Source organism: Bos javanicus, chromosome 23 (assembly GCF_032452875.1).
Source record: "Bos javanicus breed banteng chromosome 23, ARS-OSU_banteng_1.0, whole genome shotgun sequence".
Taxonomy (NCBI): Eukaryota; Metazoa; Chordata; class Mammalia; order Artiodactyla; family Bovidae; genus Bos; species Bos javanicus.
The window spans coordinates 29,733,238-29,853,135 of record NC_083890.1 but is presented as its reverse complement, the minus strand read 5'-3'; the positions used below and the strand labels follow the sequence as shown (position 1 = coordinate 29,853,135).

Genomic DNA, 119,898 nt, shown 5'->3' with positions numbered 1-119,898 from the left:
TATGCAAGTCAAAAAGCAACAGTTAAAACTGGACATGAAACAACAGACTGGTTTCAAATTGGGAAAAGAGTATGTCAAGGCTGTATATTGTCTCCCTGCTTATTTAACTTATAAGCAGAGTGTACATCATGAGAAATGCTGGACTGGATGAAGTACAAGCTGGAATCAAGAACGCCAGGAGATATCAATATCCTCAGATATGCAGATGACACCACACTTATGGCAAAAAGTGGAGAGGAACTAAAGAGCTTCTTGATGAAAGTGAAAAGGAGAGTGAAAAACCTGGCTTAAAGCTCAACATTCAGAAAATGAAGATCATTACATTATATCATGGCAAATAGATGGGAAAACAATGGAAACAGTGACAGACTTTATTTTGGGGGGCTCCAAAATCACTACAGATGGTGACTGCAGCCATGAAATTAAGATACTTACTCCTTGGAAGGAAAGTTATGACCAACCTAGACAACATATTCAAAAGCAGAGACATTACTTTGCCAACAAAGGTCCATCTAGTCAAAGCTTTGGTTTTTCCAGTAGTCATGTATGGATGTGAGAGCTGGACTATAAAGAAAGCTGAGTGCTGAAGAATTGATGCTTTTGAACTGTGGTGTTGGAGAAGAGTCTTGTGAGTCCCTTGGACTGCAAGAAGATCCAACCAGTCCATCCTGAAGGAAATCAGTCCTGATTATTCATTGGAAGGACTGATGCTGAAACTGAAACTCAAGTACTTTGGCCACCTGATGCAACTGACTCATTAGAAAAGACCCTGATGATTGAAGGCAGGAGGAGAAGAGGACAACAGAGGATGAGATGGTTGGATGGCATCACTGACTCAATGGACTTGAGTTTGAGTAGGCTCTGGGAGTTGGTGATGGACAGAAAAGCCTGACGTGCTGCAGTCCATGGGGTTGCAAAGAGTCGGACACAATTGAGAAATTGAACTGAACTGAACATATGGGGAACATGTACGTCTTTCAGTAATGGTGTTTTATCTAAAAACATCTTGTTGCCCAAACAGTATATATTTTATTCTTGGTGCTCAATCCTCTTTATCAGCATTGTAATAGCTATTCGCAGAAAGCCAAATGGAAAAACCATTTTTTCTTCAAGTTGGAATGCAGGAAATCATATAGCGTCCTTACACAGGTTGTATTTCCCTAAACCCATGTTTTACAAATTCTATGTTTTTATGTAATGACTACGGATGTAAAAGCCTGTGCTGTACTGTGCTTAGTCATTCAGTCCTGTGCAACTCTGTGACCCTATGTACCCGCCAGGCTCCTCTGTTCATGGGGATTCTCCAGGCAAAATGCTGTGTTGGGTTACCACGCCCTCCTCCAGGGGATCTTCCCAACCCACGGACTGAATCCACGTTTCCCACATTGTGGGTGAATTCTTTATCATCTGAGCCACCAGGAAAGCCCAAGAATACTAGAGTGGGTAGCCTATCCCTTCTCCAGGGGATCTTCCCAACCCAGGAATTTTTACCAGCTGAGCTACCAAGGAAGCCTGGATGAAAAGCCTACTTCTCAGCAACAGTGTCTGGGCTTGAAACAGTCGAGAGCCTCTTGCATGTACTCTGAAAATAGCCCAAATATCTGAAAGAAGTTCCTACATGGATATATGCCACTATATATTAATCACATCTTTTCTTACCTTCTTATGCAATTATGATGTTCACATTGGGAACATAGGAGAAAAAAACAGACTGAGTGTATTTAGCACAAAGTACAAAAGAGCATCCACTCTCAAAGATTGTAATGCAATCTTTGTCCTTTCCAGATATGTTTCAGCAGTGGATATATAGTTTATTTCTCCTAAAGAGTATGGAAGTGAGTTGCTTGAAGATGTTATAAAATGCCCATCATCTTTTTTTCTCAGAGTATTTTTTTAAGAGTAGTTTTAGCTACAAAGGCTTCCCTTATGGTTCAGCTGCTAAAGAATCAGCCTGCAATGTGGGAGACCTGGGTTCAATTTCTGGGTTGGGAAGATCCCCTGGAGAAGGGAAATGCTACCCACTCGAGCATTCTGGCCTGGAGAATTCCATGGACTGTATAAGTCCTTGGGGTCGCAAAGAGTCTGACACAACTGAGCAACTTTCACTTTCACTTAACTTTAGAACAAGTGTAAAAAAAAGGTTCAGAGATATTCAATATATCTGCCCCACCTCCCTCCCACCACCTCTCGCCACCCCCTTACTACCCCACAACACAAACAAAGCCTCACAATCAACATCCCACACCAGAATGCTAATCCGTTTTAACTAATGAACCTATACTGATACATGATTATCTCTCAAAGTCCATGCTTTACATTAGGGTTCATTCTTGGTGTTGTACATTCTATGAGTTTGAATACATTTTTAATGACATATGTCCACCATTGAAGTATCATACAGGATATTTTCACTGTCCTAAAAATCCTCTGTGCTCTGCCTATTCATCCTTCCTTCCACCCTAACACCTGGCAAACACTAATCTTTTTTGATCTCCATAGTTTTGCCTTTTCAACATATCATACAGTTGGAATCATTATAAACTGTAACCTTTTAAGACTGGCCTCTTTCACTTAGTGATATGCATTTAAGTTTCTTCTATGGCTTTTTAATGCTTGATAGTTCATTACTTTTTAGCATTGAATAAGATTCCATTGCCTGGAAGTATCACAGTTCATTTATTTATTCACTTACTGAAGGGTATCTTGGTTGCTTCCAAGTTTTGACGTTTATAAGTGGAACTACTGTAAACATCCATGTGCAGGGTTTTGTATGAACATAGGTTTTCAACCCCTTTGCATAAATATCAGGAGTATAATTGCTAGGTCACAGGGTAAGCCCTCTAGTTTTGTAAGAAACCACCAAACTATCTTCCAAAGTGGGTGTACCATTTTTCAATCCCATCAACAATGAATGAGAATTTCTGGTGCTCTACATGCTCACCAGCACTCACCAGCATTCAGTGTTGTCAGTGTTCTGAATCTTGGCAGTGCTTTTAGGTGTATAGTGGTATCCCATTGTTTTAATTTGCATTTCCCTGATGACCTGATGTGGAGTATCTTTTCATATGCTTACTTGCCATCCGTGTATCTTCTCTGATGAGATGTCAAACTCTTTGGCCCATTTTTTAAATTGAAATGTTTAATTATTGTTGAGTTTTAATATATCCTTGTGTATTTTACATAGCAGTTCTTTATGTGATTTTTTTTGCAAAGATTTTCTCCCAGTCTGTGGCCTTTCTAGAGCTAGCATCTTTTAAGTTTTACCTATATAATTTATTCTTCCTCCTCTGTTCAAAGCCTCACATATTTTAATACTATAAAAATATAAATTTCCTTGTTTTCCCAATATGTATTTATATTTGATATATGCATGTGAGAGGTACAAGATGTTAAATATTTCAAATATCTTTGCATGCATGGTCCAGTAGTTTTGGGCTCTGCCTCTTGGTCACATATGTTAACTATGACTTTGGACATAGTTTAATTCCATTTAAACTAATTTAAAATTTAATTCCATTTAAACCAACATTCATTGGTTCTTCAAAATTTTGCTAGCTATTGTTAGGCATAAGTAGTGATTTTCTCTTGTAAGACATTTATAGCTACACTTTATCATATTAATAATGTTACCCTCTAATGCTAGTATGCCAAATGTTATTATGTTTTTATGTTATCATGAATGGATGTTGAATTTTATCAAAGGACTTTTCTGCACCTATTGAAATGATCCTATTTTTTTTCCCCCTTTTTTATTAATACAGTATATTCCATTGATTGACCTTTCAACATTAATGCAACTTTAAATTCTTGGAGTAAAATCCTCTTGGTCATAATTTATTCTCCTTTTAATATATTTTAGATTCAAATGCTAATAATTTGCTTAGAATTTTCCATTATGTTCATGAGAGAGAGAGAGATCTATAATTTTCCCCTTTGAACAAAGGGGGGAAGACTTGGGAATCTTGATTTATTATTATGAAGATTTATTATTAATAATAAATGTCTTATGGGCACAAGAATAGACAAGGAAAATAATTAAACACAATGGAGAATCCAGAAAGAGACCCACATGATTTTAGACACTAGATTTATAACAAACTTGATCCTGAAGAGAAGAGAGAAAACAGTGATTTTTAAATAGTTCTTTGTCAATTGGATATTCATAAAAAATAAACATTGACATTTGCCTCACAAAAATTATTTTAGAGAATATAAACATAGATTTTAGAGACTATAAATGTGAATAGCAAACATCAAACCATCTGGAAAATAACACTGATGAATATGTTTATGATTTGGGGGTTGGAAAGAAAAGTTTTTTTTTTTAAATAATGCATAAATAGCACTAATTTAAGGAAGTCATTGGCAAATCAGATTTCATTAGCAACTTTTTTAAACACAAGATAGTATTAAGAAAGTGAAATGTCAAACCATAGTGCAGGATAATATGTTTATAAAACTTACTACAGCAAAAGTTAGACCAGAAAATAAATATATCTACAAATCTAGAAGAAGAAAAAGCAGATAATCTAACATAAAAATGTCCTAAAATCTTGAATAGGTGCTTCATAAAATTTGATTCTTAAATGACTAGTCGACATACAAAAAAGATGTTCAACTACTTTAGCCATCATGGAAATGCAAGTTAAACTCACAATTTAATACTACTATAAGATTCCCAGAATACCTAAACTAAGACAGACTAATACTTCCAAGTGTTATTAAAAATGTGAGCAGAAGGAATTCTCATACATGGCTGGTGGGAGTCTACAATGGTTCCTCCACCTGAAAACTGTTAGGCAGTGCACCTACTGAAGCTTAGCATATGCATTCCATACTACTTAGAAATTCATTACTAGATACACTCATCAAAATATTTAAATTAAAAGATGAAACTAGAGCACTTTCTAACACCATACACAAAAATAAACTCAAAATGGATTAAAGATCTAAATGTAAGACCAGAAACTATAAAAGTCCTAGAGGAGAACATAGGCAAAACACTCTCTGACATACATCACAGCAGGATCCTCTATCACCCACCTCCCAGAATATTGGAAATAAAAGCAAAAATAAACAAATGGAACCTAATTAAACTTAAAAGCTTCTGCACAACAAAGGAAACTATAAGCAAGGTGAAAAGACAGCCTTCAGAATGGGAGAAAATAATAGCAAATGAAACAACTGACAAACAACTAATCTCAAAAATATACAAGCAACTCCTACAGCTCAACTCCAGAAAAATAAATGACCCAATCAAAAAATGGGCCAAAGAACTAAATAGACATTTCTCCAAAGAAGACATACAGATAGCTAACAAACACATGAAAAGATGCTCAACATCACTCATTATCAGAGAAATGCAAATCAAAACCATTATGAGGTACCATTTCACGCCAGTCAGAATGGCTTCGATCCAAAAGTCTACAAGTAATAAATGCTGGAGAGGGTGTGGAGAAAAGGGTGTGGAGAAAAGAAAACTTACACTGTTGGTGGGAATGCAAACTAGTACAGCCACTATGGAGAACAGTGTGGAGATTCCTTCAAAAAACTGGAAATAGAACTGCCTTATGATCCAGCAATCCCACTGCTGGGCATACACACTGAGGAAACCAGAAGGGAAAGAGACACATGTATCCCAATGTTCATCGCAGCACTGTTTATAATAGCCAGGACATGGAAGCAACCTAGATGTCCATCAGCAGATGAATGGATAAGAAAGCAGTGGTACATATACACAATGGAATATTACTCAGCCATTAAAAAGAATACATTTGAATCAGTTCTAATGAAGTGGATGAAACTGGAGCCTATTATACAGAGTGAAGTAAGCCAGAAAGAAAAACACCAATACAGTATACTAACGCATATATATGGAATTTAGAAAGATGGTAACAATAACCCTGTGTACGAGACAGCAAAAGAGACACTGATGTATAGATCAGTCTTATGGACTCTGTGGGAGAGGGAGAGGGTGGGATGATTTGGGAGAATGGCATTGAAACATGTATAATATCATATATGAAACGAGTCACCAGTCCAGGTTCGATGCACGATACTGGATGCTTGGGCCTGGTGCACTGGGATGACCCAGAGGGATGGTATGGGGAGGGAGGAGGGAGGAGGATTGAGGAATGGGAACACAGGTATACCTGTGGCGGATTCATTTTGATATATGGCAAAACCAATACAATATTGTAAAGTTAAATAAAATAAAATTTTTTATACTGGATGCTTGGGGCTAGTGCACTGGGACGACCCAGAGGGATGGTATGGGGAGGGAGGAGGGAGGAGGGTTCAGGATGGGGAGCACATGTATACCTGTGATGGATTCATTTTGATATTTGGCAAAACTAATACAATTATGTAAAGTTTAAAAATAAAATTAAAATTAAAAAAAAATGTAAAAAAATAAAATAATTGTGAGTGAAAAAAAAAAATTCATACAAGCAGTACTGATAATAAAACCAAATAGAAATGATCAAATATTTAGTAGCTAAATAATCAATAAATTGTGCTATATTCATAATATAGAATACTATACAACAATGAAAGCAAAATACTGCAACATGCAATGTTCTGGATGAATCTCACAAACAAGTGAAATGAAAAGATTATATACGGCACTATTAAATCTATTCAAAGTTTGTAAACACGTAAAATAAACTGTTTTTAGACATCTGGGTAGTGATTATACGTGGGTAAGAAAATTAATGAATGGAATAGGATGAGGGGGCCTTGGAGAGTGCGTAATGTTCAAGTTTCATATCTGGCAAATGGCTGCATGTGTTTTTATTTTCTTTTTGTGATTAATCAAATTGACAGTCATGTTTAGCATTTTCTTCTTTATGTCAAGATTATATAACTAGAAATTTATGCTAACATTCTTACAAGGAGAAATACATAGAGCAGTTTTTAATGACAAAATTATTAAGCAGTCTAACATTTCAAAAGAATAAACTTAAGTAATGGTAATACATTTATGTTTTCCATACATAATTACATATCACATTTAAAGACTTTAAAATTGTTCAAAAATAATGCAACTTGATTCAGTTTTATTTTATCACGTAGCCAATAATAAAAGCCATTAATTAGATTCAGAAAATATTTTTGAACTTGGAGTTACAATTTGAGCAAAAAAAACATATAAAAAGTCAATCCATAATTTAAAGCAAAATGATACACGACCTTAGAAGTCTAAATTTCTTTTGCTTTAGGTTGATATAGCAGGTAGCTTATCTTTGTAAATCAGCCATAACACCATGGCATTTAAAAAAATTATATTTTAATTAATTATCTCCCTCTTCATGAAGAAAAGAAATACTGATTTGTTTACTTAAAAATTATTTATAAAAATTGAAAATTTTATCAATTCATAAATATTAGATAAGTAAATGTAGTAGAAAATGATTTAAAGTAGAAACAGAGCACTGCTACATAGTAAAGAAAAAAGAAATAAAGACATATAATTAAATATTGTTAGATCTCTCAAGAGGCCTCATTGGTGAGAAATCTTAGTAGTATTATGACTCCCTTTTGAATTTGAAGAGACATTCTCTTTTCTCAGACTCCACATCCTTTAATAATGGCATTGGTTTCCCTTAGTTTTCCATTAAAAGACTAACTTGTTTATGGTTTTGAGAATATTAAATTTTGATTGATACTGCTGTATGAAACCCTCATTTTTCTGAATCATTTTGTCCAATTTGCAATGGCATAACTTTTTTCTCTCTGCTTTACTCAGCCTATTTAAAGAGTCTTGAAAGAACACTGATTTCAAATAATCTAATCATTTAAAAGTTTTGGCAAACCTCCAAATGTGAGAAGTTAGGGATTCAGTTTCCTTTAGTTTAAGGCTTTTAAATATGAAACTTTACTAAAGCCAAAATGCAAGAGACTCAGGAGATCCAGGTTCATTTCCTAGGTCAGGAAGAACCCTGTAGTAGGAAATGGCACCTACTTCAGTATTCTTGCCTGGAGAATTCCATGGGCAGAGGAGGCTGGTGGGCTATAATCCATGGGGCTGCAAAGAATCAGACACGACTGAGCACATTACACACAAAGCCAAAAATACATGTAAGAGAGGGTGGCATATCAAGATATACAAACTCCATTTTTGCAGACACGGACAATTACTGAACTGCCAATGAATATGTATTTAAAAAATCAGAGTTTTGGGAGGAGGAAAAAACGTTCTAACTGTTAAGATACAGGAACACTCATACTGGGGCAAACACAAAACACACAGAGAGGAATCCTTCAAATGTCAGAAAGACAAAGGACTAAAAACCTCTCAACCCTATATCTCTCCCATATCAGGAAATACAACTGCTAGAAATATTGGTACCCTCAAACACACACACTCACTCACTCATGAAATTAAATGAATTAGGTTTAAATGCCCTGTCACTTTTCACATGGCAAGGACTGGATCCTATTATCTGTCACTTGATAGAAATCATTTAATCATCTAAATGCAAAATTAAAACTCAAAATCCACATTCCTGGCACCAGTGTGGACACAATTTCTATGGACAATCAAAATATCAAGGAAAAGCTAACCTGACAACGACTCAAATTAGACTGTAAGAGTGAGAAACAAACAAACAAAAAAGTTAACAGCAGACTTAAACACAATGGCCAAGGGATGGTGCGTTGCAGAGTCAAGGAGTTAAGTGCAGATAAGGTGGATTTTCAAGCTGCAGGCGTCTACTGGTCCAAGGGTGGGATCCAGATGGGCAGTACTGCAGCAGACCACCAGAAATAAGCTGCTAAAGAGTAGTAGTAGTAGTAGCAAAACTACTGGGTTTAAAAACACCTAGCTCGTGAGTATCACACAGTTTATTTATACAAAGGGACCAACCAATAGATTGATTTCATTTAACAAGGCAAAGCCAAGACTTACCTAAGAGAAAGGGCAGAGAGGGAAGAAAATTAGCCATAGAGATTTTGGAAATAGTAAGTCATGCTTGTAATTTATTGACTGACAGATAACAAAGATGTCTGTTTAGACCATTTATCCTCTAGTACTTTAAGGAAAGAAATGAAAGAAAGTAATTTCAGGCTTATGGATTCTCTAGAAAGTCTTGCAGGTTTGGTTTTGCAGCATATATGTGAAGCTGTCTCCAGATAAGGCCTTCTGGTACATCTTTCCTTCAGAACCTCAACCTTAGTCAGGCCATGTCTATACTTTTACCTCATCAGAGTTTCTCACTCTGCTGTGCCCTATCTTTCTGTACCAGCCTCCTTAAAGCCCCCTTTACATCTTTGTTTCTCAGAGTGTAAATGAGAGGGTTAAGGGTAGGAGTTACAATGGTATACAAAAGGGTTATGAACTTTCCTTGACTGTGGGCATAAGAGCTGTTGGGCTGGATATAGACAGCTGTGATGGTTCCATAGAAGAGAGTTACTACCAAGAGGTGGGACCCACAAGTGCCAAGGGCTTTTCGCCAGGCTTGAGCTGACCTGATCCTCATTACTGCTTGAGCAATGCATCCATATGAGATCAAAATAAGTGTCAGAGGGAGGAGGAGAAGCACCAAGGAAGCCATGAAGAGCTGGACCTCATTGGCATGAATGTTTACACAGGCCAACTTGACCATGGCAGGCACTTCACAGATGAAGTGGTAAATCCTGCGGTTCCCACAGCGGGGCAGCCGAAGGGTGATGGTGCCCTGAATTAGGGTGTTGCCCACTCCACTCAACCACGCCATTCCTACCAGAGACTGGCAAAGTCGTGAGTGCATATCTGTGGCATAATGGAGTGGTCGACAAACAGCAGCATAGCGATCAAATGCCATGACAGCTAGGAGAACACATTCAGTGGATCCCAGTGCAAGGGATACATAGAGTTGAATGGCACAGCCTGTAGGACTGATTGTCTTGTATGGACCACGGAGGTTCCATAGAAGTTGGGGAGCGATGCTGGTGGTAAAGCAGAGGTCAACAAAGGAGAGATGGGTAAGAAAATAATACATGGGTGTGTGGAGCATGGGATCCAGATAAGAGATCAAGATGATTGCTGTGTTGCCAACCAGTGTCAGGAGATAGGAGATTAACACAACCGCAAAGAGGATCTTCTCAAGCTGTGGGTGGTCGGAGAAGCCCACCAGTATGAAATCCCCTGCCAAACTCTCATTAATCATTGTCATCACTCTGCTCTTGAAAAGGAGAAAGGCACATGTGAAAATATAGAAGTCAGATAGTGAGAAACAGTTAAGATCAGAAATGCAGTTGGGAGAAACTGATCCTGAAGGTGAGATAAGAGGGGTGTGGCATTTGGGGGAAGAGAGAGAACCGTTTGTCTCTAGGAGGAAATTAAAAGTGTGCAAGAACTTACAGAAAACTATTAAACATGATGACATAAAGTGGACCATATAAGAAATGATTAATCATTAATTATTGCTCTGTTCTTCAAAGTGTTTCATTTTTTCTTATAAATCCACGCTCTTATTCCCCAATAACATCCTGTAAGCTTGTAAGTTAAAGAAAATAAGGAGATGTTATCCAATCAAAAAACATCTTTGTAGACATTCTATCAGTTGTCAATAATAAAAATAGCAATAAGAGTATTTTTTGAAAAAATTATATAATTATTTCCATACTCTACAGTAACACATGCAATTCTCAAAGTCATGCTAAGGGTAATGTGAAAAACCTAAATATCATAGAGTTTTAATTAGTTATTAGATACCGTCTATGTAAATAGTTTTCTCCCATTATTTTTTCATAATGAAAAAAATGGGTAGTCTAGTTTCAATGGTGTTACAGAGTCTTCAGAGAGAAGCATTGTTGTAAGTTGCAAGTAAATGTTTAGCACCTCATTAAAAACATTTTGTTTTTAATCAGATATTTTATTTTTATATTAATTAAAGGACCCAAACTTCTCAAAAATTTAATTTATTTCATAAAATTTTTTTTGGAATATTATGACTTTTTCTTTTTATAACTTTGTATTATATAGTAGTAGAATATCAAGTCTGTTCGATTCCTTTTTGATATGTCACTAACTTCATAACACTTTCATTTCATAACAACTGCTGACTTGCTGCTGAAGAATTTGATGATAAGAGACAAAAAACATTTTTGGAAAGGAGATAAAGATGCGGTACATTTAAAAAATGACAGCCTTTTTTGGCAAGTGAAGTAGAGAGCAAATAAGAGCTTACTAGTGGATAAGATAAGAAAGGACTATTTTCAGCAGAGGAAGTAGCTTGGTAAGGCTTTAAACCAAAAAAGCATTGAGGAGCTGAGAAATATCTGAGAAATATCGCTGAATAAGGAACATGATGGGCAAAGTGTCTTATGGTTAGACTGCAATAGTAAGCAAACAAAATAATCAAGAGAAATGTTTAAGATTTATATTTATCCAAAGCACCTTAGAGGTTAGCCTTTGAGGGATTTATAAACAGGTCAAGGAGTAATGAATGTCAGGAGGGAGTCAATAATTGACAGGTTCTTTTTGTTCATTTGCTAACTCATGTCTGATTCTTTATGACTTCGTGAACTGCAGGGTGCCAGGCATTCCTGTTCATCACTATCTCCCAGAGCTTGCTCAAACTCATGTCCATTGAGTTGGTGATGCCATCCACCTATCTCATCCTCTGTCACCCCCTTCTCCTCTTGCCTTCAATCTTTCCCAGCATCAGAGTCTTTTCCAATGAGTTGGCTCTTTGCATCAGGTGGCCAAAGTATTGGAGCTTCAGCATCAGTCCTTCCAGTGAATATTTGAAGTTGATTTCCTTTAGGACTGACGGGTTTGATCTCCTTGCTGTCCAAGGGACTTTCAAGAATCTTCTGCAGCACTGCAATTCAAAAGCATCAATTCTTTTGTGCTCATGTTGTTTGTGTTTAAAAAACAGCTGGCCTCATATTGCAGAATGGATTGACAAGTAGTGAATGAAACAAGGAAACTGGTTAGGAGGCTGTTGCAGTACTTCAGGAAACAGATGGCTTGGTGGTAGCAGGGAAGATTTATATTTTTAGACAGATTCTACAGACTAAGTCTAGACAAACTTGAGACTCTGGATGCAGAAAGTGAGAAGGAAGTGTCAATAATGGGTCACAGGTTTATTTCTTGAAAAATTGGATGTCATCTACAGAGAAGTATGAAAGCTGGAAAATTTTTGTAGAGAAAATTCTATATATATATATATCTCTGTTGATGATTTTTTTTAATTTTTAATTTATTTTTTTAAATTTTATTTTATTTTTAAACTTTACATAATTGTATTAGTTTTGCCAAATATCAAAATGAATCCATCACAGGTATACATGTGCTCCCCATCCTGAACCTTCCCCCCTCCTCCCTCCCCATACCATCCCTCTGGGTCGTCCCAGTGCACTAGCCCCAAGCATCCAGTATCGTGCATTGAACCTGGACTGGGTAAGAATGTCAAGCATGATTCAGTTCTACTTTTGATGCTTTGTCACACATCTTCCTAAGTCATCCAGCTTGGACATACCTCAGTTCAGTTCAGTCGCTCAGTCATGTCCGACTCTTTGCGGTCCCATGGACTGCAGCATGCCAAGCCTCCCTGTCCATCACCAACTCCCAGAGCTTACTCAAACTCATGTCCATTGTGTCAGTGATGCCATCCAACCATCTCATCCTTTGTTGCCCCCTTCTCCTTCTACCTTCAGTCTTTCCCAGCATCAGGGTCTTTTCAAGTGAGTCGATTCTTCACATCAGGTGGCCAAAATATTGGAGTTTCAGCTTCAGCATCAGTCCTTCCAATGAATATTCAGGGTTGATTTCCTTTAGGATGGACTGGTTGGATTTCCTTGCAGTCCAAGGGACTCTCAAGAGTCTTCTCCAACACCACAGTTCAAAAGCATCAATTCTTTGGTGCTCAGCTTTCTTTATAGTCCAACTCTCACATCTATACATGACTACTGGTAAAACCATAACTTTGACTAGATGGGCCTTTGTTGGTAAAGTAATGTCTCTACTTTTTAATATGCTGTCTAGGTTGGTCATAACTTTTCTTCCAAGGAGCCAGCATCTTTTAATTTCATGGCTACAGTCTCCATTTGTAGTGATTTTGGAGCCCCCCAAAATAAAGTCTGTCACTGTCTCCATTGTTTCCCCATCTATTTGCCATGAAGTGATGGGACTGGATGTCATAACCTTAGTTTTCTGAATGTTGAGTTTTAAGCCAGCTTTTTTACTCTCCTCTTTAACTTTCATCAAGAGGCTCTTTATTTCTGCTATAATTGGAAACCTTCAGTACTTCCCCTGACAAAAAATTTTTCACTTTGCCATATTCTATCAATTGTATTCATCATTTGGATAACATAGCTACCCAAATTTAATTTTGAATGTGATAATTACATTCATGCATTTTAACCAATATATTCTTATTTCATTCAATTTTCTAAGAAGACTTTTTAATTCATATCATCCTAGATGGCAACACATTCTAGATGATCTCATATCTTTTGGTTTGTATTCTTCATTACCTTCCTGTACATGATTGTCAGAATCATACAACAATGGGATATTTATCAAGATACAACTTCTGTTTCTTAAAATGTAAAATTGACTTTAAGGCTCTGTACAGTTTCAGTTTCCCTTTCTGCTTTCAGAATTATGTCCCATCATTTAGAACTTGTTCTGGTCAAATTAATCTCTCTGTTTCCATAAAGTTATATGTACTGAAACTGCTTGCTAACTCCAAGTCTCCTCCTTTGAATGTCTTTGAACCCACTTCTTTCACCCTTGACAAACTCTACTTACCTGTCAATGTTCATCTCTATATCAACATCTTCTAAGATGCACTCGCATCCTTGTTGTACAATACACTTGTCTTCTGAAATCCTGAATTACTTTGTAATACTGTGTCAATATGCATAAGGACCTTTTTCATTAAGCATGCCAAGTGTTATAAAATGGAAAGTAATCTCTTAATGGGCTAAGATATCTATCTTAAATGTCTTTTGTATTATCCTTAGCACACAGATCTTTTTTAACATAGTCAAAGCCAAATAAATATGTTTTGAATAAACTAATAACTTTGCTAATTCTACTAAACCACTCTTCCCCTGAACTAGCAAAAAGCATGTCTAAAACATATATTTAAACATAGAGCAACATAGTTACATATGATAATGTTAATCTAAAAACTAAGTATCTATTTCAAAGGACCTATGTTATTCAACTGCTGCACCAACTCCCCCCATTATTTAGTCAGTGAATTTAATGTCATCAGCAGCAATATCAGAAGACTCATTTTTAAAAACGTAAAGCTCTGAAATATACTTCCCAGAAATGTTAGGGGATTTTCTTAAGATAGATAGATAGATAAAATCTCCAAGTATTTCTTCTGATACAGTGATGATGACCATATTTATTTAACTCACTCATTAACCCAGTGCCATTCATGAAACTTGTCCCTAGGAAAATAGAATACATGAGCATCACAGTTTACTGCATCCCACATTTTAAACTGCATATATTTAAATATGAATGGAGTCTCTTCAATTCTCTACCACTCTTGAAAACATAAAATGATTCCTAGACTAAGGGGAGGAAAAACACACACATACAAATACAACATAAACATACATATATGTATGAATCCAAATGTATGACTTTATCAGAAGAGTTCATATCTTCAATACCTTAACAAACTGTATAAGTGGAAATAATTTAAGAAAGCTAAGAATGAGAAGGAAATTCTTCCAAATGTAGAGAAAGCACACTTTCTTTGTTTTCTGTTTCTGCATTTACCCATCCTGAATGTACATTCTTCAAAATTAAAGGATCTGTACAAACAGCTTACTTCAAATTGAACTCTCTTCTAAAATAGTAAGAGTAAGTTTAAAATGATGTTCAGAAATGAAAACACATTATACACAATGGACATGAAAGCTGGGAGAATTATTATTGGCCAGCGTGGCTTGAGGAAGACTGACATGAGCGACTGTAGAAAGTAATTATTATTTTGTCTTTATATAGATAACTTGTAGAATATGTAAACAAGCAAGAGAAAATATGTGGTTCTCATTATTTCCTCACCTATGAAAATTTTGTCCTTCACTCTTCTAATTAGTTAAATAAGCCAGGAAAGTGATGCTTATGCATGAGCTTTCCAAACCACAGGGTTCTAAATACATATCTCTAAATCCAAGACCAAGCTGAGGTGGTAGTGTTTATTTCTGGAGCCAGAATAAACTAAAGTTTGTTACTATAGCAGGAATTGATATCAAGTCTGGAATGGAACCTTAGAGACTCTATATTCCTAATAGGACAATTAATACCAAGCCCAATAGTGACCAAGAACAAAGGTCTCATAGGAAAACCATATGGAAAGAACTACTTCTGATCACACAGATCTTCAGTCTTGAAGACTTATAGACTCCAATGTACATGCTAAAATAAGATCTTAGAAAAGTGAAAATGAAGTTCTCACTCTCAGCACAGTGTATGTATCTTCCCAACCTAGGGGTCAAACTCATATCTCCCACATTGCATGTAGACACTTTACTGTCTGAGTCACCAGGGAATCCCAGTGTATGTATAGGGGCATGATTTCCATGCAGTTATCACCATTACTTTCATGTTTAAATAATCACTATATAATCATCAAGACCTCAGAAGTGGAATACATGTACATGTGTCACAAATTGAAGCACGCCAATAGGACAGGAGACTCCAATAGAAGACTTGGTGGTAACACATTTACTTTGGCCAGCATTTCCAAAACTTTTCAAAAGTTTCTCTGGTCAAATAAGTTTGAGAAACTCAGCGTATACACTCCTTAGAAATCCACAAAGTACACTGGTATGGTAAAGGCAATGCCTGTTTTCATTATATTTCTTCCAGAATATCCCCAAATTATTTGTCCACAAAACATTTTATTGAGTAATGCTGTGAACATCTTGTGTAAAGATGATAGTGGAATAAGTTTTCAGGGACATTTAAACAACACTTTACAATGAACATGGATTTTATGGAGAGTAATTATAAAATGTGAGAGTTGGACTATAAAGAAAGCTGAGCATAAAGAATTGATGCTTTTGAACTGTGGTGTTGGAGAAGACTCTTGAGAGTCCCTTGGACTGCAAGGAAATCCTACCAGTCCATCCTAAAGGAGATCAGTCCTGGGTGTTCATTGAAAGGACTGATACTAAAGCTGAAACTCCAGTACTTTGGCCACCTCATGCCAAAGAGTTGACTCATTGGAAAAGACCTTGATGCTGGGAAAGATTGAGGGCAGGAGGAGAAGGGGACGACAGAGGATGAGATGGCTGGATGGCATCACCAACTCGATGGACATGGATTTGGGTGGACTCTGGGAGTTGGTGATTGACAGAGAGGCCTGGCGTGCTGCAGTTCATGGGGTCGCAAAAGTCGGACATGACTGAGATACTGAACTGAACTGAACTGAATTATAAAATGTCTGAAGTTAGACAGAGGAGGATAAAAGAAACTTTTTTACCTACTTATGATTCTGAGAGGATCCTGAAATTGGCCCCACTTTATTATGTCTTACAAAAAACAAGCTAATAGAAGACATTACATACAAATACGTGAAATTGCTATATATATATATATAAATAAACTATGATAGATTAAAAATAAGGGCATTATTATATGCAGATGAAATTAAGTTAATAATCCTTCATGAACAGATTAACTGGTAGATACAAAATAACTAAAATTATAAATTATTTAAAAACTTAGAAGAGCATGATAGCTAGGAAATAATAAATAAAAACATTTAAACAGTCTAATATCTTCTCATAGTTTGTATAAAAATATGTTTAAAAGTGATCATTACAATTTGAGGGTAAAGGAAAACATGCACAAAGAACTAAAGCATATCAGAAAAATAATGTGTAAACAGAATGTGAAATCATCAAATTGGTGAAATAGACGTTTTCTACCATCTTTCCCCCAATAACGGTATTTTTGAGACTTTCTTTATGGAACTCCAGGAATCCAGAGATTCTGAGGATGGAGGTATGACAAAGGTAGAAGAACAGTTTCACTTTACTTGTGTCACCTCTCCCCCGTGGTGGCCCAGTTCATACCAAGAGAGATACTCTTGGCCCGTGATTTCTCCCATGGGGAAAAGTGAGACAAGGGAGTGAGTGCCCAGCTTCCTGGGCAGTGTGGGATGCTGCCAAAGAGACCCACTTGTTTTAGAATACTGAGGGCTGTAGCATGACTAGTGGGTAGGAAAAGGCTGGGAGAACAGCAGCCAGGGCTCTTGGCATGCATCAAAGAGACAGGGATCCTACTAACTAAGTTCTGGACCCCCTTAGGAAGCCTGGCCTTGAGTCACTGAGGATGCCATATCTGAAGATCCTTCAAAGGGTCCAAAGGGGATCCAGAGGCTCTGCATGCCTCACCCACACACTTCTCCAGCCAGTGGCCAGCTTCGTGTATGCACTGGAGGCAAGACTTTGTAGACGACTGCAGAGTTTGTGCAGAAAGCTGATCCAACTCTGGGACTGGGAGAAAACACATGAACTTGAGCATTCAGCACTGTCTTAGGGAAAGTAAACAGAAGACTATTGGTACCAAGCCAGGCTTTGCAGGGTAAAGAGAAGGCACACAAACTTAAAATTTTGCTCCCCAAAGGAGACACTTGTCCTTACTGTGTGAGCTGCTGTGTGAGTCAGCCATCACACTGAGTTCCAAGGCAGTAGATGGATTGTTGTTTAGTCGCTGAGTCGTGTGCGACTCTTTGTGACCACATGGACTGTAGCCCGCCAGGCTCCTTTGTCTATTTCCAAAGTAATAACACTAAAGTTGGTTGCCACTTCCTCCTCCAGGGGATCTTCTGAACCAGGAATCGAACCCGTCTTTTTTATTGGCAGGTGGATTCTTTACCACTGAGCCCCACGAGGGAAGTCCTTGAGCATCTCACTCTCTTTCTGTAGACAATGATTGAAATTAAACTTTCTTTGTATGTACATAAATCTGACCTCTACTACATGGATCTCAGGGTCTCCAGACAAAGGTCAGCATAGAATAAATCCTGAAAACAGTAGAAGTGTAATGAAAAAAATCAGATATTATCTGGTTTGGCATTATTCTAAGTGACAGGGACAGAGAAGAGAATTTGACTGCAGTTGCTTGTATCCTTACCTCCAGTGAGACCTATGTATTTATTTCTATATGATTTAGCATTTATTTCTAGACAGAGTATCATTATTTGTCAGTTTAAATATTGAAAAACACTCACAGACCTTAACTACTTCTGATATCTTATTTTCTTAACTGACCCTGAATTTTGTGAACATTTAGGTGGCATTTTTATGTAAGTATGTATTTTCGCTTTTCTCTTTTTATCATGGAAAATGAATAGAAAAACATGAACTAGAGATGAAGATAATAAACAGGGGGGCTAATTATGGATAGTGACATCAAATTCTACAAGAGAGAATGTGTTGTTATTGTTCAGTCGATTAGTCACGTCTGACTTTTTGTGACCCCATGGACTGCAGCATTCCAGGCTTCTCTGTCCTTCATCATCTCCCTGATCTTGTTCAAACTCATGTCCATTGAGTCAGTGATGCCATCCAACCATCTTGTCCTCTGTTGTCCCCTTCTCCTCCTGCCTTCGATCTTTCCAAGCATCAGGATCTTTTCTAATGAGTCAACTCTTTGCATCAAGTGGCCAAAATATTGGAGCTTCAGCATCAGTCCTTCTGAAGAATACACAGGATTTATTTCTTTAGGATTGACTGGTTGGATCTCCTTGCAGTCCAAGGGACTCTCAAGAGTTTTATCCAACACCACCTTTCAAAAGCATCAGTTCTTCAGTGTTCGGCCTTCTCTGTGCTCCAACTCTCACATCCATACATGACGACTGGAAAAACCATAGCTTTGACTATGTGGAACTTTATCGGCAAAGTAATGTCTCTGCTTTTGAATACGCTGTCTAGGTTTGTCATACCTTTTCTTCCAAGAGGCAAGCATCTTTTAATTTCATGTGGCAGTCACCATCTGCAGTGATTTTGGAGCCCAAGAAAATAAAGTCTGTCACTGTTTCCATTGTTTCCCCATCTATTTGCCATGAAGTGATGGGACCACGTGCCATGATCTTTGTTTTTTGAATTTTGACTTTTAAGCCAACTTTTTCATTCTCCTCTTTCACCCTCATCAGGAGGCTCTTTAGTTCCTCTTCAACTTCTGCCATAAGGGTGGTGTCATCTGTGTATCTGACATTTAATCTGTATATTGATATTTCTCCTGGCAAACTTGATTCCCAGCTTGTGCTTCATCCAACCCAGCATTTCTCATGATTTATTCTGCATGTAAGTTAATTAAGCAGGGTGACAATACACAGCCTTATGTACTCCTTTCCCAATTTTGAACTAGTCCACTGTTTCATGTCCAGTTCTAACTGTTGCTTCTTGACCTGCATACAGAAAGATAAGAGAGAGTGTATATGAAGGTAAATTTATCATGACAGTGTGCCTGTATTATATATAGGTACAGCTGTAGCTAACACTTATTAAGTACTTTGCCATTTTTCTAGTGCTTTTAAGGGAATTAACCCACTTACTCTTCATTGCAACCCAAATAGGGAGGTATTATTATCACATCTTTTTACAAATGGGAAAATTGAGAAACAGATATTAAAGAAAATTTTAATTTTGAACCTAGTTTAGATGGCTGTACTAGGAGCTGAACCCAGATAGAATATATCCAGAATACCCATTTCTATGCTATTCAGTATGGATTTGAATGTGTGTGCTTCTGTGAGTGTAGATGGGTTCATGTATATGCAAAAATACACATTTTATATATACTCTTTGGTGAATGCCCCCAGTACATTTGCTGTTCATAATAATTTGGAGCCTCGAAAAGCATACTATTGTTTTTTTATATTCTGGCATCAAACGTTAATGAGGAATAAACAATAATGTGTTATGAACAAATACATAAGCATAAGCTCAGATGATGCTAATAAACAGATAAGAGTCCAGAGGAATGGAGGTAAAGCCTCTTCATTCTTCTGCCATTTTCATGGAAAAAATTGTTTAGAATTTCGGTTGATGACATTTCAGAAGAACAAGTTAAGCTGTGGTACGTCCACGAAAAGAACAAGGAATATTTTCTCAGGGATTGATAATGATGATCAGATTGAGAGAAAAATAGAAATAACAGTTGAGATATTTGAGGAAGAGAGATTTATCCATAATTAACTTCAGAAAACAGAATATGTGCCAATGGGCAGAATATACAGACAGCCAGAGTAAAGCTTAACATTCATAAAATGCTTCACTCTGCGTCTGTGTCTGAGACTATGCTCAGGAAGACATGAACAATTAATTGTCCTTGGGGTAGTGTAAGTGTTCAAATAGCAGTTATAGAGTGGTGGGAACACAGAGTAGAAGGGGCATGTAAGCAACTATTATGGGGGTAAGGGAGAGGAGTTGTTGGGAAGAAAGTTCAAGAGAGGAGATGAAGCTATGCTGGACTTGAACATAGGCTATTTAGTAGATGGACAAATGAGGAGGCAAATGTCAAGCCCCTTACTCTCAGGAAAATAAGCACAAAGAAAAGGAAATACATGCAACACTGGGCATAACAGTGTCAATTTTTATTATTTTTTAAAAATGTGATGTCTATTTGAAATAATAAGATTTAAATTATTTGGGTAATCATATTGTTTATTAGACCTTTGGCTGCCCTAAACCATAAATGAAATAATTTATTTTGAATATTACTATAATAATAAATATTGGGATTCCCTGGTGGCTCAGACAGTAAAGAATCTGCCTGCAATGCAGGAGACCTGGGTTCAATCCCTGGTTGGGAAGATCCTCTGGAGAAGGGAAAGGCTACCCACTCCAGTATTCTTTCCTGGAGAATTCCATAGACAGAGGAGCCTCACAGGCTACAGTCCATAGGGTCGCAAATTAATACTAACCAAAGTTTGTCTTATGAATAGAGAAATACAGTTTACAGAGGTAACACTTAAGTGTACCTTATCAATGGCTTCTGACTTCGTCATGTTTTTCTTCTCCAATATGGTTGAATATTTTTTGACCATTTCATTTAACTTTGTATTATATTCAGCTAGAGTTTCTGATCTTTGTTAAATGATTCATTAGCATTACCTTCTATTAAATATACTCAAAAGCCACACTTATAAAAGAATCACATGTTGCAAGTATGCCTAACAAGGCTCTAGAATTAAATCCAGTAAGAATCTAGATGATCCTGATGAAGAGAAGCGAAAGGCAAAGGAGAAAAGGAAAATATACTCATTTGAATGCAGAGTTCCAAAGAATAGCAAGGAGAGTTAGGAAAGCCTTCCTCAGCAATCAATGCAAAGAAATAGATGAAAACAATAGAATGGAAAAGACTAGAGATCTCTTCAAGAAAATTAGAGATACCAAGGGAACATTTCATGCAAAGATGGGCTCAATAAATGACAGAAATGGTAGGGACCTAAAAGAAGCAGAAGATATTAAGAACAGGTGGCAAGAATACACAGGAGAACTGTACAAAAAGGATCTTCATGACTCGATGGTGTGACCACTCACCTAGAGCCAGACATCCTGGAATGTGAAGTCAAGTGGGCCTTAGGAAGCATCATTATGAACAAAGCTAGTGGAGGTGATGGAATTCCAGTTGAACTATTTCAAATCCTGGAAGATGATGCTGTGAAAGTGCTGCACGCAATATGCCAGCAAATTTGGAAAACTCAGCAGTGGCCACAGGACTGGAAAAGGTCAGTTTTCATTCCAATCCCAAAGAAAGGCAATGCAAAGAATGCTCAAACTACCGCATAATTGCACTCATCTCACACGCTAGTAAAGTAATGCTCAAAATTCTCCAAGCCAGGCTTCAGCAGTACGTGAACCATGAACTTCCAGATGTTCAAGCTGGTTTTAGAAAAGGCAGAGGAACCAGAGATCAAATTGCCAACATCCTCTGGACCATCAAAAAACCAAGAGAGTTCCAGAAAAACATCTATTCCTGCTTTATTGACTATGCCAAAGCCTTTGACTGTGTGGATCACAATAAACTGTGGGAAATTCTGAAAGAGATGGGAATACCAGACCACCTGACCTGCCTCTTGAAAACCTGTATGCAGGTCAAGAAGCAACAATTACAACTGGACATGGAACAACAGACTGGTTCCAAATAGGAAAAGGAGTACGTCAAGGCTGTATATTGTCACCCTGCTTATTTAACTTATATGCAGAGTACATCATGAGAAATGCTGGGCTGGAGGAAGCACAAGCTGGAATCAAGATTGCCAGGAGAAATATCAATAACCTCAGATATGCAGATGACACCACCCTTACAGCAGAAAATGAAGAAAAACTAAAGAGCCTCTTGATGAAAGTGAAAGAGGAGAGTGAAAAAATTGGCTTAAAGCCCAACATTTAGAAAACGAAGATCATGGCATCTGGTCCCATCATGTCATGGCAAATAGATGGGGAAACAAGGGAAACAGTGACAGACTTTATGTTTCTGGGCTCCAAAATCACTGCAGATGGTGATTTCAGCCATGACATTAACAGACACTTGCTTCTTAGAAGAAAAGCTATGACAAACCTAGAGAGTGTGTTAAAAAGCAGAGACATTACTTTACCAAGAAAGGTCCATCTAGTCAAGCTATTGTTTTTCCAGTCGTCATTTATGGATGTGAGAGTTGGACTATAAAGAAAGCTGAGCACAGAAGAATTGATGCTTTTGAACTGTGGTGTTGGAGAAGACTTCTGAGATTCCCTTTGACTGCAAGGAGATCCAACCAGTCCATCCTAAAGGAGATCAACCCTGAATATTCATTGGAAGGACTGATGTTGAAGCTAAAACTCCAATCCTTTGGCCACCTGATGTGAAGAACTGACTCAGTTCTGTGACGACCCTGATGCGGGGAAAGATTGAATGTGGGAGGAGAAGGGGATGACAGAGGATGAGATGGCTGGATGGCATCACTGACTCAATGGACATGAGTTTGAGTAAATTCTGGGAGTTGGTGATGGACAGGACTGGCATGCTGCAGTCCATGGAGTTGCAAGGAGTCGGACACGACTGAGCAACTGAGCTGAACTGAACTGACTGAAGGATCTTGATAATATTTTATAAATAAATAACCACTGTGAATATATGGAAAAATGTCAATATTTAAAAAAATGTTATTGGAACAGATAAAAATGTTATATTCAATATGAGGAAAAACAGTTTTGCAAATTCTATAAAATTATATTATCTATAAAAGTGAATAACATATCAGAGACAAAAGACATATTTTGTAAAGATATCTCTTTACTTTGTCAAATTAAATATTCACATTTAATGACAACACTTAAAGCTCTATTTGCATATTTACTTAGATTCCAGATATAAAGCTAAATAATTGATCAAAAGAGATTGAGAGGTATTTTGTGCTGACAAGACATGCATGAAAGAGAAATACTCATCTCATGGCTCATAGCCCTTGGAAGCTTTCCCTGTGGGTAGAGGAGATCTGAAAAATCCCAGGTGTACTTAATCCCGGATTCCTCTAGTGAATGAAGTGGAATCAACAATCCTCCAAATAAGAAAAACTTTAGGTAATTGTGGCTCTTTCAGTGAACCTTTTCATTTTCATATAAACTGTGCATAGAACACATATGGCCTAGGAACTATTCAGTGTGAGACCTGGAGAGTGAAAGGAAGGTCTCAGGTAAACCCCCATATCTGCAGCTATGATGTGAGCTCTACCACGATGAGGCAGAAGATTTCTTCTGTGATGAGAAAACAGATCTGTCAGAACAGTATCATTATCATTAATGAGTATCTGTCACTAGTTAATCACTAAAGCACTAACTCCAGACTTATGAAAGCATAATACAATACATGTGCACATAATATAAATATTTATTTATTCATAGGATCTTTACAAAATAGAGACACAACATTTCTGAGAAGAGAATAAGAAGAATTTAGAATTGGTAACTTCAAGATGTCATTGAAAGAAAATTTCACACCATTTTATTCAGGAAATTTAGCTGTGATCCTCATAAGTGAAAGGAAAAACCAGAAATAGATGATGTTAAAAGTTCCCAGTATCTGAAGGACTGTATGAGGATGGCTCAGGTTTCTCCTTAGCTTGAATCTCTTCCCACTAACCTTCTTAGTGCCCACTTAACTTCTTTATTTCTCAAGGTGTAGATCAAAGGATTCAGTGAGGGTGTCACTACAGTGTAGAAGAGGGAGAGGAATTTGCTGTAATTTTGTGTGTATTTGTTCTTGGGTTGGATGTAGACAGAAATTATTGTCCCAAAAAACAAAACCACAACAATTAGGTGGGACCCACAAGTCCCAAATGCTTTCCTCCTGCCTTCAGTGGATTTTATCTTCAGCACACTCCTCACAATGCAGCCATAGGAGGCCAGAATAAGCCCCAGAGGTATCACCACATACAGAAAAAGAGCTATGGAGAGCTCATTTTCCAGGAAGGTTGTGTTCACACAGGCAATCTTAATCAGGGCAGGCTCCTCACACATGAGGTCATCCACCATGTGATGGCTGCAGAGAGGCAACTGGAAAACAAGGATGGTCTGAACCATGGACTCCACAAAGCCACTGATCCAGGCCAGAGCTGCTAGTTGCTGGAGGAGCTTTGGGTGCATGATCACTCCATAGTGGAGGGGTCGACAGATGGCATTGAAGCGGTCATAGGCCATAACAGTCAGCAGGACACACTCCGTGGAGCCCAGCCCCAAAGCAACATACAGCTGGATCACACAGCCAGTGTAGCTAATGGTCTTGTCAGGCCCCTTGAGATTCCAAAGCATTTGTGGGACAACACTGGTGGTGAAACAGAGGTCCAGGAAGGAGAGATTGGAGAGGAAGAAATACATGGGTGTGTGGAGTTTGGAGTTAAAGTATGAGACCAGTATGATCGCTGTGTTCCCCATCAGTGTCAGAATGTATATGATAGAGACGACAAGAAGGAGAACCATCTCCAGGTGGGGCTGGTCAGAAAAGCCCAGTAGGATGAAACCTGCCAGAGTGCTAGCATTTGTTCCTTTCATTGCTTAATTGTGAGTCACCATTCTTGGTCATTCTTATTTTGTTCCTGTGGGAAAGAAAGTCAGATCATAATCATAAAAATCTAACAAACTAAGTAAAATGAGCACTTTGACACTGATTTTTTAACATAGAGAAATGACAGAGAAAAAGTATGCAAAATAGTGTAATAGGTTGTCTTGTTACAAAGAGACACACAGAGTCTGAAAACACCAAATGCATTGCAAGGAAATATATAAACATAGAATAGACTTTAGAGCATAACCCAGAACAGATGTTAGAAGTATCCCAATTTCTCTGAAGACAAAATACACGTCAACGTGCATAGTGTGAGAAACCAAAGAAATGGAAAGTAAGGTGACTGTTACACATACACATACATGTAGATGATAGATATAAAAGAAAAATATTGACAAATACATTGAGTGAGCAAGAGGCTGAGAAACAAGGCATGTAGAATTCAAAACATGGAACAAAATAGGAATTGTTAGAATTTTCGAAAATGAAGGGTTAGAGATAATTATAATTAATATTCATCATTTTTCTGTGAAGCAAATAATTACTGATCTAATAAGTGTGGAGGAAAACTTCTGAAATCTCCCCATTTGAGTCACAGGCCTGCTATTTTATGAATATGCTCTCCAGGAAATTCTATTTACAATCCCCAATAAGCAAGCTCTACCCTATATGATATGAATAGTTCACATGCTTTAGTGTAGTTTTATTACAAGAGTACATGAATTTAGCCTGTAATGCAATCCAGTGACCTTCTCTATAGTAAGTTATGTCGAATTTATCAGTGTCTTTACACTATTAACTTGCAAAGATTAAGAAACACAGGTATGAAAATTTGTACTTCTGAAGGGTCAATTTTGAGGTCTTCAAAACAGGTGCAGTCTTTTATCTTGGAGATCTAATCTAAACAATTTGCTTAAAAACAAACGAATAAACAACAAAATCATCCAATGACAATTACTGATCTCCCCTTAAGTATCCTACCAAGAAAATTAAACTTAATTCTAAAAATCCTTCACCTTTATAGCACCTCTCAGGCAAGTATTACACAGTCCAGAGAATAAGTGGCTTATTTTCTTTGGCATCCATAGTAATAATCAGTTGCATTTTAAATTTTGGCCAAGACAAAACTCTCATGTATTTTGCATAGAGGATGATAATTATTTCCAGAATTATAGCAAAAGAAAGAAACTGATCTTGGTGGTCACATTGGTTAGCATTTTTCTATCTGTCCACGCATTTTGGTGGTTAAATTAAAACCCTGAGTGTTATGATGCACCAAAATTGACATTGACCTTACCTGGCTAAATTTCCTCTATTATTCAGTAAAGTGTAAAACAACTGTGCTCTTGAAAGATCAAACATCTCCTGGGGAAAAGACAGCATGTGAGTGGCCTCACTTTGCTTGATGTAACTCTACAATGTTATAATATTTCCTTGTGTATTTATGTTACAAGAAAAACCAACAATTTCCAGGCAGACATCACACTGAAACTGGTCTCGCTCCCTTTCACATTTCTGTTCTTAATCAAGATGAGGATAAAGGGATTTATATCTGCAAAGAGACGAAGCTAGGAAGTATTCCATAATTAAGAATCAATGTCAGTTTATACATGAAAAACTGCTTTTGTTCGCTGCTAAAGGCAAGTAGCTCTGGATTTCTTCAAGTTTTAAAATGGATTTTCTTTTTCTTCCCCCACCTAAACAGCAAAGTACTACTTTCCAGAAAGAATGACAATCGAGCTGTGGAGATTCTCGGGGATTTTGATGAGAAGTTCATTAATGATCACAGATCTAGGACAAGCAGTGGAGAAACCACATGTGTGCAGTTTGTTGGCTCCCTTTTTGCTGTAATCTCATGGCTGAAGTCTTTTCAAATAGATAGCTTGCTTACTCTGCACGTACCTCTGGCGTTCTTCCCAGGCAACTTCCCATCATTATATTAGAGAGACAGGTCCCTGGAGAGAGAAGAACCACAGAGATGTGTGCTTCTGTTGCTGCTGGAAGACAATCAATTGCAAACCAACTTCTAAACACTCATGTGCAAAATTGTCAGTGTTATGTAGATATTATCTTAAAAGATTTATGTTTGAAATTAGTTCATTAAAATTTTTATTAGTTAAATTTAGTTTTGAACATAGTATGGAGACATACATACATCTGGAAATACATGCTTGAAGTTTACACACAATTAATGAAGATCCAAGAATAGATCTATAGAATTCTGGGTAACAGGAAATGTTGCAGAAGAAGTGGAGTCTAGTATAAAAGGGGAGAGGCTATTGCAAATTCATGAACTCTTCTATGAAGTGGCTAAAAATAAAGTTTTCATATCAGAAAAGATTTAATGCTACACACATAGCATTGTTATTACTTCTTGAAGAATTGGCATTTTTTTATAGTTGCTTTTATTTTTTTTTCAGTTTTTTTTAAAATTTTATTTTATTTTTAAATTTTACATAATTGTATTAGTTTTGCCAAATATCAAAATGAATCCGCCACAGGTATACATGTGTTCCCCATCCTGAACCCTCCTCCCTCCTCCCTCCCCATACCATCCCTCTGGGTCGTCCCAGTGCACTAGCCCCAAGCATCCAGTATCGTGCATCAAACCTGGACTGGCAACTCGTTTCTTACATGATATTTTACATGTTTCAATGTCATTCCCCCAAATCTTCCCACCCTCTCCCTCTCCCACAGAGTCCATAAGACTGTTCTATACATCAGTGTCTCTTTTGCTGTCTTGTACACAGGGTTATTGTTACCATCTTTCTAAATTCCATATATATGCGTTAGTATACTGTATTTATGTTTTTCCTTCTGGCTTACTTCACTCTGTATAATAGGCTCCAGTTTCATCCACCTCATTAGAACTGATTCAAACGTATTCTTTTTAATGGCTGAGTAATACTCCATTGTGTATATGTACCACTGCTTTCTTATCCATTCATCTGCTGATGGACATCTAGGTTGCTTCCATGTCCTGGCTATTATAAACAGTGCTGCGATGAACATTGGGGTACATGTGTCTCTTTCCCTTCTGGTTTCCTCAGTGTGTATGCCCAGCAGTGGGATTGCTGGATCATAAGGTAGTTCTGTTTCCAGTTTTTGAAGGAATCTCCACACTGTTCTCCATAGTGGCTGTACTAGTTTGCATTCCCACCAACAGTGTAAGAGGGTTCCCTTTTCTCCACACCCTCTCCAGCATTTATTATTTGTAGACTTTTGGATCGCAGCCATTCTGACTGGCGTGAAATGGTACCTCATAGTGGTTTTGATTTGCATTTCTCTGATAATGAGTGATGTTGAGCATCTTTTCATGTGTTTGTTAGCCATCTGTATGTCTTCTTTGGAGAAATGTCTATTTAGTTCTTTGGCCCATTTTTTGATTGGGTCGTTTATTTTTCTGGAGTTGAGCTGTAGGAGTTGCTTGTATATTTTTGAGATTAGTTGTTTGTCAGTTGCTTCATTTGCTATTATTTTCTCCCACTCTGAAGGCTGTCTTTTCACCTTGCTAATAGTTGCTTTTAAAACATATGATGTACATTCTGCTTTGTGTGAAATGATCCCCTGGGTGCAGTATTTTTACAGTGGATATAAGTATATGTATAGAATAATACTTGCATGTATTATACATGCTACTAAGTCGCTTCAGTCGTGTCCGACTCTGTGCAACCCCATAGACGGCAGCCCACCAGGCTCCCCTGTCCCTGGGATTCTCCAGGCAAGAACACTGGAGTGGGTTGCCATTTCCTTCTCCAATGCATGAAAGTGAAAAGTGAAAGTGAAGTCACTCAGTCGTGTCCTACTCTTAGCGACCCCATGGACTGCAGCCTACTAGGCTCCTCCATCCATGGGATTTTCCAGGCAAGAGTACTGGAGTGGGGTGCCATTGCCTTCTCCAATGTATTATACATGCATAATTATAATACAATTTGAAAATAAAGTTCAAATGTATTCTTTTTAATGGCTGAGTAATACTCCATTGTGTATATGAAACGAGATGCCAGTTCAGGTTCAATGCACGATACTGGATGCTTGGGGCTAGTGCATTGGGATGACCCAGAGGGATGGTATGGGGAGGGAGGAGGGAGGAGGGTTCAGGATGGGGAACACATGTATACCTGTGGTGGATTCATTTTGATATTTGGCAAAACTAATACAATTATGTAAAGTTTAAAAATAAAATAAAATTAATTAAAAAATAAAAAAAAAAAGAAAATGAAAAGAAAAAAAAAAAAAAAGAAAATAAAGTTCATATACTGAAGTTGTCTATCCAAAAATTCAACCTAGTAAATTCGGAGATCTAATTAGTTTTATTGAAAGAGTCATGAATTGGGCAGCATTCCAGTACCAGCTATACAAAACAGGAGGAATTTCTAGGCAGAAGGGGAAAGAGTGTAATGTTTCAGGCTTAGGTCACTTGCATGTGAGGGATGGTCTGGGTCTATGTGTCAGATTACCTCACTGGTGCTGACTAGAAAATTGCAGACTGATTAAGACTACATTCCTTGGAGAGGTTGTATTTAAATTAGGGACTTAGTCTTGTTTTGCTGAAGTGGTCTGAGAACAGCTGCCTCTATCTGGGTTTTGTTTCTTTTTTAGCACAGAGTAAGAGTCTCAGTTCAGTTCAGTCACTCAGTCGTGTCCGACTCTGCGACCCCATGAACCGCAACATACCAGGCCTCCCTGTCCCGTCTCCAACTCCCGGAGTCCACCCAAACTCATGTCCATTATGTCAGTGATGCCATCTAACCATCTCATCCTCTGTCATCCCCTTCTCCACCTACCTTCAATCTTTCCCAACATCAGGGTCTTTTCAAATGAGTCAGCTCTTCGTATCAGGTGGCGAAAATATTGGAGTTTCAGCTTCAACATTAGTCCTAATGAACACCCAGGACTTATTTCCTTTAGGATGGACTGGTTCAAAGCACCAAATATGATTCTCCATATTCTTACTCTTATCTTTCACAATATTCATCTTATGTTCAATCGGTACGCACCCAGCAGTTTCGAATATTTTTTCCTTTCATTAAATTTATGGAAATTACACTGCATCTACTTTCAAAGTCCAACTTAAATCTCATCTTTCACAAATGTGACTTTCATGTGCTAATTAATAAAAATATGAGAAAAGGGGATCTTTTAGGGAATTCAAGTACTCTATTATAAGAGAGTATGTTAGGAAATGACAAGAAATACACTTGGAATATTTTAAAAAGGACCGTATCACAAAGGGACTGATATATATTATGCTAAGGAGGTAGGACTTCCTATGATCCCAAGGAGAGTATTTCATATTTGATAAGATCATGGGACTCCAGATTCTGACTAACTTAAGTTCTAATTCCCAGGGCAAGTTATCGAACTTCTAGAAGCTCAGCCATTAAAAAGAATACATTTGAATCAGTTCTAATGAGGTGGATGAAACTGGAACCTATTATACAGAGTGAAGTAAGCCAGAAGGAAAAACACCAATACAGTATACTAACGCATATATATGGAATTTAGAAAGATGGTAACAATAACCCTGTATACGAGACAGCAAAAGAGACACTGATGTATAGAACAGTCTTTGGGACTCTGTGGGAGAGGGAGAGGGTGGGATAATATGGGAGAATGGCATTGAAACATGTATAATATCATATATGAAACAAGTCGCCAGTCCAGGTTCGATGCACGATACTGGATGCTTGGGTCTGGTGCACTGGGACGACCCAGAGGGATGGTACGGGGAGGGAGGAGGGAGGAGGGTTCAGGATGGGGAACACGTGTATACCGTGGCAGATTCATTTTGATATATGGCAAAACCAAAACAATATTGTAAAGTTAAAAAATTAAATTAAATTAAAAAACAAAACAGTTTCAAGTTCCTAGGGTGGCAGGTGATAAGTGAGGTACCACACGTGACATACTTGGCAGAGTACCTGGCACCCAGCAAAACTCAGTCCATGTTTACCAACTGATATATTAATGGTGAGACTACTCATGGAATGTGGTTAAAACACAACAGTATTTTTATTCCTTTATTCATCTTGCTTGTACCATGTAGCATTCTTTCCTTGGTCCTGGTTTATAGCTTCACAGTGTGCTATAATTTTTTTGGTCATTTACAAATGGTAAAAGTGTCCACTTATAGTAATAAAGTGTTTTCACATTAGTAATTAAAATGTCCATTGTCAAGTGACACTTAATTTACACACAAAGATTCTGTGTTTCCTGAGCTTCGGCCTGCTCCCATCTGAGACCTTGCAGTGGCGATTTGGCTGAGCTGAGTCCCTGCTTTCCACCTTGTGCATGTTCCTCTGTGCCTCTAGCTTGATAAGCGCAATTTCAGAACTTGCCAGGGCAAACCTGTGCGGAGGGAAAAGGAGAGGTTATGCAGGAAAGTTTACTTGGCTAAATAAATGAAACAAAATTGGCATTATATTGATAATTTTGAAGTGACAGTTAACATACATGGGTTTATTTTAAATTATTCTATTTCCATTTTCCATTATTTGAAATTTTTACAAATTAAGAGCACTAATACTTTGTTCACTGTGTTTCTGATTTCTGGCCTCATTTTATTTTTTTTAGACAAAATGCTCTTATACTTTCAAACTTCTGGAATGTATTCATTTATAATTCAATACATGGTCAATGTTTTATAAATGTCATGTGTGTGCCTGAAAATTTTTTGTATGTCTTTACACCTTCAGTGGTTTCACTATATTTATTTTGTAATTTTTGTTGTGCTCTTTATATTTTCTATATCCTTATTCATTTATGTTTGTATATATTTTCTACCAATTATCCATCTAATTCTGGCTATGAATTTGCCTATTTCCTTTCTTACTTGTTAGGTTTTGCTTTATATTTTGAAGTTATTTGATAGCATATTAATCTAAGATTATTATAGCTTTCAAGGTAACTAAACAGTTTATGCAATGTCTCTCTGTATTCCTAATAATAGTTCTTCCATTAAAGCAACCCTTTCTGATACTAGTAAGATCATGCCAGCCTTCTTCGTTGGCTAGTATTCACCTGGTATGTCTTTTCCGTATTCTTTACAGTGCATCTTCTTATAAACTTATCTTAGTTTTTAAATTACTCTACTACATACAAAAAGAATATATGGAAATTTTTAATGTTCTATCCTAATGTGGACATAAGAATATAATTTTCAATAGCTTTAAAAATTTTATTGTATACTTAAAATTATAAGATTTTAAATGATTTGGGTAATCTTAGTGCTTAGTAAGCATTTACCTGTCCTAATCAATCAGTGAAGTAATTTGATTTGAATACAACCAGTTTTAATTCTTATGTCAATAAAATTTTATCTCATTAACAGAGATATAGAAAGTTTACTTAGACACCACTTGTTAACCTTATCAATGCCTTCTGACTAAATCATATACTTTCTTCTCCAATGTAGTTGCTTTTCTTTACTAATTTATTCAACTTCTTAATATAGCCAGAAAGAATTTATCTTTGTTAAAATGATCTAGGAATTAATTTCTATTAAAAGAATTATTTTTTTGGCAGCAGCAAACAGCATCTGGGAAATTAGTTCCCTAACCAGGGATCAAATCATGCCCCCTGCTTTGGAAACAAACAGTCTTAACCACTGGACCACCAGGAAAATCCCTATTTAAGAAAAAAGCAGACTACATTCATAAAACCATAGCATGTTGCGAGTATATCTAAGCAGGCTCTAGAATTAAAGCCAATAAACTATTGATAATATTCTATAAGCAAATAACTATGTGGATATGGGTAAAATAAGGTCAATATTTTTAAACTGAACATATTACCAAGATTTTAAAGTATGTTATTAGAATAGATAAAACTTTATATTTAATATGAAGAGAATTATTTTCTAAAGTTATGATATCCACAAAAGTGAATAACATACAGGAGGCCAAAGACATGTTTTGGTAAAGAAATCTATATATTGTGACAAATATAGATATTTAGATTAAATGACAATACTTCAAAATTCTAATACATATTTTCTTAGATTTCAGATAGAGAGTTAAAGAATTGATCAAAAGAGATTGAGAGCCATTAAGTGAGGACAAGAGATGTATAAATGAGAGATACTCAGTCTAATGGCTCATATCTCTTGGAAGCTTTCTCTGTGGGTGGAAGAGATCAGAAAAATCCCTGGATGAACTTAGTCCCAGATGCCTCTAGTAAATGAACAAGAATCATTAATCCCCCTGAAAGAAAAACTGTTAGGTAATTGTAGGTTTTCCAGTGGACCTTTATGCTTGTATGTAAACAATGGACAGAACACTTATGGCCTGTGGAACTACTGAATGAGAGATCTGGAGAACAATAGAAAGTTCTCAAGAAAGTTCTATCTCTATGAGGCAGGTGATTACTTCTGTGATGAGAAAATAGATCTGTCATGAACATATCCACCCTGCCATTAGTTAATCTCTAAAGCAATAACTCCAGGATTTATAAAATTATAATACATATACATATGCACCACTATAAATATTTATTTATTTATTCATAGAATCTTTAGAAAATAGTGAAAAGAAAAAAGAGACATAACTTTCTGGAAAAAGAATACGAGAATTTACAGTAGGCAGCTTCAGGGTGTCACTGAAAGAACATTTCATACCCTTTTATTCAGGAGATTTAGCTGTGATCTTTACAAACAAAAGGAAAACCCAAAATTCGATGATGCTAAAGTCCTTAATATCTGAGGGATTGTGTGAGGATATTTCACTTTTCTCCCTAACTTGGGTCTCTTCCCAGCAACCTTCTTAGTGCCCACTTAGTTTCTTTGTTTCTCAATGTGTAGATCAAAGGATTCAGTGAGGGTGTCACTACAGTGTAGAAGAGGGTGAGGAATTTGCTGTAATTCTGTGTGTATTTGCTCTTGGGTTGAATGTAAATGGAAGCTAGAGTCCCAAAAAACAAAACCACAACAATTAGGTGGGATCCACAAGTCCCAAATGCTTTCCTCCTGCCTTCAGTGGATTTTATCTTCAGCACACTCCTCACAATGCAGCCATAGGAGACCAGAATAAGCCCCAGAGGTATTACCACATAGAGGACAGAAGCTATGGAGAGCTCATTTTCCAGGAAGGTTGTGTTCACACAGGCAATCTTAATCAGGGCAGGCTCCTCACACATGAAGTCATCCACCATGTGATGGCTGCAGAGAGGCAATTGGAAAACAAGGATGGTCTGAACAGTGGACCCCACAAAGCCACTGATCCAGGCCAGAGCTGCTAGTTGCTGGAGGAGCTTTGGGTGCATGATCACTCCATAGTGGAGGGGTCGACAGATGGCATTGAAGCGGTCATAGGCCATAACAGTCAGCAGGACACACTCCGTGGAGCCCAGCCCCAAAGCAACATACAGCTGGATCACACAGCCAGTGTAGCTAATGGTCTTGTCAGGCCCCTTGAGATTCCAAAGCATTTGTGGGACAACACTGGTGGTGAAACAGAGGTCCAGGAAGGAGAGATTGGAGAGGAAGAAATACATGGGTGTGTGGAGTTTGGGGTTAAAGTATGAGACCAGTATGATCGCTGTGTTCCCCATCAGTGTCAGAATGTATATGATAGAGACGACAAGAAGGAGAACCATCTCCAGGTGGGGCTGGTCAGAAAAGCCCAGTAGGATGAAACCTGCCAGAGTGCTAGCATTTGTTCCTTTCATTGCTTAATTGTGAGTCTCTATTCTTGGTCGTTCTTATTTTGTTCCTGTGGCAAAGAAAGTCAGATCAAAAAAAAAAAAAAAGAAAGTCAGATCATAATCATAAAAATATAACAAACTAAGTAAAATGAGCACTTTGACACTGATTTTTCTATATAGAGAAATAACAGATTAAAATTACACAAAAATAAATGATATACTGTGACAGATTCATTTTGATATATGGCAAAACCATTACAATATTGTAAAGTTAAATAAAATTAAAAAAGAAAAAAATAAATGGTAAAACAAGTTGTCTTGCTGTGTAAAGAAACAGAGTCTGAAAACACCAAATTCATTGCAAGGATATATATATGAACATAGAATTGACATAGATATACAAGCTGGATTTAGAAAAGGCAGAGAAACCAGAGATCAAATTGCCAACATCTGCTGGATCACCGAAAAAGCAAAAAAATATCTACATTTCTTTATTGACTATGCCAAAGCATTTGGCTGTGTGGATCACAACAAAGTGTGGAAAATTCTTAAAGAGATGGGAATACCAGCACACCTGACCTGCCTCCTGAGAAATCTGTATGCAGGTCATGAAGCAAGTTAGAAGTGGACATGGAACAACAGACTGGTTCTAAATCGGGAATGGAGTACACCAAGGCTGTATATTATCACCCTGCTTATTTAACTTATATGAAGAGTACATCATGCGGAATGCTGGGCTGGATGAAGCACAAGCTGGAATCAAGATTGCTGGGAGAAATATCAATAACCTCAGATATGCAGATGACACCACCCTTATGGGAGAAACTGAAGGAGGAGAATGAAAAAGTTGGCTAAAACTTAACATTCATAAAATTAAGATCATGGCATCCAGTCCCATCACTTTATGGCAAATAGATGGGGAAACTATGGAAATAGTGAGAGACTATTTTTCTGGGCTCCAAAATCACTGCAGATGGTGACTGCATCCATGAAATTAAAAGACGCTTACTCCTTGAAAGAAAAGCTATGGCCAACCTAGACAGCATAATAAAAAGCAGAGACATTACTTTACCAACAAAGGCCCGTTTAGTCAAAGCTATGGTTTTTCCAGGAATCATGTATGGGTGTGAGAGTTGGACAATAAAGACTGCTGAGCGCCAAAGAATTAATGCTTTTGAATTGTGGTGTTGGAAAAGACTCTTGAGAGTCCCTTGGACTTTAAGGAGATCAAATCAGTTAATCCTAAAGGAAATCAGTCCTGAATATTCATTGGAAGGACTGATCCTGAAGCTGAAACTCCAATAATTTGGCCACTTGATGTGAAGAATTGACTCATTGGAAAAGACCCTGAAACTGGGAAAGATTGAAGGCATAAGGAAAGGGGACAACAGAGGATAAGATGGTTGGATGGCATTACTGACTCAATGGACATGAGTTTGAGCAAGCTCTGGGAGTTGGTGATGGACAGGGAGGCCTGGCGTGCTGCAGTCCATGGTGTCAAAAAAACTTGACATGATTGGCTGACTGAACTTAACTGAACTGAGAATAGACATTAGAGTATAACTCAGAACAGATGTGAGAAGTATCCCAAATTCTCTGAAAACAAAATACACAGGCCGTCAACATGCATAGTGTGAAAAACCAAAGAAATGGAAGGTAAGATGATTATTACACATATTCGTACAGGCTAGATGATAGATATGAAAGAAAAATATTGAAAAATACATTGATGAGCAAGAGGCTGAGAAACAAGGCATATAGAATTCGAAACATGGAACAAAATAGGAATTGTTAGAATTTTCAAAATTGAAGTGTTAGAGATAATTATCGTTAATATTCATTGTTTTTCTGTGAAGCAAATATTTACTGATCTAATAAGTGTGGAGGAGAACTTCTGAAATCTCCCCATTTGAATCACAGGTCTGCTATTTTAGGAATATGCTCTCCAGGAAATTCTATTTACAATCCCCAATAAGCAAGCTGTACCCTATATGACATGAATAGTTCACATGCTTTAATATAGTTTTATAGGCCAGGGTACAGGTGAATATAAATGGCCTTCTGAGTCAAGCTCTTCTAGGCTTAACTCTAAGTCATGACTTGAAACTGTTGGCACTGACTTGTTCTATTTTGAGAAAAACCCCTATCCTTTTGAATGAGCAACTAGAGAAAGGAATGTACACTGCATAACTTAATATAGAAATGAGTTAATTAAATCTACAGTCTCTGTGATAAAGAAATATGAAATATTTTCTTAATGAATTAATATTTTTATCTTGAGGTATTTTCTTTTTTTGTGTGTGTGTGTAATAAAGTTTTAATAAAGTATAAAGGAGATAGAGAAAGCTTCTGACATAGGCATCGGAAGGGGGCAGAAAGAGTACCCCCTTGCTAGTGTTAACAATGAGGTTATATAATCCAAAGAATGTCTGGAGGTTGTAAAGACCTCATCAGACCCACTCCCATAATTTACATTTTAAGATAACACTGTCCTCAGGCAAGATACGTCCTTGTAAAGACCAGGTCTACTCCCATAATTAACATTTTAAGATAACAGAAGGTTGAATCCAAAGACTGTCCTTAGGCAGGATACATTGTTGTTATATAATCCTAAGGAATGTGGAGAAAGAAAAGTTTGTCCTTTCTTCCTCCTTGTTCTACTCATAGAATGAATCTTTTTTTTTTAATGGTGATATTCTTAGCATACATCTTTAGCATTAAGATTCCTAAACAAATCATCTTTGTCATTTGAGCATATTTGTTAAATAATTCCTTTGATTTTTCTTTATTAAAACAAATTTGATTAACATTAAAAAAAAAGAGTTCATGAATTCAGCCACTAATGCAATCCAGTGACCTTCCATCAAGTAAGTTATTTTGATTTATCAGTGTCTTTACACTATTAACTTGCAAAGATTAAGAAACACAGGTAGGAAAATTTGTACTTCCAAATGGTCAATTTTGAAGTCTTCAAACAGGTACAGTCATTTATCTTGGACATCGAATCTAAACAATTTGCTTAAAAACAAACGAATAAACAACAAAACCATCCAATGACAATTACTGATTTCCCTTTTAGTATCCTAGCAAGAAAATTAAACTTACTTCTAAGAACCCTTCACCTTTATAGCACCTCTCAGGCAATTATTGCACATCCAGTTTAGAGAGGATACATGGCTTATTTTCTTTGGCATCCATAGTAATAATCAGTTGCATTTTAAATTTTGGCCAAGACAAAACTCTCATGTGTTCTGCATACAGAATGATAATTATTTCCAGAATTATAGCAAAAGAAAGATACTGACCTTGGTGGTCACATTGGTTAGCATTTTTCTATCTGTCCACATATTTTGGTGGTATAATTAAAACCCTGAGTGTTATGATGCACCAAAATTGACATTGACCTTACCTGGCTAAATTTCCTCTATTATTCAGTAAAGTGTAAAACAACTGTGCTTTTGAAAGATCCAACATCTCCTGGGGAAAAGACAGCATGTGAGTGGCCTCACTTTGCTTGATGTAACTCTACAATGTTATAATATTTTCTTGTGTATAATATTATCTTACAAGAAAAACCAACTATTTCTGTGGAGACACCACACTGAAACTGGTCTTGCTCCCTTTCACATTTCTGTTCTTAATCAGGATGAGGATAAAAGGACTTATATCTGCAAAGAGACGAAGCTGGGAAGTATTCCATACTTAAGAGTCAATGTCAGTTTATACATGAAAAACTGCTCTTGTTCGCTACTAAAGGCAATTAGCTCTGGATTTCTTCAACTTTTAAGATGGATTTTCTTTTTCTTCCCCCACCTAAACAGCAAAGTACTACTTTCCAGGAAGAATGACAACCCAGCTGTGGAGATTCTTGGGGATTTTGATGAGAAGGTCATTCATGATCACAGATCTAGGACAAGCAGTGGAGGAACCCCATGTGTGCAGTTTGTTGGCCCCCTTTTCCTGTAATCTCATGGTTCAAGTCTCTTCAGATGGATGGTGCTTAGCTTGCTTCCTCTGCACACACCTCTGGAGTTCTTCCCAGGCTACTTCCTATCATTATATTAGAGAGGAAGACATTCCCTGGAGAGAGAAGAGCTATGGAGACTGTGCTTCTGTTGCTGCTGAAAGACAATCAATTGCACACTACCTGCTAAACACACATGGGCAAAATTGTCAATGTTATATATGTAGTATCTTAAAAGATTTATTTGTTGAAATTCATTACAATTTTTATTAGTTAGACTCAGTTTTGAACATAGTATGGAGACATGCATATATTTGGAAATACACTCTTGAAGTTACCACACAATTAATGAAGATCCAAGAATAGATCTACAGACTTCTGGGTAATAGGAAATGTTGGGGAAGAAGTAGAGTCTAGTATCTAGTATAAAAGGGGAGAGACTATTGCAAATTCATGATCTCTTCTTAGAAGTGGCTAAAAATAAAGTTTTTATATCAGAAAAGATTTATGCTACACACATAGCATTGTTATTACTTCTTGAAGAATTGGCATTTTTTTATAGTTGCTTTTAAAACACATGGTGTACATCCTGCTTTGTGTGAAATGATTCACTGGGTGCAGTTTATTTTTACAGTGGATATATGTGTAGAATAATATATGCATATAATTTGAAAATAAAGTTCAGATACTGAAGTTGTCTATGCAAAAATTCAACCTAGTAAATCTGAAGATCTAAGGGTTTTATTGAACGAGTCATGAATTGGGCAGCATCCCGTTTATCAAGTAGAGAAGAGCTGTACAAAACAGGAGGAATTTATATGCCGAAGGGAAAAGAGTGGATTCTTTCAGGCTTAGGTCACCTGTGTGTGAGGAACGGTCTGGGTCTATGTGTCCTTACTGGTGCTGACTAGAAAATTGCAGACTGATTAAGACTACATTGCTTGGAGAGGTTGTATTTAACTTAGGTACTTGGTCTTGGTTTGCTGAAGTGGTCTGAAAACAGCTGACTCCACTTGGGGCCTTTTGTTTCTTTTTTCAGTTCAGTTCAGCTCAGTTTGGTCGCTCAGTTGTGTCTGACTCTTTGCAAGTCCGTGGACTGTAACACGCCAGGCCTCCCTTCCATCACCAATACGTGAAGTCTGCTCAAACTCATGTCCATCGAGTTGGCTATCCAACCATCTCATCCCCTGTTGTCCCCTTCTCCTGCCTTCAATCTTTCCCTGCATCAGGGTCTTTCCCAAGAGTCAGTTCTTTGCATCAGGTGGCCAAAGTATTGGGAGTTTCAACGTCAGCATCAGTCCTTCCAACGGATATTCAGGACTGATTTCCTTTAGGATTGACTGGTTAGATCTTCTTGCAGTCCAAGGGACTGTCAAGAGTTTTCCCAACACCACAGTTCAAAAGCATCATTTCTTCTGCGCTCAGCTTTCTTTACAGTCCAACTCTCATATCGTACATGACCACCGGAAAAGCCAGAGCTTGACTAGACAGACATTTGTCAGCAAGTAATGTCTCTGCTTTTTAACATGTTTTCTAGGTTGGTCATAGCTTTTCTTCCAAGGAGCAAGCATCTTTTCATTTCATGATTGCAGCCACTGTCCGTAAATATTTTGGAGCCCAAGAAAATAAAGTCTGTCACTGTTTCCATTGTTTCCCCACCTATTTGCCATGAAGTGATGGGCCTGATGCCATGATCTTAGTTTTCTGAAATGTTGAGTTTTCAGCCAACTTTTTCACTCTCCTCTTTCACTTTCACCAAGAGGCTCTTTAGTTCTTCTTTGCTTTCTGCCATAAGGGTCGTGTCATCTGCATATCTGAGGTTATTAATATTTCTTTGATATATTGTTTCTTTTTTAACATCAAGTAAATGTCTAAATAGCACAAAATTCAATTCTCCGTATTCTTACTCCTGTCTTTCACGACGTTCATCTTATGTTCAATCAGTAGACACCAGCTGTTTCTGAATAGTTTTTCCTTTCATTAAATTTATGGAAATTACACCATATACTTCTCAAAATCCAACTTAATCTCATCGTTCATAAATGTGTCTTTCATGTTCTAATTAATGAAAGTATGAGAAACAGATCTTTTAGGGAATTAAACTATTCTATTATATCTAGGGGAGCAAGAGTGTAATAGAAAATGACAAAAAATACACTTGAAGGATTTTAAAAAGTACCATATCACAAAGGGAGTGATATATATTATGCTAAGGAAGTTGTATTTCCCATGATCCCAAGGAGACTATTTCATATTAGATAATATCGTAGACTCCAGATTCAGATCAACTTAAATTCTAATTCCTCGGGCAAGTTGTTGAACTTCTAAAAGGTAAAGTTTTCAAATCAATAGTGAGTGGAATGACAGTTTCAGGTGCCTAGGGTGGCAGGTGATAAGTGAGTTACCACACGTAACATACTTGGCAGAGTACCTGGCACCCAGCATAAATCAGCCCATGTTTACCCACTGATATATTAATGATGAGACTACTCATGGAGTGTGTTAAGACACAACAATATTTTTATTCTTTTATTCATCTTGCCTGTACCATGTAGCAGTCCTTTCCTTGGTCCTGGTTTAAAACTCCAGAGTGCGCTATAACATTTTTGGTCATTTACCAATGGTAAAAGTGTCCACTTTTAGTAATAAAGTATTTTCACATTAGTAAATAAAATGTCCACTGTCGAGTGACACTTGATTTATATGTAAAGATTCTGTGTTTCCTGAGCTTCAGCCTGCTCCCGTCTGAGACCTTGCAGTGGCGATTTGGTTCAACTGAGTCCCTGCTTTCCACCTTGTGCATGTTCCTCTGTGCCTCTAGCTTGATAAGTGCAATTTCAGAACTTGCCAGGGCAAACCTGTGTGGAGGGAAAAGGAGAGGTTAGGCAGGAAAGTTTAGTTGACTAAATAGATGAAACAAAATTGGCATGATACTGACAATTTTAAAGTGCTTGTTAACATACATGGGTTTATTTGAAATTATTCTATATCAATTTTCCATATTAGAAATTTTTACACATTAAGAGCACTAATCCTTTGTTCACTGTGTTACTGATTTCTGGCCTTGTTTGATTTTTTATTTTAGACAAAATTCTCTTATGCTTTTAAACTTCTGAGATGTATTAATTTCTTATTCAGTATATGACAATGTTTTATAAATGTCCTGTGTGTGCCTGAAAAATTTTATATGTCATCATGCCTTCAGTGTTTTCACTATATTAATTTTGTAATTTTTGCTGTGCTCTTGATATTTTCTACGTCCTTATTCATTTATGTTTGTATATCTTTTCTACCAGTTATCCATTCAATTCTGGCTGTAAATTTGCTTATTTCCTTTCTTATATGTTAGGTTTTGCTTCATATTTTAAAGTTATTTGATAGAAAGCATTTTAATTAAAGATTATTATAGCTTTCATGTTAACTAAATGGTTTATATTATGCAATGTCTCCCCTTATTCCTAATAATAGTTCATCCCTTAAAGGCTACCCTGTTTGATAGTAGTAAGATCATGCCAGTCTTCTTTGTTGGCTAGTATTCACGTGGTATGTCTTTTCTGTACTCTGTACAGTGCCTCTTCTTACAGACTTGTCTTATTTTTTAAATTACTCTACTACATACAAAAAGAATACATGGAAAGTATTAATGTTCTATCCTAGTGTGAGCAAAAGGATATCATTTTCAATAGCTTTTAAAATTTTATTGTATAATAAAATTATAAGATTTTAAATGATTTGGGTAATCTTAGTGCTTAGTACGCATTTACCTGTCCTAATCAATCAGTGAAGTAATTTGATTTGAATATAACCAGGTTTAATTATTAATGCTAATACAATTTTATCTTATGAACCAGGATATAGAAAGTTTACTTAAATGTCACCTGTTAACCTTGTCAATGCCTCCTAACTAGATCATTTATTTTCTTCTCCAACATAGTTGCTTTTTTTTACTAATTTATTCAACTTCTTAATATATCCAGAAAGAATCATTTGTCTTTGTTAAAATGATTCCTAGGATTTAATCTCTGTTAAAAGAATTAATTTTTTTGGCAGCAGCACACAGCATCTGGGAAATTAGTTCCCCATCCAGGGATCAAACCATGCCTCCTGCTTTGGAAGCATGTTAACCACTGGACCACCAGGGAAATCCCTATTTAAGAAAAAAGCAGACTACATTCATAAAACCACAGCATGTTGCGAGTATATCTAAGCAGGCTCTAGAATTAAAGCCAATAAACTATTGATAATATTTTATAAACAAATAACTATGTGGATATGGGTAAAATAAGGTCAATATTTTTAAACTGAACATATTACCAAGATTTTAAAGTATGTTATTAGAATAGATAAAACTTTATATTCAGTATGAAGAGAATTATTTTTCTAAAGTTATGATATCCATAAAAGTGAATAACATATAGGAGGCCAAAGACATGTTTTGGTAAAGAAATCTATATATTGTGACAAATATAGATATTTAGATTAAATGACAATACTTTAAAATTCTAATGCATATATTCTTAGATTCCAGATAGAGAGTTAAAGAATTGATCAAAAGAGATTGAAAGCCATTGTGTGAGGACAAGAGATGTATAAATGAGAGATACTAAGTCTCATGGTTCATATCTCGTGGAAGCTTTCTCTGTGGGTGGAAGAGATCAGAAAAATCCCTGGATGTACTTAGTCCCAGATGCCTCTAGTAAATGAACAAGAATCAATGATCCCCTCTAAAAGAAAACCTGTTAGGTAATTGTAGGTTTTCCAGTGGACATTTATGCTTGTATGTAAACAATGGACAGAACAGTTATGGCCTGTGGACTACTGAATGAGACATCTGGAGAAAAATAGAAAGTTCTCAAGAAAGTTCTATCTCTATGAGGCAGGTGATTTCTTCTGTGATGAGAAAATAGATCTGTCATAAACATATCCACCCTGCCATTAGTTAATCTCTATAGCAATAACTCCAGGATTTGTAAAATTATAATACGTATACATATGCACCACTATAAATATTTATTTATTCATTTATAGAATCTTTAGAAAACAGCCAAAAGAAAAAAGAGACATAACATTTCTGCAAAGGAATATGAGAAGGATTTACAGTAGGCAGCTTCAGGGTGTTACTGAAAGAAAATTTCATGCCATTTTATTCAGGAGATTTAGCTGTGATCTTTACAAACAAAAGGAAAAACCAAAATTAGATGATGCTAAAAGTCCTTACTATCTGAGGGATTGTGTGAGGATATTTCACATTTCTCCCTAACTTGGGTCTCTTCCCAGCAACCTTCTTAGCGCCCACTTAGCTTCTTTGCTTCTCAAGTGTAGATCAAAGGATTCAGTGAGGGTGTCATTACAGTGTAGAAGAGGGTGAGGAATTTACTGTAATTCTGTGTGTATTTGCTCTTGGGTTGAATGTAAATGGAAGCTAGAGTTCCAAAAAACAAAACTACAATAATTAGGTGGGACCCACAAGTCCCAAATGCTTTCTTCCTGCCTTCAATGGATTTTATCTTTAGCACACTCCTCACAATGCAGCCATAGGAGACCAGAATAAGCCTCAGAGGTATCACCACGTACAGCACAATAGCTATGGAGAGCTCATTTTCCAGGAAGGTTGTGTTCACACAGGCAATCTTTATCAGGGCAGGCTCCTCACACATGAAGTCATCCACCATGTGATGGCTGCAGAGAGGCAACTGGAAAACAAGAATGGTCTGAACAGTGGACCCCACAAAGCCACTGATCCAGGCCAGAGCTGCTAGTTGCTGGAGAAGCTTTGGGTGCATAATCACTCCATAGTGGAGGGGTCGACAGATAGCACTGAAGTGGTCATAGGCCATAACAGTCAGCAGGACACACTCCATGGAAACTCTGTGGAGCCCCAAAGCAACATACAGCTGGATTACACAGCCAGTGTAGCTAATGGTCTTGTCAGGCCCCTTGAGATTCCAAAGCATTTGTGGGACAACACTGGTGGTGAAACAGAGGTCCAGGAAGGAGAGATTGGAGAGGAAGAAATACATGGGTGTGTGGAGTTTGGGGTTAAAGTATGAGACCAGTATGATCACTGTGTTCCCCATCAGTGTCAGAATGTATATGATAGAGACGACAAGAAGGAGAACCATCTCCAGGTGGGGCTGGTCAGAAAAGTAAGATGATACCTGCCGGAGTGCTAGCATTTGTTCCTTTCATTGCTTAATTGTGAGTCACCATTCTTGGTCATTCCTACTTTCTTCCTGTGAGCAGATATTAAAATCAGTCGAAGAATAACTATTTTCTTCCTGTGGGAAGAAAATCAGATATAAAAATCAGTGGGAAAATAACTAACTGAGTAAAGTGAACATTTGACACTGATTTTTATATAGAGAAATAACAGGCAAAATAAAATTGTGCAAAATATAAAATGTAACATGTTGACTTGTTATACAGATAGAAATATACGTCATGAAAACATCTAGTGCTTAAAAATATATATATAAACATAGAATAGAATTAGAACATATGCAAAAGCAGGTTTGAAATGTATCCCCAATTCTCTGAAGATAAAATATACAGGCCAATGCCATTCTCCCATGTTGATGTATGGCAAAACCAATACAAGATTGTAAAGTAATTAACCTCCAATTAAAATAAATAAATTTATATTAAAAATATATATACAGACCATTAATGTGCATAGTGTGAAAACCAAAGAAATTGAAAGAAAGATGATGGTTACACATATGGATACATGATAATAGATATAAAAGATAAGTTGAAAAATACATTGAGAGAGCAAGAGTCTACCAAAGTACACAGCTCTGGAGACCTAAAGACAAGAAGAGTTAGAATTTTCACATTGCAAGTGTTAGAAATGGTTATTATTATTATTCATTCTTTTTCTGTGAAGCAAATAATTATTAACCTGATAATAGTGTTAAAGGAAACTTCTGTGATCTCCCTAATTGAGTCACTAGTCTGACAACTTTCTAGAGAGTAATACTTTCTAGTATTTACTTTCTAGAGAGTAAATACTACTCTCTAGAAAAATCTACTTTACAGTCCCTAAAACAGCAAACTCTTGCCCCTAGTAGCCCCTCAGTTCACATACTTTAATGTCATTTTATTACAAGAGTATATGAATTCAGCCACCTAGTACAATGTGTTGACTCTGTTAAAAGTAAATTATGTAGAACTTACCCATGTCTTTTTAACTATTAACTTGCAAAGATTAAGAGATATAGTTATGCAAATTTGTGGTTCTGAATGGTCAGTTCAGAGATCTCCAAAATGGTTGCAGTCATTTACTTGTGATATCAAATCTAAACAAATTCTTTAAAAACAAAGTAATAAAAAAACAACAATAAACCCTCCATTGAAAATTTCTGATTTTCCCTTAAATATCTCCACCAGATAATAAAACTTACTTCTAAGAACCCGTGGCCATTACAATGACTCTCAGGCAATTATTGCATAGTCCATTTTAGAGAGAATAAACATCCAAGGTAAAAATCAGCTAAATTTTGAATTTTTGCTGAGACAAAACTATCATGTATTTTGAGTAGAGTATGATTGTTTTTCCAGAATTAGAGCAAAAGAAAGTAACTGATCCTGGTGATCACATTGGTTAGCATCTGTCTATCTGCCCATGCATTTTGGTGGGAAAATAAAAACCCTGAATTAAAGTTAACACTAGATACATTACAATTGACATTGACCTTATCTGGCTAACTTTGACTCTACTATTCAGTAAAGAATAAAATAACTGTATTGTTGAAATGACTTTGGCCACCTCATGCAAAGAATTGACTCATTGGAAAAAACTCTAATGCTGGGAGGGATTGGGGGCAGGAGGAGAAGGGGATGACAGAGGATGAGATGACTGGATGGCATCACTGACTCGATGGACGTGGGTCTGAGTGAACTCCGGGAGTTGGTGATGGACAGGGAGGCCTGGCATGCTGCGATTCATGGGGTCACAAAGAGTCGGACACGACTGAGCGACTGATCTGATCTGATCTGATTGTTGAAATATTCAATGACTCCTGGAAAAATGTCAGCACATGAGTGGCCTCATTTTGCTTGATGTAATTCTACATTTTCACAATTTTTCCTTGTGCATTTACGTTGCAAGAATAACCAATATTTTTCAAACAGACCACACTGAACCTGTTCTCTCTTTCATATTCCTGTTGTTAATCAAGGTGACAATACGGGGATTTACATCTGCAAAGAGGAGAAGGTAGTCAATTATTCATCATTAGTCAATGTTGGGTTACACATTAAAAAAACCACTTCCATTCATTGCTGAAGGCAAGTAGCTCTAGATTTCTTCAACTTTTAAAATGAATTTTCCTTTTTTCCACCTTTTTTTTTTTTTTTTTTAAGTATATGTGCTGCCAAAGCTAGCACTTTCCCTTTTTTTCCAAAAACAACAGAGAGTAAGTTCTACCTTCTGGAAAGAATGGCAATCCAAGGTAGAGGTTCTTGGAGGTTTGGATAAAAAGTTTAATCATGGTCACTGATCTAGGACAGGCAGTGAAGGAACCCCATGTGGGCAGTAAACTCAGTCTCTCCTGTTATCTCATGCTCCTGTAATCGCAAACCCCTCTAATCTGAAGCTCTCTTCAGATGGATGGTGGTTAGCTTGTTTACTCAGCACAAATTCCTTGAGTTTTTCTTCCCAAGTAACTTCCCATAACTATATTAGAGAGGGAGACAGGCCCCTGGAGAGAAAAGAGCCACAGAGACTTGTGCTTCTGTTGTCAGTGGAAGACAATTAATTGCATAACACCTTGTAAACACACGCATGCGTGTACACAGGCAATTTGCTGTAAAGGTATTCAAAACAGATACTTTCATGTTGTCATAGTATACTGGATACCAGATAGAAAGGACCAATGGACTTCCAGTCTGTGAGAACATCCTTTAGTTCTACACATAATAAAGTTTGCAGAGCCTGTTAAGGTCTTTCACCTATTTTCTATTACATACTATTAAATATAGCTAGGTAATATTGTGTCAATATTATTTAGATAGTACCTTAAAAGATTTTTTATTGAAGTACAGTTGAGTTACAATGTGTTAATTTCTGGTGTAATCAAATTGATCCAACTTTATACATATACAGTTTATATATTCTTGTATTTTAATATGTATGTATATATGATTTATGATGTTTAGTTGTTAAGTCATGTCCAACTCTTTTGCAACTTCATGGACTGATGTCCACCAGGCTTCTCTGTCCATGGGATTTTCCAGGCAAGAATACTGGAGTGGGTTGCCATTTCCTTCTCCAGGGGATCTTCCTGATCCAAAGATTGAACTCATGTCTTCTATATTGGTAGGCAGATTATTTACAGCTGAGCCACACTGGGAAGCCCCATATATAATATATATGTACATCTACATACTTTTAATATTCTTTTCCATTATAGATTATCACCAGCTATTTAATATCAGTCCATGTGCTCTAGAGGGACTGGTATTCAATAGCCTTTTTAATTTACTTCATAGTACTATATAGTAGTGTTTTTCTGTTAACCTAAACTTCTCATTCATTCCTCATTTACATTTTAATTCATTGAAGTTTTTGTGAGAGAACCTCAGTTTAGTACACATGCATGCCATAGAATCTGTTAAGGAATGGTGAAAAATAAAGTCTTTGTGGAAAACTGGTCAATCCCTTGTAAAAGAATGGAACTAGAACACTTTTAACACCATACACAAAAATAAATTCAAAATGGATTAAAGATCTAAATGTAAGACCAAAAACTATAAAACTCCTAGAAGAAAACATAGGCAAAATACTCTCCGACATACATCACAGCAGGATACTCTATGACCACCTCCCAGAGTAATGGAAATAAAAGCAAAAATAAACAAATGGGACCTAATTAAACTTAAAAGCTTTTGCACAACAAAGAAAACTATAAGCAAGGTGAAAAGACAGCCTTCAGAATATGAGAAAATAATAGCAAACGAAGCAACAGACAAAAAATTAATCTCAAAAATATACAAGCAACTCCTGCAGCTCAATTCCAGAAAAATAAATGACCCAATCAAGAAGTGGGCCAAAGAGCTAAACAGACATTTCTCCAAAGAAGACATAGAGATGGCTAACAAACACATGAAAAGATGCTCAACATCACTCATTATCAGAGAAATGCAAATCAAAACCACAATGAGGTACCATTTCACGCCAGTCAGAATGGCTGCTATCCAAAACTCTACAAGTAATAAATACTGGAGATGGTGTGGAGAAAAGGGAACCCTTTTACACTGTTGGTAGAAGTGAAAACTGGTACAGCCACTATGGAGAACAGTGTGGAGGTTCCTTAAAAAACTGGAAATAGAACTGCCATATGACCCAGCAATTCCATTGCTGGGCATACACAACAAGGAAACCAGAATGAAAGAGACACATGTACCCCAATGTTCATCACAGCACTGTTTATAATAGCCAGGACATGGAAGCAACCTAGATGCCCATCAGCAGATGAATGGATAAAGAAAGCAGTGGTACATATACACAATGGAATATTACTCAGCTATTAAAAAGAATACATGTGAATCAGTTCTAATGAGGTGGATGAAACTGGAGCCTATTATACAGAGTGAAGTAAGCCAGAAAGAAAAACACCAATACAGTATACTAATGCATATATATGGAATTTAGAAAGATGGTAATGATAACCCTGTATGCAAGAGAGCAAAAGAGACCAGATATGTAGAACAGTCTTTTGAACTCGGTGGGAGAGGGTGAGGGTGGGATGATTTGAGAGAATGGCATTGAAACATGTATATTATCATACGTGAAATGGATCGCCAGTCCAGGTTCAATGCATGGGACAGGGTGCTCTGGGCTGGTGCACTGGGATGACCCAGAGGGATGGGATGGGGAGGGAGGTGGGAGAGGGATTCAGCATGGGGAACACATGTACACCTATGGCTGATTCATGGCAATGTATGGTGAAACCACTATAATATTGTGAAGTAATTAGCCTCCAATTAAAATGAATAAATTTATTTTAGAAAAGCCTTTGTGTCAAAAAGGAATTATGCTCTACAGACAGCAGTATTATCACTTCTTAAAGTATTGCCAATGTTATTCTATAGTTGTCTCTTAAGTAGATGGTGTATATCAGGTTTTGTGTAAAATAATCCGTTCAGGTACAATTTATAGTTTACAAAAATTATAAATATATGGATAAAATATAAGATATAAATATATACATCTAATTTGAAAATTACAGTGTTCATGTATTGGGATTGTCTGTAAAAATTTCTGATGACGTTGGGCTCTCTGGTGGCTTAGGTGGTAAAGAATCTGCCTGCAATATAGGAGACCTGGGTTCAATTCCTGGTTGGGAAGATCCTCTGGAGAAGGGAAAGGCTACCGACTCCAGTATCCTTTCCTGGAGAATTCCATAGACAGAGTGGCCTGACAGGCTACAGTCCATAGGGTCGCATATTAATACTAACCAAAGTTTGCCTAATGAATAGAGAAATAAAGTTTACAGAGATAACACTTAAGTTACCTTATCAATGGCTTCTGACTTTATCATGTTTTTCTTCTCCAATATGGTTGAATATTTTTTGACCATTCCATTTAACTTTGTATTATATTCAGCTAGAGTTTCTTATCTTTGTTAAATGATTCATTAGGATTAGCTTCTATTAAGTATATTCAAAAGCCACACTTATAAAAGAATCACGTGTTGCAAGTATGCCTAACCAGGCTCTAGAATTAAAGCCAGTAAGAATCTAGATGATCCTGAAGAAGAGAAGCGAAAGGCAAAGGAGAAAAGGAAAGATATACTCATTTGAATGCAGAGTTCCAAAGAATAGCAAGGAGAGATAGGAAAGCCTTCCTCAGCAATCAATGCAAAGAAATAGATGAAAACAATAGAATGGGAAAGACTCGAGATCTCTTCAAGAAAATTAGAGATACAAAGGAAACACTTCATGCAAAGATGGGCTCAATAAAGGACAGAAACGGTAGGGACCTAACAGAAGCAGAAGATATTAAGAAGAGGTGGCAAGAATACACAGGAAAACTGTACAAAAATGATCTTCATGACCTAGATAATCACGATGGTGTGATCACTCACCTAGAGCCAGACATCCTGGAATGTGAAGTCAAGTGGGCCTTAGAAAGCATCACTATGAACAAAGCTAGTGGAGGTGATGGAATTCCAGTTGAGCTATTTCAAATCCTGGAAGATGATGCTGTGAAAGAAAGTGCTGCACTCAATATGTCAGCAAATTTGGAAAACTCAGCAGTGGCCACAGGACTGGAAAAGGTCAGTTTTCATTCCAATACCAAAGAAAGGCAAAGCCAAAGAATGCTCTAACTACCGCACAATTGCACTCATCTCACACGCTAGTAAAGTAATGCTCAAAATTCTCCAAGCCAGGCTTCAGTAGTATGTGAACTATGAAATTCCAGATGTTCAAGCTGGCTTTAGAAAAGGCAGAGGAACCAGAGATCAAATTTCCAACATCCTCTGGACCATCAAAAAACCAAGAGTGTTCCAGAAAAAACATTTATTTCTGCTTTATTGACTATGCCAAAGCCTTTGACTGTGTGGATCACAATAAACTTTGGAAAATTCTGAAAGAGATGGGAATACAGACCACCTGACCTGCCTCTTGGAAAACCTGTATGCAGGTCAAGAAACAACAGTTAGAACTGGACATGGAGCAACAGACTGGTTCCAAATAGGAAAAGGAGTATGTCAAGGCTGTATATTGTCACCCTGCTTATTTAACTTATATGCAGAGTACATCATGAGAAAGGCTGGGCTGGAGGAAGCACAAGCTGGAATCAAGATTGCCAGGTGAAATACCAATAACCTCAGATTGCAGGTGACACCACCCTTACAGCAGAAAATGAAGAAAAACTAACGAGCCTCTTGATGAAAGTGAAAGAGGAGAGTGAAAAAATTGGCTTAAAGCCCAACATTTAGAAAACGAAGATCATGGCATCTGGTCCCATCACTTCATGGCAAACAGATGGGGAAACAAGGGAAACAGTGACAGACTTTTATGTTTCTGTGCTCCAAAATCACTGCAGATGGTGACTGTAGCCATGAAATTAACAGACACTTGCTTCTTAGAAGAAAAGCTATGACAAACCTAGAGAGCGTATTAACAAGCAGAGATATTACTTTGCCAAGAAAGGTCCATCTAATCAAAGCTATTGTTTTTCCAATGGTCATGTATGGATGTGAGAGTTGGACTATAAAGAAAGCTGAGCACAGAAGAATTGATGCTTTTGAACTGTGGTGTTGGAGAAGACTTCTGAGATTCCCTTTGACTGCAAGGAGATCCAACCTGTCCATCCTAAAGGAGATCAACCCTGAATATTCATTAGAAAGACTCATGTTGAAGCTAAAACTCCAATCCTTTGGCCACCTGATGTGAAGAACTGACTCAGTTCTGTGACGACCCTGATGCGGGGAAAGATTGAATGTGGGAGGAGAAGGGTACGACAGAGGATGAGATGGCTGGATGGCATCACCGACTCAATGGACATGAGTTTGAGTAAACTCTGGGAATTGGTGATGGACAGGACTGGCATGCTGCAGTCCATGGAGTTGCAAGGAGTCGGACATGACTGAGCAACTGAGCTGAACTGAACTGACTGAAGGATCTTGATAATATTTTATAAATAAATAACCACTGTGAATATATGGAAAAATGTCAATATTTTAAAGAATGTTTTTGGAACAGATTAAAATGTTACATTCAATATGAGGAAAAGCAATTTTGCAAATTCTATAAAATTATATCTATAAAAGTGAATAACATATCAGAGACAAAAGACATTTTTTGTAAAGATAACTCCTTACTTTGTCAAATTAAATATTCACATTTAATGACAGCACTTAAAGCTCTATTTGCATATTTACTTAGATCCCAGATATAAAGCTAAATAATTGATCAAAAGAGATTGAGAGGTATTTTGTGCTGACAAGACATGCATGAAAGAGAAATACTCATCTCATAGCTCATAGCCCTTGGAAGCTTTCCCTGTGGGTAGAGGAGATCTGAAAAATCCCAGGTGTACTTAATCCCGGATTCCTCTAGTGAATGAAGTGGAATCAACAATCCTCCAAATAAGAAAAACTTTAGGTAATTGTGGCTCTTTCAGTGAACCTTTTCATTTTCATATAAACTGCACAGAACACATATGGCCTAGGAACTATTCAGTGTGAGACCTGGAGAGTGAAAGGAAGGTCTCAGGTAAACCCCCATATCTGCAGCTATGATGTGAGCTCTACCACGATGAGGCAGAAGATTTCTTCTGTGATGAGAAAACAGATCTGTCAGAACAGTATCATTATCATTAATGAGTATCTGTCACTAGTTAATCACTAGAGCACTAACTCCAGACTTATGAAAGCATAATACAATACATGTGCACATAATATAAATATTTATTTATTCATAGGATCTTTACAAAATGGAGACACAACATTTCTGAGAAGAGAATAAGAAGAATTTAGAATTGGTAACTTCAAGATGTCATTGAAAGAAAATTTCACACCATTTTATTCAGGAAATTTAGCTGTGATCCTCATATGTGAAAGGAAAAACCAGAAATAGATGATGTTAAAAGTTCCCAGTATCTGAAGGACTGTATGAGGATGGCTCAGGTTTCTCCTTAGCTTGAATCTCTTCCCACTAACCTTCTTAGTGCCCACTTAACTTCTTTATTTCTCAAGGTGTAGATCAAAGGATTCAGTGAGGGTGTCACTACAGTGTAGAAGAGGGTGAGGAATTTACTGTAATTCTGTGTGTATTTGCTCTTGGGTTGGATGTAGACAGAAATTATTGTCCCAAAAAACAAAACCACAACAATTAGGTGGGACCCACAAGTCCCAAATGCTTTCTTCCTGCCTTCAGTGGATTTTATCTTCAGCACACTCCTCACAATGCAGCCATAGGAGACCAGAATAAGCCCCAGAGGTATCACCACGTACAGCACAATAGCTATGGAGAGCTCATTTTCCAGGAAGGTTGTGTTCACACAGGCAATCTTTATCAGGGCAGGCTCCTCACACATGAAGTCATCCACCATGTGATGGCTGCAGAGAGGCAACTGGAAAACAAGGATGGTCTGAACCATGGACTCCACAAAGCCACTGATCCAGGCCAGAGCTGCTAGCTGCTGGAGGAGCTTTGGGTGCATGATCACTCCATAGTGGAGGGGTCGACAGATGGCACTGAAGCGGTCATAGGCCATAATAGTCAGCAGGACACACTCTGTGGAGCCCAGCCCCAAAGCAACATACATCTGGATCACACAGCCAGTGTAGCTAATGGTCTTGTCAGGCCCCTTGAGATTCCAAAGCATTTGTGGGACAACACTGGTGGTGAAACAGAGGTCCAGGAAGGAGAGATTGGAGAGGAAGAAATACATGGGTGTGTGGAGTTTGGGGTTAAAGTATGAGACCAGTATGATCGCTGTGTTCCCCATCAGTGTCAGAATGTATATGATAGAGACGACAAGAAGGAGAACCATCTCCAGGTGGGGCTGGTCAGAAAAGCCCAGTAGGATGAAACCTGCCAGAGTGCTAGCATTTGTTCCTTTCATTGCTTAATTGTGAGTCACCATTCTTGGTCATTCCTATTTTCTTCCTGTGAGAAAGAAAGTCAGATATCATAACAAAAATATATATAACAAACTAAGTAAATTGAGCACTTTGACACTGATTTTTTAATATGGAGTAATGACAGAGTAAAAGTATGCAAAATAAATAGTATAATAGGTTGTCTTGTTATGAAGAGACACACAGAGTCTGAAAACACCAAATTCATTGCAAGGAAATATATAAACATAGAATAGACTTTAGAGAATAACCCAGAACAGATGTGAGAAGTATCCCAAATCCTCTGAAGCCAAAATACACGGGCCGTCAACGTTCATAGTGTGAAAAACCAAAGAAATGGAAAGTAAGATGATTGTTACACATACACATACATGTAGATGATAGATATAAAAGAAAAATATTGACAAATACATTGAGTGAGCAAGAGGCTGAGAAACAAGGCATATAGAATTCAAAACATGGAACAAAAGAGGAATTGTTAGAATTTTCAAAAATAAAGGGTTAGAGATAATTATCATTAATATTCATCATTTTTCTGTGAAGCAAATATTATTGCTCTAATAAGTGTGGAGGAAAACTTCTGAAATCTCCCCATTTGAGTCACAGGTCTGCTATTTTAGGAATATGCTCTCCAGGAAATTCTATTTACAATCCCCAATAAGCAAGCTCTACCCTATATGACATGAATAGTTCACATGCTTTAGTGTAGTTTTATTACAGGAGTTCATGAATTCAGCCACTAATGCAATCCAGTGACTTTCCATCAAGTAAGTTATTTTGATTTATCAGTGTTTTTACACTATTAACTTGCAGAGATTAAGAAACACAGGTATGAAAATTTGTACTTCTGAATGGTCAATTTTGAAGTCTTCAAAAGAAGTACAGTCATTTATCTTGGAGATCAAATCAAAAACAGTTGCTTAAAAACAAATGATTAAACAACAAAACCACCCAATGACAATTACTGATCTCCCCTTAAGTATCCTAGCAAGAAAATTAAACTTACTTCTAAGAATCCTTCGTCTTTAAAGCACCTCTCAGGCAATTATTGCAAACTCCAGTTTAGAGAGAATAAGTGGCTTATTTTCTCTGGCATCCGTAGTAATAATCAGTTGCATTTTAAATTTTGGCCAAGACAAAACTCTCATGTGTTTTGCATCGAGAATGATAATTATTTCCAGAATTATAGCAAAAGAAAGAAACTGATCTTGGTGGTCACATTGGTTAGCATTTTTGTATCTGCCTATGCATTTTGGTGGTAAAGTTAAAACTCTGAGTGTTATGATGGCCTCACTTTGCTTGATGTAACTCTACAATGTAATATTTCCTTGTGTATTTATGTTACAAGAAAAACCAACTATTTCTGTGGAGACACCACACTGAAACTGGTCTTGCTCCCTTTCACATTTCTGTTCTTAATCAAGATGAGGATAAAGGGATTTATATCTGCAAAGAGATGAAGCTAGGAAGTATTCCATACTTAAGAGTCAATGTCAGTTTATACATGAAAAACTGCTTTTGTTCGCTGCTAAAGGCAAGTAGCTCTGGATTTCTTCAAGTTTTAAAATGGATTTTCTTTTTCTTCCCCCACCTAAACAGCAAAGTACTACTTTCCAGAAAGAATGACAACCCAGCTGTGGAGATTCTTGGGGATTTTGATGAGAAGGTCATTCATGATCACAGATCTAGGACAAGCAGTGGAGGAACCCCATGTGTGCAGTTTGTTGGCCCCCTTTTTCCTGTAATCTCATGGTTCAAGTCTCTTCAGATGGATGGTGCTTAGCTTGCTTCCTCTGCACACACCTCTGGAGTTCTTCCCAGGCAACTTCCTACCATTATATTAGAGAGGAAGACATTCCCTGGAGAGAGAAGAGCCATGGAGACTGTGCTTCTGTTGCTGCTGAAAGACAATCAATTGCACACCGCCTTCTCAACACACATGTGCAAAATTGTCAATGTTATATAGATAGTATCTTAAAAGATTTATTTGTTGAAATTCATTACAATTTTTATTGGTTAAACTCAGTTTTGAACATAGTATGGAGACATGCATATATTTGGAAACACGCTCTTGAAGTTACCACACAATTAATGAAGATCCAAGAATAGATCTACAGACTTCTGGGTAATAGGAAATGTTGGGGAAGAAGTAGAGTCTAGTATCTAGTATAAAAGGGGAGAGACTATTGCACATGCATGACCTCTTCTTAGAAGTGGCTAAAAATAAAGTTTTTATATCAGAAAAGATTTATGCTACACACATAGCATTGTTATTACTTCTTGAAGAATTGGCATTTTTTTATAGTTGCTTTTAAAACACATGGTGTACATCCTGCTTTGTGTGAAATGATTCACTGGGTGCAGTTTATTTTTACAGTGGATATATGTGTAGAATAATATATGCATATAATTTGAAAATAAAGTTCAGATACTGAAGTTGTCTATGCAAAAATTCAACCTAGTAAATCTGAAGATCTAATTGGTTTTATTGAATGACTCATGAATTGGGCAGCATCCCATTTATCAAGAAGAGAAGAGCTGTACAAAACAGGAGGAATTTATATGCCAAAGGGGAAAGAGTGGATTCTTTCAGGCTTAGGTCACCTGTGTGAGGAACGGTCTGGGTCTCTGTGTCAGGTTACCTTACTGGTGCTGACTAGAAAATTGCAGACTGATTAAGACTACATTGCTTGGAGAGGTTGTATTTAACTTAGGTACTTGGTCTTGGTTTGCTGAAGTGGTCTGAGAACAGCTGACTCCACTTGGGGCCTTTTGTTTCTTTTTTCAGTTCAGTTCAGCTCAGTTTGGTCGCTCAGTTGTGTCTGACTCTTTGCAAGTCCGTGGACTGTAACACGCCAGGCCTCCCTTCCATCTCCAACACATGAAGTCTGCTCAAACTCACGTCCATCGAGTTGGCTATCCAACCGTCTCATCCCCTGTTTTCCCCGTCTCCTCCTGCCTTCAATCTTTCCTGGCATCAGGGTCTTTCTTTTTTTTTTTTTAAATATTATTTTATTTTTAAACTTTACATAATTGTATTAGTTTTGCCCAATATAAAAATGAATCCATCACAGGTATACATGTGCTCCCCATCCTGAACCCTCCTCCCTCCTCCCTCCCCATACCATCCCTCTGGGTTGTCCCAGTGCACTAGCCCCAAGCATCCAGTATCATGCATTTAACCTGGACTGGCATCTCATTTCATACATGATATTTTACATGTTTCAATGCCATTCTCCCAAATCTTCCCACCCTCTCCCAAGAGTCAGTTCTTCACATCAAGTGGCCAAAGTATTGGGAGTTTCAACGTCAGCATCAGTCATTTCAACGAATATTCAGGACTGATTTCCTTTAGGATTGACTGGTTAGATCTCCTTGCAGTCCAAGGGACTGTCAAGAGTTTTCCCAACACCACAGTACAAAAGCATCAATTCTTCTGCACTCAGCTTTCTTTACAGTCCAACTCTCACATCCGTACATGACTACTGGAAAATCCAGAGCTTGACTAGACAGACATTTGTCAGCAAGTAATGTCTCTGCTTTTTAACATGTTTTCTAGGTTGGTCATAGCTTTTCTTCCAAGGAGCAAGCATTTTTTCATTTCATGATTGCAGCCACTGTCGGTAATGATTTTGGAGCCCAAGAAAATAAAGTCTATCACTGTTTCCATTGTTTCCCCACCTATTTGCCATGAAGTGGTGAGCCGGGTGCCATGATCTTAGTTTTCTGAAATGTTGAGTTTTCAGCCAACTTTTTCACTCTCCTCTTTCACTTTCACCAAGAGGCTCTTTAGTTCTTCTTTGTTTTCTGCCATAAGGGTCGTGTCATCTGTGTATCCGAGGTTATTAATATTTCTTTTATATATTGTTTCTTTTTTAACATCAAGTAAAACTCTAAATAGCAGAAAATTCGATTCTCCATATTCTTACTCCTGTATTTCATGACATTGATGTTATGTTCAATCAGTAGACACCAGCTGTTTCTGAATTTGTTTTCCTTTCATTAAATTTATGGAAATTACACCGTATACTTCTCAAAGTCCAACTTAAATCTCATCTTTCACAAATGTGTCTTTCATGTTCTAATTAATGAAAGTATGAGAAACAGATCTTTTAGGGAATTAAACTATTCTATCTAGGGGAGCAAGAATGCAATAGAAAGTCACAAGAAATGCACTTGAAAGATTTTTAAAAATACCATATCAGAAAGGGAGTGATATATATTATGCTAAGGAAGTTGGACTTCCTATGATCCCAAGAAGAGTATTTCATATTAGATAAAATCATAGACTTCAGATTCAGATCAACCTAGAGTCTAATTCCTCGGGCAAGTTGTTGAACTTCTAGAAGCTAAAGTTTTCAAATCAATAGTGAGTGGAATGACAGTTTCAGGTGCCTAGGGTGGCAGGTGATAAGTGAGTTACCACACGTAGCATACTTGGCAGAGTACCTGGCACCCAGCAAAACTCAGTCCATGTTTACCCACTGATATATTAATGATGAGACTACTCATGGAGTGTGGGTAAAACACAACAATATCTTTATTCATCTTGCCTGTACCAGGTAGCAGTCCTTTCCTTGGTCCTGGTTTAAACCTCCAGAGTGTGCTATAACTTTTTGGTCATTTACAAATGGTAAAAGTGTCCACTTTAGTAATAAATTGTTTTCACATTAGTAAATAAAATGTCCACTGTCGAGTTACGCTTGATTTACATGTAAAGATTGTGTGTTTCCTGAGCTTCAGCCTGCTCCCATCTGAGACCTTGCAGTGGCGATTTGGCTGAGCTGAGTCCCTGCTTTCCACCTTGTGCATGTTCCTCTGTGCCTCTAGCTTGATAAGCGCAATTTCAGAACTTGTCAGGGCAAACCTGTGCAGAGGGAAAAGGAGAAGTTAGGCAGGAAAGTTTTGTTGACTAAATAGATAAAACAAAATTGGCACGATATTGATCATTTTAAAGTGCTTGTTAACATACATGGGTTTATTTGAAAATATTCTATATCTATTTTCCATATTAGAAATTTTTACACATTAAGAGCACTAATCCTTTGTTCACTGTGTTACTGATTTCTGGCCTCGTTTGATTTTTTCTGGACAAAATGCTCTTATGCTTTTAAAGTTCTGAAATGTATTAATTTATTATTCAATATATGACAATGTTTTATAAATGTCCTGTGTGCGCCTGAAAAAATTTGTATGTCTTCATGCCTTCAGTGTTTTCACTATATTAATTTTGTAATTTTTGCTGTGCTCTTGATATTTTCTACGTCCTTATTCATTTATGTTTGTATATCTTTTCTACCAGTTATCCATCCAATTCTGGCTGTGAATTTGCCTATTTCCTTTCCTACTTCTTAGGTTTTGCTTTACATTTTGAAGTTATTTCATAGAAAGAATATTAATTAAAGATTACTATAGCTTTCAAATTAACTAAATGGTTTACATTATGCAATGTCTCTCCTTATTCCCAATAATAGTTCTTCCCTTAAAGGCTACTTTTTCTGATACTAGTAAGATAATGCCAGCCTTCATTTTTGGCTAGTATTCATATGGTATGTCTTTCTTGTTTTCTTTACAGTGCATTTTCTTATAGACATCTTATTACAAAAAGAGTATATGGAAAGTATTAATGTTTTATCCTAGAATGGGCATTAGGATATTATTTTAATAGCTTTTAAAATTTTATTGGGGCTTCCCTGGTGGCTCAGAGGTTAAAGCGTCTGCCTGGAATGTGGGAGATTTGAGTTCGATCCCTGGGTCGGGAAGATCCCCTGGAGAATTGTATTATATAATTAAAATTATAAGATTTTAAATGATTTGGGTAATCTTAGTGCTTAGTAAGCATTTACCTGTCCTAATCAATCAGTGAAGTAATTTGATTTGAATATAACCAATTTTAATTCTTAATGCCAGTGAAATTTTATCTTATGAACAGAGATACAGAAAGTTTACTTAAAAGCCACTTGTTAACTTTATCAATGCCTCCTAACTAGATCATTTATTTTCTTCTGCAATATAGTTGCTTTTCTTTACTAATTTATTCAACTTAATATACCCAGATAGAATTATTTATCTTTGTTAAAATGATTCCTAGGATTTAATCTCTGTTAAAAGAATTAATTTTTTTGGCAGCAGCACACAGCATCTGGGAAATTAGTTCCCCAACCAGGGATCAAATCATGCCTCCTGTTTTGGAAGGACGCAGTCTTAACCACTGGACCACCAGGGAAATCCCTATTTAAGAAAAAAGCAGACTACATTCATAAAACCCTAGCATGTTGCAAGTATATCTAAGCAGGCTCTAGAATTAAAGCCAATAACCTATTGATAATATTTTATAAACAAATAACTAAGTGGATATGGGTAAAATAAGGTCAATATTTTTAAACTGAACATATTACCAAGATTTTAAAATAGGTTATTAGAATAGGTAAAAATTTATATTCAATATGAAGAAAATTATTTTCTAAAGTTATGATATCCACAAAAGTGAATAACATATAGGAGGCCAAAGACATGTTTTGATAAAAATAAAAATCTATATATTGTGACAAATACAGATATATAGATTAAATGACAATACTTTAAAATTCTAATGCATATTTTCTTAGATTTCAGAGAGTTAAAGAATTGATCAAAAGAGATTGAGAGCCATTATGTGAGCACAAGAGATGTATAAATGAGAAATACTCAGTCTCATGGTTCTTATCTCTTGGAAGCTTCTCTGTGGGTGGAAGAGATCAGAAAAATCCCTGGATGAACTTAGTCCCAGATGCCTCTAGTAAATGAACAAGAATCAATAATCCCCCTGAAAGAAAAACTGTTAGGTAATTGTAGGTTTTCCAGGGGACCTTTGTGCTTGTATGTAAATAATGGCCAGAACTGTTATGGCCTGTCGAACTACTGAATGAGAGATCTGGAGAACAATAGAAAGTTCTCAAGAAAGTTCTATCTCTATTTCTGTGATGAGAAAATAGATCTGTCATGAACATATCCACCCTGGCATTAGTTAATCTCTAGAGCAATAACTCCAGGATTTGGAAAATTATAATACATATACATATGCACCACTATAAATATTTATTTATTTATTCTCAGAGTCTTTAGAAAACAGCCAAAAGAAAAAAGAGATAACATTTCTGGAAAGGAATTGAGAAGGATTTACAGTAGGCAGCTTCAGGGTGTCACTGAAAGAAAATTTCATATCATTTTATTCAGGAGATTTAGCTGTGATCTTTACAAACAAAAGGAAAAACCAAAATTAGATGATGCTAAAAGTTCTTATTATCTGAGGGATTGTGTGAGGATATTTCACATTTCTCCCTAACTTGGGTCTCTTCCCAGCAACCTTCTTAGCGCCCACTTAGCTTCTTTGTTTCTCAATGTGTAGATCAAAGGATTAAGTGAGGGTGTCACTACAGTGTAGAAGAGGGTGAGGAATTTACTGTAATTCTGTGTGTATTTGCTCTTGGGTTGAATGTAAATGGAAGCTAGAGTCCCAAAAAACAAAACCACAACAATTAGGTGGGACCCACAAGTCCCAAATGCTTTCCTCCTGCCTTCAGTGGATTTTATCTTTAGCACACTCCTCACAATGCAGCCATAGGAGACCAGAATAAGCCCCAGAGGTATCACCACGTACAGCACAATAGCTATGGAGAGCTCATTTTCCAGGAAGGTCGTGTTCACACAGGCAATCTTAATCAGGGCAGGCTCCTCACACGTGAAGTCATCCACCATGTGATGGCTGCAGAGAGGCAATTGGAAAACAAGGATGGTCTGAGCCGTGGACTCCACAAAGCCACTGATCCAGGCCAGAGCTGCTAGTTGCTGGAGGAGTTTTGGGTGCATGATCACTGCATAGTGGAGGGGTCGACAGATGGCATTGAAGCGGTCATAGGCCATAATAGTCAGCAGGACACACTCCGTGGAGCCCAGCCCCAAAGCAACATACAGCTGGATCACACAGCCAGTGTAGCTAATGGTCTTGTCAGGCCCCTTGAGATTCCAAAGCATTTGTGGGACAACACTGGTGGTGAAACAGAGGTCCAGGAAGGAGAGATTGGAGAGGAAGAAATACATGGGTGTGTGGAGTTTGGGGTTAAAGTATGAGACCAGTATGATCGCTGTGTTCCCCATCAGTGTCAGAATGTATATGATAGAGATGACAAGAAGGAGAACCATCTCCAGGTGGGGCTGGTCAGAAAAGCCCAGTAGGATGAAACCTGCCGGAGTGCTAGCATTTGTTCCTTTCATTGCTTAATTGTGAGTCACCAATCTTGGTCATTCTTATTTTGTTCCTGTGGGAAAGAAAGTCAGATCATAATCATAAAAATATAACAAACTAAGTAAAATGACCACTTTGACACTGATTTTTCTATAGAGAAATAACAGAGTAAAATTATGCAAAAATAAGTGGTATAACAAGTTGTCTTGCTGTGTAAAGAAACACAGAGTCTGAAAACACCAAATTCATTGCCAGGATATATATAAACATAGAATTGAGATAGATATACAAGCTGTATTTAGAAAAGGCAGAGAAACCAGAAATCAAATTGCCAACATCTGCTGGATCACTCAAAAAGCAAGAAAATCTCTACTTTTGCTTTATTGACTATGCCAAAGCCTTTGGCTGTGTAGATCATAACAAAGTGTGGAAAATTCTTAAAGAGATGGGAGTACCAGCACACCTGACCTGCCTCCTGAGAAATCTGTATGCAGGTCAAGAAGCAAGTTAGAAATGGACATGGAACAGCAGACTGGTTCCAAATCGGGAAAGGAGTACATCAAGGCTGTATATTGTCACCCTGCTTATTTAACTTATATGAAGAGTACATCATGCAGAATGCTGGGCTGGATGAAGCACAAGTTGGAATCAAGATTGCTGGCAGACATATCAATAACCTCAGATATGCAGATGACACCACCCTTATGAGAGAAACTGAAGAAGAACTAAAGAGACCCTTGATGAAGGTGAAAGAGGAGAATGAAAAAGTTGGCTAAAATTAACATTTGTAAAACTAAGATTACGGCATCCGGTCCCATCACTTCATGGCAAATAGATGTGGAAACTATGGAAATAGTGAGAGACTATTTTTATGGGCTCCAAAATCACTGCAGATGGTGACCGCATCCATGAAATTAAAAGACGCTTACTCCTTGAAAGAAAAGCTATGACCAACCTAGACAGCATAATAAAAAGCAGAGACATTACTTTACCAACAAAGGCCCATTTAGTCAAAGCTGTGGTTTTTCCAGTAGTCATGTATGGGTGTGAGAGTTGGACTATAAAGACAGCTGAGCGCCAAAGAATTAATGCTTTTGAATTGTAGTGTTGGAGAAGACTCTTGAGAGTCCCTTGGACTGCAAGGAGATCAAACCAGTCAATCCTAAAGGAAATCAGTCCTGAATATTCATTGGAAGGACTGATGCTGAAGCTGAAACTCCAATACTTTGGCTACTTGATGTGAGGAACTGACTCATTGGAAAAGACCCTGAAACTGGGAAAGATTGAAGGCATAAGGAAAGGGGACGACAGAGGATGAGCTGGTTGGATGGCATTACTGACTCGATGGACATGAGTTTGAGCAAGCTCTGGGAGTTGGTGATGGACAGGGAGGCCTGGCATGCTGCAGTCCATGGTGTCAAAAAAATTGACATGACTGGCTGACTGAACTGAACTGAGAATAGACATTAGAGCATAACCCAGAACAGATGTGAGAAGTATCCCAAATTCTCTGAAAACAAAATACACGGGCCGTCAATGTACATAGTGTGAAAAGCCAAAGAAATGGAAGATAAGATGATTGTTATACATATTCGGACAGGATAGATGATAGATATAAAAGAAAAATATTGAAAAATACGTTGATGAGCAAGAGGCTGAGAAACAAGGCATATAGAATTCGAAACATGGAACAAAATAGGAATTGTTAGAATTTTCAAAATTGAAGTGTTAGAGATAATTATCGTTAATATTCATTGTTTTTCTGTGAAGCAAATATTTACTGATCTAATAAGTGTGGAGGAGAACTTCTGAAATCTCCCCATTTGAGTCACAGGTCTGCTATTTTAGGAATGTGCTCTCCAGGAAATTCTATTTACAATCCCCAATAAGCAAGCTCTACCCTATATGACATGAATAGTTCACATGCTTTAGTGTAGTTTTATTACAAGAGTTCATGAATTCAGCCACTAATTCCATCCAGTGACCTTCCATCAAGTAAGTTATTTTGATTTATCAGTGTTTTTACACTATTAATTTGCAAAGATTAAGAAACACAGGCATGAAAACTTGTTCTGAATGGTCAGTTTTGAAGTCTTCAAAACAGGAACAGTCATTTATCTTGGAGATTGACCTTAAACTTCATAAAATCTCGATAAATCACTGGCAGGGAATAAAGGGATAATAGTAGAGCTGAAGGGCTTTAAAAAGAGGAAGGTTGGGAAGAGCTGTGGAAGTAACTCAACAGACAGACTCTAAGAGAAAAAAATGTTCAGCATAGTAAAGGTCCAGCTAAATTTGCAAGTGTAAATCTCACTCAGTTGTGTCTGACTCTTTGTGACCCCATGGACTATAGCCCACCAGGCTCCTGTGTCCATGGAATTCTCCAGGCAAGAATACTGGAGTGGGTTTCCATTTTCTTCTCCAGAGGATCTTCCCTATCCAGGGTCCAACATTTGTTTCCTGCATTGCAGGCATATTCTTTACCATCTGAGCCATCAGGGCTGAGAAGTTTGCAAAGCATGACTTAAATATTCAGTACAGTGTTGTGACTTGAAACATTAGCTCTTATATAATGTACCCAAAAGTAGAAACGGAGGTTCTAACCCAAGACCAGGGATTACCATGTTGGTTGTAATAAAATGGACACATACATAGACTTTCAGTGGTACTCAACTTATGTAGCAACCTGCTGTGGGTACTTGGTCATGGGTGTTGAATGAGTGAATGAAGAAAGAAATGAATAAATTTGTGCATTACATAAAAAAATGAATAAACCACAAAACCATCCAGTGACAGTTACTGATCTCCCCTTAAGTATCCTGGAAAGAAAATTAAACTTACTTCTAAGAATCCCTCATCTTTTTACCACCTCTCAGGCAATTATTGCACAGTCGAGTTTAGAGAGAATAAGTGGCTTATTTTCTTTGGCATCCATAGTAATAACCGGTTGCATTTTAAATTTGGCCAAGACAAAACTCTCATGTGTTTTGCATAGGTCATGTCATCTGCGTATCTGAGGTTATTAATATTTCTTTTATATATTGTTTCTTTTTTAACATCAAGTAAATGTCTAAATAGCACAAAATTCAATTCTCCATATTCTTACTCCTGTCTTTCACAACGTTCATCTTATGTTCAATCAGTAGACACCAGCTGTTTCTGAATATTTTTTCCTTTCATTAAATTTATGGAAATTACACCATATACTTCTCAAAATCCAACTTAATCTCATCGTTCACAAATGTGTCTTTCATGTTCTAATTAATGAAAGTATGAGAAACAGATCTTTTAGGGAATTAAACTATTCTATTATATCTAGGGGAGCGAGAGTGTAATAGAAAATGACAAGAAATACACTTGAAAGATTTTTAAAAGTACCATATCACAAAGGGAGTGATATATATTATGCTAAGGAAGTTGGACTTCCTATGATCCCAAGGAGAGTATTTCATATTAGATAAGATCATAGACTCCAGATTCAGATCAACTTAGATTCTAATTCCTCGGGCAAGTTGTTGAACTTCTAGAAGGTAAAGTTTTCAAATAAATAGTTAGTGGAATGACAGTTTCAGGTTCCTAGGGTGGCAGGTGATAAGTGAGTTACCACACGTAACATACTTGGCAGAGTACCTGGCACCCAGCAAAACTCAGTCCATGTTTACCCACTGATATATTAATGATGAGACTACTCATGGAGTGTGGGTAAAACACAACAATATCCTTATTCCTTTATTCATCGTGCCTGTACCATGTAGCAGTCCTTTCCTTGGTCCTGGTTTAAAACTCCAGAGTGTGCTATAACTTTTTGGTCATTTACCAATGGTAAAAGTGTCCACTTTTAGTAATAAAGTATTTTCACATTAGTAAATAAAATGTCCACTGTCGAGTGACACTTGATTTACATGTAAAGATTCTGTGTTTCCTGAGCTTCAGCCTGCTCCCGTCTGAGACCTTGCAGTGGCGATTTGGTTGAGCTGAGTCCCTGCTTTCCACCTTGTGCATGTTCCTCTGTGCCTCTAGCTTGATAAGTGCAATTTCAGAACTTACCAGGGCAAACCTGTGCGGAGGGAAAAGGAGAGGTTAAGCAGGGAAGTTTTGTTGACTAAATAGATGAAACAAAATTGGCATGATACTGATCATTTTAAAATGCTTGTTAACATACATGGGTTTATTTGAAATTATTCTATATCTATTTTCCATATTAGAAATTTTTACACATTAAGAGCACTAATCCTTTGTTCACTGTGTTACTGATTTCTGGCCTTGTTTGTTTATTTTTTTAGACAAAATGCTTTTATGCTTTTAAACTTCTGAAATGTATTCATTTATTATTCAATATATGGTTGATGTTCTAAAATGCCCTGTGTGTGCCTGGAAAATTTTGTATGTCGTCATGCCTTCAGTGTTTTCACTACATTAATTTTGTAATTTTTGCTGTGCTCTTTAATTTTCTATGTCCTTATTCATTTATATTTGTATATCTTTTCTACCAGTTATCCATTCAATTCTGGCTGTGAATTTGCCTATTTCCTTTCTTACTTCTTAGGTTTTGCTTTATATTTTGAAGTTATTTGATAGAATATTAATTAAAGATTACTATAGCTTTCAAGTTAACTAAATGGTTCACAATATGCAATGTCTCCCCTTATTCCCAATAATAGTTCTTCCCTGAAAGGCTACCTTTTCTGATACTAGTAAGATCATGCCAGCCTTCTTTTTTGGCTAGTATTCATATGGTATGTCTTTTTTGTATTCTTTACAGTGCATTTTCTTATAGACATCTTATTACCAAAAGAGTATATGGAAAGTATTAATGTTCTATCCTAGTGTGGCCATAAGGATATCATTTTAATAGCTTTTAAAATTTTATTGGAGCTTCCCTGGTGTCTCAGAGGTTAAAGCGTCTGCCTGCAATGCAGGAGACCTGGGTTCAATCCCTGGGTCGGGAAGACCCCCTGGAGAATTTTATAGTATAATTAAAACTATAAGATTTTACATGATTTGGGTAATCTTAGTGCTTAGTATGCATTTACCTGTCCTAATCAGTGAAGTAATTTTATTTGAATATAACCAGTTTAAATTATTAATGCCAATAAAATTTTATCTCAAAAACAGAGATATAGAAAGTTTACTTAGATGCCACCTGTTAACCTTATCAATGCCTTCTGACTAGATCATTTATTATCTTCTCCAATATAGTTGCTTTTCTTTACTAATTTATTCAACTTCTTAATATATCCAGAGAGAATTATTTGTCTTTGTTAAAATGATTCTTAGAATTTATACTCTATTAAAAGAATTGATATGTTTGGCAGCAGCACACAGTATCTGGGAAATTATTTCCCCATCCAGGGATCAAACCATGCCTCCTGCTTTGGAAGCATGCGGTCTTAACCACTGGACCACGAGGGAAATCCCTATTTAAGAAAAAAGTAGAGTACATTCATGAAACCATAGCATGTTGTGATTATATCTAAGCAGGCTCTAGAATTAAAGCCAATAAACTATTGATAATATTTTATAAACAAATAACTAAGTGGATATGGGTAAAATAAGGTCAATATTTTTAAACTGAACATATTACCAAGATTTTAAAATAGGTTATTAGAATAGGTAAAAATTTATATTCAATATGAAGAAAATTATTTTCTAAAGTTATGATATCCACAAAAGTGAATAACATATAGGAGGCCAAAGACATGTTTTGATAAAAATAAAAATATATATATTGTGACAAATACAGATATATAGATTAAATGACAATACTTTAAAATTCTAATGCATATTTTCTTAGATTTCAGATAGAGAGTTAAAGAATTGATCAAAAGAGATTGAGAGCCATTATGTGAGCACAAGAGATGTATAAATGAGAAATACTCAGTCTCATGGTTCTTATTCTTGGAAGCTTCTCTGTGGGTGGAAGAGATCAGAAAAATCCCTGGATGAACTTAGTCCCAGATGCCTCTAGTAAATGAACAAGAATCAATAATCCCCCTGAAAGAAAAACTGTTAGGTAATTGTAGGTTTTCCAGGGGACCTTTGTGCTTGTATGTAAATAATGGCCAGAACTGTTATGGCCTGTCGAACTACTGAATGAGAGATCTGGAGAACAATAGAAAGTTCTCAAGAAAGTTCTATCTCTATTTCTGTGATGAGAAAATAGATCTGTCATGAACATATCCACCCTGGCATTAGTTAATCTCTAGAGCAATAACTCCAGGATTTGGAAAATTATAATACATATACATATGCACCACTATAAATATTTATTTATTTATTCTCAGAGTCTTTAGAAAACAGCCAAAAGAAAAAAGAGATAACATTTCTGGAAAGGAATTGAGAAGGATTTACAGTAGGCAGCTTCAGGGTGTCACTGAAAGAAAATTTCATATCATTTTATTCAGGAGATTTAGCTGTGATCTTTACAAACAAAAGGAAAAACCAAAATTAGATGATGCTAAAAGTTCTTATTATCTGAGGGATTGTGTGAGGATATTTCACATTTCTCCCTAACTTGGGTCTCTTCCCAGCAACCTTCTTAGCGCCCACTTAGCTTCTTTGTTTCTCAATGTGTAGATCAAAGGATTAAGTGAGGGTGTCACTACAGTGTAGAAGAGGGTGAGGAATTTACTGTAATTCTGTGTGTATTTGCTCTTGGGTTGAATGTAAATGGAAGCTAGAGTCCCAAAAAACAAAACCACAACAATTAGGTGGGACCCACAAGTCCCAAATGCTTTCCTCCTGCCTTCAGTGGATTTTATCTTTAGCACGCTCCTCACAATGCAGCCATAGGAGACCAGAATAAGCCCCAGAGGTATCACCACATAGAGGACAGAAGCTATGGAGAGCTCATTTTCCAGGAAGGTTGTGTTCACACAGGCAATCTTAATCAGGGCAGGCTCCTCACACGTGAAGTCATCCACCATGTGATGGCTGCAGAGAGGCAATTGGAAAACAAGAATGGTCTGAACAGTGGACCCCACAAAGCCACTGATCCAGGCCAGAGCTGCTAGTTGCTGGAGAAGTTTTGGGTGCATGATCACTGCATAGTGGAGGGGTTGACAGATGGCACTGAAGCGGTCATAGGCCATAATAGTCAGCAGGACACACTCCGTGGAGCCCAGCCCCAAAGCAACATACAGCTGGATCACACAGCCAGTGTAGCTAATGGTCTTGTCAGGCCCCTTGAGATTCCAAAGCATTTGTGGGACAACACTGGTGGTGAAACAGAGGTCCAGGAAGGAGAGATTGGAGAGGAAGAAATACATGGGTGTGTGGAGTTTGGGGTTAAAGTATGAGACCAGTATGATCGCTGTGTTCCCCATCAGTGTCAGAATGTATATGATAGAGACGACAAGAAGGAGAACCATCTCCAGGTGGGGCTGGTCAGAAAAGCCCAGTAGGATGAAACCTGCCAGAGTGCTAGCATTTGTTCCTTTCATTGCTTAATTGTGAGTCACCATTCTTGGTCATTCCTATTTTCTTCCTGTGGGAAAGAAAATCAGATCATAATCATAAAAATATAACAAACTAAGTAAAATGAGCACTTTGACACTGATTTTTTTATATAGAGAAATAAGAGTAAAATTACACAAAAATAAATGGTATAACAAGTTGTCTTGCTGTATAAAGAAACACAGAGTCTGAAAACACCAAGTTCACTGCAAGGATATATGTAAACATAGAATTGACATAGATCTACAAGCTGGATTTAGAAAAGGCAGAGAAACCAGAGATCAAATTACCAGCATCTGCTGGATCACTGAAAAAGCAAGAAAACATCTACTTTTGCTTTATTGACTACGCCAAAGTGTTTGGCTGTGTGGATCACAACACAAAAGTGTGGAAATTCTTAAAGAGATGGGAATACCAGCACACCTGACCTGCCTCCTGAGAAATCTGTTTTCAGGTCAAGAAGCAATTTAGAAGTGGACATGGAACAACAGACTGGTTCCAAATCGGGAAAGGATTTGGAACCAGTCTGTTCCAAATGTATATTTGGAACAAGGCTGTATATTGTCACCCTGCTTATTTAAATTATATGAAGAGTACATCATGTGGAATGCTGGGCTGGGTGAAGCACAAGCTGGAATCAAGATTGCTGGCAGAAATATCAATAACCTCAGATATGCAGATGACACCACCCTTATGGGAGAAAGTGAAAGAGGAGAATGAAAAAGTTGGCTAAAACTTAATATTCGTAAAATTAAGATTATGGCATCCAGTCCCATCACTTCATGGCAAATAGATATGGAAACAATGGAAATAGTGAGAGACTATTTTTCTGGGCTCCAAAATCACTGCAGATGGTCAATTAAAAGACACTTACTCCTTGGAAGAAAAGCTATGACCAACCTAGACAGCATAATAAAAAGCAGAGACATTACTTTACCAACAAAGGCCCATAAAGCTGTGGTTTTTCCAGTAGTCATGTGTGGGTGTGAGAGTTGGACTATAAAGACTACTGAGCACCAAAGAATTAATGCTTTTGAATTGTGGTGTTGGAGAAGACTCTTGAGAGTCCCTTGGACAGCAAGGAGATCAAATCAGTCAATCCTAAAGGAAATCAGTCCTGAATATTCATTGGAAGGGCTGATGCTAAAGCTGAAACTCCAATACTCTGGACACTTGATGTGAAGAACTGACTCATTGGAAAAGACCCTGAAGCTGGGAAAGATTGAAGGCATAAGGAAAGGGGACGAAGGAGGATGAGATGGTTGGATGGCATTACTGACTCGATGGACATGAGTTTGAGCAAGCTCTGGGAGTTGGTGATGGACAGGGAAACCTGGCGTGCTGCAGTCCATGGTTTCAAAAAAATCTGACATGACTGATTGACTGAACTGAACTGAACTGAGGATATACATTAGAGCATAACTCTGAACAGATGTGAGAAGTATCTCAAATTCTCTGAAAACAAAATACATGGGCTGTCAATGTGCATAGTGTGAAAAACCAAAGAAATGGAAGGTAAGATGATTGTTATACATATTCGTACAGGATAGATGATAGATATAAAAGAAAAATATTGAAAAATACATTGATGAGCAAGAGGCTGAGAAACAAGGCATATAGAATTTGAATAATGGACAAAATAGGAATTGTTAGAATTTTCAAAATTGAAGTGTTAGAGATAATTATTGTTAATATTCATTGTTTTTCTGTGAAGCAAATATTTACTGATCTATTAAGTTTGAATGAGAACTTCTGAAATCTCCTCATTTGAATCACAGGTCTGCTATTTTAGGAATATACTATCCAGGAAATTCTATTTACAATCCCCAATAAGCAATCTCTACCCTATATGACATGAATAGTTCACATGCTTTAATGTAGTTTTATTACAAGAGTTCATGAATTCAGCCACTAATGCAATCCAGTGACCTTCCATCAAGTAAGTTATTTTGATTTATCAGTGTCTTTACTATTAACTTGCAAAGATTAAGAAATACAGGTATGAAAATTTGTACTTCCGAATGGTCAATTTTGAAGTCTTCAAACAGGAACCATCATTTATCTTGGAGATTGAATTTAAACAAGTTGCTTAAAAACAAATGAATAAACAACAAAGCCATCCAATGACAATTACTGATTTCCCTTTATCCTAGCAAGAAAATTAAACTTACTTCTAAGAATCCTTCACCTTTATAAGCACCTCTCAGGCAATTATTGCACATCCAGTTTAGAGAGAATAAGTGGCTTATTTTCTTTGGCATCCATAGTAATAATCAGTTGCATTTGAAATTTTGGCCAAGACAAAACTCTCATGTGTTCTGCATACAGAATGATAACTATTTCCAGAATTATAGCAAAAAAAAGAAACTGATCTTGGTGGTCACATTGGTTACCATGTTTCTATCTGTCCATGCATTTTGGTGGTATAATTAAAACCGTGAGTGTTATGATGCACCAAAATTGACATTGACCTTACCTGGCTAAACTTCCTCTATTATTCAGTAAAGTGTAAAACAACTGTGCTTTTGAAAGATCCAACATCTCCTGGGGAAAAGACAGCATGTGAGTGGCCTCACTTTACTTGATGTAACTCTACAATGTAATAATATTTTCTTGTGTATTTGTGTTACAAGAAAAACCAACTATTTCCAAGCAGACACTACACTGAAACTGGTCTCGCTCCCTTTCACATTTCTGTTCTTAATCAGGATGAGGATAAAAGGACTTATATCTGCAAAGAGACGAAGCTGGGAAGTATTCCATAATTAAGAGTCTAGTCAGTTTATACATGAAAAACTGCTTTTGTTCGTTGCTAAAGGCAAGTAGTTCTGGATTTCTTCAACTTTTAAAATGGATTTTCTTTTTCTTCCCACACCTAAACAGCAAAGTACTACTTTCCAGGAAGAATGACAATCCAGCTGTGGAGATTCTTGGGGATTTTGATGAGAAGGTCATTTATGATCACAGATCTAGGATAAGCAGTGGAGGAACCCCATGTGTGCAGTTTGTTGGCCCCCATTTTCCTGTAATCTCATGGTTCAAGTCTCTTCAGATGGATGGTGCTTAGCTTGCTTCCTCTGCACACACCTCTGGAGTTCTTCCCAGACAACTTCCTACCATTATATTAGAGAGGAAGACATTCCCTGGAGAGAGAAGAGCCATGGAGACTGTGCTTCTGTTGCTGCTGAAAGACAATCAATTGCACACCACCTTCTAAACACACATGTGCAAAATTGTCAATGTTATATAGATAGTACCTTAAAAGATTTATTTGTTGAAATTCATTACAATTTTTATTAGTTAAACTCAGTTTTGAACATAGTATGGAGACATGCATGTATCTGGAAATATGTACTTGAAGTTTACACACAATTAATGAAGATCCAAGAATAGATCTACAGACTTCTGGGTAATAGGAAATTTTGGGGAAGAAGTAGTGTCTAGTATCTAGTATAAAAGTCTAGTATCTAGTATAAAAGTCTAGTATCTAGTATAAAAGGGGAGTATAAAATAAAAGTATTGCAAATTCATGACCTCTTCTTAGAAGTGGCTAAAAATAAAGTTTTTATATCAGAAAAGATTTATGCTACACACATAGCATTGTTATTACTTCTTGAAGATTTGGCATTTTTTTATAGTTGCTTTTAAAACACATAGTGTACATCCTGCTTTGTGTGAAATGATTCACTGGGTGCAGTTTATTTTTAAGTGGATATATGTGTAGAATAATACATGCATATAATTTGAAAATAAAGTTCAGATACTGCAGTTGTCTATGCAAAAATTCAACCTAGTAATTCTGAAGATCTATTTGGTTTCATTGAATGAGTCATGAATTGGGCAGCATCCCATTTATCAAGTAGAGAAGAGCTGTACAAAACAGGAGGAATTTATATGCTGAAGGGAAAAGAGTGGATTCTTTCAGGCTTAGGTCACCTGTGTGTGAGGAACGGTCTGGGTCTATGTGTCAGGTTACCTTACTGGTGCTGACTAGAAAATTGCAGACTGATTAAGACTACATTGCTTGGAGAGGTTGTATTTAACTTAGGTACTTGGTCTTGGTTTGCTGAAGTGGTCTGAGAACAGCTGACTCCACTTGGGGCACTTTGTTTCTTTTTTCAGTTCAGTTCAGCTCAGTTTGGTCGCTCAGTTATGTCTGACTCTTTGCAAGCCCATGGACTGTAGCACGCCAGGCCTCCCTTCCATCTACAACACGTGAAGTCTGCTCAAACTCATGTCCATCGAGTTGACTATCCAACCATCTCATCCCCTGTTGTCCCCGTCTCCTCCTGCCTTCAATATTTCCCAGCATCAGGGTCTTTTCCAAAGTCAGTTCTTCACATCAGGTGGCCATATTGGAAGTTTCAACTTCAGCATCAGTCCTTCCAATGAATATTCGGGACTGATTTCCTTTAGGATTAACTGGTTAGATTTTCTTGCAGTCCAAGGGACTGTCAAGACTTTCCCAACACCACAGTTCAAAAGCATCAATTCTTCTGCACTCAGCTTTCTTTACAGTCCAACTCTCACATCGTACATGACCACCGGATAAGCCAGAGCTTGACTAAACAGACATTTGTCAGCAAGTAATGTTTCTGCTTTTTAAAATGTTGTCTAGGTTGGTCATAGCTTTTCTTCCAAGGGGCAAGCATCTTTTCATTTCATGATTGCAGCCGCTGTCAGTAATGATTTTGGAGCCCAAGAAAATAAAGTCTGTCACTGTTTTCATTGTTTCCCCACCTATCTGCCATGAAGTGATGGGCCTGATGCCATGATGTTAGTTTTCTGAAATGTTGAGTTTTCGGTCAATTTTTTGACTCCCCTCTTTCAATTTCATCAAAAGACTCTTTAGTTCTTTGCTTTCTGCCATAAGGGTTGTGTCATCTGTGTATCTAAAGTTATTAATATTTCTTTGTTATATTGTTTCTTTTTTAACATCAAGTAAAAGTCTAAATAGCACAAAATTTGATTCTCCATATTCTTACTCCTGTCTTTCATGACATTCATCTTATATTCAATCAGTAGACACCAACTGTTTCTGAATATTTTTTCCTTTCATTAAATTTATGGAAATTACACCATATACGGTTGAATGGTTGAAGTAGAACGGTTTTATGAAGACCTACAAGACCTTTTAAAACTAACACCCAAATAAGATGTCGTTTTCATTATAGGGGACTGGAATGCAAAAGTAGGAAGTCAAGAAACACCTGGCGTAACGGGCAAATTTGGCCTTGGTATACGAAATGAAGCAGGACAAAGACTAATGGAGTTTTGCCAAGAAAATGCACTGGTCATAGCAAACACCCTCTTCCAACAACACAAGAGAAGACTCGACACATGGACATCACCAGATGGTCAACACCGAAATCAGATTGATTATATTCTTTGCAGCCAAAGATGGAGAAGCTCTATACAGTCAGCAAAAACAAGACCAGGAGCTGACTGTGGCTCAGACCATGAACTCCTTATTGCCAAGAAATTGAAGAATGTAGGGAAAACCACTAGACCATTCAGGTATGACCTAAGTCAAATCCCTTATGATTATACAGTGGAAGTGAGAAATAGATTTAAGGGTCTAGATCTGATAGATAGAGTGCCTGATGAACTATGGACTGAGGTTCATGACCTTGTACAGGAGACAGGGATTAAGACCATCCCCATGGAAAAGAAATGCAAAAAAGAAAAATGGCTGTCTGAGGAGGCCTTACAAATAGCTGTGAAAAGAAGAGAAGTGAAAAGCAAAGGAGAAAAGGAAAGATATAAGCATCTGAATGCAGAGTTCCAAAGAATAGCAAGAAGAGATAAGAAAGCCTTCCTCAGTGATCAATGCAAAGAAATAGAGGAAAACAACAGAATGGGAAAGACTAGAGACCACTTCAAGAAAATTAGAGATATCAAGGGGACATTTCATGCAAAGATGGGCTCAATAAAGGACAGAAATAGTATGGACCTAACAGAAACAAAAGATATTAAGAAGAGGTGGCAAGAATACACAGAAGAACTGTACAAAAAAGACCTTTATGACCCAGATAATCACTTTGGTGTGATCACTGACCTAGAGCCAGACATCCTGGAATGTGAAATCAAGTGGGCCTTAGAAAGCATCACTATGAACAAAGCTAGTGGAGGTGATGGCATTCCATTTGAGCTATTTCAAATCTTGAAAGATGATGCTGTGAAAGTGCTGCACTCAATATGCCAGCAAATTTGGAAAACTCAGCAGTGGCCACAGGACTGGAAAAGGTCAGTTTTCATTCCAATCCCAAAGAAAGGCAATGCCAAAGAATGCTCAAACTACCGCACAATTGCACTCATCTCACATGCTAGTAAAGTAATGCTCAAAATTCTCCAAGCCAGGCTTCAGCAATATTGAACCATGAACTTCCTGATGTTCAACCTGGTTTTAGAAAAGGCAGAGGAACCAGAGACCAAATTGCCACATCCACTGGATCATTGAAAAAACAAGAAAGTTCCAGAAAACCATCTGTTTCTGCTTTATTGACTATGCCAAATCCTTTGACTGTGTGGATCACAATAAACTGTGGAAAATTCTGAAAGAGATGGGAATACCAGACCACCTGACCTGCCTCTTGAGAAACCTATATGCAGATCAGGAAGCAACAGTTAGAACTGGACATGGAACAACAGACTGGTTCCAAATAGGAAAAGGAGTATGTCAAGGCTGTATATTGTCACCCTGCTTATTTACCTTCTATGCAGAGTACATCATGAGAAATGCTGGGCTGGAAAAACCATAAGCTGGAATCAAGATTGCCGAGAGAAATGTCAATAACCTCAGTTATGCAGATGACACCACCCTTATGGCAGAAAGTGAAGAGGAACTAAAAAGCCTCTTTGATGAAGGTGAAAGAGGAGAGTAAAAAATTTGGCTAAAAACTCAACATTCAGAAAACTAAGATCATGGCATCTGGTCCCATCACTTCATGGGAAATAGATGGGGAAACAGTGGAAACAGTGTCAGACTTTATTTTGGGGGCTCCAAAATCACTGCAGATGGTGACTGCAGCCATGAAATTAAAAGACGCTTACTCCTTGGAAGAAAATTATGACCAACCTAGACAGCATATTGAAAAGAAGAAACATTACTTTGCCAACAAAGGTCCGTCTAGTCAAGGCTATGGTTTTTCCTGTGGTCATCTATGGATGTGAGAGTTGGACTGTGAAGAAAGCTGAGTGCCAAAGAATTGATGCTTTTGAACTGTGGTGTTGTGAAAGACTCTTAAGAGTCCCTTGGACTGCAAAGAGATCCAACCAGTCCATTCTGAAGGAGATCAGCCTTGGGATTTCTTTGGAAGGAATGGTGCTAAAGCTGAAACTCCAGTACTTTGGCCACCTCATGTGAAGAGTTGACTCATTGGAAAAGACTCTGATGCTGGGAGGGATTGGGGGCAGGAGGAGAAGGGGACGACAGAGGATAAGATGGCTGGATGGCATCACTGACTCGATGGATGTGAGTGAGTGAACCCCAGGAGTTGGTGATGGACAGGGAGGCCTGGCGTGCTGCGATTCGTGGGGTCGCAAAGAGTCAGACACGACTGAGTGACTGAACTGAACTGAATTGAACTGAACACCATATACTTTTCAAAATCCAACTTAAATCTCATCTTTCACAAATGTGTCTTTCATGATCTAATTAATGAAAGTATGAGAAACAGATCTTTTAAGGAATTAAACTATTCTATTATATCTAGCGGAGCGTGAGTGTAATAGAAAATGACAAGAAATACAGTTGAAAGATTTTTTAAAGTACCATATCACAAAGGGAGTGATATATATTATGCTAAGGAAGTTGGACTTCCTATGATCCCAAGGAGAGTATTTCATATTAGATAAGATCATAGACTCCAGATTCAGATCAACTTAGATTCTAATTCCTTGGGCAATTTGTTGAACTTCTAGAAGGTAGTTTTCAAATCAATAGTGAGTGGAATGACAGTTTCAGGTTCCTAGGGTGGTAGGTGATATGTGAGTTACCACATGTAACATACTTGGCAGAGTACCTGGCACCCAGCATAACTCAGCCCATGTTTACCCACTGATATATTAATGATGAGACTACTCATGGAGTGTGGGTAAAACACAACAATATCTTTATTCCTTTATTCATCGTGCCTGTACCATGTAGCAGTTCTTTCCTTGGTCCTGGTTTAAAACTTCAGAGTGTGTTATAACCTTTTTGGTCATTTACAAATGGTAAATGTGTCCACTTTTAGTAATAAAGTATTTTCACATTAGTAAATAAAATGCCCACTGTCGAGTGACACTTGATTTACATGTAAAGATTCTGTGTTTCCTGAGCTTCAGCCTGCTCCCGTCTGAGACCTTGCAGTGGCGATTTGGTTGAGCTGAGTCCCTGCTTTCCACCTTGTGCATGTTCTTCTGTGCCTCTAGGTTGATAAGCGCAATTTCAGAACTTGCCATGGCAAACCTGTGCAGAGGGAAAAGGAGAAGTTAGGCAGGAAAGTTTTGTTGACTAAATAGATGAAACAAAGTTGGCACAATACTGATAATTTTAAAGTGCTTGTTAAAATACATGAGTTTATATTATTTTATTTTTATTATTATTATTATTTACTTTACAATATTGTGTTGGTTTTGCCATACATCAACATGTATCCGCCACAGGTGTACACGTATTCCCCATCCTGAACCCCCTTCCCACCTCCCTCCCCATAGCATCCCTCTGGGTCATGCCAGGGCACCAGCCCCAAGTTTCCTGTATCCTGCATCGAACCTGGACTGGCAATTTGTTTCTTATATGATATTATACATGTTTTAATGCCATTCTCCCAAATCATCCCCCCCTCACTCTCCCACAGAGTCCAAAAGACTGTTCTATACATCTGTGTCTCTTTTGCTGTCTCGCATACAGGGTTATCGTTACCATCTTTCTAAATTCCATATATATGCGTTAGTATACTGTATTGGTGTTTTTCTTTCTGGCTCACTTCACTCTGTATAATAGGCTCCAGTTTCATCCACCTCATTAGAATAATTCAAATGTATTCTTTTTAATGGCTGAGTAATACTCCATTGTGTATGTGGGTTTATTTTAAATTATATTATATCCATTTTCCATATTAGAAATTTTTACACATTAAAAGCACTAATCTTTTGTTCACTTGTTACTCATTTCTGGCCTTGTTTGATTTTTTTCTAGACAAAATGCTCTTATGCTTTTAAACTTCTGAAATGTATTAATTTATTATTCAATATATGCCAATGTTTTATTAATGTCCTGTGTGTGCCTAAAAAATTTTGTATGTCTTCATGCCTTCAGTGTTTTCACTATATTAATTTTGTAATTTTTGCTGTGCTCTTTATATTTTCTATATCCTTATTCATTTATGTTTGTATATCTTTTCTACCAGTTATCCATTCAATTCTGGCTGTGAATTTGCCTATTTCCTTTTTTATATGTTAGGTTTTGCTTCATATTTTAAAGTCATTTGGTAGAAAGCATCATAATTAAAGATTATTATAGCTCTCAAGTTAACTAAATAGTTTACATTATGCAGTGTCTCCCCTTATACCTAATAATAGTTCATCCCTTAAAGGCTACCCTGTTTGATACTAGTAAGATCATGCCGGTCTTCTTTGTTGGCTAAAATTCACCTGGTATGTCTTTTCTGTATTCTTTACAGTGCATCTTCTTATAGATTTGTCTTATTTTTTAAATTACTCTACTACATACAGAAAGAATACATGGAAAGTATTAAAGTTCTATCCCAGTGTGGGCATAAGGATATCATTTTCAATAGCTTTTAAAATTTTATTGTATAATTAAAATTATAAGATTTTAAATGATTTGGGTAATCTTAGTGCTTAGTAAGCATTTACCTGTCCTAATCAATCAGTGAAGTAATTTGATTTGAATATAACCAGTTTTAATTATTAATGCCAATAAAATTTTATCTTATGAACAGAGATATAGAAAGTTTACTTAAATGCCACCTGTTAACCTTATCATGCCTCCTAACTAGATCATTTATTTTCTTCTCCAATATAGTTGCTTTTCTTTACTAATTTATTCAATTTAATATATCCAGATAGAATTATTTATCTTTCTTAAAATGATTACTAGGATTTAATCTCTGTTAAAAGAATTAATTTTTTGGCAGCAGCTCACAGCATCTGTGGAATTAGTTCCCCAACCAGGGATCAAACCATGCCTCCTGCTTTGGAAGCATGCAGTCTTAACCAGTGGACCACCAGAGAAATCCCCATTTAAGAAAAAAAGCAGATGACATTTATAAAACCATAGCATGTTGCGCGTATATCTAAGCAGGCTCTAGAATTAAAGCCAATAAACTACTGATAATATTTTATAAGCAAATAACCATGTGGATATGGGTAAAATTAGGTCAATATTTTTAAACTGAACATATTACCAAGATTTTAAAGTATGTTATTAGAATAGGTAAAGCTTTATATTCAATATGAAGAGAATTATTTTCTAAAGTTATGATATCCATAAAAGTGAATAACATATAGGAGGCCAAAGACATGTTTTAGTAAAGAAATCTATATATTGTGACAAATATAGATATTTAGATTAAATGACAATACTTTAAAATTCTAATGCATATTTTCTTAGATTCCAGATAGAGAGTTAAAGAATTGATCAAAAGAGATTGAGAGCCATTGTGTGAGGACAAGAGATTTATAAATGAGAAATACTCAGTCTCATGGCTCATATCTCTTGGAAGCTTCTCTGTGGGTGGAAGAGATCAGAAAAATCTCTGGATGTACTTAGTCCCAGATGCCTCTGGTAAATGAACAAGAATCAATAATCCCCTCCAAAAGAAAACCTGTTAGGTAATTGTAGGTTTTCCAGTGGACCTTTATGCTTGTATGTAAACAATGGACAGAACAGTTATGGACTGTGGAACTACTGAATGAGAGATCTGGAGAACAATAGAAAGTTCTCAGAAAGTTCTATCTCTATGACCCAGGTGATTTCTTCTGTGATGAGAAAATAGATCTGTCATGAACATATCCACCCTGCTATTAGTTAATCTCTAAAGCAATAACTCCAGGATTTATAAAATTATAATACATATACATATGCACCACTATAAATATTTATTTATTCATAGAATCTTTAGAAAACAGCCAAAAGAAAAAAGAGACATAACATTTCTGGAAAGGAATATGAGGATTTACAGTAGGCAGCTTCAGGGTGTCTCTGAAAGAAAATTTCATACCATTTTATTCAGGAGATTTAGCTGTGATCTTTACAAACAAAAGGAAAAACCAAAATTAGATGATGCTAAAAGTCCTTACTATCTGAGGGATTGTGTGAGGATATTTCACATTTCTCCCTAACTTGGGTCTCTTCCCAGCAACCTTCTTAGCGCCCACTTAGCTTCTTTGTTTCTCAAGGTGTAGATCAAAGGATTAAGTGAGGGTGTCACTACAGTGTAGAAGAGGGTGAGGAATTTGCTGTAATTCTGTGTGTATTTGCTCTTGGGTTGAATGTAAATGGAAGCTAGAGTCCCAAAAAACAAAACCACAACAATTAGGTGGGACCCACAAGTCCCAAATGCTTTCCTCCTGCCTTCAGTGGATTTTATCTTCAGCACATTCCTAACAATGCAGCCGTAGGAGACCAGAATAAGCCCCAGAGGTATCACCACATAGAGGACACAAGCTATGGAGAGCTCATTTTCCAGGAAGGTTGTGTTCACACAGGCAATCTTAATCAGGGCAGGCTCCTCACACATGAAGTCATCCACCATGTGATGGCTGCAGAGAGGCAATTGGAAAACAAGGATGGTCTGAACCGTGGACTCCACAAAGCCACTGATCCAGGCCAGAGCTGCTAGCTGCTGGAGGAGCTTTGGGTGCATGATCACTCCATAGTGGAGGGGTCGACAGATGGCACTGAAGCGGTCATAGGCCATAATAGTCAGCAGGACACACTCCGTGGAGCCCAGCCCCAAAGCAACGTACAGCTGGATCACACAGCCAGTGTAGCTAATGGTCTTGTCAGGCCCCTTGAGATTCCAAAGCATTTGTGGGACAACACTGGTGGTGAAACAGAGGTCCAGGAAGGAGAGATTGGAGAGGAAGAAATACATGGGTGTGTGGAGTTTGGGGTTAAAGTATGAGACCAGTATGATCGCTGTGTTCCCCATCAGTGTCAGAATGTATATGATAGAGACCACGAGAAGGAGAACCATCTCCAGGTGGGGCTGGTCAGAAAAGCCCAGTAGGATGAAACCTGCCAGAGTGCTAGCATTTGTTCCTTTCATTGCTTAATTGTGAGTCACCATTCTTGGTCATTCCTATTTTCTTCCTATGGGAAGAAAATCAGAAATTAAAATCAGTGGGAAAATAACTGAGTAAAGTGAATATTTTGACACTGATTTTTATATAAAGAAATAACAGGCAAAATAAAATTGTGCAAAATAAAAAATGTAACGTGTTGACTTGTTATACAGATAGAAATATATGTCATGAAAACATCCTGTGCTTAAAAATATATATATAAATATAGAATAGATTTAGAACATATACAAAAGCAGGTTTGAAATGTATCCCCAATTCTCTGAAGATAAAATATACAGGCCAGTGCCATTCTCCCATGTTGATGTATGGCAAAACCAATATAATATTGTAAAGTAATTAACCTCCAATTAAAACAAATAAATTTATATTAAATAGATATATATATATATATACAGGCCATTTATATGCATAGTGTGAAAACCAAAGAAATTGAAAGAAAGATGATGGTTACACATATGGATACATGATAATAGATATAAAAGATAAGTTGAAAAATACATTGAGAGAGCAAGAGTCTACCAAGGTACACAGCTCTGGAGACCTAAAGACAAGAAGAGTTAGAATTTTCACATTGCAAGTGTTAGAAATGGTTATTATTATTATTCATTTTTTTTCTGTGAAGCAAATAATTATTAACCTGATAATAGTGTTAAGGAAACTTCTGTGATCTCCCTAATTGAATCACTAGTCTGACAACTTTCTAGAGAGTAATACTTTCTAGTATTTACTTTCTAGAGAGTAAATACTACTCTCTAGAAAAATCTACTTTACAGTCCCTAAAACAGCAAACTCTTGCCCCTAGTAACCCCTCAGTTCACATACTTTAATGTCATTTTATTACAAGAGTATATGAATTCAGCCACCTAGTACAATGTGTTGACTCTGTTAAAAGTAAATTATGTAGAACTTACCCGTGTCTTTTTAACTATTAACTTGCAAAGATTAAGAGATATAGTTATGCACATTTGTGGTTCTGAATGTCAGTTCAGAGATCTCCAAAATGGTTTCAGTCATTTACTTGTGATATCAAATCTAAACAAATTCCTTAAAAACAAAGTCATAAAAAACAACAATAAACCCTCCATTGAAAATTTCTGATTTTCCCTTAAATAAATCCACTAGAAAATAAAACTTACTTTTAAGAACTCGTGGCCATTACAATGACTCTCAGGCAATTATTACATAGTCCAGTTTAGAGAGAATAAGTGGCTTATTTACATCCAAGATAAAATCAGCTAAATTTTGAATTTTTGCTAAGACAAAACCATCATGAATTTTGAGTAGAGTATGATTGCTTTTCCAGAATTAGAGCAAAAGAAAGTAACTGACCCTGGTGATCACATTGGTTAGCATCTGTCTATCTGCCCATGCATTTTAGTGGGAAAATAAAAACCCTGAATTAAAATTAACACTAGATGCACTAAAATTGACATTGACCTTATCTGGCTAACTTTGATTCTGCTACTCAGTAAAGAATAAAATAACTGTATTGTTGAAATATTCAATGACTCCTGGAAAAAAGTCAGCACATGAGTGGCCTCATTTGGCTTGATGTAATTCTACATTTTCACAATTTTTTTCCTTGTGCATTTATGTTGCAAGAATAACCAATATTTTTCAAACAGACCACACTGAACCTGTTCTCTCTTTCATATTCCTGTTGTTAATCAAGGTGAGAATACAGGGCTTTACATCTACAAAGAGGAGAGGGTAGTCAATTATTCATCATCAGTCAATGTTGGGTTGCACATTTTAAAAACTACTTCCATTCACTGCTGAAGGCAAGTAGCTCTAGATTTCTTCAACTTTTAAAATGAATTTTGCTTTTTTCTGCCCTTTTTTTTTTTTTGAGTATATGTGCTGCCAAAGCGAGCACATATACTTTCCTTTTTTCCCAAAACAACAGAGATTAAGTTCTACCTTCTGGAAAGAATGGCAATCCAGGGTAGAGGTTCTTGATGGGGGTTTTGATGAAAAGTTCAATCATGATCACTGATCTAGGACAGGCAGTGGATGAACCCCATGTGGGTAGTAAACTCAGTCTCTCCTGTTATCTCATGCTCCTGTAATCACAAAACCCTCTAATCTGAAGCTCTCTTCAGATGGATTGTGGTTAGCTTGTTTGTTCAGCACCAATTTCTTGAGTTTTTCTTCTCAGGTAACTTCCCATAACTATATTAGAGAGGGAGACAGGCCCCTCTCAGGAGAGAGAAGAGCCACAGAGACTTGTGCTTCTGTTGTCAGTGGAAGATAATCAATTGCAGAATACCTTGTAACACACGCATGCATGTACACAGGAATTTTGCTGTAAAGGTATTCAAAACAGATACTTTCATGTTGTCATAGTATACTGGATACCAGATAGAAAGGAACAATGGACTTCCAGTCTGTGAGAACATCCTTTAGTTCTACACATAATAAAGTTTGCAGAGCCTGTTAAGGTCTTTCACCTACATTCTATTACATACTATTAAATATAGCTAGGTAACATTGTGTGAATATTATTTAGACAGTACCTTAAAAGATTTTTTACTGAAGTATAGTTGAGTTACAATGTGTTAATTTCAGGTGTAATTGATCCAAGTTTATCCATATATAGTTTATATATTCTTGTATTTTTAATATATATTTATATATGATTTATGATGTTTCATTGTTAAGTCATGTCCAGCTCTTTTGTGACTTCATGGACTGATGTCCACCAGCCTCCTCTGTCCATGGGATTTTCCAGGCAAGAATACTGGAGTGGGTTGCCATTTCCTTCTCCAGGGGATCTTCCTGATCCAAAGATTGAACTCATGTCTCCTATATTGGTAGGCAGATTATTTACAGCTGAGCCACCCTGGGAAGCCCCATATATAATATATATGTACATCTACATACTTTCAATATTCTTTTCCATTATAGATTATCACCAGCTATTTAATATCAGTCCATGTGCCCTAGAGGGACTGGTATTCAATAGCCTTTTAAATTTACTTTATAGTACTATATAGTAGTGTTTTTCTGTTAACCTAAACTTCTCATTCATTCCTCATTAAAATTTTAATTCATTAAAGTTTTTGTGAGAGAACCTCAGTTTTGTACACGTGCATGCCACAGAATCTGTTAAGGAATGGTTAAAAATAAAGCCTTTGTGGAAAACTGGTCAATCACTTGTAAAAGAATGGAACTAGAACACTTTCTAACAGCATACACAAAAATAAATTCAAAATGGATTGAAGATCTAAATGTAAGACCAGAAACTATAAAATCCTAGAAGAAAACATAGGCAAAACATCTGACATACATCACAGCAGGATCCTCTATGACCCACCTCCCAGAGTATTGGAAATAAATGCAAAAATAAACAAATGGGACCTAATTAAACTTAAAAGCTTTTGCACAACAAAGGAAACTCTAAGCAAGGTGAAAAGACAGCCTTTAGAATGGGAGAAAATAATAGCAAATGAAGCAACAGACAAAGAATTAATCTCAAAAATATACAAGCAACTCCTGCAGCTCAATTCCAGAAAAACAAACAACCCAATCAAAAAATGGGCCAAAGAGCTAAACAGACGTTTCTCCAAGGAAGACATACAGATGGCTAACAAACACATGAAAATATGCTCAATATCACTCATTATCGATACAAGCAACTCCTGCAGCTCAATTCCAGAAAAACAAACAACCCAATCAAAAAATGGGCCAAAGAGCTAAACAGACGTTTCTCCAAGGAAGACATACAGATGGCTAACAAACACATGAAAATATGCTCAATATCACTCATTATCGAAGAAATGCAAATCAGAACCACAATGAGGTATTTCACGCCAGTCAGAATGGCTGCTATCCAAAACTCTACAAGCAATAAATGCTGGAGAGAGTGTGGAGAAAAGGGAACCCTCCTACACTGTCGGTGGAAATGCAAACTGGTATAGCCACAATGGAGAACAGTGTGGAGATTCCTTGAAAAACTGAAAATAGAACTGCCATACAACCCAGCAATCCCATTGCTGGGCATACACAACAAGGAAACCAGAATGAAAGAGACACATGTACCCCAATATTCATCACAGCACTGTTTATAGTAGCCAAGACATGGAAGCAACCTAGATGCCCATCAGCAGATGAATGGATAAGAAAACTGTGGTACATATACACAATGGAATATTACTCAGCTATTAAAAAGAATACATTTGAATCGGTTCTAATGAGGTGGATGAAACTGGAGCCTATTGTACAGAGTGAAGTAAGCCAGAAAGAAAAACACCAATACAGTATACTAACACATATATATGGAATTTAGAAAGATGGTAACGATAACCCTGTATGCGAGAGAGAAAAAGAGACACTGATTTGTAGAACAGTCTTTTGGACTCGGTGGGAGAGGATGAGGATGGGATGATTTGAGATAATGGCATTGAAACATGTATATTATCATATGTGAAACGGATCGCCAGTCCAGGTTCAATGCATGGGACAGGGTGCTCTGGGCTGGTGCACTGGGATGACCCAGAGGGATGGGATAGGGAGGGAGGTGGGAGAGGGATTCAGGATGGGGAACACATGTACACCTGTGGCTGATTCATGGCAATGCATGGCAAAACCACTATAATATTGTGAAGTAATTAGCCTCCAATTAAAATGAATAAATTTATTTTAGAAAAGCCTTTGTGTCAAAAAGGAATTATGTTCTACAGACAGCAGTATTATCACTTCTTAAAGTATTGCCAATGTTATTCTATAGTTGTCTCTTAAGTAGATGGTGTATATCAGGTTTTGTGTAAAATAATACGTTCAGGTACAATTTATAGTTTACAAAAATTATAAATATACGGATAAAATATAAGATATAAATATATACATCTAATTTGAAAATTAGTGTTCACGTATTGGGATTGTCTGTAAACATTTCTGATGAGGTTGGGCTCTCTGGTGGCTCAGATGGTAAAGAATCTGCCTGCAATGCAGGAGATCTGGGTTCAGTCCCTGGGTTGGAAAGATCCCCTGGAGAAGGGAATGGCAACCCACTCCAGTATTCTTGCCTGGAGAATCTCATGGACAGAGGTGCTCAGTGGGCTACAGTCCATGGGGTCTCAAAGAGTCCGATATGTCTTAGCGACTAACGCTTACATAATAGTAAACATTAGAAACAACTGATGTGTAGACTATGTTGTAATTTTCCTTCTATAAACTTTTCTTTCAACTGTAGTGACAAAGTGTCAAAATGTAGTGCCAAAAAGGGATAAAAATATTTGCTAGGTGTGCTGGTCCTGGGTTTGTTTGCCCTCAAATTCTTTCATTGTCCCTTTTCTTCACTGTTCTGTATTACAGGAAGACTGGGCTCTGAAGGCTACTTCCTCCAGGCTCCCATATTGACTGGCTTTCACATGGGAGACACGGACTGGCAGGAGAGCAGAATGAAGAGAAAAGAGAAGCCAGGGTAATTCTGCCTTCCACTGTGCTGTAGGAGGCTTTTCAGGGTGGGGTGGCCATCTCCTCTTTTGGTTCTAGTTCTGTTGGCAAGCTTACCATTGTCCCTGCTTCCACCAGGTTATCCTGGGCCTTTGGCTTCTTTTGCTTCTTCAAGTCCAGCGGTGGGAACAGCTGCCAGGTATTTCTAGTCTCAAGTTCAACTCTCATTTCATTGTTTGGTTTTCCAGCTACCCCATCACTTGTGTAACCCACTTATGCATTAAAGTCTCCCTATTGCAAAAGATCCAAAACTATTTGTAACTGGCCCCACACTCTGGACTTTGTACACTCTTCTTTTCCAGAAAGTATACTTCTTAGGAAATATTTAGTCCAATTCTAATCATGTTCTGGTTGACAAAATCTATTTTCTATGAAATAGTCTTACAAATTTCCACAGTAGATAATGCCTTACTCCAAAGCAATGAATTTTTAAGTTAGATTTACACACCATTATAATAATTGGAGGGTACTGGGACTAATCAATGTTTCTTTCTTCCTTGAAATGCTGCTTGAGAAAGACTAATTCTGAATGTTGAAAATATTGACTGTTCTTTTGAATGAGGCTCAAGAACTCAATTACTGATATGTATGATATTATAGATTACACTGAGACATTCATTATATAAAACTGAATCTCACTTAAGGGCTTCCCTGATATTTCAGTTGGTAAAGAATCTGCATGCAATGCAGGAGACCCTGGTTCGATTCCTGGGTCAGGAAAATCCACTGGAGAAGGGATAGGCTACCCAGTATTCTTGGGCTTCCCTTGTGGTTCAACTGGTAAAGAATCCACCTGCAATGTGGGAGACCCCGATTCAATCCCTGGGTTGGGGAAGATCCCCTGGAGAAGGGAAAGGCTATCCACTCCAGTATCTTGGCCTGGAGAATTCCCATAGTCCATGGGGTTGCAAAGAGTCAGACATGACTGAGCAACTTTCACTTCACTTTCACAATCTCACTTAATGCCACAAATGCCTTTTGGAAAATTATCGACTACACTTAAGATTCTTTACGTGCCGAGAATAATTTATCAATATTGAAGAAAAAGGCCAATGCCAACAAATCTACAGATGCTTTCTCTAGCACTAAACTCTGACTACCTGATAAACAGCTTATTATTCTAATATATATTAATAGTAGTTCAACTCTCAGAAAGTGTTTCTGAATAATTCACTTCAATACATTTTTTTTAATTGGAGGATAATTGCTTTATAATGTGTTGGTTTCTGCCATACGACAATGTAAATCAGCCATTATTATAAATATTTCCCCTCCCTCTAAAGTCTCCCTCCCTGCCACCTATCCTACCCCTCTAGGTTATCACAGAGCACCAGCCGGGCCGTCTGTGTTATACAGCAGCTTTCCACTAGCTATCTATTTCACGCATAGTAGTGTATATATGTCAATGTTACTTTCTCAGTTCGTCCTACTCTCTCCTTCCCCTGCTGTGTCTACAAGTCTATTCTCTATGTACCATCTCCCTTTCTTCTCTGTAAACAGGTTCATCATTACAATTTTTCTAGAGTCTATATATATGAGTTAACATATGATATTTGTTTTTCTTTTTCTGACGTACTTCACTCTGTAAAACAAGCTCTAGGTTCATCCATTTCACTACAACTGACTCAAATTTGTTCCTTTTTCTGGCTGATATTCCATTGTATGTGTGTAATTGAATATATTTCCTCTTAATCATTAATATTCAAAGACGATAACAATTACAAAATATTCGGTATGTCAAATCAGTGAGGAACTAATACATTATTTAAGGGGTCAATGATGATCGAATATTAGATCTCTGGCTAACCAACTTAATGAAAATATACATAAAAGGATTAAATATGTAAAGATTTTACTGCAGAGTATGAATTTACTTGGATAATGGAAAAAACTATAGATGAAAACTTGCATAAACTTAGTATCTGGGAGCTTTTCATAGGCAAATCAAAAACCATGGTGATGTGTACAATTTTTGCTTAGCAGATTGAAAGTGAAAGTGAAGTCACTCAGTCATGTCCAACTCTTTACAACCCCATGGACTGTAGCCTACCAGGCTCCTCCATCCATGGGATTCTCCAGGCAAGAATACTGGAGTGGGCTGCCATTTCGGATCACATGACAAAAATAATCACTGAATTGGAATGAGTGAAGGAACTCTTAGGCACTGACCTTATGAGAAATATGATTTTTTTTCAACTCATTTAAATATAGCAATGTTATATTTGTAAAGTAAATATGTAATATTATGAGAACATATTATAAAGCACATATTTTATTATAAAAAATTTCATCACAGAAATTTTTAACTTATGGTAAAATTATAAACATATTTAATGACTAAAAATATGGAACTTATTCAAATAACTTGGTGCATTCTTATAACAAAGTATTACTCAGGCACTGCTGTTACAGTTAATATTTATTGACGTTGAAAAATATTTATATTTGTTAATGAAGATAATTGATTACAAATGAGAAACAAGTCTCACTTATCCAATTACGTAACTAAAGCCTAATAGCAGAGACATTGCTTTTTTTTTTCTTTTCTTCACCCACAGAAAAGAATATAAGAATGCATACACTTGAGGGGCTGGGGTGAAGGTGATGGAGTTTGTCCAAGATATTGCCTGGCTGGAGATAAAGCAAATGTCCAGTTGAGGAATGCCTTCCTTTACACTTCTCCCTTGAGAAAGCCCTGTTCTGGACACTCTAAACTCCATGTTAATTTGCAACTTGGAGATACAGATACCTGAGGTCTTGAACATCTATCTTCTATGTACTTCTCAGTTTTTTCTAATTTGATTTTTTCGAAGGACTACTGCTCAAGAACTATTTACTTCCACTGAATTCATTGGTTTTGGGCAGTGATATTCACTTCAGTGAAGAAATTGTAACATGCTTAAATCATGTTGCCCATCTTCTTTTCTGCATGCTGACAAAGATATAAGGCAGAAGGAGGATGACCCAGACGACGGAAGAAACCCCTCTTAATTTCTTTTATCACCACCTCTCTCTCCCTCTTGAGTGGCCTCCAGGTACATTAGCCAGCATTGACTGACTCAACAACTTTAAACACACACTTTGTCTCTCCTCCAGATTCCCTTTCAGGAGTCCTTCCTCTATGCATCTTTGCCAAATATAATCATTTTTCATACCACAAAAATAATCAGAAAAGAGCATGGCAGAAAGAAAGTTCTTGAACTTTTTTCCCAAAGGTAAAAGATATTCCTCTAGATATTTCTTCCATTTGATAGTAGTTAAAATCTTGATATAAGCTAAATGTTCTTCAGTGGAAGAATGGATAAAGGAAAATGAGATTATCTATCTATCTGGTGCAGCCATGAGAAAGGAGATCCTTTTGCTACAACCTGTATGAAAGTACTATATTGTATCACTTAAGTGCTGAATTAAAAAAAGACAGAGAAACAGAGAATAGAGACTAGAATAGTGGGTTCCAGAGACTAGGGGGAGGGGTAAATGGAGCTTCAGTCATGTCCGACTCTCTGCGACCCCAGAGATGGCAGCCCACCAGGCTCCCCCGTCCCTGGGATTCTCCAGGCAAGAACATTGGAGTGGGTCGCCATTTCCTTCTCCAATGCATGAAAGTGAAAAGGGAAAGTGAAGTCACTCAGTCGTGTCTGACTCCTAGCGACCCCATGGACTGCAGCCTACCAGGCTCCTCTATCCATGGGATTTTCCAGGCAAGAGTACTGGAGTAGGGTGCCTTTGCCTTCTCCGAAATGGAGCAATGTATGTCAAAGGGTACAGATTTTCAGTTATAAGAGTAAGTTCTGAGGAGCTAATGTGTGACATGGTGACTTTAGTTAATAACATGGTATTGTAGACTTGAAAGTTGCTGAAAGTAGATCATAAGCATTCTCACCTCACACAGAGAAAAGAGTTAACCAATGTGAGGTGATGAATATGTTAATTTTCTTAATCTTTGTAATCATTCTGCAATATATATGTATAGCATGTTATCGTGTTGTACACTTTAAGTACATACAATTACATTTGTTCAACTTTCTTCAATAACATTAAAAAAACAAAATTTTGAAAGTATGTTTATTTCACTTAAGATGCCGTGTTACTTGTAAAAGTATATACATACCCAAATAAGCTTATAAATTTAGCTTTCATTATTCCTAAATGATTCAACAAGAGACTGATTTTATTGTATTTTTTTAAATTTTATTTTATTTTTAAACTTTACATAATTGTATTAGTTTTTCCAAATATCAAAATGAATCCATCACAGGTATACATGTGCTCCCCATGCTGAACCCTCCTCCCTCCTCCCTCCCCATACCATCCCTCTGGGTCGCCCCAGTGCACTAGCCCCAAGCATCCAGTATCGTGCATTGAACCTGGACTGGCATCTCATTTCATACATGATATTTTACATGTTTCAATGCCATTCTCCTAAAGGGGATTTCCCAGGTGGTACAGCGGTAAACAATCTGCCTGCCAATTCAGGAAATGTGGATTCAGTCCCTGAATTGGGAAGATGCACTGGAGAAGGAAATGGCAACCCATTGCAGTATTTTTGCATGGAGAATCCCATGGACAGAGAAGCTTGGTGAGTTACAGTCCATAGGGTTGTTGGACATGACTGAGCACACACACTTGATGAGAGCATAAAATTTGGGGACACAGAAGATGATATTGTAGAAAAATAGTAAATGAAGAGGTGTGGCGAAATATAATCTGGACTGATTCTGTTCTGCAGAATGTAAAATTGATGACAAAGATATATTTTGCTTTTTCATGACGTCACCAAATGCCAATTCCTTGTCTTTAATTAGGTGGGTGTGTGTAAGTGAGTTTTCACCTTTTTTTTTTTTTTTAATCTGAAGACATTTTATCAAAAACTGAACAAATTGCACACCTGAGTTTGTGCATTTGTGTTTTTATGTGCATGTATCACAAATGTCTTTTTTTTTTCCGTCAACTTTGAGGTATAAAAACTTGTGATCAGTTGTTAAATAGCTTATAAAATTATTTAGCTTTCCTCTCTGCTGAAATTCACCTGTGTCTGACCCTATACACACTCTGATCAAATATTTAGTTATAAGAAACATTATCAGAACTTGCTTTGTCTTTGAATAACAAAAGACAAAAAATATGTTCCATTTATTTTTCTGATCTACTCAGTCAACTGTTATTCATTATTTTTGCATTGTAATTTCTGTGGAAACAAACAATGATCACTCCTAATTCATTTCCTACTAGGCGCTTAAATTTGCTTCAGCATTCCTATCCTCTTTTCCTCCCGCTTCTACTAACAGACTTACGTAGCGACTCAAACTGAGAGCTTTTCTTTTCTTCTTAGAAAAATTACCTTAATAATTTTCAACAAATGGGAAAAGAGAATGGTTACACACACAAAAAGAGGATGGGTCAAATATTTGAGTCAAGAAATGATGACACAAAACAATGCCTTTGTTTTTAAGAATGCCTTTTTAATAATTACCATTTTTCCTTCTCTGTGAAAACTGACTAGTTATGAAAATCTGAGTTTACTTCAAATTTTAGAAGTAAATAGTAAAAATGTTATTTCCCTCAATTGAATTTTGTGTCCATTTTTCTCTTTTACAATAACAGACTAATGGAAGAAAATAATGAAACATCTGGGGGAGATTTTATTTTGCTTGGATTCTCAGACCAGCCTCAATTGGAGGCCATCCTTTTTGCGGTCATTTTGATATCCTATCTTTTGACCATCCTGGGCAACACAGCCATTATCCTGGTCTCCTGACTGGACTCCAAACTTCACACACCTATGTATTTCTTCCTCACAAATCTCTCCTTTCTTGACCTTTTCTTAACTACCAGCATCGTCCCCCAGTTATTGTGGAACCTGAAGGGACCAGCCAAGACCATCGCATCAACAGGCTGTGCCATACAACTCTATTTGTCCCTTTCACTGGGTTCCACTGAGTGTGTTCTCCTGACCATCATGGCATTTGACCGCTATGTAGCGGGCTGCAGACCTCTCAATTACACCAGTGTTATGCACCCATCATTTTGTAAGTCCTTAGGAGGAATAGCCTGGCTATGTGGAATAGGAAACACTCTTATCCAAGGAACCATCACCCTTCACCTTCCTCGCTGTGGACATCGCCATGTGCACAACTTCTTATGCGAAGTGCCTGCCATGATCAATTTGGCCCGCTTTGACATCCATGCAAATGAAGTCCAGCTTTTTGTGGCCACATTAGTTCTCCTTCTTCTTCCTGTGGCATTGATATTGGTCTCTTATGGATTCATCGTGCAAGCAGTGAAAAAAATTAAGTCATTCCAAGCTTGGCGTAAGGCTCTAGGGACCTGCGGTTCCCATCTGCTGGTGGTGTCCCTCTTCTTTGGGACCAGCTCAGCCATATACATTCAACCAAAGAGATTCTATGGCCATAGCCAGGGGGAGTTCCTTCCACTCTTCTACACTATTGTAACTTCCACCCTCAACCCCCTCATATATACTCTGAGGAACAAGGATATGAAAGGAGCCCTGAGAAAAATGCTGAGAATAGAACAAAATTCCTAAGGAAAAATCAAGGAAACAGTGACTTTTCATGGAGGAAAATTATTAAGGAGACCTAAGATTTAATAACTACTCCCAAGTGACTGCTTACCTTTCTGTCTGTATTTATCAACAATATGGCTACTGTGGTTTAGAAAAAAGAAGCACATGTAGACTCTACTTGTGTATCTCATGGAACTTCATCTGTGTGTGTGTGTGTGTTTTATAAACATATTCATACTTTCTTCTACTAAATGTCTTTAAAGGGCATATCCCAGAATAGGGAGATTCAGTGATCTACCCAATATGCATGTGCTTACATATTTGATTAGGGAATTAGATAGTGTTTAATATGAAACAGAAAATGCAAAAGTATATATTAGCATGAGGAAATTACTCTTCTTTTGTAAAAGAGCCCTAGTGTGACATTGTTTAAAACATTCTACCACAGTATCCCAATTCTTTCAAGGAAAAACAACAACAACAACAACAACAAAACAAAACTTGAAAATATGGGCTCTTTTTACAGTAATGCACCAGATTTGTGAATCTACTTAAAATGCTATTAAGGAAGAGAAAGGTTTGCTTTTAAATGAAAGCAATAGAAATAACTGTTAAATAACTATAGAAGTTACTTAATAATTTAATGAAATACTAAAACCTAATGTGATACTAAAATTTAATGTAACTTAATGTAATCTAATTTCAAATGGACTGAGGGTCTACAGGGCAAAACCTTGTATTGAATCTTACTCGATGCTGTATTTCTTATTTCAGGGTCTCTGAGATTGTAAAACACATGGGTTCTGAAGCCAGACTTGGTTTGAAACTTTGCTCTTTCTATTAGCTATGTAAAACCTTTTGTTCTTTACTTAATCTCTCTGTTCCTCAGTTTAATCACCTCACAGGTCTGCAGTGAGAATTAAATACATTAATTCATGCAATGTACTTTAAAATGACTCATGGCTCTGGTAAGTGCTGAATAAATCTTAAAGATTATTAAATACTTTCGAAAACACTATGGTGTTCTATAGCCTCCAAATTCTTCAGTCTTCCTCCATCCTTCTTAACTTGTGCTTGACTTGTTTGCAATTGTCTTGTATTCTGCATTGTCTTGTACATTGCGCTTCTTTTTCATTGTGTTGAAAACACTGAGACCAACCAAAATCTCTCTTTACTTCACTTCTCTTTAGATCAGCACCAATTTTCACTTCTTAAGAGCCAGTTTAGATTGTGTAACCTGTGCTGTAGAGAATATGATTGATATTTTGGGTCAAAATGCTTGAGTTCAAAACCCAATCTATCAATCTAATCAAGTAGATCAGTAATTAATACTTGAGTGGTAATAAGAGTTCCTAATTTACATGACTGTTGTGATAAATAAATCTGAGTTTAGCCCACGGTCTGTTATATATTAATAGAGGGTTCAGGATGGGGAACGCGGGTATACCTGTGGCGGATTCATTTCGATGTTTGGCAAAACTAATACAATATTGTAAAGTTTAAAAATAAAATAAAATTTAAAAAAAAGAAAGAAATCATACAATAATTAAGGCTACTTCTACACCACTTTTGTGATTTAAAAACTCATCACTCATTATCAGAGAAATGCAAATCAAAACCACTATGAGGTACCATTTCACGCCAGTCAGAATGGCTGCGATCCAAAAGTCTACAAGCAATAAATGCTGGAGAGGGTGTGGAGAAAAGGGAACCCTCTTACACTGTTGGTGGGAATGCAAACTGGTACAGCCACTATGGAGAACAGTGTGGAGATTCCTTCAAAAACTGGAAATAGAACTGCCTTATGATCCAGCAATCCCACTGCTGGGCATACACACTGAGGAAACCAGAAGGGAAAGAGACACGTGTACCCCAATGTTCATCACAGCACTGTTTATAATAGCCAGGACATGGAAGCAACCTAGATGTCCATCAGCAGATGAATGGATAAAGAAAGCAGTGGTACATATACACAATGGAGTATTACTCAGCCATTAAAATAATACATTTGAATCAGTTCTAATGAGGTGGATGAAACTGGAGTCTATTATACAGAGTGAAGTAAGCCAGAAAGAAAAACACCAATACAGTATACCAACGTGCATATATATGGAATTTAGAAAGATGGTAACAATAACCCTCTGTACGAGACAGCAAAAGAGACACTGATGTATAGATCAGTCTTATGGACTCTGTGGGAGAGGGAGAGGGTGGGGAGATTTGGGAGAATGGCATTGAAACATGTATAATATCAGGTATGAAACGAGTCGCCAGTCCAGGTTCGATGCACAATACTGGATGCTTGGGGCTAGTGCACTGGGACGACCCAGAGGGAGGCTATGGGGAGGGAGGAGGGATGAGGGTTCAGGATGGGGAACACAGGTATACCTGTGGCGGATTCATTTCGATATTTGGCAAAATTAATACAATATTGTAAAGTTTAAAAATAAAATAAAATTTAAAAAATAAATAAATAAATAAAATAAAATAAAAACTCATGATGACTTGATAGACCTTAACCATTTGATCTCTCTGATAGAAACTTTTACCACTGTCTAAAATTATTTTAATAACTTTAAATAGACCAAAGGATCCCCATTCCTTTTCATAACTCCTCTAACTCAGCATAAAATCTAAATATGAGTTCTACTTTATAGTTAGGTTTACCTGACCCTCACATGAATATCAAAGTCTTCTTAATCTTATTCCCTATTGTTATCTTAATCCTTTCCCTCCATCTTATTCACATTCCATTGCCCTAATTCAGATTCTCTATCTTGATTTTAAATAAGTTTGCAAGCATGTGACCCTGAGCTGAGAAGAGTTTATGGATATATTCAGTGTGGAGATTATAGTTATTTCAATAACTGTGAGTGTCTTCAACTGTGTAATATGCTCTCTGCTGCACAGCAGACCTTTACACCAACCCAAGCAGTAGTTCACCTTCTAATCTCTTAGACACTTATTGTTATCTATGACTGAATTTCTAAAACCTCCAAACGGTTTCTTCAAACCTTTCTTTTCTCCATAAGTTTGATTATTCCATAAAATTATTTTCCATATATAATTCCACTTTTCTAATTTAAATGGCTTCAAATGATTGCTGTTCTTTAGTTGCTAAGCCTTGTGCTACTCTTTTGTGACCCCATGAACTGTAGCCCTCCAGGCTCCTCTGTCCATGGGATTTCCCAGGCAAGAATACTAGAGTGGGTTGCCATTTCATTCTCTAGGGGACCTTCCCAGCCCAGGGATCAAACCTGCATCTCCTGCATTGGCGGGCAGATTCTTTACCACTGAGCCACTGATTACTAATGTCAAAAAACAAAAATTCAGCCTAATAAATTTTAAGATTTAATTGGTTTTATTTAGCAAGCCATAAGTCAGGTAGCTTCCCATCTACCAAGTAAAGAGAAGTTATACATAATAGGAGACTTTTATAGGCAGAAGGAGAAAAGACTGGATTGTTTCAGGTTCAGGTAAGCTACCTAGGGGGATGAAAAGGGACTATGTATTAGATTACCTCACTGGCGCTATCAACAAAAATTTAATCAGCCTCAGCCTATCTAAGAAATAATTTGAAAATTTTATTCAAGCCAAATTTAAGGATTATAACCCAAGAAGAGCATCTCAGAAAGCTCAGAGAACTGTTCCCCCATTAGAAGTCAAAACACAGTTTATATGTTTCTTGGGATAGAGGGCTGTACATCAAATGATGTATTCTTGACAGTTTATATAATCAGATTTTAGCACCTTCATGGTGAGTCATATGACCCTAAACAAGATCAAGAAGAAATGTTGTCTTTTAAAGAGTTGGCTTGAGGCTGCCAACTTTATGGATGATCAGGTGTTCCTGCCAATAAGACAGGTTTAATGAACACATAATGTAGAGACACAATTCACTGTGTAGGAAGAGAGGAGGCTAAGGGCAGAGAAGAAATTTTATGTTTAAATTTTTATAGTACCGTCAGAAAGTATTAATTTTATTTCAGTGCATTGACAAGAAAATTCCAGACTGACTAGCTAAAACTACACTCCTTAAGGAGGCTGTAACTAACAATTAGGTTAGTTTTTTTTTTTTTTAATAATTATTTTATTTTTATTATTATTATTTTTTTTACTTTACAATATTGTATTGGTTTTGCCATACATCAACATACATCCGCCATGAGTGTACACGTATTCCCCATCCTGAACCCCTCTCCCACCTCCCTCCCCATACCATCCCTCTGGGTCATCCCAATACACCAGCCCCAAGCTTCCTGTATACTGCATCGAACCTGGACTGGCGATTCGTTTCTTATATGATACTATACATGTTTTAATGCCATTCTCCCAAATCATCCCCCCTCCCTCTCCCACAGAGTCCAAAAGACTGTTCTATACATCTGTGTCTCTTTTGCTGTCTCGCATACAGGGTTGTTGTTACCATCTTTGTAAATTCCATATATATGCATTAGTATACTGTATTGGTGTTTTTCTTTCTGGCTTACTTCACTCTGTATAATAGGCTCCAGTTTCATCCATCTCATTAGAACTGATTCAAATGTATTCTTTTTAATGGCTGAGTAATACTCCATTGTGTATATGTACCACTGCTTTCTTATCCATTCATCTGCTGATGGACATCTAGGTTGCTTCCATGTCCTGGCTATTATAAACAGTGCTGCGATGAACATTGGGGTACACGTGTCTATTTCACTTCTGGTTTCCTCGGTGTGTATGCCCAGCGGTGGGATTGCTGGGTCATATGGCAGTTTTATTTCCAGTTTTTTAAGGAATCTCCACACTGTTCTCCATAGTGGCTGTACAATAATAGTGGGAGACTTTAATACCCCACTCACACCTATGGATAGATCAACTAAACAGAAAATTAACAAAGAAACACAAACTTTAAATGATACAATAGACCAGTTAGACCTAATTGATATCTATAGGACATTTCACCCCAAAACAATGAATTTCACCTTTTTCTCAAGCGCACATGGAACCTTCTCCAGGATCTATCACATCCTGGGTCATAAATGTAGCCTTGGTAAATTCAAAAAATTGAAATCATTCCAAGCATCTTTTCTGACCACAATGCAGTAAGATTAGATCTCAATTGCAGGAGAAAACATATTAAAAATTCCAACATATGGAGGCTTAACAACACGCTGCTGAATAACCAACAAATCACAGAAGAAATCAAAATATGCATAGAAATGAATGAAAATGAAAACACAACAACCCCAAACCTATGGGACACTGTAAAAGCAGTGCTAAGGGGAAAGTTCATAGCAATACAGGCATACCTCAAGAAACAAGAAAGATGTCAAATAAATAACCTAACTCTACACCTCAAGCAACTAGAAAAGGAAGAAATGAAGAACCCCAGGGTTAGTAGAAGGAAAGAAATCTTAAAAATTAGGGCAGAAATAAATGCAAAAGAAACAAAGGAGACCATAGCAAAAATCAACAAAGCCAAAAGCTGGTTCTTTGAAAGGATAAATAAAATTGACAAGCCATTAGCCAGACTCATCAAGAAACAAAGGGAGAAAAATCAAATCAATAAAATTAGAAATGAAAATGGAAAGATCACAACAGACAACACACAAATACAAAGGATCATAAGAGACTACTATCAGCAATTATATGCCAATAAAATGGACAATGTGGAAGAAATGGACAAATTCTTAAAAAAGTACTTTCCAAAACTGAACCAGGAAGAAACAGTAAATCTTAACAGGTTAGGTTTTATGTCTCAGTTTACTTTTCTTTTTTCCTTTCCTTTTTTTTAAAAAAATTTTTATTTTTTAATTTTTTTTTACTTTACAATATTGTATTGGTTTTGCTTTTCTGAGCTTAGCACAGTGACTCCATCTGGGGTGGGTCATTTCTTTTTTTAAATAAAGTCTCAGGAGCACAGAATTCCAGGTTCTCTAGCATTATGATCTAATTTATCCCTTGTCTTCTACAACATGTTGTCATTCATCTTTTGTTCAATTAATATTTAAATACCCAGCAGTTTCTTAATATTCAGGGCAAGTTATTGAACTTGTAGGTAAAATTATTCCACTATAGTGAGTAGAACAATAATACCAAGTTCCTAAGGTGGTGAGTGATAAGTGAGGTACCTCATGTAACATGCTTGGCAGAGTGCTTGGCACCTAGCAAACTCAATCCATGTTTACCCATGATATCCTAACAGTAAGAGTACTCATGGGGTGTGATTAAAGTAGAAGAACAACAATTTTATTCCTTTATCTATCCTGCCTGTACCATGTAAGCAGTTCTTTCCCTGCTCCTGGATAACATCTTTAGAATGTCTCATAATCTTTCCAGCCATTTTCAAATGGTAACAATGTCAACTTTTACTAATAAAGTGTTTTCACATTAGTAATTAAAATGTCCACTGTCCAGTGACACTTAATTCACATAAAGATTCTGTGTTTCCTGAGCTTGAGCCTGTTCCTGTCAGAGACCTTACAGTGGGGATTTGGGTGACATCAGTCCCTGCGTTCAGAGAAGGCAATGGCACCCCACTCCAGTACTTTTGCCTAGAAAATCCCATGGACGGAGGAGCCTAGTAGGCTGCAGTCCATGGGGTCGCTAGAGTCGGACACGACTGAGGAACTTCACTTTCACTTTTCACTTTCATGCATTGGAGAAGGAAATGGCAACCCACTCCAGTGTTCTTGCCTGCAGAATCCCAGGGACGGGAAGCCTGGTGGGCTGCCATCTATGGGTCGCACAGAGTCGGACACGACTCAAGTGACTTGGCAGCATTAGCAGCAGTCCCTGCTTTCCATCTTGTGCATCTTCCTCTGTGCCTCTAGCTGATAAGTGTAGTTTCTGAACTGCCAGGGTAAACCTGTAGGGGAATCTAGGCGGGAATGTTTACTAGTTTCTGTAGTCAAAGACTGACTTTTCAGTTTTTCACATTTATGTTATTTTTAGTCAATTATCAGGCAATTATTAATGTGAAGTCAATTAGCTAACTTCATCAGTTATCAGTTCAGTTCAGTCTTTCAGTCATGTCTGACTCTTTGCGACCCCATGAATCGCAACATGCCAGGCCTCCCTGTCCATCACCATCTCCCGGAGTTCACTCAAACTCACATCCATCGAGTCAGTGATGCCATCCAGCCATCTGTCGTCCCCTTCTCCTCCTGCCCCCAATCCCTCCCAGCATCAGAGTTTTTCCAATGAGTCAACTCTTTGCATGAGGTGGCCAAAGTACTGGAGTTTCAGCTTTAGCATCATTCCTTCCAAAGAAATCCCAGGGCTGATCTCCTTCAGAATGGACTGGTTGGATCTCCTTGCAGTCCAAGGGACTCTCAAGAGTCTTCTCCAACACCACAGTTCAAAAGCATCAATTCTTCTGTGCTCAGCTTTCTTCACAGTCCAACTCTCACATCCATGCATGACTACTGGAAAAACCATAGCCTTGACTAGATGGACCTTTGTTGGCAAAGTAATGTCTCTGCTTTTGAATATGCTATCTAGGTTGGTCATAACTTTCCTTCCAAGGAGTAAGCGTCTTTTAATTTCATGGCTGCAGTCACCATCTGCAGTGATTTTGGAGCCCAGAAAAATAAAGTCTGACACTGTTTCCACTGTTTCCCCATCTATTTCTCATGAAGTGATGGGACTGGATGCCATGATCTTTGTTTTGTGAATGTTGAGCTTTAAGCCAACTTTTTCACTCTCCACTTTCACTTTCATCAAGAGGCTTTTGAGTTCCTCTTCACTTTCTGCCATAAGGGTGGTGTCATCTGCATATCTGAGGTTATTGATATTTCTCCCGGCAATCTTGATTCCAGTTTGTGCTTTTTCCAGTCCAGTGTTTCTCATGATGTACTCTGCATATAAGTTGAATAAGCAGGGTGACTGTATACAGCCTTGACGTACTCCTTTTCCTATTTGGAACCAGTCTGTTGTTCCATGTCCAGTTCTAACTGTTTCTTTGTGACCTGCATACAAATTTCTCAAGAGGCAGGTCAGGTGGTCTAGTATTCCCATCTCTTTCAGAATTTTCCACAGTTTATTGTGATCCACACAGTCAAAGGCTTTGGCATAGTCATCAGTTATCAGGGGAGTACAAATTGAAATCATGAAATATACAACCAGATTGGCTAAAATTTAAAATACAGAAAGTATGAAGATATATTTGTATCTTCAATTCAAATATACAAAATTTCTTCTTGTATATTCTTAAATATACAAATATTCAAGATTACAATTCAAGTTGTATTCTTCAATTACAAATATAACAGAATATATTTGTAACTAGCAGGTACATATATGTATAATATAGATTATATTATTAGAAATTTAACATGAACATGGCAGAAATTAGAAAACAACTCAGTGTTGGGTGGTTATGAGAGCAGAGTTTAAATATCTCTGTAGTTTGGCCTGGATGGAAACAACAGTGAAAAATCAGAGGGACAAAACTCTCTCTTTCAGGATCATCTCCTGGGACAGTTCTTCTTATGAAGCCTAATATTAATTGCCATGTTGGGAGAACTGTTTCCATGGAACTTTTCCTTATTTGGTGTTCTGTATCCTTTCCAGTCTCTCCTGACTTGCTGACCTTCCGAAAGCTCCATCTTAAATAACAGTCCCTAAAACTAGTACATGGGCCTTCAGAGCTCATTTCAAGGTAATAATAATTTGAATCCTATGACTTAAAGTTCTTTTTCACAATAAGAGTATCAGTATTCCCCCAAAAAAGGAAATCTGGAAATGTTCCTCTTTTAACTTATTTACTTTTTCTGATGCCTTGCTTTTATATCTATATCATGCTTATGACTCTTAACTTTTAATGGCAAATTGAAATTCTATTTTAAAGTGATGTTCATTCAGGTGTGGAGATAATATGGTACATGGGTGATGATAAATTTTGCATCATACTGGAATAGAATCCTTCTAGAAGCCTAAAGTAAACATACTGTTATAACTTTCTGTATAAATAAGGAGCAAATTCATGACTGTGAATTGATCTTTCATGGTATTTCTGTTGAGGTATTGCATATGTGTGTGGGGAAATGTGGCAGAATTTAAAACACAGGAGAAATTCTCATTAGAGAGGATAAGGTAGCAACCTGCAGACTGAATTAAAATCAAACAAGGGACCTGGGTTTGGCTTTTTGTTACTCTTTTGATAGGAAAAATGAATACTTTTTAGGGAACTAAATAGTTGAAAATTGACCATGAATAATAGAATCGAAGGAATTACACATGTATGAATGTATTTGTATTTTTGTGCATGCATATGAAGATATATAATTATGAGAGTGTTTATAAGAAAATATGTCTGTATAATATAAACTGGTTTGTTCCTTAGAGATCCTTTTGCATGCTCATTTTACTGTTATTTACTTTTGCTATTTTGAGTGATCACTCAGAGACATCATGCTGCTGTTGAATGTCTAGATTCCACACTGGATGCTTCCCTTAACTTCTTTCCTTTTCACTGGGTTCTACTAAGTATCATATTTATGTGATAAGTTGAATCAATACATCTTATATATAAGAGTATATTTTACATCCATGAATAATTTTCCCAAAAGTAATAAAACAATTTTAGGATATGCAATTATTAAGGAAGAAATTTGAAATCTGAGTGATTTTCACTGATGACATGTAAAAGCTTCTGTTTGTCTTAAACAGGAAATAGAGTTACTGTCTTTGGGGAATAAGGTTTGTACCAGTGAATATACTTTAAACATTTGCATTTATAGCTGTTTGGACTTTTTAAAAGTCCATTACAAATCCTGGCCTTTTAATCTTCCTGAAGATAAAAATTCAATGTGGATTTGAAGTGCATTGAAGCAGCCTTTTTCATCCCACCAAAGATGCTTCCTTTCCTGATCCTCATTCCTTTAATCAGATTCAACCACTTCTTCTTTCAACACACAAGACAGGAAAGCTGACTCCTTTCCTCAACACCACTCACCAAAGAAGGCAAGGAGGTTTGCTCTAAATATGTTCATGAATTTACATCACTATTAAGTGGTAGGATAAATGAGTTGACTAATCCTTAAAGGAAATAGATTTTTGAAATCATGTGTGCATAATGATTGAATATTTGGATATAAATGTTAATATTATTTCTTTCAATAGCCAAATGTTTGCCATTTTATAGGAAAAATAATCTCTATAATCTCCAGAAGTAGGCTGTATTTATATATATGAAAATCCTGGGGAAAAAATGCCCAACTTAAAATTCCAGTTGAAGAATTGAAATATTATTTACACATATTATACATCAGTACTACTGAGTTTTCCCATTTAATTTGAATGATTTTTCATAAGCTATAAATTAATCATGTGCTAATGATTATTAATAACAATATCAATATTAATATTGATATTCAAAATTAATTACAATTAATATTGAATTGATAATAATATTAATAATCAGATCAGATCAGTCGCTTAGTCATGTCGGACTCTTTGCAACCCCATGAATCGCAGCACGCCAGGCCTCCCTGTCCATCACCAACTCCCGAAGTTCACTCAGACTCACGTCCATCGAGTCAGTGATGCCATCCAGCCATCTCATCCTCTGTTGTCCGCTTCTCCTCCTGCCCCCAATCCTTCCCAGCATCAGAGTCTTCTCCAATGAGTCAACTCTTCGCATGAGGTGGCCAAAGACCTGGAGTTTCAGCTTTAGCATCATTCCTTCCAAAGAAATCCCAGGGCTGATCTCCTTTAGAATGGACTGGTTGGATCTCCTTGCAGTCCAAGGGACTCTCAAGAGTCTTCTCCAACACCACAGTTCAAAAACATCAATTCTTCGGCGCTCAGCCTTCTTCACAGTCCAATTCTCACATCCATACATGACCACAGGAAAAACCATAGCCTTGACTAGACGAACCTTTGTTGGCAAAGTAATGTCTCTGCTTTTCAATATACTATCTAGGTTGGTCATAACTTTCCTTCAAAGGAGTAAGTGTCTTTTAATTTCATGGCTGCAGTCACCATCTGTAGTGATTTTGGAGCCCAGAAAAATAAAGTCTGACACTGTTTCCACTGTTTCCCCATCTATTTCTCATGAAGTGATGGGACCAGATGCCATGATCTTCGTTTTGTGAATGTTGAGCTTTAAGCCAACTTTTTCACTCTCCACTTTCACTTTCATCAAGAGGCTTTTGAGTTCCTCTTCACTTTCCACCATAAGGGTGGTGTCATCTGCATATCTGAGATTATTGATATTTCTCCCGGCAATCTTGATTCCAACTTGTGTTTCTTCCAGTCCAGTGTTTCTCATGATGTACTCTGCATAGAAGTTAAATAAGCAGGGTGACAATATACAGCCTTGACGTACTCCTTTTCCTATTTGGAACCAGTCTGTTCTTCCATGTCCAGTTCTAACTGTTTCTTCGTGACCTGCATACAAATTTCTCAAGAGGCAGATCAGGTGGTCTGGTATTCCCATCTCTTGAAGAATTTTCCACAGTTTATTGTGATCCACACAGTCAAAGGCTTTGGCATACTCAATAAAGCAGAAATAGATGTTCTTCTGGAACTCTCTTGCTTTTTCCATGATCCAGTGGATGTTGGCAATTTGATCTCTGGTTCCTCTGCCTTTTCTAAAACCAGCTTGAACATCAGGAAGTTCATGGTTCACATATTGCTGAAGCCTGGCTTGGAGAATTTTGAGCATTACTTTACTAGCATGTGAGATGAGTGCAATTGTGCAGTAGTTTGAGCATTCTTTGGCATTGCCTTTCTTTGGGATTGGAATGAAAACTGACCTCTTCCAGTCCTGTGGCCACTGCTGAGTTTTCCAAATTTGCTGGCATATTGAGTGCAGCACTTTCACAGCATCATCTTTCAGGATTTGAAATAGCTCAACTGGAATTCCATTGTCTCCACTAGCTTTGTTCATAGTGATGCTTTGTAAGGCCCACTTGACTTCACATTCCAGGATATCTGGCTCTAGGTGAGTGATCACACCATCGTGATTATCTGGGTCTTGAAGATCTTTTTTGTACAGTTCTTCTGTGTATTCTTGCCATCTCTTCTTAATATCTTCTGCTTCTGTTAGGTCCATACCATTTCTGTCCTTGATCGAGCCCATCTTTGCATGAAATGTTCCCTTGGTGTCTCTGATTTTCTTGAAGAGATCCCTAGTCTTTCCCATTCTGTTGTTTTCCTCTATTTCTTTGCATTGATCACTGAAGAAGGCTTTCTTATCTCTTCTTGCTATTCTTTGGAACTCTGCATTCAGATGCTTATATCTTTCCTTTTCTCCTTTGCTTTTTGCTTCTCTTCTTTTCACAGCTATTTGTAAGGCCTCCACAGCCAGCCATTTTGCTTTTTTGCATTTCTTTTCCATGGGAATGGTCTTGATCCCTGTCTCCTGTACAATGTCACGAACCTCATTCCATAGTTCATCAGGCACTCTATCTATCAGATCTAGACCCTTAAATCTATTTCTCACTTCCACTGTATAATCATAAGGGATTTGATTTAGGTCATACCTGAATGGTCTAGTGGTTTTCCCTACTTTCTTCAATTTCAGTCTGAATTTGGCAATAAGGAGTTCATGATCTGAGCCACAGTCAGCTCCTGGTCTTGTTTTTGCTGACTGTATAGAGCTTCTCCATCTTTGGCTGCAAAGAATATAATCAATCTCTTTTCGGTGTTGACCATCTGGTGATGTCCATGTATAGAGTCTTCTCTTGTGTTGTTGAAAGAGGGTGTCTGTTATGACCAGTGCATTTTCTTGGCAAAACTCTATCAGTCTTTGCCCTGCTTCATTCCGTATTCCAAGGCTAAATTTGCCTGTTACTCCAGGTGTTTCTTGACTTCCTACTTTTGCATTCCAGTCCCCTATAATGAAAAGGACATCTTTTTGGGGTGTTAGTTCTAAAAGGTCTTGTAGGTCTTCATAGAACCATTCAACTTCAGCTTCTTCAGCATTACTGGTTGGGGCATAGACTTGGCTTATTGTGATATTGAATGGATTGCCTTGGAAGCGAACAGAGATCATTCTGTCGTTTTTGAGATTGCATCCAAGTACTGCATTTCAGACTCTTTTGTTGACCATGATGGGCCACTCCATTTCTTCTGAGGGATTCCTGCCCGCAGTAGTAGATATAATGGTCATCTGAGTTAAATTCACCCATTCCAGTCCATTTTAGTTCGCTGATTCCTAGAATGTCAACATTCACTCTTGCCATCTCTTGTTTGACCACTTCCAATTTGCCTTGATTCATGGACCTGACATTCCAGGTTCCTATGCAATATTGCTCTTTACAACATCGGACCTTGTTTCTATCACCAATCACACCCACAGCTGGGTATTGCTTTGCTTTGGCTCCATCCCTTCATTCTTTCTGGAGTTATTTCTCCACTGATCTCCAGTACCATATTGGGCACCTACTGACCTGGGGAGTTTCTCTTTCAGTACCCTATCATTTTGCCTTTTCATACTGTTCATGGGGTTTTCAAGGCAAGAATTCTGAAGTGGTTTACCATTCCCTTCTCCAGTGGACCACATCCTGTCAGATCTCTCCACTATGACCCGCCCATCTTGGTTTGCCCCATGGGCATGGCTTAGTTTCACTGAGTTAGACAAGGCTGTGGTCCTAGTGTTATTCTTCTGCTATTCTTTATTTTTTTGTGATAAATTTTATCTCAACTTCTAATAGTTATCACACAAGGAAATTCTTAAATTAGCCATCATGTACATCTCTTTATAGTCTGGGCTTTATTGTCATTTGCTGCAGCTGCTGAAGGACATTGCCAAAATTTATTCTATGGGGCACAGTAATTTCTCTCAGAGTCAGTGTTTCAAAGAGAAATTTTAAAAGGTTGATCTTGGCTTCCCTGGTGGCTCCACTGGTAAAGAATCTGCCTGCAATGTAGGAGGTGCAGGTTAGATCCCTGGGTCAGGAAGGAGGAAATGGCAACCCACTCCAGTATTCTTGCCTGGAGAATCCCATGGACAGAGGAGCCTGATGTGCTTACAGTCCATGCAGTGGCAAGAGGCAGACACAACTTAGCAACTAAACCACCACCACCACCACATTGTGACCAGCATTCAATACATTATCCTTTCTCTAAATTCTTACAATGTTTTCCTCCTTTTTGTGAACAGGGTGATGGGCATGAACAGTAGCAGTGTCAAAGAAGACTTTGTCCTGGTGGGCTTCTCTGATCAGCCCAACCTAGAAAAGATACTCTTTGTGGTTGTTTTGGTAACCTATCTCCTGACTCTGATGGGAAATACAGTCATTATTCTGATCTCCTCTATAGACTCTAAACTCAGAACACCCATGTACTTTTTCCTTACTCACCTCTCCCTAGTTGATATTTGCTTTACTACCAGTATTGTTCCCCAGCTTCTGTGGAACCTAAGAGGACCAGCCAAGACCATAACAGCCCTGGGCTGTGCTGTCCAGCTCTACGTCTCTCTGGCTCTGGGCTCCACTGAGTGCATTCTCCTGGCTGTAATGGCTTTTGATCGCTATGCTGCGGTGTGCAAACCTCTCCACTATGCAGCTGTAATGAACCCACGGCTGTGCCAGGCTCTGGCAGGGGTTGCGTGGCTGAGTGGAGTAGGAAACACTCTCACCCAGAGCACTGTCACCCTCTGGCTGCCTCGCTGTGGACATCAGTGGCTCCATCATTTCTTCTGTGAGGTACCCTCAATGATTAAACTTGCATGTGTGGACATCCACGCCAATGAGGTCCAGCTATTCATTGCTTCATTGGTCTTGCTCCTTTTGCCCTTAGCACTGATATTGATGTCCTATGGACATATAGTCAAGGCAATTATTAGGATCAAGTCAGTCCAGGCCTGGCGCAAAGCCCTGGGGACATGTGGATCCCACTTGATGGTAGTGTCCCTCTTCTATGGGACCATTACAGCTGTTTACATCCAGCCCAACAGTTCTTATGCCCATACTTATGGGAAATTCATCTCCCTCTTCTACACAGTAGTGACTCCAGCCCTCAATCCTCTCATCTACACACTGAGGAATAAAGATGTGAAAGGAGCACTGGGAAGACTTTTTCACAGAGCCAGAGACCTAGGCTTATAAAAAATGAAGCTGAGCGCATAGAAGTCGATTTTTGATGGCAAAATGAAGCTGAAGGTCATCTTGTACATTCTTTGTCTAAAGAAACACTAACCTATAAGGAGCACACACAATCATCACAGTCTGCTACTCAGCCTCAGAATCATCCGTCCTCTCAACCTCTTTCCCAGGCTTCTTTTGAACCCTTTGAAGCCACTATTTCCGCACACCCTTTAATTGTCCATTATTCACATAATTTCTGTTTCTTGCCCTCCCTTCCTGCTTTTTTTCAATCTTCCTTCCCTTTTTCTACTGTTCATTCTATTTTTCCAATTGTTCTCTCCTGTATTACCCCTTGCCTTCCCTTCCCTCCTTTTTGTTGCTTCCTTCCTTTCCCCCTTTTTAGTCTTTCATTTCTTTCCATTTTTATGAGGTGCTTAACAACCATTTTCCTGGCTGCTTCTACACTATATCCCTTCCCAACAGTATTCTAACAATTCCTGGAAACAACTCTGTCTAAAAGTAATTTCCCATTTATCACAATAAAGAGTTTTCATTTGCTGTGTGGTGTCCAGTGCAGAGAATAGACTCTAAATGTGTGGATTTTAACTCCACAACTTCCTTTCTGAGCTTGTGCAAGTTTTATTAAAGCTTTTTTGTATCATATTTACTTAGGGAATGTACATCTCTTACTTACTTATCATATTTACATATTTCATTAAACGAATGAAACATCATTATTATGTTTATTAAAAGATCCAAAAGGCAATGTAGTGTAAGTTTAAGAGGCTTTTCTTTGTTCATTTTGTAATGTAAGTGCTTGACTTAAGCTATGATTATGGAGGCATCCACTCCAAATGTTCTTAAAAAGAATCATTGCTAAGCACATGAATAGATTAAAGAGCCAGGCTTCCCCCAATCCCATACTCTTAGACTCTTTTGTTTCAGAGGTCTTGGTTGATTTTGGGTGACTGACAACTTGGGCCACTTGTTTTTCACTTCCTGCTCTTTTAATTCCCTCTCTTATGTTTTCACCAATGAAGAGGAAACCCAGAAACCCAAGGCCACCACCTTCAGCCTCATTGAAAGCAGAACCCTAGACCTGCTCTCTCTCTATCCAAGACCAGACTTGCCATGTATACTCTTGAACTTGTTAGTAATGAACCTTGTTCTTTTTTCAGGTTTCTCAGTGGTTATTGTTGAGGGCATCTTGCAATCATAAGAACCACAAAGGGCTAATCCAACCACAACACTGTTTAACCATACGCTGAGATCAGCACAAAACAATAAGTAAAGCATGTGCAAAAAATGATCAATAAATAGCAATTAACATCTTTTCAATCTTCTAATTTTCTGATCATAATATTCCCTCTGTTTTAGTCTATATATGGGTACTGTTTATGGTTATGTTCAATTTACATAGTCAATAACTAGTTTCTGTCAGGCGAGTGTATTCTCCTCGGTTTTTGTCTCATCACAACAAAGATTTGGAGTTATGGACATTAAAGCCCCCTTGGCGTGTCACAGCTCTCAGGTCTTGGACAGACCGTGTTATAGCTCTCAGGTCTCGAATGGACTGTGTTACAGCTCTTAGACAAATCAGTGTTATAGCTCAGTGTTACAGCTCTATTTTATTTAGAAGATAGCAGGAAAATCCATCTTCGAGGCGTGAGGGCACATTGATCCAAAGACTTGACAAGAAGAACGCCCCAGCACGGCGGAGAGAGAAACAGAGAGAGGCTTTTGGCTCCTCTTTTTAATGTGTTTTTTCCTACCCCCTGGGCCTGCCCTATGCAAATTGGGCTTAGCCAGGAGTGCTGTTTTACCAGAAGTCCTCACTCCCATCCTCGGACCTTCCTTTGACCTTCCATTGTTCTATTTTCGCGGGCTTTTCCCTTCCTTGTCTTTTAGCCACTGCCATTTTGGACTCCTTTTCCCTATTCTCAGTCAGTTCAGTTCAGTCGCTCAGTTGTGTACAACTCTTTTAGACCCCATGAATCACAGCACGCCAGGCCTCCCTGTCCATCACCATCTCCTGGAGTTCACTCAAACTCACATCCATCAAGTTGGTGATGCCATCCAGCCATCTCATCCTCTGTCTTCCCCTTCTCCTCCTGCCCCCAATCCCTCCCAGCATCAGAGTCTTTTCCAATGACTCAACTCTTCGCATGAGGTGGCCAAAGTACTGGAGTTTCAGCTTTGGCATCATTCCTTCCAAAGAACATCCAGGACTGATCTCCTTCAGAATGGACTGGTTGGATCACCTTGCAGTCCAAGAGACCCTCAAGAGTCTTCTCCAACACCACAGTTAAAAAGTATCAATACTTTGGTGCTCGGTTTTCTTCACAGTCCAACTCTCACATCCATACATGACCACTGGAAAACCCATAGCCTTGACTAGACGGACCTTTGTTGGCAAAGTAATGTCTCTGCTTTTGAATATGCTATCTAGGTTGGTCATAACTTTTCTTCCAAGGAGTAAGCGTCTTTTAATTTCATGGCTGCAATCACCATCTGCAGTGATTTGGGAGCCCCAAAAATAAAGTCTGCCACTGTTTCCACTGTTTCCCCATCTATTTCCCATGACGTGATGGGACCAGATGCCATGATCTTCGTTTTGTGAATGTTGAGCTTTAAGCCAACGTTTTCACTCTCCTCTTTCACTTTCATCAAGAGGCTTTTTAGTTCCTCTTCACTTTCTGCCATACAGTTACTCATTTATATCTGGATGGAAAAATAATCACCTGAGGAGAGCTATTCTGAGAGACTGCTTCCCAGACCTGAAGTCCTCAGAAAGTCTGCCAAATAAAACAGAATTCTAAAGAAAGAGAGAGAGAGAGAGAAGGAAAGAAAATGAAAAATAATCACCTGAAAATGTGGCAAAAATAAGTTAGTCCATTTTTTTTTTTGACTTCATAATATGGAAAAAACATGTTTATTTTCTCCACTCAAAAAGTGTGACACATTTGCTTTCAATGGTGACAACAGAGCCTAAGCTGTTATTTCCGAAAGGACAAGTATAGTAATGTGGTAGTAAAGAATATTTGAACTCAGATATCAGACTCTATGTCCTGTCTCCATCATTTATTTCCCAGCTGCATAACTCCAGGTAAATCACTAAGCATTTCTAACCCTCATTTTCTCCATTTCTAAAGTGAGGACAGCCTTAGAAAGAATATAGTAAGAATTTGGTCAATGTTAGTTGTCATTAATAAACTTTGTTGATCTTGGTGATAAGCATGGTGTCAGATTGAGTGGCCTTGATAGTAAATATATGTTTTCCCAGCATAAATTTTGTGGGTTGTCACAACTCACAATTCTCATTCTACTCACATTCTACTAGTTTCACTTATGAAAATCAAATGAGTTCTGCTTTTGACATCTCACCAAATATGTTGGTAAGTTGTTTCATTCAAACATACTTTTTTTTTTTTCATAGACAAGCCAATAGCAATTAGTCTACTATGATCTAATAATTGTGACTCAATTATAGTATCTAAATCTTGCTTTGATTTTGGTGGTTTTCCATTGCCAGAGCCGAGGGGGAAATGTATTCCTCATGTAAACTCTGAACAAAGATATCCCTATTCCTAGTCCACTTCACACTTGCTTATAGTTCACCTTCCAACCTCCAGACTGAATTCATCTACTGTAATAGTAACAGATGAAGTCTTTATTGGCAAGGTTCTCCTGAAAATCTGTACCAGCAGGATCCATTAATCACCCGTATAATCATCCATATTTTTTCTTTTAGTTTTTATAACTATAAGCTCTCTTTCTCCCTATTATCCTCACAGTTAACCTTTTTAATTTTCACAGTTACTTAATTTCTCACATTAAACCTAAATCAATAAGAAATTTATGCTAAAGAAAATGAACCTATGATCTCTACTATTTAAGAACTCTCCTTAAGATGAAAACATGTGCACTAAGAAGTGACAAACCAAGTCATAAATCAACATATAAGTTTATCTCTAATTTACTCAATCAGTAATAATTTATGCACCATTGAATGTTTATCACTGTGAAGAATTAGAATATCCTAGCATTATTGAAGAATAATATATAATATTCCTATAAAATATAAATTAATTGAAGATCATGATAGATGCAAAATAAAAGGGCAAGTATATCGAATATCTATGTGTTTAAGAAATTCATACTAAAGGATAGATCTATTATAATTGCTTCATAAATCATGAAATTTATTTTATAGGGGATTCCTGAGATTCCTTGGTAACTCAGATGTAAAGAATCTGCCCACAATGCAAAAGACCTGGGTTCAATCCCTGGGTTGGAAAGATCCCCTAGAGAAGGAAATGGCAACCCACTCCAGTATTCTTGCCTGGAAATACCATGGACAGGGGAGCCTGATGGGCTACAGTCCATGGTATCACAAAGAGTCAGACATGACTGAGCGACTATCACTTTCACTGTTTACTATGTAGTACTTTGAAGGAAGAGATAAAACTGAAAATATACATGGAATCAAGAAAGTTGCCTTCCAGGAAAGAATATCCTGAATCTGGTAAGGCTTAGAGGGCATCATCTTTGAAGGATGGAAATCACATCATTGACTTCCAATGATATATATCAAGAATAAAAATAATATGGCACCTTACATTTTATAATTGTATAAATCTTTGCTGAATAAAAAGTTAAGGTGCATTTTTCCAAGCTTAACATATATTTTCTATTATTTTATCCTCATAACCAGCTATCTAAGTAGATTTTTTGAAAAATGATTCTGATTAAACATAGTAAATTTAGCAAAAATATTTATTCCCATTCCTTTCTAAAAACCATAAAAATTGTATTAAATACAAAATTGTATGAATCTGTAAGAACAAATCAAACTGGAGCCAAACTATGAGCAGAGAAGAGATCTATAAACATTAGAGAGATAGGAAGTAGGTGCTTGTGTGCTCAGACACTTCAGTCATATCCAACTCTTTGAGACAACATGGACTGTAGCCCACCAGCCTCCTCTGTCTATGGGAATTCTCCAGATAAGAATACTGGAGTGGGATGCCTGATTCTCCTCCAGGATTCATCCTGACCCAGAGATCGAACATGAGTCTCTTTTTTAATCTTCTGCATTGGCGGGTGGGTTCTTTACCACTAGCGGTGGAAGACAGTAAGTGATTTATAGAGAAAAGTATGACATCTGACTGCTTTTGAAAGATTGAGAGGCAGAAATAAAACACAGCAGCCAACATTCAATGCCTCAGGAAATGCTATTATCTCCAACTTCAAAGATATCCAGAAGTTCGCCACTTCTCTTGCTAAGACCCTGCTCTAAGTCTCCACCATCTCTCAGCTAGATTACTGTCTTAGTGTCTGTTTTTGTAATCACTTCCACACTTCCGGGGAATTCTAGGCACAACAGATATTCTGAAACTCAAGGTCAATCATTCATCTTCTTATTTCTCTTTTTAAAGCCCCAAATGTCTAAGCACAGGAAAAGCCCAAATTCTTACAGTGGCATCTCCTGACCTCATCTCCCAACTCCCTCCTGACTCACTCAGCTCAGCCTGTTGGCCTCCATGTTGTTATTAAAATACACCAGGTAAGGCCTTTGCCATTCTCTGGCTGGGAAACTTTATACCTGCTTGGCTCACTTCTTCCGCTCATTCAAGTGTTTAAATCTCACCTTCTCAAGGAGAGCTCTCCTGAGGGCTCCATTTAATTCTACCATCTGTCCATCTCATTCACTGGATGCTTCTCTTCCTACTCTATGGTTTCTTTCACCCAGAGCACTTTCCCTCTTCTGAAATACTCTACAGCATAATTTATTAGGCTTATTTGTTATTATGTTCCTCCTTCCCCTTAAATTTTAACTTCAAAGAGACAACAATCTTTGTTATTTGCCAAAGCATTCTAAGTGCATAGAGTAGTACCTAACACTCTTAAGCAATGAGTGACTATGTTTGAAAATGTTGAAATAATTTAGAAATATTCAAGAAACTGTCAGATAAAAAATCTAGAAGAGCTGAATGTACTTTCTTGTCATAACAGAAAATGGAGGTAGAGAGGATATGGAATACTAGCTACTGCTGTTTGTTTTTTTTTAACTATGTAGAAATATTTGACTTCATATTATTTACATATATCTTTGAGAAAGCATTGAATAAAAAGTCAAGTCTTATGAAAAATAAAGAGATGCATATAAAGGGAATTTGGTTAAGGTAAAATGTTGGTTTATTTAATTTCAAGCTTTGAAAGTGAGTGAAAGTGTTAGTCACTCAGTTGTGTCCAACTCTTTGCAACCTTATGGAGCCCACCAGGCTCCTCTGTCCACGGGATTCTCCAGGCAAGAATACTGGAGTGGATTGCCATTCCCTTCTCCAGAACATCTTCCCGACCCAGGGATCGAATCCAGGTCTCCTGCATTGCAGGCTTTAAGCACATTTTTTTTCACAGCTGTCAACATTTTCTCTTTACATCCCTCAGGAAACCTCCCATGAAGGACACCATAGTTGTATAGAGTTGTTTTGTCCTTATTATTGTTAAAAGTTTAAAAAATGTGAAAAACCTGACAAGAAATACACATAGTAAGACTATTCATGGGGCAAATAAATTTCTCCTTCACTCCTAACTCTATGATTGCACTCTGCGCTTCCTGGTATCTTCTGTACACAAACTAGCACACTTAGGGTATGTGCAAATGTGTTTTTATACATACATTTATTTATACATTTATGATGATAGATAAATAAATAGCATCTTGTGTTATCAGTACCCTCCTATAACTTTTTTTCTCAAATATATATACCTTAGAGACCATTCTAATTCTGTAGCCATAGACTTGTCTCATTAATTTTAATAAATACATAATATTACTTTGTAAAGACATATTTAACAACTCCAGGGCTGGTAGTCACTTATGATGTTTGTAGCCTTTTGTTAATGCAAACAATGCTGCAGTAAAGGTCTTTGCACATCCGTCTCTGCACGCCTATGTGAGAATATCTGTCTGGGTGAATTCTGGAAATGGAAATGTTGTGTCAGTAGATGTACATTTTTGCACATAGTATATAGTCTTAAATACTCTAAAAAAAAAAAAAAGCTAAAGCAAAATGGTTTTCAACATGATATATTTTGCTGTATGCAATTTGATAAGCAAAAATTATTACCCATTTAATATAATTTGCATTTTTGTATGTATAAGAATAAACCATTTTATCATATATTTGAAAGTCAAGCAAAAGCCTATGTCCTATACCTTTGCTGTTGTTTCAGTTGGATCATTTTTTTCCATACTGATTTTTTTTTTTTTTTTATAATTGACATGTATATGTTGAGTTTAGCCTTTTTAGTCTTTCACATGGGACTTCCCTGGTGGCTCAGACAGTAAAGAATCTGCCTGCAGTGTTGGGGACCTGGATTCATCCCTGGGTTGGGAAGATTCCCTGGAGAAAGCAATGGCTACGCACTCCAATATTCTTGCCTGGAGAATTCCATGGACAGAGAAGATGCTTCACAAATATTTTTGGAAGTTTATCACATTTTTTTGTTTCATTTTGTGTATCTTATTTGTCTTTACAGAAATTTTTATGTAACAAATGCTTCAATCATTTTAAGCCCTGAGTTTTAGTGATTTTTTGAGTGATTGTAGATCTTTTGTATGCTATTATCATGCTTCTACACTTAAAGTTTTTATTGTTTTGGAGTTAATTTGAAGGTAGGAATTTATGATCTTTTTTTAAAAATTTTAATCAGTTGGTACAATCACATTCTATTGAAAAATTCTCTTGATGACATGAAATTATAATAATATAAAGTTCTACCTTTATTGTAAAATAAACCTTCATGCACATTTGGGTTTATTTCTGAAGCCTACGCTGAACTGGAAGAAACACAAGCTGGAATCAAGATTGCTGGGAGAAATATCAATAACCTCGTGTATGCAGGTGACACCACCCTTATGACAGAAAGTGAAGAGAAACTAAAAAGCCTCTTGATGGGAGTGAAAGAGGAGAGTGAAAAAGTTGGCATAAAGCTCAACATTCAGAAAACGAAGATCATGGCATCTGGTCCCATCACTTCATGGCAAATAGATGGGGAAACAGTGGAAACAGTGTCAGACTATTTTTTTGGGCTCCAAAATCACTGCAGATGGTGACTGCAGCCATGAAATTAAAAGATACTTACTCCTTGGAAGAAAAGTTATGACCAACCTAGATAGCATATTGAGAAGCAGAGACATTACTTTGCCAACAAAGGTCCATCTAGTCAAGGCTATGGTTTTTCCAGTGGTCATGCATGGATGTGGGAGTTGGACTGTGAAGAAAGCTGAGCACTAAAGAATTGATGCTTTTGAACTGTGGTGTTGGAGAAGACTCTTGAGAGTCCCTTGGACTGCAAGGAGATCCAACCAGTCCATTCTAAAGGAGATCAGCCCTGGGATTTCTTTGGAAGGAATGATGCTAAAGCTGAAGCTCCAGTACTTTGGCCACCTCATGCGAAGAGTTGACTCATTGGAAAAGACTCTGATGCTGGGAGGGATTTGGGGCAGGAGGGGAAGTGGACGACAGAGGATGAGATGGCTGGATGGCATCACGATTCGATGGATGTGAGTTTGAGTGAACTCCGGGAGTTGGTGATGGACAGGGAGGCCTGGCGTGCTGCGATTCATGGGGTCGCAACGAGTCGGACACGACTGAGCAACTGAACTGAACTGAAGTGAATATAAATTCCTTTCAAAAAATTAATTTCATATCATAATCTGAAGCCAAATAAGTCAGGAGTTGAATAACCAGAATTTTTATGATAAAGAAGTACAAAGTCTGGCTTTTGGAGTTTTTTGTCCAAAATTACAGATTTAATATTTATAAACAATCATAGCAGCTATATGTCCATTACTTTTCCTACTACATATGTATTGTGAAAGAAAAAAAGAAAGGCTAATACAGCAGAGACACTGGATAAAAACATGTTGAATTTTAATTTTGACATTCGAACTGGGGAGTCTGGATTAGTATTCCTCAGTAACTTGGAGGAAGAAAAACTAGATCAAATTTAGAAGCACTAGTTTTATTCCTGGTTGAGTCCCTTGGACTGCAAGGAGATCAAACCAGTCAATCCTAAAGGAAATTAGTCCTGAATATTCATTGAAAGGACTGATGCTGAAGCTGAATCTCCAATACTGTGGCCACCTGATGCAAAGAACTGACTCACTGGAAATGATCCAGATGTTGGGAAAGATCTAGGAGAAGGAGACGACAGCGGATGGGATAGTTGGATGGCATTACCGGCTTGATGGACATGAGTTTGAGCAAGCTCCAGGAATTGGTGATGGACAGGGAAGCCTGGTGTGCTGCAGCCCACGGGGTCACTAAGAGTTGGATATGAATGGGCGACTGAACAGATTCTGATTCTACTGAACAGATTCTGATTCTACGTGGCTGTATATTTTGGGCAAGTTATTTTATTTTTCTGAGTTTTAGAATTATCATTAGCTAAACCTAAATTATCAAAATGTATACCTCTAATTTATACAGTGACTATGACTACCAAATAAATATATATATATTATGTTTATTAAATAGCTTTTATAATAAATACAAATATAGAGTGAGAATGAGGAGCCACTATGGTGGTGAAACATGAAAAGAATCATAATTTAGAAAGATTACTTTTGCAACTATACCTAGTTGTCCTATTTTTCTCAGAATAGTAAGCATATGTAAAGTGTGGTTTTACCTATTTAGTATTGCATATTACTAATTTAGTTATTAATATATTGACATACATTAATGTTTTAATGAAGTGAAGTGAAGTCACTCAGTCATGTCTGACTCTTTGCGACCCCACAGACTGTAGCCTACCAGGCTCCTCTGTCCATGGGATTTTCCAGGCAATAGTACTGGAGTGGATTGCCATTTTCTTCTCCAGGGGATCTTCCCAACCCAGGGATCAAACCCAGGTCTCCCGCATTGTAGACAGACGCTTTACCATCTGAGCCACCAGGGAAGTCAATGTATTAATATAATATACTATATAAAATATAAATTAATCTATAATATATAAAATTATATATAATATCTACATACCATATAATCTATATTAATGTAATTATCAATATGTATTAATATAATTATTAATATGAAATGATATCAACAACCACTAAATCTTATTGGAATTGATTTGGTTTCCTCTTAGATGATTCTCCATACTGATATACCCAATGTTTGTGTATCATTAGAAACATTTTCCTGGTTGTCTTTGAGGTTGTCTCACCTTCTAGTCCCTCTGGTTTTTTTCTCCTGGACATGCTGGTGGTATAAATGTTAATTATGCTGACTCTCAGAGGTTTAAATGGAAGGATGAGCCAAGATAGGAATAGCATGACGACTCCTGGGAGAGCTTCTTGTGGATCTATGAATTCTATGGATAGCCTTAAACTGGAGTTAGCTTCTTGAAGTTGACCCTTCAGTAGGTCAGAGAGAGCCTGGCTGAAACTCTGCAGAACTGAGAAGAAATGCAAACAGAAAACCAAGGTCTGGGTATTATGGTATTATGTTTCAGCCACAGGTCAGTCTCCCATAACTCCCCCACTCTGTCATGCCCTGAACAACTGATGAGTTAAAACTCAACATCAAGTAAGTGCAGAAAGAGTTTGGGGAGGTAAGGACAGTGAAAAATCAAAAGTCACCTTGCTTTGTCATTGGTTGATTTATAA

The 119,898-nt window shown here is 37.3% G+C and overlaps 10 protein-coding genes, 1 long non-coding RNA gene and 1 pseudogene across 11 annotated transcripts; 2 read left to right on the top strand and 10 right to left on the bottom strand.

Annotated features, from left to right (window-relative positions):
• Positions 1 to 9,203: 9,203 nt before the first annotated feature.
• On the bottom strand, positions 9,204 to 10,154 carry LOC133235993 (olfactory receptor 2G3-like). The gene has a single exon (XM_061397745.1). It carries the CDS (start codon positions 10,152 to 10,154, stop codon positions 9,204 to 9,206), a length of 951 nt encoding a protein of 316 aa, XP_061253729.1.
• A 13,918-nt stretch (positions 10,155 to 24,072) lies between these two features.
• Positions 24,073 to 25,102, bottom strand: LOC133235920 (olfactory receptor 2G6-like). Its single transcript, XM_061397699.1, has one exon. It carries the CDS (start codon positions 25,003 to 25,005, stop codon positions 24,073 to 24,075), a length of 933 nt encoding a protein of 310 aa, XP_061253683.1. The 5' UTR covers positions 25,006 to 25,102.
• An 8,569-nt stretch (positions 25,103 to 33,671) lies between these two features.
• On the bottom strand, positions 33,672 to 34,684 carry LOC133235919 (olfactory receptor 2G3-like). Its single transcript, XM_061397698.1, has one exon. It carries the CDS (start codon positions 34,682 to 34,684, stop codon positions 33,752 to 33,754), a length of 933 nt encoding a protein of 310 aa, XP_061253682.1. The 3' UTR covers positions 33,672 to 33,751.
• A 9,252-nt stretch (positions 34,685 to 43,936) lies between these two features.
• On the bottom strand, positions 43,937 to 44,746 carry LOC133235972 (putative olfactory receptor 2W6). The gene has a single exon (XM_061397732.1). It carries the CDS (start codon positions 44,744 to 44,746, stop codon positions 43,937 to 43,939), a length of 810 nt encoding a protein of 269 aa, XP_061253716.1.
• An 8,525-nt stretch (positions 44,747 to 53,271) lies between these two features.
• LOC133235918 (putative olfactory receptor 2W6) lies at positions 53,272 to 54,204 on the bottom strand. Its single transcript, XM_061397697.1, has one exon. The coding sequence runs from the start codon at positions 54,202 to 54,204 to the stop codon at positions 53,272 to 53,274; it is 933 nt and encodes a 310-aa protein (XP_061253681.1).
• A 7,233-nt stretch (positions 54,205 to 61,437) lies between these two features.
• On the bottom strand, positions 61,438 to 62,473 carry LOC133235917 (olfactory receptor 2G3-like). Its single transcript, XM_061397696.1, has one exon. The coding sequence runs from the start codon at positions 62,471 to 62,473 to the stop codon at positions 61,541 to 61,543; it is 933 nt and encodes a 310-aa protein (XP_061253680.1). The 3' UTR covers positions 61,438 to 61,540.
• Positions 62,474 to 68,850: 6,377 nt separating this feature from the next.
• On the bottom strand, positions 68,851 to 69,886 carry LOC133235916 (olfactory receptor 2G3-like). The gene has a single exon (XM_061397695.1). It carries the CDS (start codon positions 69,884 to 69,886, stop codon positions 68,954 to 68,956), a length of 933 nt encoding a protein of 310 aa, XP_061253679.1. The 3' UTR covers positions 68,851 to 68,953.
• Positions 69,887 to 77,990: 8,104 nt separating this feature from the next.
• Positions 77,991 to 80,835, bottom strand: LOC133235915 (uncharacterized). The gene is made up of 2 exons (XR_009732693.1): positions 80,493 to 80,835; positions 77,991 to 78,351 (listed from the first exon to the last, which is right to left on the bottom strand). It is a non-coding gene; the product is annotated as an uncharacterized LOC133235915 (long non-coding RNA).
• A 412-nt stretch (positions 80,836 to 81,247) lies between these two features.
• On the bottom strand, positions 81,248 to 82,180 carry LOC133235914 (olfactory receptor 2G3-like). The gene has a single exon (XM_061397694.1). It carries the CDS (start codon positions 82,178 to 82,180, stop codon positions 81,248 to 81,250), a length of 933 nt encoding a protein of 310 aa, XP_061253678.1.
• An 11,102-nt stretch (positions 82,181 to 93,282) lies between these two features.
• Positions 93,283 to 94,218, top strand: LOC133235992 (olfactory receptor 2G6-like; annotated as a pseudogene).
• A 9,728-nt stretch (positions 94,219 to 103,946) lies between these two features.
• Positions 103,947 to 107,117, bottom strand: LOC133235991 (uncharacterized). Its single transcript, XM_061397744.1, has 2 exons — positions 105,607 to 107,117; positions 103,947 to 103,972 (listed from the first exon to the last, which is right to left on the bottom strand). The coding sequence occupies exons 1-2, from the start codon at positions 106,523 to 106,525 to the stop codon at positions 103,947 to 103,949; spliced, it is 945 nt and encodes a 314-aa protein (XP_061253728.1). The 5' UTR covers positions 106,526 to 107,117.
• A 1,179-nt stretch (positions 107,118 to 108,296) lies between these two features.
• On the top strand, positions 108,297 to 109,238 carry LOC133235990 (olfactory receptor 2G3-like). The gene has a single exon (XM_061397743.1). It carries the CDS (start codon positions 108,297 to 108,299, stop codon positions 109,236 to 109,238), a length of 942 nt encoding a protein of 313 aa, XP_061253727.1.
• Positions 109,239 to 119,898: the final 10,660 nt, after the last annotated feature.

Bases quoted from the DNA above. Each gene is read 5' to 3' on its own strand.
- LOC133235918 (XM_061397697.1), bottom strand. From the start codon at position 54,204: ATGAAAGGAACAAATGCTAGCACTCTGGCAGGTTTCATCCTACTGGGC.
- LOC133235993 (XM_061397745.1), bottom strand. From the start codon at position 10,154: ATGACAATGATTAATGAGAGTTTGGCAGGGGATTTCATACTGGTGGGC.
- LOC133235914 (XM_061397694.1), bottom strand. From the start codon at position 82,180: ATGAAAGGAACAAATGCTAGCACTCTGGCAGGTTTCATCCTACTGGGC.
- LOC133235917 (XM_061397696.1), bottom strand. From the start codon at position 62,473: ATGAAAGGAACAAATGCTAGCACTCCGGCAGGTTTCATCCTACTGGGC.
- LOC133235920 (XM_061397699.1), bottom strand. From the start codon at position 25,005: ATGAAAGGAACAAATGCTAGCACTCTGGCAGGTTTCATCCTACTGGGC.
- LOC133235972 (XM_061397732.1), bottom strand. From the start codon at position 44,746: ATGGTTCTCCTTCTTGTCGTCTCTATCATATACATTCTGACACTGATG.
- LOC133235990 (XM_061397743.1), top strand. From the start codon at position 108,297: ATGGGCATGAACAGTAGCAGTGTCAAAGAAGACTTTGTCCTGGTGGGC.
- LOC133235919 (XM_061397698.1), bottom strand. From the start codon at position 34,684: ATGAAAGGAACAAATGCTAGCACTCTGGCAGGTTTCATCCTACTGGGC.
- LOC133235916 (XM_061397695.1), bottom strand. From the start codon at position 69,886: ATGAAAGGAACAAATGCTAGCACTCTGGCAGGTTTCATCCTACTGGGC.
- LOC133235991 (XM_061397744.1), bottom strand. From the start codon at position 106,525: ATGGAAAAGAAATGCAAAAAAGCAAAATGGCTGGCTGTGGAGGCCTTA. The intron at 103,973-105,606 runs ACCTGATCTGCC...TTTTATCTTCAG, and splicing joins AGAGATGGGAATACCAGACC to GAAGATTAAAAGGCCAGGAT.